This window comes from Myotis nattereri (genome assembly GCF_964212035.1).
Source record: "Myotis nattereri genome assembly, chromosome: 9".
NCBI lineage: Eukaryota > Metazoa > Chordata > Mammalia > Chiroptera > Vespertilionidae > Myotis > Myotis nattereri.
In genome coordinates, this window is record NC_138084.1 from 1,498,882 (window position 1) to 1,631,876 (window position 132,995).

The following is a 132,995-nucleotide window of genomic DNA, read 5'->3' on the forward strand; positions in this document are numbered from 1 at the left end:
GGTCCGGACTGTCATCTACCACGTGGGGGGGGGGGCGTGTCCCGGGCAGTGGGCGACCGATCGCGCCCAGGGGTGTCAGAGAAGCGAGTGTGAGAGGGGAGACTGGGTCTGAGCTGCTGCACCCCACGCCCCGGCCCTGGGAGCAGTCTTTCCGCCCCAGCAGTTCACACCTCGGTGGGCAGCGGAGGGGGGTGCAGGGCGCACTTGGGCGGCCTTAGGGCCGGTCCCGGCCGCAGAGCGCGTGCTTCCCCGCCCCGCCGTCCCGCCGCGCGTACCTGCGACCCTCCCGCCGGCTCCGTGCGCTCTGCGCGCCCGGGCTCCCGCCGGCGCGTTTCCGGGCGGGCTGGACGCCGGGCGCCGCCCCCTCTGGCCCCGCCCCGGGGGTCCGCGGGCCACCGCCTCTGGGACCGCCCCGCCCCGTCCCGCCCCGCCTGCCCGCGGCCCGCCGCCCGCCCTGGAGACGCGGACGCCAACCCCATCTGCTTCGCGCCCGCCCAGCTGTCTCCAGCTTCCCTTCGCCCGCGCCCGGCGCTGCGAGCTGCGCGCCGTGAAACCCGCCCTTTCAGAGGTCTCGGCCCCAGGCTCGCCCCGGGGCGTGCGTTCCCGTCCCGGGTGTAAAGAGGCTGGAGATGCTCGGGCGGACGGGGCTTCGGGGACTGATCGCACCTGCGGCCTCACAGCCACCCCTTGATCAGCGTGTCTGTCCGTCCGCGGCCTCACCCGCTCCACGGTGATCACTCCGGGCAGGGCCCCCGCAGGCCTCCCCACGGGCCGCCTCCTTCAACTGTGTCTGCATCTCGGAAGGACCAGCAGGCTCCACGAGGTCCGTTTGCCCAAGGCCACGTGGTGGTGAGCGCCGGCCTCGCCCAGACCCTCGAACCTTTCAGAAAGCCCCCCACCTGTGCGCTCCCCCAGAGCAGGTGCTCCGTGAAGGGACAGATGAGCACCTCCCGCTCCGCCCGTCCTGCCTCAAATCACACCGTGTGCGCGCCCTCCGCCACCTCCCCAGCCACCACCATCCCTCCCACCGGAGGGGCAGAACCTGCCAGACCTCCATTCTCCCCGCGCCTGCCCACCCCCATTCAGTTTCCCCAGAGCTGCCAGGAACACCTTTTTAAAAACTAACCCCGCGAATATTTAGCCTTAAAAAGGAAGGACATTCTGACACGTGCTGCAACTGGATAAACCTTGAGGATATTATGTTGAGTGAAACAGGACAGAAACAGAGGGACAAACACTGGACGGTTACACTTACTTTTGGTGCCGAGGTTACACGTACTTACAGGAGGAGTCAGGTTCACAGAGACAGTATAATAGGGTGACCCGCGGAGACGACCACCAAGGGCTCAGATCAAAATTTAGGAGCTTTTATTAAGCTGGCCAGCGACTAGTTACAGCACCCTGCCAAAGCAGAGGCTGAACTGCGGTGCCGACTACAGGAGTTACATCTTATTATTAAATTCTGTGGAGGCCCAGAGAAAAATGTGTCTTTCAAATTCTGGTCCCTTAATATGGAGGAAACTCTCTTTGTTTATACTTTTTCCAGTCCTTTGTCTCCCAAATTTGGAATGAGACTTCTCAGAAAGCAGGCCTGCGTGCTGGGAAGGGGCCATGCGACCGTATCTCAAGGCCTGGCCTGGTGTCAGCACTGACAACTCTGTCTGGGGCATAGTTTACGGCCTCTCTGGATGGGAGTAGTCTTATTTTCCTTATTATTTAAGACAGAAGCCATACTATCAGGGTTAAAAGTTTAAACAGCAGTTTTTATATAAGATGGATACTTCAACAGGAAGTAAAATAATGAGCCACCCGAGCTGGGGTGTTTGGGAACGTGAAAAAGTTCTGGAGATGATGGTGGTGGAGATGGTTTTACAACAATGTGAATGTACTATGTTCCACCGAATTGTCTAGTTAAAATGGTAAATTTTATGTATTATTTTCCACGTAAGTCAATCAATCAGCCCCACTGGAGTGGCTCAGTGGTTGGGGGTCGACCTATGAACAGGGAGGTCATGGTTCCATTGCCGGTCAGGGCACATGCCCCGTGTGAGGCGTGCAGGAGGCAGCCATTCAGTGATTCTCCCTCATCATCGATGTTTCTCTCTCTTTCCCTTCCTCTCTGAAATCAATAAAAAAAATTTTTAAAAAATCAATCACATCATGCCACTTCGCTATTGACTGTAATGAAGGGCTATCCTTGCCAGGATGGTTTCCCCACTTTGCCCCAATTGTGTGACCTTGAGCAAGGAAATGTCTGTGCCTGACCTGCCTATGAAACGGGCAGTGGCTGCGATGAGCCTGGGGGACTGTGTGGTTTCCGTGCACACAAAGGGGTTTGATGCACGTGTATACCCCCGAGGGCTCGCAGCCTCGGGACCCTTCTCCGTCCACCTTTGCCTCCGACCCCCCTGCCTGGGGAAAGACCGCTCCTTCTCATCTTTCAGCTCAATGCCCCTGCTCATCCTTCAGGGTCTCGCTCGGCCAGGGACATCCTTGTTTGTTTTCTCTGCGTGTGGTCGCGCGAGGACCCAAGTTTTCCGGAAGCAGGTTGGGTCTATTCCCTCCCAGGCCGCTGCAGGGTCCGACACGGAGCAGTGAGTGGGTGACACATGCCGATGTCCGCGTGCACACGGAGGTCAGAGTTGAGCCGACACAGGGCAGCGCAGAGGAGCAGCCACTGGGCCCAGACGGCTCGGCTCCGCGACATGAGTGCGACGAGCGGCTCGCCCGCCTCACTGGGTCAGGAGAGCCAGGGCTCGAGCCTACCGGACATGAAGCCTCTGTCCCAGCGGCCTGAACGGCCAAAGCCGGAAGCGCAGCGACTGAACCTGCGCAGCCTCAGTGCGACCCACGTGTCGCTCCCGCCGGGAGCAGCGCACCCACGATTCCGGCCGCTCTGGACGATGGGACTTGTAGTTACCGGCTGCGTTGGCCGCTGTCGCAAAGGAAGGCGTCGTGGCCGTGGCGGCCGCGCTGCATGTTGGGAGCGTGCAGGCCCCGCGTGGCAGGCTGAAGAGAGAAGCTCCGCTCGGGCTCGCGCCCCGCTCCGTTCCGCCGCCGCAGGGGTTCCGGGGGACGTGCGCCCCACACTGTATACGAAGGCGGCCTCGAAATTGCCCTTCGCCTTTGCTGGGGCGGCTGCGGGACCCGACGCGACCATGGCTCCTCCAGCGTCCCCATTGGCCGAGCGCCTTGTGACGTCACTCGCAGGCGCCGTCAGGGCGCAGGGAGTGTAGCTCCCGGAGGCTTCTGGGTAGCGGATTACCCCCGCCCCCCGCGCCGGCGCCTTCCTTTCCCTGCCTGACGCCGCCGAGGTCGCACGCGCCAGGCCCCTCCGCCGCCGCCGAGTGAGTGGAGGGACCCAACTGGGCCGTTGGCCGGGCGGGGGCCTTAGGGGGCGGGCAGGGCGCGGCGCGACCTCGGTGGGGGCCCCCAGGCCGGGCCACGCGCGGCCGCGTTCGGGCCGGGGTGGGGGCGGGAGGCCTCACGGTAACGCCACGGCTCTCTCCGCCGCTCAGGATGCGCTACGTTGCCTCCTACCTGCTGGCCGCCCTCGGGGGCAATGCCTCCCCCAGCGCCAAGGACATCAAGAAGATCCTGGACAGTGTGGGCATCGAGGCGGACGACGACCGGCTCAACAAGGTAGCCGCCCGCCGGGCCCTGGACGACGGGTCCTCTGCACAGAGGGGTCCCTCTCCTCCCCGATCCGAGTGCTTTTTGGGGAAAGTGTGGCGTGGGGGCCTTGATACGGCCCCACGGGAACAAAAGGCCAGCGTGGTTTAGTAGAAGCACAATGCAAGTCTCGCGTAACTTAAAATTCTTCGGTAACTGCCACGTTCTAAGAAATGTAAAGGGGAAGGTATTTGAGAGCCATTCTTTTTCGCCCAAATTGATTAAGGTGTTATTTTGCCATATATTGGGTATAAATTAAGATATTTTGCATCTGTGTCTGAGCAGTAACTTATAGAGATGTGTAAGTTTCCACTTGCAGCGGGTCTCGGTTCGGAGAACCCACGTGTGCGTGGTAACTGGCGGGGCCTGGCATTTCCTCCTGTCCCGCTCCCGAGGCCAGCCCGCCTTGGCTCCAGAGGGGGGCGTGCAGGTCGGATGCCTGGTAACTCCGGGTCATGGTTTCCACTCCAGGTGATCAGCGAGCTGAACGGGAAGAACATCGAAGATGTCATCGCCCAGGGTGAGCTGGTGCGGGGGCTTTGGTTTCCATGGTCCATCCTAATTCCTGTTGGTCGCCTGTGGCCTTCAGGTTTCGCTTGTGGACCAGAGCAACCTAGAATCCTGCCCCGAGGAGTGAGCACGGCTTCCCTGGGCTCATGCCAGGGGCACTTCTAGACACTCAGAGAGAGGACGCTAGGGGGCGCCTGTGCTCTCCCTGGGCCTGGCTGCCCTGCCCCAGTGTTTGGAGAGCTGGGCCTGGTAAACAAGGCTCTCCACGTGCCCTCTGTAAGGGGGTTGGTGTCAGGGGTGACCGCAGGCCCCTGCTCCCTTTTGCTGGGTGGATTGTTTTCTGGTGGCGTCAGGGTGGAGGTGATGGGACTTGTTTGGAAATTGAGCTGCTGGGGCAGCCATTCCTGTCCCTGGACATGTGACTGGCCAGGACAAGAGCCAGCTCAGCCAAAAGCCTCATCTGAGCTCACTGCTGGGAACGAGTATCTGGACACTGGGGCAGCAGACTAGGTCCCTGCCTGGCCATAAACATGTTTGTCCAACTTGACCCCAGGGTAGGGAGCTATGGCCCAGCTTCTTGTGGGCCAATTCCTGGAAGCCCAGTTCCCATTGGGAAGTTTTGGGGCCGGGGCGTGGCGGAGTCTCTTTCTGGGAGAGCGGGGCAGCCTGTCACACCGGCGCTTGGTGGCTGTCTTTCCTCTGAAGCAGCCTTCAGGCTGAGTGGCTGTTCTGCTCTCACTCCCTTCTCCGGTTCCTAGGGATTGGCAAGCTGGCCAGTGTTCCCGCTGGAGGGGCTGTGGCGGTCTCCGCCGCCCCCGGGTCTGCAGCTCCTGCTGCTGGTTCTGCCCCAGCTGCAGGTAAGTGGCGGCTCAGGCAGCTGGCGCTGGGGGTGCCCTGGAGGATCTGGGAGCCTGGCCTGCTCTGCTTGCCTCGCTCACTGTGCTCTTTTCCCCACAGCTGAGGAGAAGAAAGATGAGAAGAAGGAGGAATCCGAGGAGTCGGATGACGACATGGGATTTGGCTTGTTTGATTAGTCTCGTTCCCCTGCAAATAAAGTCCTTTTTACATACACCTTGAGCGGCCTGTGACCCTTTGTCAGAGCCTGGCCTCTGCACTCGCCCCTCGTGCAGGCAGCGGTGGGACCCCCAGGGGGGAGGAGCTGCGGCCCAAGAGCTGGTGCTGGGGCAGGGACGCTTCCTGTGGGTCCTGGATGTTGCCAAGCCCAGACAGGCTCGGGAGGGGACACCAGCCTCCTTGCGTGGTCCTGGCTCCTGAGGACTCGGAGTGACACTTGCAGGGGACACCCAGGGAACTTGAAAAGCCACAGTGGGCAGCTCAGTTGGTTAGGGCATCACCCAGCCACACGGAGGTCACGGGCTTGGTCTCCTGGCAGGGCACACACAAGAATCGCCAGTGAACACAAACACGCGGAACAGCGCATCCACGTTTCTCTCCTGCCCCCTTCCTGCTCAGATCCATAAATGAACTTCCTAAAAGCAACAGTGGTTGGTCTCCATTGATCTGAGGTGGACAGAGGCCACCAGTTCCCCCAGATGCATGTGTATTACGCGAGCGGCCTGTGTGGTCCCTGGGTGTCTGAGGGTGGGGGATCCAGTCCACCACGGGCTCTGCTGGGCGAATGTGAAGTGCTTGTGGGTACATAGCTCACCTGGGCCATGTGCTCACAGTCTTGGGTGGGCCTACCCCTGGTCCCTCAGTAGACACTGCTGCCCCCTCCTGAGGCCCTGGGTCAGCAGCTATTGGGGTGCGCACCTCCTGTGTGAAGAGCCTTCCCCTGTGGGCTAGTTCTATGGGGACAGTAATGAGCAGAACAAGGCCTCAGGCGGGGAGCCAAGACCTGCCGAGGCTGGGGGTGTGTGTGGGGGGGGGGGAGGAAGGCCGGGAGCAGGCCTCGGGCAGTGAGCCCCAGCCTTTTTTTAAAAAAATATATTGATTTTTTACAGAGGAAGGGAGAGGGATAGAGAGTTAGAAACATCAATGAGCCGCCTCCTGCACACCCCCCACTGGCGATGTGCCCGCAACCAAGGCACATGCCCCCGACCGGAATCGAACCCAGGACCCTTCAGTCCGCAGGCCGATGCTCTATCCACTGAGCCAAACCGGAGCTGGCTCCAGCCTTTTCTTGGCCACACCCCACCTAAGCATCTAAAATCCTGATACCCTCCGTGACATACAATTCTTATTCAAAAAGTGAACTATCCACGTGGAGGGAGTCTAAAGTCCGTGAACTTGGTCTAAACAAGCTTCCAAAGAACATGGCATCCATGAAAGAAAAAAGAATGAAAGGACAGTGGAAGTCCTGGGGGAAGAAATCACTAAGAAATTGTTAAAAAATAACATGTAGTGATACAAAAAAATAGCAAACTTTCAAAACAGAGAACTGAAATGCATAAATGTGCCACAATAAATATATACTGTACATGAGGCCCCTGGAACCATAAGAAATCAGAAAACTGTTAATACCTCATTCTCAAATTGCCCCCCATTGGGAACCACTGGCCTAGGGCCTTACGGGAGGATGTAGAAGCCAAGTTCCTGGTGGGTGGGACACGGGCCGAGAGAAGGGACCACTGCAGAGGCCCTAGCGGCAGGTGCCGTGAGGGCAAGTTGCATGTGGGGTGGGGCCCCTGTCCCAGGCTGGGTGGGAGGCCCAGCAGAGAAGTGGGCCCAGGGTCCAGGGCGGAGCTCACTAGGCTACCCGCAGACCTGAGGAGAAGGGCCCTGTGTGGGCCAGAGGACACCGTGGGAGAGGGGGTAGACACCCGCTGGCATGGCCACCGTACACCAGACACCAGGGTTCCTCCCACCCCAGCCAGGATTCCAGGAAGGGCCGCCCTGTTCCTGGCTCCAGAGCTGACGTCCCAGAGGCCCGAAGGGAGGGATATGTACCCAAAACAGTTCAACGCTGGTGTGGAAATGGGGGCAGAGGTCTCTGCACTGGGGCAGTGCCATCCCCCAAGACCCCACAGTCCCAATGAAGCAGGCAGGACTCCTTGGAGCAGGTTGGGGGAGGCTCAGCCTGCACTGCCCAGCTCCCCTTCCCCCCTTTTTAAAAATTATGTTTTTATTGGTATCAAAGAGAGGGAGAGGAAGAGAGAGAGAAACATCAATGAGAGAATCATCGATCGGCTGCCTCCTGCACACCCCACCCTGGGGATCGAGCCCGCAACCTGGGCATGTGCCCTGACCAGGAATTGAACCGTGATCTCCTGGTTCATAGGTAGACAGTCAACCACTGGGCCACACCGGCTGGGCCCAGCTCCCCTCTTAACCACCCTGGTGACCCCCTGAACTTCCCAGGCTGGCCTTATCCCCACTGTGCCACACTCTTTGCCCCCTGCTGCCCCAGCAGCCTCCCCAAGGACTCAGTCACCAGAGGCCCTGGCCATCCTGATGGGGCCACACCCTTGGTGCTGTACCTGCATCCAAGGCATTGGGGGATGGGAGAGAGGGCAAGTCTTTCTAAGATTCATTCGGTGAGATCCCCTGCTTCTCCCTCCCAGTGCCCAGGCCCGGCTCCCCTCTCAGTCCCCTTCCTGCCCAGGGCCTTTGCACACGCAGTCAGGTAGCCTGAGAGTAGCCCTGTGCCCTTTCTGAGTTAACTGCCCAGCACCCTGTCCCCGTTCCCTCCTCGTGTTGAGTTTATGTAAACAACTTCTGTCCCCCTCCTGCCCCAGAAGGGCTGGGGCTGGGTTGACTGTTCACTACTCTGCCCTGTGCTGGTCCCCCTGCTTGGCACCCTGTTCGTGCCAAGTATGGGTGCCTGGGAGCAGTGGCCAAGGATTGGACAGCATGACCCCAGATGGCCATGTCCTGGGGAGGCCCTACTCTGGCTTCTGGGCCTGACCCTGGCTGGCGGGGGCTGCACCCCGGCACCATCTGGGCACCCTGCCTCTCCACCGCCCCCGTGTAAACAGCCCCAGGGTGAGGTGCAGGGTTGGCTTGGGATCCCACCAGGCTAGGTCTGTGGCACAAACAGTCCAGGAGAAAAATGCGGAACTGGAGGCAGCGTGACATCACCCGCTGCTCCACCTGCTGGGACACTGAGCGGGGGCGGGGCAGGGGCCAGTCATACCCAGGGAGAGGCACAGCCTGAGGAGCTGGGGTCGGACGCAGGGAGAACCCAGGTGGGTGCCCAGGTGCGGAGGGGCCGAGGGGCGGGGGGCAGGCTGGGGTGTGGACGTCAGGGGGTCCGCCTCGATTGTGAGCTCTTTGTGAGTATCCGGCCCTGGATGTTATGGGTGGGTCTGGGGATGAGTCTGGGTCCTGGGGGTCACCCCTTGGGGAGTAGGTGTCGAAGACGGACCCTGAGGGAGGCGGAGGGCGCTGCCCAAACACCAGGGCCCTCCTTTCGCGAGTGTCCAGACTTCCACGAGGCTCCAGGCCCACAGACCCCGGGCGGCCTCACTCCTCCCCACCCTCCTGGGCCTCCGGGTCCCCTCCGCCGCCCACGATGGCGGACGGGGAAGGGGCAGGAGGCCGGGGCCAGGCCGCTGTCTTTGCCGCCGCAGGTGTGGGCAGCTCAGGGCCCAGAGGCCCCGACCGCAGCGGAGGGGGCAACTCAGGCCCGGGGGCGGGGCCTTCGGGAGGGGGCGGGGCTCCAGGGCCCCCGAGGGCGCGGCCGTTCCCCGCGCGCCCCGATTGGTCCGCGTGTGACGGCCCCGCCCCGCGTCGGCCCCGCCCACCAACCTCTAAAAACACCGTCTCTGCCGCCTCCTTGCGCAGCGTCGCCGCCTCTACGGCGGAGACCCTGGGAGAGAAATAGACTGCGAACGGGCGGCCGGCCCCGCGCTACCGGCGAGCAGACGGCCAGGCCGGCTTCCGGAGACCCCGGGCCGGCGGGCCGCCGCGATGTTCCCCAAGGACGCGACGTCCCCCCGGGAGACGACGTGGAATATCTCGTTCGCGGGCTGCGGCTTCCTCGGCGTCTACCACATCGGCGTGGCCTCCTGCCTCCGCGAGCATGCGCCCTTCCTGGTGGCCAACGCCACGCACATCTACGGCGCCTCGGCCGGGGCGCTCACGGCCACGGCGCTGGTCACCGGGGCCTGCCTGGGTGAGCGGGGCCTTCGGGGGGCCGGGCGGACTGTCAGCACCCAGCGCCCCGCTCACTCGTCCGCGCAGGGACGCGGGACCGGGACGCGGTGCCATCGGGGTGCCGGCGGGGGGCGAGGCCTGGCTTGTTTTGCTCCTGGGGCGCCTGGTCCTGGGCGCTGCTGGGGCCAGGCTGTCGCCCAGGCCCGCCTCCGGGGCAGAAGCTGGGGGCGGGCAGGTGCAACGGAGGCTATTTTATTGGGAAGAGAAATTAACTCGGGGGCGGGGCCGTGAGAGCAGGGGGCGGGGCCTGCGCTGCCCCCTTGTCCCTGGCCGGGTGCCGGACCAGGTGCTAGCGGTCACCGCGTCCTGGGGCTCGGGCATTCCAGGCTGCCATGTCCCGGGGTTTGAGGGGGCCTCTGAATCGCACCTCGGCTGAGGCCCCTGGAGCAGGAGCCAGCAGGCCCGGCCTGGGCCCGGCGCCTCTTCCACTTTGCATGCCGCCCACGGGGGCCCGGGGCCCGGCTGTGGCCCTCCGCTTGGGCCCTTCCCTGGGGTGGCTGGCGGTCCTGGGGTGGCTGGCGGTCCTGGGCTCTCCGCCCGCCCCGCGCGGGGAGGGCAGAGGTGTGAGTGTGCCGGGAAGGACGCCTCCACTCACACACACTTCCCGGTGCCTGAGTGTTTACAGTCCAGGAGTCCTGGGAGTGCTGCCCAGGCCCCGCCACTCTGGGCAGCAAGGTGACCCAGGGGTCATCAGTGCCCCGCCCGGCAGGAGCCTGTGCGGGGCTCTCCCCTGCCTCCTCCCCATGACCTTTGCCCTGAGGGGTGGGGTGGGAGCATGCCTCCACACTCCTGGGAAGGGGACCCGCGGCTGGGGCCTGACCCCTCCCCCTCAGGAGGCCTCCAGACCAGAGTCCTCAGTCCCCACGCTGGCCTCCTCGGGATACACCCAGGCCCTGGCCGGTGTGGCTCAGTGGGAAGAGCGTCAGCCTGCGACTGAAAGGTCCTGGGTTCGACTGCCGCCAAGGGCACATGCCTGGGTTGCAGCCTCAATCCCCAGTGTGGGGCATGCGGGAGGCAGCCCATCCATGATTCTCTCTCATCATTGATGTTTCTATCTCTCTCTCCTTCTCCCTTCCTCTCTGAAAAAAGAGAGAGAGAGACCCAGGTCCCTGGTACCCAATTGAGGACATGACTCCGCCCCCACCTCACACCCCACTCTCAAAACACCTCTTCTTTTTTCTTTCTTTTTTTCTTTTTCTTTCTTTCTTTCTTTTTTTTTGTTAATCCTCACTCAAAAAATGGAGGATATTTTTCCATTGATTTTTAGAGAGAGTGGAAGAGAGAAGGAAAGACAGACAGAAACATCGATGTGAGAGAGACACATCGATTGGTTGCCTTCCGCATGTGCCCCGACCAGGGCCCGGCCAGGGAGGAGCCTGCAGCCGAGGTCTGTGCCTCTGACCGGAATTGAACCTGGGACCCTTCGGTCTGCAGTTCGAAGCTCTATTCGCTGAGCCAAACTGGCTAGGCATCTTTTTCTTTTTTTATAGTGAGAGATTATCAACCATGATCTTATCTTTTTTTTTTAAACCCTTACTCAAGGATATGTTTTTATTCATTTTAGAGAGAAAGGGAGAGACAGAAAGAGAGAAACATTGATGTGACAGAGACATCAATCAGTTGCCTCCTGTACGTGTCTCAACCAGGGAATGAGTCTGAAACCTAGGTACGTGCCCTGACCAGGAATTGAACCGGCAACCTTTTGGTGTGCAGGCCGACACTCCAACCAATTGAGCCACCCGGCCAGGGCGGCCCTGCCTGGGTGAGCGGGCCGTCGGGGGGCTGGGCGGGCTGTCAGTGCCCAGCACCCCGCTCCCTCCTCCGCGCAGGGACGGGAGACCACAGGTGAATAGTGGTCTCGGGCAGCTGGAGCCCCCGGGGTGGCAGGTGCCGCCCACACCGCTCACTCTGCCCTGGGTGTGGCCTGGAGGAGGGCCTGGTCCTCAGCTCCTCACAGGTCCCTCTGCTCCTCACCACTCCTGGGCCCCTCCCACTCTAGCTTTATCCTAGGCTGGCCCCCACGGCCCCCAAGAGGAGTGTTAGGGGGCTGCTTGCGCCTGGCTGCAGTGGGACACAATTGTGCTTTCCCGTGGTGGTGGGACCCCACTCTTTTCCGCCCTGTGGGACCCCTGGGCTGCGCTGGGTTTTGGGGGTCTGGATCTGGCCAAGTGGGTAAAGGCTGAGGCTGGTCAGAGTTGAGCCTCTGCCGCCTGCTCCCCAGGCTGAGTGCCACATGCGGCCAGGCCGGGTGACTCATGGACCAGGGCAGGCTGTTGGGAAACAACCGGGCAGAGGGCAGAGGGCAGGTCCAGCCCCAGTTGGCAGCCCCACACTGTCTGTCTTCCCAGGGGGGTGGCCTGCCTCTCTCTTCGGGGGCAGGTGGCAAAAGTCCCAACTGTGGGCCGGGCCCCCTGCTGGACACTGGGATTCCTCTGGGGTGGAGGGGATGCCACTCGGTGTGCCCAGAGACACTGGCCTGGAGCCATAGGAGGTGCTAAGTCCGGGAGTGCTGGCCCCTGACCCCTGGCCCTGTGCCCCAGGCGAGGCCGGTGCCAACATCATCGAGGTGTCTAAGGAGGCCCGGAAGCGGTTCCTGGGCCCGCTGCACCCCTCCTTCAACCTGGTGAAGACCATCCGCAGCTGCCTGATGAAGACGCTGCCCGCCGACAGCCACGAGCGCGCCAGCGGGCGCCTGGGCATCTCCCTGACCCGCGTCTCGGACGGCGAGAACGTCATCATCTACCACTTCAGCTCCAAGGAGGAGCTCATCCAGGTGGGCCCTGCAGGGGTCACGGGGCACCGCCGCCCCGGAGCCCCGCTCACCGCCCGCTCTGTCCCTCCCGCAGGCCAACGTCTGCAGCACCTTCATCCCCGTGTACTGCGGCCTCATCCCGCCCATCCTCCAGGGCGTAGTAAGTGCATGTGGGTGCCTTTCTGGGTGACGAGACCCGCCGGGCGCTGAGGGACGAGGGTGAGGAGGAAGCTGTCCCCCAGCCCCTCGCTCCTGCCACGGCCTGTTGCCTCACTTTCCCGGAGTTACTCAAGAGCCAGGCCAGCCCGTGGCCACTTACACTTCCTGTAGCTGCCCCCCCCCCCCCCCGCCCCAATGTCTGGCTATTTCTCAGCGCCCAGGGCGGCTGTGGCCGGTGCCTAGTGTGTGAAAGGCTCCAATGAAACAGCCACTGGGAGGGGCCCCTGCGGCAGCCAGCCACTCTGCCGGCGCCTCACCGTGTGACCGTGTGTCCCTGCCACCGCAGCGCTACGTGGACGGTGGCATCTCAGACAACCTGCCGCTCTATGAGCTCAAGAACACCATCACCGTGTCCCCCTTCTCGGGCGAGAGTGACATCTGCCCACAGGACAGCTCCACCAACATCCATGAGCTTCGGGTGACCAACACCAGCATCCAGTTCAACCTGCGCAACCTGTACCGCCTCTCCAAGGCCCTGTTCCCACCAGAGCCCATGGTGAGCGCGGTTTCGCCTCCGCACCCAGTCCTGGTCCTGGGGAGAACGCTGCCCCTCTAACCGCTCCTGAGTGACAGGGCGGGGGCCGGGACAGCCTCTTCTGAGGGCTGGGAAAGAAGCCTGTGGCCTGCAGGACCTCTCCACGGGGCGGCCTCTCCAGCCTGGATCTGTCCCGGGTCCTGGATCCCTTAGCTTGTGGTGGGGAGGGGTGGGTTTGCAGGGACAGACTGGGCGTGTCTGACTTCCTGCTCCCGCTTCCCTGCCCTCAGGTGCTGCGGGAGATGTGCAAGCAGGGCTACCGGGACGGCCTGCGCTTTCTGCGGAGGAATGGTGTGTGGGGCCAGGCCTGGGCGGGGGGAGAGGGGGGGGCTCTGCACCATGGCCCTCTCCGCTGAGCTGACCACATGTTTGGTCCTCCCCACCCAGGCCTCCTGGATAGGCCCAATCCCCTGCTGGCACTGCCCCCTGCCAAGCCCCCTGTCTGCCAGGATGAGGACCAGGAGAAAGCTGTGATGGTAGTGGAGAGGGCTCTGGTGGAGGATCACATCCTGGAACATCTGCCTGCACGGCTCAATGAGGGTGCGTGGGGGGCACGGCTCAATGAGGGCGCGTGGGGGGCACGGCTCAGTGCGGGTGGAGGGCCATGGGGAGGGTGGTGGAGCAGAGCAGGGCTGTCCCCACCTCCCCCACTGGTGGTCAGCCTCCCTCTTGCTCCCCCCAAGCCCTGCTGGAGGCCTGCATGGAGCCCAAAGACCTGCTGACCACACTCTCCAACATGCTGCCCGTGCGCCTGGCCACAGCTATGATGATGCCCTACACTCTGCCCCTGGAGAGCGCTGTGTCCTTCACCATCCGGTACAGGAGGGGGGCGGGCAGGAGAGGAGCCTGGACCAAACTTGGGGATCATTCCTGGGGGTGGCCACCCCAGGGGGGAGGCAGCTGGTAGGGGGAGGATAGAGATGTCAGGGCCAAGGGTGGGGCGTGGGCAAGGGACAGGCCCTGACCCTGAGGCCGTGCCTCTCACCCGCCCAGCTTGCTGGAGTGGCTGCCCGACGTGCCCGAGGACATCCGGTGGATGAGGGAGCAGACGGGCAGCATCTGCCAGTACCTGGTGATGCGTGCCAAGAGGAAGCTGGGCAGCCGCCTGCCCTCCAGGTAAGCCGTGGCTGCTGTGCTCACGGGGGCCACAGCCTCACTGTAATGTCCTCCCACTAACCCCCCCCCACCCCCCCGCAGGCTGGAGGAGCAGGCGGAGCTGCGCCGCGCCCAGTCGCTGCCCTCTGTCCCGCTGTCCTACGCCGCCTACTGCGAGGCGCTGCCCGGCTGGATGCGCAGCAACCTCTCCCTGGTGGACACGCTGGCCAAGTGGGAGGAGTGCCAGCGCCAGATGCTGCTCGGCCTCTTCTGCACCAACGTGGCCTTCCCGCCCGATGCCCTGCGCATGCGCACCCCCGCCCCCACCAGCCCCGCGCCCCCGCAGCACCCGCCCCCTTGCTGAGAGCCTGGCTCCCGCCTTCCCAGCCCCCCGGGTCCCAGTGCTGAGGGCCAGGCCCTCCAGCTTCCCTGCCCCATGAGGCGGGGCCCTGGGGTCATCTGAGACCCCCTCTCGCCTCCCTCCATGCCTGGGGGAGGGGGGAGATGGGGCCTCACTGCTGGGAGAAGGGACTTGGCTGTCAACTCCTCCACAAACCACTCACTTGCTGCACTGAGGAGGCGGGGTGTGCGGCGCCCCTCCCCTCGCCACAGAGGGCCCCTCACCTGTGCCTTAACATCCACTCCCAGGCCCGCCCTAGGGCAGGGCAGGGGGCCCGGGGGTCCGGGCAGTATTACTCCCTAGAACTTTGCACCTGCTCCTCCCTCCGCGTTTTTCACTGAAGAATGCTGAAGAATGTGTGAAGAATTATTTATTTTCGCTGAAGCAGATGTAATAAAGGCCACGGCTCAGCCCCTGCGTCCTCCTTGTATGTGACCCCTCTAGCTGACCAGTGTCGGTCCAGCTTCCATCCCGGCTTCCAAGGGTCCCTTCTGCTGAGGCCAGCATTCCGGCCTGGGGCCCCTGGGCTGCAGCCCACTCCTCACATCCATTTGCCCCCTTTGCCCTGAGGCCTGCTGGCTGACCCGCGGGCGCAGCTTCCCAAGGGCCAGTGGAAATATTTGAGACCAAGATCCTCGCTGAATAAAAAACAAAGACGTGTTTACAAAAGGTGGTGTCTGCACCTCCACTCCGCGGTGACATGGGGCGGGGGCCGGAGGGTGAGGTTCCCCAGGAGCAGGCCCGGTCCACGCGGGGCTTTGTGTGCGGGGCTGGGCCTGCCTTTTCGTCGGAAGCCTTGCTGGCCAGGTGCACACATGTTCCTGCTCCCCTGAACCCCTCCTCATCCTCAGGGGCCCAGGCTCCTGCCAATACACAGGAGGGGCCTGGGATAGGGTGAGGTCTGAGCTGGAGGGGCCGGACCTGTTCTGGGAGAGACATGGTTTCCTGAAAGTCCCTGGGCAGTGGGGGAACTTCGCCAGCCCTCCCTGGTGACCAGGCGCCCAGGGGGCGAGGGGGGCGGGGACAGCCTGGTGTTTGGCTAATGTTCCAGAGCCCTTAGTCCTGCGGTTCAGCCCCACCTGCTTACCGGTCAGACATGGATGGGCTGTGTGGGCGGCTGCGGCTGGGGTGGCGATGGCAGCCCCCAGCCAACAATAACGGTCGGTGGTGGGGCTGCAGGACTGGGCGAGCCGGCTGGGCAGGTCCCGGGCGCTCCCGTGTGCCAGGGGCCGCCCCCCTCTCTCTCAAGGTCCCGTCCTATGGGCCCAACCTGTTCTAGTTCTGCAGGATCCAGGGGCCCTGGAGAAGCAGAGGACTCCAGCCCCCAGGCCAGGCCCTCCAGGTGGGTGCGGGGCCAGCTGGGGCTGGGGAGGGGCCTGGGGAAGAGGGGCGACTCTCTCCCCCAGCAGGGAGGTCACACCAGGCTCCCGCCAGCTCCTCTCAGCCCCAGGAGAGCCACCCCATCGCTCACCCGCACACCTCCCGGGCGTTTGTGCTGTTGATTTAAATGTCATTTTCTAGCATGTCACGTGTGTGTTGTTTAAAAACAGGGAGAAGCCAAGTGGGAAAGTATAGGGAAGAGAGGAAAGCCGCCACACCACTGGGGGTGTCGGGTGTTTCCTGCGCGGTCTCCCATGCACTTTTTAGCGCCTTAAGTCGGGACTCTCAGGACAGGCCCCCCTCATCTGGCCCCGCACGGGGAGGGTCCCCAGGAGCCTGGGTCACCTCGCCCCACCGTCCGCGGGGTCTCTGCCGGGACGGGGCCAGGTCGCGGGAGGGTGGGGAGCGAGGCGAGAGGCGGGGACAGGCGACAGCAGCGGGGCGCCCCGCCCGCCCGGGGCCGGCCCACGCGGGGTCTCGGAGCCGATCCGCCCCGCGTCCCCCGCCGCGCCCGCCTTCCGGGAAGAGCGGCCAGGTGGTGGCAGGTGCGGCGGCGGCGCAGCGCGCAGGTAGGCGCCTCGCGGGTCCCTCCGGGGCCTGCAGGGCGCGCCGACCCCGCGCGGGGCGGTCAGGGGCTCCGGGGCCCCCACGGGGCGGGGCCCGGCGGCCCTTCCTTCCCGCTCCCCGCGTCCGGCCGAAACGCAGCTTCCGCCGGGATGGCCCTGTGGCCGGGGAGCCGCGGGCGCCGGTGCCGCGGGGGCGCGCGGCCAGGTGCGGCCGGCGCAGGGTGGGAGGCGGCTCGGCCCGGGTGCCGGTCGCGCCTCCTCAGACCCGCCTTCGGATATCGCGTCCCGCTCAGCCCCCAGGAACCGGGGGCACCAGCTCTGAGCTGGGGAAGGACGTCAGACCTGGGCTTGGCGCCGGAAAACCCGGACGGGGCGTCGGAGGAAGACAGGTGGCTCCGGTTAGGGGATCCAGGGCGAGGCGCCCTGCGGGGGAGCCCGGGAGGTTCTGAGCCCGGAGGGGGCGCGTCCGGAGGGGGCAAAGCCTCGTGCTGAGGAGTCTGCTAAGCCTGGACTCCGGGGTATTTCTGACCAGGGCGCCCTGTCCAGGCCGGGACCCTCACCTGCACCCGGGAGCCTGGCGCGCGGGTGGGCGGGGCGGGGCGGAGCGGGGAGGGAGGGACCGGAGGGCGATCCACCTGCCAGCTGGTGCCGGGAGGGCCTGAGGCCCAGGGCAGGCTGAGCAGCGGGCAGGATTGGCCGAGTGCTCCTACTGGTCAGCCCCTCGCCCCGTCTCCGTGTCCCCAACGCCAGGACCCTCCTCCCCGATGGCCACTCCCTCACCCAAGCCCAGTGCCCTCAGCTGCCATCACAAGGTCTTCCATGGACTCCCCGCCTCCCACCGAGCTTGCCCCTCTCCTAGCCAGTCCTCTCCTCGGCTCCCTCCTGGGCCTGCAGCTCTAACCCCCTCACAGTCCTCACAGGCCCAGAGCCTGCAGCACCCCACCCGTCACACCCCAAGCCGAGCCCGCGGCATCTCCCTCAAGCAGGCGAGACCCTCCCCGCTGCCCCTCCTCCCTGGACCTGGGCCAGGCCTTTTCCCACCTTCCTCTGCCCAACCCTGTGTCCCAACGGCCCCAGCTTAGCCCTCAGCCACCCTGGGCCTTTACCCTCTCTCTGCCTCCCCGTCCCCCCCCCCCCCCCATTTCTTATGAGCTCTGCTCAGCCCCCGACTCCTTGGCTTTACAGCACCCGACGGCCAAGACCCCACTTTCATGGCCAGCCCTGGGGAGGCCCAGGAGGAGGAGGGGGAGCAGGAGGGAGGCTCCGTAGGGCCCTGGGCCGCCATGCTGGCGCAGGCCCAGGAGCTGTTCCTGCTGTGTGACAAGGAGGCCAAGGGCTTCATCACCCGGCACGACCTGCAGGTGAGTCCCCAGTCCCAAGGGGCGGCCCCGCGGGGCTGGCCTTGGCCGCTCAGCCTGTGTCTGTCCGCCAGGGCCTGCAGAAGGACCTGCTCCTCACGCCCGAGCAGCTCGAGGCCGTGTTCGAAAGCTTGGACCAGGCCCGCACGGGCTTCCTCACTGCCCGGGAGTTCTGCCTTGGCCTGGGTGAGCCCTTTCCTGACCCCACCCTGACCCCCACCCAGGGACCCTCCCCTGGTGCATGTGGGGGCCCTGGGGGCCCACGTCCCACACGCAGCCTGTGCCTGTCCAGTGTCTGCACACACAGGCAGTGCTGGAAGGCCCCACAGAAAGCCTCCCCGTCCCCCCGCCCCCCCCCCCCCCCCCCGCTGCTGAGGCCTGGGTGCCGCTGTCCCTCCTGCGCCCCACCTCGTTGCTTGCCAAATCCAGGTGGGCTGGGAGCCAGCTGTCCATTCTGGCCTGAGTTCGGCCGCCACCTCCCATTCCCAGGCTAAGAATCAGCCCAGAATAAGGAAGAAAAACAGGAAACTGGGCTCATGGAAAGGGCAGGATATGTGTGTGTGTGTGTGTGTGTGTGTGTAGGGCGGGGTGGGGGGGAGGGCAGTGGCGGCTGGGCCAGGGTGGTAACCCACAGTCCGGTAATCTCTTTCCCATGCCCACAGGGAAGTTTGTGGGGGCAGAGTTGGTCCAGGGCACACAGCCCTCGGGGGCTTCTGAGGAAACCTTTGAGTCGGGCTGGTCCGAGGGGCCAGGCACGGGGGGCTCCCTGGAGGAGGAGGAGGAAGAGGAGGAGAGGTTCCTCTCGGCGCTGGAGCAGCTGGGGGTGGCCCGGGTCCTGATCGAGTGAGTCTGCGCTGGTCCTGCCCCAGCTCCCTGGTCTGCATGCTGCCTGCTCACGCCCCCGCATACCTGCTCTGGGCATGGTCCCCGGCGGGGTCTGGCCCTGCGGTTCCCTCTCAGCTGCCACCACCTGGGCGGCGGTGTGATTTCCCGCAGAATTTGCATTTTAGGAGGCAGCAGTCAGGGCTCCTGGGAGGGGTGGCGCGGGTCACAGGGCCTCGGCCTCCTACACTTGGGCACAGCCCCGCCTGCACATGACCCCTCGCTGCCAAGCCAGCCGCGCACACGCAGACCCCTGGCAGGGGCGAAGGCACCCGTGAGAGGGAGGCCCTGGACCCGGCCAGTGCGCCTGGCTGGCCCGGGGCTGCAGAGGTCATCTCGGGGCGGGCGCGGAGCCCCCACCTCGGCTTCAGCCCCTGCCCGCCCTTCCAGGCAGCGGGCGGTGCGGCTGCTCTGGACCCGGCTGCAGCGCGAGCGACCCGAGCTGCTGGGATACTTGGAGGACGTTCTGATGCGTGCGTCGGCCTGCCTGGAGGAGGCGGCCCGAGAGCGAGCCGGCCTGGAGCAGGCGCTGCGGCGGTGAGGGCTGGGGCCGGGGCGGGCTGGGGGCTGCAGTACAGGCAGGCTCCGTGCAGCTCTCACCCCGCCCCCCACCCCACCCCACGCCCACCCCAAGGCGGGAGAGCGAGCACGAGAGGGAGGTGCGGTGTCTGTACGAGGAGACCGAGCAGCAGCTCCGAGAGCAGCGCCAGCGCCTGAGGAGCCAGGTGGGCCCGCGGCCCCGCCCGCTCCCGCGCAGCCCAATCCCAGGCGCGCGCGCCCCCCGGGCCCCGCCTTCCCGGCCCCGTCCCACCCCCGGCCCCTGCCCCTTCGCGGATCGCGGAGGCTCAGGTGCCCCTGGCGCGTCCCAGGACCACCCCCGGGAGGAGCGCAGAGGCCGCCTGGAGCTGGAGCTGCAGAGCCGCGAGCAGGAGCTGGAGCGCGCGGGCCTGCGGCAGCGGGAGGTGAGCGGCCACCGGCCCACGCCCCCATCCCACCGCCACCTTCCCTCCCGGGGTCCTTGAGGCCCCCGCGCCTCGGCGTCCCCAGCCTCGGAGTCGCTGGGAGTCAGGGGCACAGCAGCCTCCCGGGGCAGAGGGGGCTCCTCTCTAGTCTCGACCCCCCCACGCCCCCCAGTTGGAACAGCAGCTGCAGGCCCGGGCGGCGGAGCAGCTGGAGGCGCAGGCGCAGAACGCGCAGCTGTGGCTGGCCAACGAGGCGCTGCGGGCGCAGCTGGAGGCGGCGCAGGAGCAGCTCCGCAGGCTGGAGGGCGAAGTGCTGGGCCGCCGGGAGCAGACCCTACGGTGCCAGGGACGGGGGCGGCCTTCAGGGGCGAGTCCCGAGCAGGGGGTGGGGCCCACGGGCGCGTGGAAGCGGGGGTCGCGCTGGGGGGGCTCAGGTCTGGGCCGCTTCCATCCGCATCCCAAGTCTCAGCCTCGCCGCCAGGGTCTGCGTGGGCCCGGGTCCCCTGGGGGGGTCGTGGGGCGCCGCAGGCGTCTCCCTCCACCCAGGCCACCGCCTCCCGCCCGCAGGGACGTGGTGGCTGTCTCGCGGAACATGCAGAAGGAGAAGCTCAGCCTCGCGCGGCAGCTGGCGCTCCTCAGGTTCGGTCTGGCTCAGCCATGGAGGGCAGGGGCTCAGCCCAAACATCCCTGACCACTGCCCGGCTTCCAGCTGGGTAGGCCTTCCTTGTACCTGCCCTCTCTCCCTCACGCTGCAGCCCCTGCCTGGTCTGAGGGAGAGCCCGGGCCCACACTCCCCGCCCTAAAATTCTGCCTCCTGAGACCTCTCAGAGTCCCTGGACGCCCTTCCCCAGGGAGCTGAACACGCGGCTACGAGACGAGAGGGATGCCTGTGAGACCAAGCAGCTGGGCAGTGGCCCCAGGAAGGCTCTGTCCTCGGCCTGCCTGCCGGGGCCCACCTGCTGCTGTTGCTGCTGCTGCTGCAGCAACTGGGCTCGACCCCCCAGATGTGGCTCAGGCCACCTTCCCAGTGCCCGGTGACCAGCCAGCCCTAGTGACTCACGGGGCGTTCCCTGAAGAAACTGCCCTTTGGAAGTGACTCATCGTGGCTGGGGCTGCTGGTCCAGCACCTGGGCTCTACCCAGTGGGCTGCCTGGCCTGCCTGCCTGCGGACATGAAGGAACTAACGGGGAGGGCGGTGTCCGGCTCCTCTGTGCCCCCCTCCGGTCCTCATCCTGTCCCCACCCCCCATCAAACCCATCTCTGTCCAGCACTCCAAATAAACTCGACCAACCACACTGCGGCCTCCTGGACCTCCTGTGTATGGGGGGCCACAGGCATCGCGCGTTCGGGCCCAAGTGCGGCACAGGCCACCACCCTCCGAGTCGGGGCTGTGGGTCCTTGTTTGTGTCTGTAGGCGTCCCTGCATCTCTTGTCAGACCCCAAGCCCTCTCAGCCCATAAAAGCTTGAAGTCCCATGGGCCTCTCTAGGAACAAGGTGACCAAGGCCCACAGGCTCACAGGGAGCCCTGGGTGGGGTTTCCTCCCAATCCAGACCCAGCTGACCATCTCTTGGCCATGCCACCCTCATGCAGCTCCGGGTAAACCCCCAGGGTCGGGCCAGTCCTGCATGGAGCCTCCTGGGGTAGGCCTGGAGCCACCTCCCATGCCCAAGGTCCTGCCAGAGGATCTGGGAGCTGCCCGCTGAGCCCAGGGCACGTGGGGGAGAGCTGCCCCAACTGGAGAGCTTCCCTCCTTACGCTCCCCCTGCCCCCACTCAGCCTCCCAGTCTAGTGGGTCCGCAGGATTTTCTCAAGCCCTCCCACCACTGCCAGGCCAGAGCCCTCCAGACTGGAGTATCTCTCACAGGGACCCTAGGCCTCCGAACCCCAGGCCAGCATCTGTCCTGCTGACCCCTGTAGCCTCTGGATGGAACCTGGATTGGGAGGAGGGAAAGAAGAATTGGGCCTGGAGGACAGCAGGGTCTTGGACAGAGTCCAGGCCTTGGCTGGGCTGGCTGCCTCCCCCACCTCCCCCGCCCCTAGCTCAGTGTCTCCGTATCCTGAGGGCCTGGGCCCTGGTCAGGCTGTGGAGGCCTCCAGGCTGCAGCTCGCCCGGCCTCCACAGTCCCGTTAGGGACCCTCTCTAGGCGCCGGCACCGGCTGGTATCCCGCCCGCCCGCGCAGAGCGCGTTCAGACCTGTGGGCCGTAGGCCGGGTTGTTGGCCATGGGCGGGGCCTGTGGACAGGGGCGGAGCTTGCTGGCAGTGGGCGGGGTCTGTGGGTCGCGTTTGTTGGCCGTGGGCGGGGGCCTGCGGGCTGGGGCGGGGTTTGCCGGAATGGGCGGGGCCTGCGGGCCGGGGCGGGGTTTGTTGGCCGTGGGCGGGGCTTGTCGGAATGGGCGGGACCTGTGGGTCGGGGCGGGGCCGTAGGCGACCGGTGCACCGCCCTCGCAGGCCGCCGGCGGGCCGTGCATTCTCAGCGCTCTTAGCCTCTATCCCCGCCCGACTCGGCTCGGACACGTCCGGTGAGTGCGCCACCTGGCCGGGCCGGCCGGGAGGGGCCGAGAGTCCCAAGTCCTGCGTGGCGCGGGCTCGGAGGCCCGGCCGCCGCCTCGGGAGGCCCTTTCCGGAGGGAGCCGGGCACCAGGAGGCTGTGCGGGCGGGCGGGCGGCGGGGGGGGGGGGGCGCAGGGCGAGGGCAGGACGCCTCCCGGGTCTTCAGACCCGCCTGGCGGTCCCTTTGGGCCAAGGGCCCCACCTGAGCATCCCACTCATTGTTCCTGGTCACCGGTCCCCTTTCCTCCGCCCGCAGGCCCGCCCACCACCCGGTGCAAGTGGGTGGGCGGGCGGCGGCGGCGGTGACCTCATCGCGGTGACGCGGGATTCCTCCCAGGGCCAGGATTCCTCCCGGGTCCCCCTCCTGGTTGCGCGGGCCTCCGAGGGCCCCGCTGAGTTGCAGGGGCTGGGGTGGGGCGGCTCGGTTCCCGGCCGCAGGAACTATTTCTGGCCGCCCTTTCCCTGGGGGTTCACATCCGCTAGACTCTCCCGGAAAGAGGGGCCCCTCCCCACGGCTGGCCGTGTGCGGCCGCGGGGGCTGGATCTGTGTCCGCAGTCAGCGTCCCCCAAGGCCTGGGACCTCCGAGCAGCCCCGGGGGCACGTCTCCGAGCGTGGGGCGCCCACCCCGTCCACGCCGGCTGTGCTTCCCAGGCTGCGGCACTGCGCTGGTGGGGGAGGGGGCAGGGGCAGGTTGGCGCCAAGGCCCGGGGTGGGGTGCTGGGAGGAGGCGTGAGGCTCCTAGCAGGATCGCACTGTCCAGAAATGTCCTCTGCCCTGCCCCTCCCTGGCTCAGACCAAAATACTGGCCGCTCCCCTGGCTGCTGCTGGGAGTGACTTGTGCCTCCTCTGGAAGCCGGCGCCTGGGGCAGCCAGCCGCCCGGACCTGGGGTAGCCCTCTGATCTGTCGCTGCCCTTCTAGTGGAACCTCCTGGGGAACTGTCCACCTGTCTTACGGGAGCCATTCCTGCCAGCCAGGTGAGTGCTGGGTGGGGCGGTGAGTCTGGCTGTGGGAGTTACTGTGTCTGGAAAAGTGGCCCCAGGCACCTCCGTCTGTCCCACAGCCTCCCTGCGCCCCCAGTGTAGTCACCGCCCTGCAGAGCAGGCTGCTGTTCCTGGCCGGGGTGCCTCTGAGGACAGCCTGTGGCTGCTCTTCTCACTGGGGTTAGTGTGCCTGTCTGTCCCCTTTCCAGTAATGAGGAAACCCGAGGTCTGGGGTGGGGGGGTCTGCCTGCCTGGACCCTCCACAGTGCCCACTCTTTTTTTCTTTTTTTAAATCCTCACCCGAAGACATTTTTCCCAATGATTTCTAGAGAGAATGGAAGGGAGGGAGGAGGGGGAGAGAGAGAGAAGCATCGATGTGAGACCAACACATCCATTGGTTGCCTCCGGCACATGCCCCTACTGAGCTGGGGAACCCACAACAGAGGTACGTGCCCTTGACTGGGAATCAAACCCGAGACCCTTTGGTACCTGGGCGGACGGTCTAACCACTGAGCAACCGGCCAGGGCCACAGTGCCCACTCTTTCTGGAGGAAGGAAGGAAGGAAGGAAGGAAGGAAGGTCTGGCCTTTCACAGAAGCCTGAGGGGCTTTCCCGAGGCCACATGGCTAGTAAGGGTAGGCCAGTCTGTCTCTGAGTGGCCTCCCCTCTGGCAGCTGTAGGTAGGTCCCAGCCAGCCTGTGACATGGGGCCTGGGGAATGCTGGGGTGGGGGGGGCGGGGCCTGCATGAGCTCACCACAAGGTGCCCGCCCGCCCGGGGCTTCCTACCCTGGCTGCCAGTGGGGGTGAGTCAGCCGCTGGTGGTTGGGGGTCCTCTGTGCCCGGGGGTCTGGTCAGGGAAGCCAGGCCCTCCCGCCCTCTAGGGCTGGGGCAGCAGGCCTCTGCCCTGGTTGTAATGGGGTCCCCTGACCCGCCCTCCTGCGAAGTGTCCTGGTTCCCAGGGTCAGTGGTTGCTTGGGCATCGGCATCCCTCCCTTTGTCCCCTCTGGTGTCTGGCTGTCCTCCCAGTCAGGCCCGGTGGTGGGGGCTCTCTGACCCCCTGCCTCCCGGCGCCAGGATGGGCGAGTTCAGCGAGAAGAAGACCACGTGCGGCACCGTCTGCCTCAAGTACCTGCTGTTCACCTTCAACTGCTGCTTCTGGGTGAGGCCTTCGGGGAGGTTATGGCACCTCGGGGCCTCCCTCTCCCCGTGCTTAGTTGGAGGGGCTGGTTTGGGCTGGCCCTCGAAAGGAGTCCTGGTCGTGGGCTCACGTGGGGACCGACCGCTGTGCCCACAGCTGGCTGGTCTGGCCGTCATGGCCGTGGGCATCTGGACGCTGGCCCTGAAGAGTGACTACATCAGCCTGCTGGCCTCGAACACCTACCTGGCCACAGCCTACATCCTGGTGGTGGCTGGTGTTGTTGTCATGGTGACCGGTCTCCTGGGCTGCTGTGCCACCTTCAAGGAGCGGCGGAATCTGCTGCGCCCGGTCAGCAGGGCGCTGCTGGCCCTGGGGGCGGGGTCCCCGGGTGGGGGCCCCCTGGCTGTCTGGGGAAGAAGGCACTGAGGGGGGTCGAGTGTGACACTGCAGGATTGCCTCTGTTGTGTTTGTCGGGGGTGTCCCTCCCACCTGCCCAGCCCTCCTGTGAGCCCCCGGTGGCGGACGACACCTGCTCTGAGGGGAGCCCTCACCCTGTGACCACTGGGAGCTGAGGGCGGCGCCTCGTGGATGGGGGTGTCTGTGCCCCTGCTCACTGCGCCCTTCCCTGCCCAGTACTTCATCCTGCTCCTCATCATCTTCCTGCTGGAGATTGTTGCCGGCATCCTGGCCTACGTCTACTACCAGCAGGTGAGGGGCCCGGACAGGCCACACGGGGATGCACACACACAGGGACACGCACACACACACGCACACACAGACCCCGAGCTCCAGAGCTGACCGTTGTGCGTCAGGCCCTGGAGGTGAGGGCTGGGTCGCAGGGGGTGGGGTACACTGCAGGGGCTCGTGGGGGAAAACAGGTGCTCCTAGGATCTGGAGCTCCGGCCCTGCCCCGGCCCCTCCCCAGGCTCCCCTGGGGGATTCTCCCAGCCCACCTGACCCCCTCCTCAGCCAGCACCTGAGCCTGGGCCCCCCCACCCCGTCCTCCACACACCTCTCCGCATCTGCCCCCCTCGGAGGGTCTTAGTCAGTGGCTGAAGTTGTCACCACCTTGCCCCCAGCTGAACGCGGAGCTCAAGGAGAACCTGAAGGACACCATGACCAAGCGGTACCACCAGCCAGGCCACGAGGGCGTGACCAGTGCCGTGGACAAGCTGCAGCAGGAGGTTGGTGGGTGGGTCGGGGGGCCTCTCTGGAATCTCGAGGGAGCCCGCGGGGTGGGTGGGGCGGGCACTCAGCCCTGCCGCCTTCTCCCTGCAGTTCCACTGCTGTGGCAGCAACAACTCCCAGGACTGGCAGGACAGCGAGTGGATCCGCTCTGGGGAGGCCGGTGGCCGCCTGGTCCCCGACAGCTGCTGCAAGACCATGGTGGCCCACTGTGGTCAGCGGGTCCACGCCTCCAACATCTACAGGGTGGAGGTAGGTGGGCGGGGCCTGGGCTCCAGGTGAGGGATGCTGGGTGTGGGGGACCTGCCCGTCTTCAGTGCCCCCCCTCCCCGCTCAGGGCGGCTGCATCACCAAGCTGGAGACCTTCATCCAGGAGCATCTGAGGATCATCGGGGCCGTGGGCCTTGGCATCGCCTGTGTGCAGGTGCGGGCCTGGGCAGGGAGGGCCCTCGCGGGTGCGGGGACACTGGGTGGCGGGCGGCCGGGGCCCACTCATGCCGGCTCCACACCACAGGTGTTCGGCATGATCTTCACCTGCTGCCTGTACAAGAGCCTGAAGCTGGAGCACTACTAACCCCGCCCGCGGCCGCCCGCTGGGCACGTGGGCACAGCTCCCCTGGAGTGACTACTGAGTGGATACTACTAGAATACTACTGACGGCCAGGGAGCTGGGGTCCCTGGGTGCCTCTCCTTACCCTCTGCCCCTTTGCCAGGGAGGTTGTGTTCTCATGCCCTTGCCCCCACCAACGTGCCACCACCGTGACCTCTGGGGACCCCCATCCCCAGAGCGAGCTTCAAGTGCCTTTTGCTGCATGCCAATCCTGAGGCAGGGACCCCTCCTGCAGTTGGGGGCACCCAGCATTTCTGCTTATGTGGGGGCCTGGGTTCTGTCATAAAGTCTCCCCCGCACAGGCCACTTCCCTTGGAGGGGAGGTTATGGCACCTCAGGGGACTCCCTGGTGCCTGTGCTTAGTTGGAGGGGCTGGGTTGGCCCACCCTATGGTGCTCCCAGACCCTTGGACACACCCCACATAGTGGTGGGGGCAGGCCTGGGAGGGGTGACGCTGGGGGTAGGTGCAGGGGGGTGTGGATCGGCGGCAGGTGAGGAGCTCCGTGTGCTTGCCACCAGGTCGCAGTGCCACCCCCAGGTCCTGTGCTTCTGCTGACCCCCGGTCCCCAGCCACCCCTCTGCTGAGCCCCCCGCTGTCTTCCTGCTGCTTTCCCCATCACCAGAAAGGCCACGATGTTCACTGTTGTCTCCCTCCCCCGGGGCAGGGGCTGGGGGTATGTACTCACTGCTGTATGACTAGACCTGCCCTGCACACAGCAGGTGCTCAATAAACGTGTGGATACACAGGTGCTTACGGTACTGATGGTTCTGGACCTGAGCCCTCACGTCCAGCAAGGAGGACGGAGCTGCCACCCACGGCCACAGGAGGGCAGATCCGGGCCCAGGGCAGCCGGTGCAAGCCGAGTCTGACAGGACTCGAGGGGACCAATGGCAGGGACAGCTGAGCACAGGCCCAGCAGAACCTCACACATCTGGGAAGATGGTGGTGCAGCTGTGACCCGGGCTGGAGAGCTGTGAGGCCTGGGGTCTGGCAGGATGTGTACCTCTCTGCCCAGTGGCCGTCCCCAAGACTTGGGCTGTCCACCCCTGGGCAGACCTTCTCAGATGCCTGGGCAACGGGGCTGGAGAAGGCTGCCTCCCTGGCTCTGAAGTTGGCTTCTGCGTTCTGCTGGCCAGAGGGCATCAGGGCCCACCTGACCCTCCCCGGGGCACAGCTCTTCTGGCTGGCCCACAGGATTCCAGGCTAATGCCCAGGGCTCGGGCAGCCCAGCCAGCCCAACAGCCAGCAGAGCCTCATCAGGGCCACCTGTGACCTGCTGGGGGGCTACTGAGCTTGGGTGCAGCCTGGAAGCTTTTGGCAGCAGGACCTCTATTCCTGATCCTTTAAATCCTGGGAGAGAGGATGTAGGGAGCTCTGCTCTCAACCTGACGAGCACCCAGAACATGGGGGTGGGGTGCCAGTGCCCACGCTCTTGCTGCCCGTGCCTTTGTGGGGCTGAGCACCCCCTTCCTGAGGGAGACACCCCAGGCTGAGTGGCTGCCATGGGGATGGCTCTCCCCCCTCCCAGGCAGTGAGGGCCCACATTCACCCCCAGAGGCCTCTGCACGAGGCAGAACACAGGTACGTGGGTGGCGATGGGTCCCACAAAGCCAGACACAGTGAGGACCTCCACGTGGTTCTGCAAAGACCTTTATTGGGTGGTTCCTTCCAGAGCAGGAGACAAACATCCGCACGGCTGCGGGCAGCACTGCTTCCGGCTGCCCACGCCTCAGCAAAAGGGTCTCAGGCCAGACATGCCGGGGTCCCCGCGGCGGGCGGCGCGGTCACTTCTCCAGGGGCGCGTAGTTGAGCAGCTTCTCGATGAGGTCCACGTGGGCCAGCAGCATGCGGCGGCAGCAGTAGCGCTTCAGGCCCAGCGCGTCCAGGGCGTCCCTGCGGGCAGGAGAGGAAGGTCTCTAGAGAGCCAGCTCGGCCATGTCCCAAGCCAGTAAGAGCCCCCAGTGTCCCTGGGACCCAGACCATTCACCCTCGAGGCCTCCAGAAAACTCTCACACCGTTGGCCCCAATGCGCGGGGATGGGAAAGGGGAGCCCAGGCTGGAGGTCCTTGCCAGTGCTCGGCTGGCAGGGAGGGGTCCTGGGCACCCCAGCAGCCTCCTCGGGGTCTAGTGCAAACACCTGCCCATCCATGGCTCCCCTGTTCTCCTCACACCGCACTGAGAGCCTGCGCGGACTGGCACACCCCAGGCCCCCAGATGTGACCAGGACCTGGCCGTCCGCACAGCGGCCAAAGGCGAGGCGAGTGGGGAACAGGGGCGGGCGGGCGGGCGGGCGGGCACGGGTAACTGTGCTGCGGGGCCTCGCGACGGCAGCTCCGTCTCAGGAAGCTGTCCTACTCCCAGAAGACAAGGGGGCTTGCGGGGCCTGGGGGCCCACAGCGGAGAGGTCAGGGAGCAGGTGGACAGGGAGGAGGCGCGCCCTGACTGGCCAGAGGGCACCTAGAAGCCCCCACCGCCAATGGCTTGATGCCCGACTCCCTCCGTCCCCCAAACTGCAGGGGGAGGGGGGATGACGCTCTCCCGAGAGCGGGGCTGGGCTCTGGGGCTGACAGCCCACGCAGGTCACCTGGGGTCGGTGTGCGCCGCCTGCCCGGCAGCCCTGGGCCACTGCCCCACCTCCTCGGCCCCAGCCCCAGCCCCAATCCCTGCTCCCGGCGCCACGTCCGCCCCAGGCCCCCCGGCCCGGCCCCAATCCCTGCTCCCGGCGCCACGTCCGCCCCAGGCCCCCCGGCACGGCCCCAATCCCTGCTCCCGGCGCCACGTCCGCCCCAGGCCCCCCGGCCCGGCCCCAACTCCTACTCCGGCCCCACGTCGGCCCCCGGCCCCGGCCCGCAGGGGACACTTCCCCACCGCCCAGGAGGCCCTCGCCCGCCCAGCCCGGCGTCTCACCCCTCGGTGTACTCGGCCTGCAGCAGCCCCAGGTAGGCTTCCCACTTGTTGCCGACGATCTTGCCGCACGTGAAGCAGCGCACGGGGATGATCATGGCGACAGCGGTGCAGCGGCGGCGCTCCGACTGCCGGCTCTCCGGCTGCCGGCGGCTTTAGGGTCTCAGTCCCCGCCCCCCCGGGCGCATCCACGCGCGGGGGTGACAGACCCCGCTCCCTCCTGCCCTGCGGGCCCCCGGCGCCATGGGCCGTCACTTCCCACGTCTGGCCGGAGACCATTTCACTAAGGGTGCGACGAGTTTCTTTTACGCGCGCGCGGTGGTCCCAGGGCCCGCGGCCACGGCAGGAGCGGAGGGCGCCCCCCGCCTGTAGCTTTGGTACGTCCCGGCCTACGGCGTCCGAGCGCGGCCGCAAGGGCTCGGCGGCGCGGTTCGCGTTTCTCGTGTTCGCACGACTGAGAGCGGCGCGGCGGGCGGACGGCGCGCGCAGGTACAGCGTCCGCCCGTGGGGATGCGGCCGGAGTCCCGCCGCCCGCGGCGCCGCAGCCGGGACCAGACCCAAGCCCGGGCCCGAGAGAACCGGCGTGGCCTCCGAGCCCGAGCGCTTAGCCCCGAGCCGAGCCGCAGCAACAAGTGGCGGGGAGACCCCGCGGCGGGGGCGGAGGGTCTGGGCGCGGCCACGGGCGGGTCTTCCCGCCGCCCCTCCTGGCCCGGCCCCGAAAGGGGTCCCCTGCCCGGAGCCCCTGCCCGATGCCGGGGGGTCTCTGTGGCTGAGTTCTGGGGTCTCCTCGGGGTGCCGCCCGGGCCGCTCGTCCGCACGATACCGGCCCCGGCCAGGTAGTTACCAGGAGCCGACAGGGGAGGGGGGCGCGGGTGGGCGATCGGTCCGTGCGCGCTCGGTCGCGGCTCCTCCCCGTCTGCGCCGGTCCATCGCTTGGCCCGCGCCCCTCCTCCCTTCTTCCCGGGAAGGGGCTGCGGGAGAGGGGCCGGGATGGGTCTGCACCCGCCCCGGGACAGGCTGTGCTGGGTCCCGCGGTCTGAGGGCGTCGGACCTCGCGTGTGAGGACGGGAGCGGAGCGGAGAGGATGGTCGGGGAGGGCGTCGCGGAAGAGGCGCCCTTTGAGTTGAACCTTGAAGAACCCGGGTTTCGCTAGGGGCGAGCCGGAGTGTGTGAACGCGGACAGAGGCTGGCACAGGGCGCCCCTGGGCAGAGGCCTGGAGGTTACGTGCAGGGCAGCTCCAGGAGACAGGCTTGGGCCAGGGCCAGGGTAGGTGGTGGAGCCGGAGGTGATGGGGCAGGAGCCACGGAGGGTTTACAGGAAGGAGAGGCTGTGTGTCTGGAAATGGGGTGGGGTGAGCCCCGAGATCCGGGGCCGGGGCTGGGGGTAGGCTTTGTGCAGGGAAGGCTCCCTGCGGGGAGGTGAGCATTGGGCTGCGGGGCTGGTTGTGTCGCCAAGTGGCACCTGTGACTTAGGGTGTGTGCAGGCTCCAGGCAGGCTCGCTGGCCTGGCACAGACATCTGCATCTCTCTTGGGTCCCAGCATCAGCTAATTGTCCTCTCAGACCTGTTGGGGGGCAGGGAGATGGAGGGTCCTCTGGGTCCTGGGTAGAGCTGGCCAGAGCTGCTGGCCGCCTGGAGTGTCCGCCTCCACCTTTGCCCTGGACCCTGGACCGCGTCCCCAATGGCATTTGCCATCCCCCACCCTGCCACGTGCAGAGCCACGAGCCAAAGCAACTTCCCTTCCCTGACACCCCTCAACCCCCCTCCCACTGACTGGACGCACATCCTGTCCCTGGCCAGATGGGCAGGCTCGGGGCCTTGAGTCACCGTGGCCTGGGGTCAGACCCAGGCTCAGCCACAGAGGCTGCGGAGGTGGTGGAGGTGAGAGCGAGCCCAGGAGGGCAGGGGGTGTCCGCCGTGGACCTTCGGGCCGGGGTGGGGGCAGAAGGCCTCCTGGAGGAGGGGCCAGGCCTGCCCACCAGTGCTGCCCGGAGGGAGCCTTTGTTTACGGGGAGTGAGGGGAGGAGTCCCGCCCTGATCCGCACTGAGCCAAGTGGACATTCCTGGGATTCTGAGCGCCGGATGTAGATTTGGGGGCGGTGGCAGCATCCTCTTCCCAAGCTTCCTCCCTGCAGCGCCCCGATTTCCCAGCAGAGGCCATGGGGAGCAGAGTGGCTGCCCGTCCCAGCCCGTGCGCAGAGGCCCCTTGGGGCACTTGGGGTTCTGAGTCCTCCCAGCTCAACTCTGCCCAGGCTGGACCACAGGAGCCCGGGGAGCCTCAGAGGTCAGCCCTGCCCGCCCCGCCCCCCGCCCTGGGCCCAGAGTGGCTGTGTGTGTGTGTGTTTGCGGGTGAGCGTGTACTGGGGGAGCAAGCTGAGGAGAGAGCCAGGCTCTCTGCAGGAGGGAGCCATGGGGGCCCGGGCACTGGTGGGGGTGGGGGGGACTCTGCCCGCCTGCCGGGGTACGCCTGCCTGCCGGGTACTGCGGCCCTTGTTGACCCCTCCGTGGAGTGTCAGCACAGGCATGGCCCGGGCTTCTGGGAGGACCAGAGGGTGAGGTGCAGGTTCCAAGAACGGGTGTCCTGTCCCAGTAGTGGGGGGCGAGAGGGGGTCTGTGCTCACATGTGGTTTGGAACTCATGAGCTCGCTCTGCTTCCTGCCAGAGGGTCACTTGAGGGCAGGCAGGGGAGAAGGGGAAATCCAAGATTGAAGTTTTAGCTGCTGAGACTTGGCCTTGAGCGTTGTCCTGGTAACAGGCCCCGCCCACTGGTCCTGGGCCACAGCCTCAGTTTCCCCTTGGGGAACCAGCTGCTGTGGGGCTGGAGGGTCCTGAGCCCGGCTGTGTGGACGTGGCCCAGGCTGGGCCAGTGGCTCCGTGCTGTGGGTCGTGTGTGCTCACCCCGGATGCGCGGGCGGGGCCATGAACATTCCGGCTTGGACTCCTCCCCAGAGTCAGCCGGTCGCCCCCCCTGCTGCCCCCGCATGAACCCCGGGCCCTGGGGCTGGGGTGTCCTGAGTGGCAGGCGGTGCTGCAGGTGTGCTTGGGCCTGGCGTGGCCTTAACCTAATGACCTACTGGGCACCCCGGGCTCATGGCATTTGAGAACGGCACTGCCAGCCCAGCCCGGCTGCCTGGGCCTGATGTGGGTCCCGGTGGCACAGGCCTTCACTGAGGTGTGGTGGGCATACACTGGGCATCTGACGCCGGGTGCTCCCAGGGCCTTGGTCGATGGGCATGCACCCCGCTCTCCAGGGTCCTCATTGTGTCCCCCTCCACCTCTCGGGCCAGGTGGCCTCCAGCTGAGGAATACCTGAGGGGGAGGAGGAGCCGTGGGCAGGCCCTGAGCTCGGCTTGGCCTGGGTGGGCCCTGGAGGAGAACAGAAGCCCTTGGTGGCCCCTTCCAGCGGGACCCCCCCTTGGAGCAGTTGTCTCCCAGCCCCTGAGCCCGGGGGCCTGGGGCCTGCGTGCACAGGGGGTGCCAACCTGGTGCCTGCGTGCCCCTCCCCCAGTTGGGGGCTGGGTGGGCGCTGGGCCCTCGAGCTGCAGCAGCAGCAGGAAGGGGACACCGCAGGCCTGTTTGTGTTGGCCAGGCCTCCCAGCTCCTCAAAGCTGCCTCAGAGCTGCCGCTGCCCTCCGCCCCGAGCTGAGCTGCCCTGGCTGGGCTGTGCACGGCCGCCCCGCCACTGCTGGGCTCAGGGGGCCGCGCAGTCAATCGCCTGACTGTCCCTCCGCCCCAGGCCGCCAAGTCCGAGGTGGGCGCGCTGTTTCCTGGACAGGCCCTTTGTGAGTGAGCCTTGGTCTAGCCAGGTAGGTGCCCATGGCCTCTGAGTAGCTCACGCTGCCTGGGCCCTACCTACCCTTCTCCCCCCCCCCCCCCCCCCCGGTGGGGCCCACTCAGCCCTGTTGCCTGCTGTGTGTGCTGCTCTGGGGACACAGACCTGTGGGCCCTGCACTCCAAGGAGGCCCGGAGTTGGGAGTGGGTCAGGGCGGCTTCCTGGAGGAGGAGGCGGGGCCTGGGGGAGGGAGGGAGCGGCACCCATGCCTGATGGCAGGGTTGTGTCTGGGCTGGGAGGGTGGGGGTCACTCACAGGGGGTTCAGGGGCTGCCCAGGGTTGGGGCTGGGGGTCCTCCATCCTGGTGTTGGCCTCCGTCCCGAGATGTGGGCCTAGGAGGGTGTTGGGGCCATGAGGGTGCCGGAGGGGCCACCCTTTAGGGCCTGCCCAGGTCTGGGGCAGGGGACATGCAGGCCCAGCTGGGGCCTGTGCTGGTGGGAGGTGTGGCACGTGGTGTCAGCTTCTGGATGTTGCTGTGGGCTTTGGTCAAAGACAGTGGGGAGGGTGGGGCCCGTTGCCTTGATGCTTTCCTGGGCCTGCAACCCCTCCGCAGGCAGGTCAGCCCCAGGCACAGCGTTGGGGGGCGGGGTGGCGCGGATGGGTGTCCAAGGTCCTCTCCCCTCTGGTGGGTGCTGTTCCTCCCCCTGCGGTTGGGGGTGGGCCTCAGGTTGTTCGCAGGAAGGAGTCGGGGCTGACCCTTGCAGAGGTCTGTCCACCCCAGATGTGACCGGACCAGTGGGCACCTGCCAGGGGGCTTTTCAGCCTTCCCATCCCTGTGCCCTCGGGCTGCTGGGAAGACGCCTGCCCCAGCCCCCGGCTGACCGGCCCCTGGTCCGAGGGGAGGGTGGAGGCGTGGCTGGGATGCCCTCTCCCCGCACTCCTGGCTGGTGGGGAGGATAGGCCCCTGGAAGTGCTGAGGGCAGAGGCAGGGCCTGGGCAGTCATCGCCATGGCTCTGGGGGGAGCAGGAGGTTGCAGCCCAGGAGGGGTGGGGTGCAGGGCACCTGGGGGAGGGGGACACAGCCTGGTCTCAGGGCTCTAGGACCTCGGCGGTGACGCATGGCTGGCTAGCAGCCAAGTCTGTGTGAGTCCAGGTATCTGAGCACACGTGTGCTCTGCCAGTGTGTCCCTGCACGCGCACTGCCTGTCGCTGCGTGTGCAAACCTGCCTCCCTGCCTGGGCGTTCAGAGGCCCAGTGACCAGAGGTTGGGGATGCAGCTCCCCTGTTTGGCGCCGCTGGTCAGTGTTGCCCCCATGCCCCGCCCCCCAGCTGCTCCTTGCTGCCCCCCCCCCCAGAGGGACCTAATCCCCAGGGGAGGGCTGCCCCGCATTCCTGGGGGCTGCCTGGTCTCTGGGGATGGAGCCCGAAACCTGGGCCTGTGCCCTTGACCGGGAATGGAATCGGTATCTTCTGGTTCACACGTCGATGCTCAACCACAGCCAGGGGGGCCGGGTGCTTTGTATTTATTTTCACTTTATTTGTTAATCCTCACTGGAGGATGGTTTCCCACTGATTTTTAGCGAGAGTGAAAGCGGGGGCGGGGGGGGGGGTAGAGAGAGAGAAACATGGATGTGGGACACATCGGCTGGTTGCCTCCCACATGTGCCCCAACCCAGCGGGGGAGTGGACCCTGACACCCAGTGACTCATGGGTGCGGCCTCATCCTGCCCGTCTTCCCGCAGAGCTCCCGCCCGCCTGCCTTGGGCCTGCTGACCGCGCGCCCGGCCCCAGGGCCACCGCACACCGCCCGCCTGACTTCCCGTGGCAAGCCCAGGTACGTCGCCGCCTGCCGGCAGTGGGGACAGGTCTGGCTGCCGCCTGGCTTCGCCTGGGCCTGGGCCGTGCCAGCCGAGGCTGCCTCCCCAGTGTGCTCTGCTGGAGCCCCCCCTGCGGCAGGAAGGGGCTGCGGTGGGGGAGGGGCTGCGGTGGGGGAGGGGCTGGGCTTTGGGGACAGGATCACCGGCCACCTGTGTCCACACCCCAACGGACCCTGGTGCTGGGCTGGGTCTTACAGTTCAACTCAGACTCACCTGCTCACCTGGGGTGATGGGCACAGGGTTTGGTAGATGGAGTGGGGGTGGCGGGACTTTTGGGGGACGCTGGGACAGCACTGGCTGAGGGAGATGGAATTGAGGGCATCGGGGTGCTGGGCCCAATGTGGAGACCCAAGCCGACCCCCGACCGCCCTCTCCCCGCCGGAGCCCCAACGTGATGAAGCCGTGGAGGGGAGCCCGTGGGAGCCCTGCCTGGGGAGCCAGGCCCCGTCCCCACCCACCTCTGGCCCAGCATCTTCAGTACAAGGGGCGTAGGTGCATGTTCTGGGGGTGCGGGTCACTGGGTGCCTGGGACCCTGGCTCGGGTCCAGTCCGAGTGTGCGGGGACAGTCCCGGGCTCGGACTTCCAGCCTGGGCTGGCGCAAAGGAGAGTTGGGGCCCTTGGTTCAAAAATTACCACGAGTTTCACAGAGGAGGTAGTGGAGCTTCAAACCATTGAGGGCTCCGTGTGGCCAGCTGTCCCTGCCGCAGAGGCAGGCCTGGGAGGGGCTGCCAGCCACCCTGGCTGGGGAGGAGCAGGGTGCTGGGGGCGGGGCTGGTCTCTGGGCCTGGACGGGGCTGCCCCACGCCCATGGGCCTGCCTTTGGGTCCCCAGTCATCGCCCTGAGCCCCGGCGCTCAGGCCCCTCTCTCTCTCTCTTTCTTTTTATTGATCTCTGAGAGGAAGGGAGGGGGAGAGAGATGGAAACATCAGTGATGAGAGAGAATCATGGACCGGCTGTCTCCTGCCCCCACACTGGGGATGGAGTCCACAGCCTGGGCCTGTGCCCTTGACCGGGAATGGAATCGGTATCTTCTGGTTCACAGGTCGATGCTCAACCACAGCCAGGGGGGCCGGGCGCTTTGTATTTATTTTCACTTTGTTAATCCTCACCGGAGGATGGTTTTCCACTGATTTTTAGAGAGAGAAAGGGGGGGTGGTGGAGAGAGAGAAACATCGATGTGGGACACATCGGTTGCCTCCCACATGTGCCCCAACCCGGCGGGGGATTGAACCTGCAACCGAGGTACATGCCCCGACTGGGAATTGAACGGTGACCATGGGCTGACGCTCTAAACATTGAGCAACACAGCCAGGGCCCGGCCCCCTCTTTCAGTCTGAAACTTCCCAGCCCTGCCTTGCAGAGCCCCTGCCCTCCCCGCACCCAGGACACCCTCCCCGTTGCCCTCGCTCACCTGACTCCTCAGGGGTTGGCTTTTAAATCAAAGCTCTGCCTCCCCCCAGCCTCCCCAAGCACTGTCCCCCGCGTTGGGCCCCCCAGGTTGGGTCCCCCAGGCCGACCGCTGCCTCCCCAGCCCTCCCCACTCAAGCTGTGAGCTGCAGGAGCTTTGGGGTCCCAGCGCGGCCCTCGCCCAGCCCGGGGGGGGGGGGTGGCGGTTAGGGGGGTGGGTAAAGGAGGCTGCTCGAGAGTGGGAACCCCAAGACGTGTTGGGCTACACTCCCAGGCGCTATGTGTTACCTCGCTCTGGTCCGGAGCCGCCCCAGGCCCCACCGGACAGCAGGGGGCCACTTGGGTTTGCATAGAGCTGCTCCGTGAAAGGCCGGGCGCCCTTCCTGGGGTGAGCGTTGCGGGGACGAGCCCCCCCCCCCTCCCCGCTCTGTCCAGCCCTCCGCCAGCACCTCCTCCCTGGGGAGCCAGGCCGGGAGCGTGAGGGGCGCAGGGCGGGGCGGGGGCGTCGCCCGAGGCCAGGATTGGCCGGCGCGGGGCCGAGCTGTCGGATTTGCCCGGCGGCAGGGCCGGGAGGGGAGGGTCGGCGCGGGGCGGAGATTGGCGGGGGGGGGGGGCGCGGGGCGGGGCTTCGGGGCTGGGGCGCGGGGCGCAGATTGGCAGGGGCGGGGCTTCGGGGCTGGGGCGCGGGGCGCGGGGCGGGGCTTCGGGGCTGGGGCGCGGGGCGCAGATTGGCGGGGGGTGCGGGGCGGGGCTTCGGGGCTGGGGCGCGGGGCTGCGGCTGGCGGGCCGGGCAGGTGTCCGGACCCGCCGGGTCTGCGCGGGGCGCTCTCGCGGCTGCTACCGCGGGGGGCCGGGAGGGTGCAGGGGAGCGGGGCCGGGGGCGCGCGGGCGGGAGCGGGCGGGCGGCCGGCGGGATGCGGCGCGCGGCGGCGGCGGGCGCGGGGCGCTGAGCCTGCCGGCGGCCCCGGCGCGATGCGCCGCTCCAGCACCGACGAGTCCACGTACCGGCGCAGCCCGTCGCCGGAGGGCAAGGAGCCGGGCTTCGCGCGCGGCGGCCCCTTCCGGCGCTACAGCAGCCTCTACGGGCGCGCGGACGGCGGGGACGGCGGCGGCCCCTTCGGGCTGCACGGCAGCCCCGGCCCCTCGGCGGCCCAGGCGCGCTGCACGGCGCCCAAGGGCACCAAGTACGTGGTCTTCTACCTGGACCTGTCCTTCATCTTCCTCCTAGAGCTCCAGCGCTGCGGCATGGCGCGCGGCTGCCTCCAGGGCGTCAAGTACCTCATGTTCGCCTTCAACCTGCTCTTCTGGGTGAGTGGCCGCGGCGGGGGGGCCGGGGACCGGGGACCGGGGACCGGGGTCGCCTTCGCTCTTGGAGGGACCCAGGGAGAACCGAGAGCCGCGGCTCCGGCCGGAACGGGGCGGACGTGCGGGTCGCAGGGGCGGGACGTGCGGGTCGCTGTCTGGCTGGGGGCCAGGCTGGACCGGCCAATGGGGCGGGTGCGCGTGGGGGAAGGGGAGGCCAGGCGGCCTCTACCCTGGGCAGCAGCGCCGTGTCCTCCTCCCGAGGTGGATGTGTCCCGCACGTGCGTGCCCGGTCGGGCTGCCCGGGGCACTGAGCGGCACCTGCCAGGGGTCCGTCCTGGTCTGTGTGCTGGGCTGGGGCTCCACTCTGCTTCCCTCCATCCCCGCAGCCTGAGCTCTTTACCACCCCCCACCCCCCCATCGAGTGGACCCACCTACCAGGTCCCAGGGACCCCGGCTTATGAGGGGCTGTAGGGGTGAAGTACCCCAGTCTCTGGAGGAGCCGTGGGAAGGGAGAGGGGGTGTGCACTGTGGGTGCTCTGGCCGGGGGACACTGAGCGGGCTGTGGGCACGGCGGGCACCGTGAGTGTCTGCGGGGCGCCTCGCCTGCTGCCTTTTCCTCCAACAGGCTGGGGCGGCCTCCATAACTTTGCTGAGACGGGAGGTGCCTGTGTTGAGTCAGGCGGCCCTTCCCCCAGGATGGGGACAGAGCTGCCTCCCAGACCCACGCTGCAGGGAAGGTGGGGGCTGTGGGGAGGCAGGTGTCACACCTGCCCAGGTCGGAGCCAGCCTGGCCAGGCCTCGGACCGCACAGGCCGGGCAGGGGGAGGCTGCTGGAGAGAGGATGTCAAGGTCACTCTGGTTCCTTCATTCATTCCTGGGCAACCCTCCTTCCACACCTGGGAGTGAGGGGTGTGGCTCTCGCTCGCCTGGGCTGTGGACCAGAAGGAGGCTGCATTTGCATGCTCATTTGCATGCTCATTTGCATGTGGTCCAGATGAGGACAGATGCCTAGAAACCCAGGTCTACCTTTCTGCACCTCCCTTCCACCTTGGGCCCTGGCTTTTCTCCCTCCCACTTTGGGGGGCATTAGGGGTCACTGGGAGGGCAGCTAGCCTGGGGTCAAATGTGGGGTGTGACCCACAGCGGCTCTTGCCCAAGATGCCTGCTTTTCGGAGGGTCACCCTAAGAGTTTGTTCTCTGCCAGGGGCCCCTGGAAGAGGGGGGCCAGGCCCGGAGCCCGAAGAGAGGTGGTGCAGCTGGAGCTCCGAGCAGGCGTGGGAAGAGGTGGGGATGCTGACAGCTGCAGGGGGCACCGGCCTGGGTAGCACTGATGGCTGAGATGGGGACCAGAGCTGGCAGCCTAGGTGTCTCCAGGGTGGGCATGTGGGTTGTGGATTGGCGGGGGGGCGGGGGGGGGGCGGGGGGGGTTGGTAGTGGGTGTGGGGCATGGCCAGGTCCCTGCTTCTCCCCTCATCTGCCCTCCTCAGCCGCCGGGACACCTGCCTGCATGGAGAAGAGGTCCCTCCTGTGGGCCTTGCGCAGAGAGCAGGGGTCCCCAGGCGGGGCCGTAGCCTGCAAATCCCACAGGAGCTTCCCCAGCAGCTCAGGGCCGGCAGCCTCCGCCACCTGGTAACGGCCGAGGTGGGGAACCCCTGACCCACCGCGGGCAGCTGCAGACCTGATTTGCGGCCGCTGGGCAGCGGCTGCCATTCTTGAACTGCATGTAGATGGTGCCCTCCACCGTGCCCAGCCCCCATACCGAGGCTGTGCCGGCTGCCAGGTGAGGGGCTTCTGGGCACAGGCTTGGCCCCTGTGGGCACCCAGCCTTCCACCCCATTCCAAGGACATGGCCTGCTGCCCGGCCATCTGCCACCCTGAGCCGTGTGGCCATAGGGCCGTCAGCAGAGGGCCTGCTGGCACCCACCCTGCCATGGGCCTGGAGGTGATGGCATCACCAACCGTGCCCGAGGCCACCTGGAAAAGATGCAGACCAAGAAAGCCACAGCAGGAAGGAGGGTGGCAGCCAGGGACAGGTGAGGGCAGGGCGTGTGCTCGGGGCGTGAGAGGCAGGGACGGCTCAAGGGGGCAAGGCTGGGTGGGGACCCTGACGGTGGACCCTCCCCTCCCAGGCTGTGGTGGGTCAGAGTCTGCTTCTGGCCCAGCTGGGTTTCTGTCTGGCTGGGCAGTGGGTCCGGCCGTGCCCCAGGCAGTCAGCGAGCGGCTGGGGAGGTGCAGGGTGGACACTGGTAAGCTTGGGGTGGCGTCCTGGGTTCCCAGCTTCGCCGTCTGGCCAGCCTGCCCTGGGAGGGCCGGGGGCGCTCTCCTCGGGGAGCCAGCCCGGTTTATCCTCCTGCCGGTGATGTTCTGTGTCTGGATGTAATGGGGCCCATTTTTCTCCTGTACTTGGAGGCTGTAATTTTCCTGCCAAAATGTTTTAAAAGCTGCAAACGCAGAAACATTTTAAAATTACAGGTAATTTTATTAAGCACAGGCATGCAGTGTTAGTGCGCGTGTCTGGGAGCGTTTTGGGTGGCTGTTCTGTGAAAATGTGCTTGAATGTGGAGGGGCCTGGGCGCCGGTGGGGGCCCCGGGCAGAGGGCGGCATGTCTGAGTGTGAGGGTGTGTGCATCGTCGCAGGTGACACAGTAGTGGCGAGAGGCGTCTGTGACCACGCGGGCCGCGTGTCGGTGTCCCAGGTGTGGGTGGCTTGTGTCTGGGTCTCTCCTCCGCCTCAGGCTGGAGGCCAGGACCTTGTGTGGGGTGTTACTTAAGGAAACGCCCACCAGGGCTGGCAGTGGCCCCCCCCCTTGGGCCCCCGGCCCCTGGACGGCCCCTTCCTGCTGTCCCTCTCCTTGTCCCCGACAGCTTCCCCACCAAGCAGTGTGGTCCCGTTCTTCCTGCCGACAGGAGCCAGCCACCACCCTTGAAGGCAGAGAGCAGCAGTTTGGCTTTTAAATAGCAGCTCAGCTGAAACCGGTTTGGCTCAGTGGATGGAGCATCGGCCTGCGGACTGAAGGGTCCCAGGTTCGATTCCGGTCGGGGGCATATACCTGGGTTGTGGGCACGTCCCCAGTGGGAGATGTGCAGGAGGCAGCTGATCGATGTTTCTCTCTCGTCGATGTTTCTAGCTCTCTGTCTCTCTCCCTTCCTCTCCTTAAAAAATCAATAAAATATATTTAAAAAAAAAAAAAAAAAGCAGCTCAGCACCTCCCCTCTGTCAGGGACCTGCCCCAAGAGGTCGCCTCACCCACCGTGGCTCCGCCTGAGGCCCAGCCCCGAATTGTGACCCTCTGATGCCAGAGCTGTGAACTGGTGAGGGGCCAGGGGCCAGCGAATCCAGCGGGTCACTGTCCTCCATCCAGTGGCCTGGCTGACAATTTCCTCCCCAGAGTGGCGGCCCCCTCCCTGCCCAGGTCCCTCCCCTGCCCCAGTGTGGGTCTGCGTGGCCTTATTCCTGCACACAGTGCCCCAGGGGGTGGCCCCAGCCACAGCCTTCCCCCTCCCCCACCGGGGTTCTTGGAGATCCCACGAGACCCAGAGGCCATGGGGACGGGTGCTTGATGTCCCGATGGGCATGGGGACAAGTTGGGGCACGGCCAGGCAGGCAGATGGGAGAAGGAAATGAGTCAGTGCTCACCCCTGCCTCCCTTGTGCCCCATGAGGCCTCGAGTGGCATCTCCCGAAGACAGGCTCAGGGTGCCCAGGGGCACTGGTGCCCAGTCCTGCTCCCTCTCCGAGGCCTCGCCTGCAGTCAGCACCATGGACAGCCCCCCCCCCCCCCCCCCGCCGGGGCTCGGGGGGCCTTCCTCTATCCCACCTACACGTGGGGGCACACACACCTCCCTACAGTCAGCACACCCTACCCCCTGGGCTGTGCCCACACTTGGCTCTGAGGTGAGGATGGTCCAGGAGAGGGTGTGTGTGTGCGGAGTATGAGGAACCAGCTGCTGAGTGTGTGTGGGGGGCAGACACCAGGTGGTGTGTCCAGTGAGAGAGCCCCCCCCATCCCCCCGGCCCCTGTAGCCGGGTCACAGCCCCGTTTCCCCTGAGCGGGACACGCTGAGCGTAACGCCTCGCAGGCTCTGATCCCAGCCACGGCGGAGGCGCTGTCACACAGGGTGGCCCTTCTGGGAACCCCCAAGGCCTGCTCAGCCTCTGCACCAGAGTCCCCCAACCCGGAACCTAGAAGCATGGGGCCCTGGCACTTCCTGCCCCTGGTTGGTTCTCCTGTCGCCTCTGCAGCCCCCACCGCAGCCGGGCGCTGCCCAGAGGGACCCCAGATGCCATAGGACGGTGATGGCGAACCTTTTGAGCTCGGCGTGTCAGCATTTGAAAAGCCCTAACTTAACTCTGGTGCCGTGTCACATATAGAAATTTTTTGATATTTGCAACCATAGTAAAACCAAGATTTATATTTTTGATATTTATTTTATATATTTAAATGCCATTTCACAAAGAAAAATCGACCAAAAAAATGAGTTCGCGTGTCACCTCTGACACGCGTGTCATAGGTTCGCTGTCACTGCCATAGGAGGCCTGGGCTGAGCTCACCCCGGCCCCCGATGATTGTGGTCTCCTGCCAGCCGGCAGGCTTAATGCACCATGTGCTCCCGAGTGAGTGATGGAGACAGCGATGGCGACCAGCGGCAGCTGCCACCCCCACGCCCAGCCCTGCAGCCAGGCTGACTGGGGGAGGGGCTGAGCCCACAGGGCCAGCCTGAGCTGTGGGGTCCTTGCTGTGGTTGAGGCCCAGGCCTAGGGAGTGGGTGGGTGCTCATCTCCCAGCCTCGGTTCACTTGCCTGGGAAATGGGTACGAGTCTGGCTGTAGAGCTTGGGAAGCTTTTGTGGGTGATGCGGGCTCTTGGTGGCCTGGGCAAGTGACACTGTCCCTGGAGTCGGTGGCCCAGCTGTCCCGGGTGGGCAGGGTGAGCACTCAGGTGTAGTTGTGCCGGGGCTGCCCTGCGGCCGAGCCCAGGGGGGCCGAGGCCAGACTGGCAGGACGCTCCTGGGCCCTGGTGGGGGTGCAGGGTCCCACGACTGTCCAGTCCTAGAATGGGGCAGGGCCCGCAGGGCTGCCTGGCCTTCCCCAGAGCCATCAGCCGTCAGTCCCCAAGTGCAGGCCAGCGTTTGTGGGGCTGCCTGCACCCCGGAACACATCCTCCGTTTCATCCGGAGCCGACCCAGAGCCCAAGGCCTCACTGTCTGAGGGAGGGAGCCGGAGCCCTAGCCCCCTCGGCCAGCCCTGGGCGCCCCGCCACCAGGCGAGGCCAAGAGCCCTCTCCGGTTCATCACCGCCTCCCCTCTCCCCCTTCTTCCTCTGATTTTAATTGATTTTTGTAATAATGAGCAATTATGAAATCCGGTAAGAGCTGTCGTGGTTGAGGAGGCAGCGAGGCGGGGAGCAGGCTCTGCTTCAAGCCTGCCTGCACCCTTGGGGGACCTGTGGGTGCTTTGGGCGGCCCACCTGGGGTCTGGTGTTTGGTCTTCAGGCCACCCACCAGAAGGAAGCTGGGTTTTAGGAAAAGCGAGCTTGTAGGATTCTGCTGGGGCCTCTAAGGTGGGGCTCCCTGGGCTGGACCCGGTGTGGATGGGTGAGGTGCAGGCTGTGTTCTGGGGGCGGCGGGGGGGGGGGATGCTTCTTGGAGGGTGAGTTGGGGGTGCTCTGGGGCCCCTGCCCAGGCTGCCTCAACAGGCGCCCCATTCATGAAAGCGAGTGTCTGCAGACCAACGCCTCCCACCAACCACAGTGTGACCAAGCCCTCGGTGTGGGGCCCTGCTGTCCGGACAAGACCGGGAGGGTGCCCTCGAGGTGCACGCGGGCTTGCCGGGACGCCCCTGGCTGCTGCCTCACCATCTCTCTCCTCTGCCCCAGCTGGGAGGATGCGGCATCCTGGGGGTGGGCATCTGGCTGGCCGCCACGCAGGGGAACTTCGCCACCCTGTCCTCCTCCTTCCCGTCCCTGTCGGCCGCCAACCTGCTCATCGTCACCGGCACCTTCATCATGGCCATCGGCTTCGTGGGCTGCATTGGGGCCATCAAGGAGAACAAGTGCCTCCTGCTCACCGTGAGTGCGGGGCGGGGCCTGTGCTGGCGTGGGGCGGGGGAGCGCCTGGGGCGGGGCCTGTGCGGAGGGGGGGGCGCCTGGAGCGGGGCCTGTGTGGGTGTGGGGCGGGGCCTGTGTAGGGGGCGGGGCCTGTGCGGGCGTGGGGCGGGGCCTGTGTGGGCATGGGGCCAGGCACAGGCTCCCACTCACGGCTCCACCTCCAGGGCTGCGGGCTGCTCTGAGACAGGGGCCTCCTGAGTCAGGACACGTGCCCACCGTCACACACGCGTGACAAGCCTGTTTCCCGAGACCGCCCACTCGGGACCCCTCCCAGCTCCTGCCCCCCTCCCCTCCCCCGTCCTGGGGCGCTTTGTTGAGATGCTCCTGGGCTGGCCGTGGCCTTGGAGGTGGACTTAGAGGCGGGATGACCATGACCATGGCCGCAGATAACTCGGAGGGCGTGGCCGCCCAGGACAGTGCCGGCTCCAGGGCCTGGGTGGCTGGGCGGAGGGCCGGGGTGCTGAGCCTGTGTCCCCCCACCCCCTGCAGTTCTTCGTGTTGCTGCTGCTGGTGTTCCTGCTGGAGGTCACCGTCACCGTCCTCTTCTTCGCCTACACTGACAAGGTCAGCCCCTCGGCCACCAGCTCCTGGGAGCTCCGTCGGCGAGGGGCCGCAGGCTAGTGTGCCGGCCAGTGGCTGGCCTCAGCGGCCCCTCGTCTGACGCCCAGCTCACTGTGGGTAGTTGATCTCCCACTTGTTCCCTTAGTCGTCTGTTGATGTCAGTCCGGGCTCACTCACGTGTTTGTTCCGGGTGGTGGCCCGGGACTGTGACTTCCTGTGTGTGGGCGCTCAGCTGGCTCCCGCCGCCTGGGCCTGGCCCCGCGCTCTTTGGGGACCACTTCCTTTTTCCTGGCACCACAGACGCCCTCCTTTCCTGGAGGGTCTTAGGGACGGAGCCTGGTTTGCTCCTTGCTCGGGGGTGTTGGAGCCTCAAGGCCCCTCAGCCGATGGCAGGGTTGTGTGTGCTGACCGGTGGGCACACCCAGCTCGGAGTCCGTGTACCTGTCTGTCTGTACGTCCAGCTGAGCTCGGGCTGCTGTGTCCGACTCTAATCCAGTGCTCAGCACCCAGGGGCCGGACACGGCAGAACAAAGGCCTGTGCGCTGCAGGGACTTCTGGGGGGAGGTGACTCCAGGGAGGGGCCGAGGGCAGGCGTTGCGGGTCTGCACAGGGAGGCCCCGCTGACCACACTGCCCCTGCAGATTGACAGGTACGCGCAGCGCGATCTGAAGAAGGGCCTGCACCTGTATGGCACCCCAGGCAACGTGGGGCTCACCAACGCCTGGAGCATCATCCAGACCGACGTAAGGGACCCGGCTGTGGGGCAGGAGGCGTGGCGGGTGGGGCGTGGCTGGACCTGTGGGCGGGATGTGTGGCGTGGGCCCCTCAGCGAGATCCCGCCCGGTGCCTCCCGCAGTTCCGCTGCTGTGGCGTCTCCAACTACACGGACTGGTTCGAGGTGTACAATGCCACGCGTGTGCCCGACTCCTGCTGCCTGGAGTTCAGTGAGAGCTGCGGGCTGCATGCCCCTGGCACCTGGTGGAAGGCGGTGAGCCGGCGCCCGTCCCGTCTGTCTGCTGGTTTGGCCCCAGGACCTGGGGGTAGAGGGCCAGCCTCGCAGCAGTGCGCCCGGTGACACCCCCCCTTTCTCCAGCCGTGCTACGAGACGGTGAAGATGTGGCTCCAGGAGAACCTGCTGGCCGTGGGCATCTTTGGGCTGTGCACGGCGCTGGTGCAGGTACGGAGGGCGCCCCAGGGAACAAAGCCGCAGATGCCCTGCCCCCGTGGAGCCCCGTCCCCAGGAGGAGGTGGGTCCGTGCGGGTGGACAGGGAGCCTCCATGAGCGAAGTGGAGGAGGTGGAGGTGCAGCCTGGACGCTTGTGTGAGGACCCTGGGCACTCCCAGCCCTGTTCCTGCAGCCCCTGCCCAGCGGGTGGTGCTCACAGGGCTGCCCAGAGTAGAGAGAGGGAGGGTGGGCCGCCCAGGCCCTGACGGCAGGTCCAGCTGGGGCCCTGCGGCCCTACCCCTGGCCCCATGGAATCCTGAGTGTCTGCATCCTGGGGGCTAAGCCGTGTCAGTAACCTCGGTCATCAGGGCAGCCACCGTTCCTGGGTCGAAGCCAGAGCAGATGAACATGCGGAAGTGACGATCACAGTTGGATGAATGGGCAAGGGGCAGGGTGGTGGGGCCCGGCAGGTGGGCGCTGGCCCTGAGGCCGCCTGCGGAGCCCAGGCTGGCCATGCCAGGGAGAGGCGGGCCTGGGCTGAGTCCCAGGAGGCCCGAGGTGCCCACTATGCCTGCAGGGCTGAGGGTTGGTTGTGATGGACCTGAATTGCCAAGGGTGGAGGCCATCCTCAGAGGGGCCGGGCGGCCGCACGCAGGACATGACTCTGGCTCCACTCAGCCCAGCCCCGTGTCCCCGCAGATCTTGGGCCTGACTTTCGCTATGACCATGTACTGCCAGGTGGTGAAGGCCGACACCTACTGCGCGTAGGCTGCCCTGCCTGCCACCTGCTCCGCTGCCAGAGGATGCCACCTCCCGGGGAGATGACCTCGTGCCGGACGGGCAGCTGGTGCCTTCTGTGTCCACCCACACATTCTCCAGAGCAGCTTTCCCGGACCCGACACAGGGCTGGGTGGGGAGGCCTCCTGCGCCCCGGTGCTTGGACGGGCGGAGCCCGCATCACATTCCATGTGGGGCAGGGCAGGCTCCTGGTGCATCTAATAAAGTGCGTGGGCAGCAGCCCCCCGTTTGTCACTGCCGACTCCCCACGGGGCACCATGCCTAGGCAAGCCCGTGGCTGTGGGCCCCCCTACCCACGTGGGGTTCCACGACACACACAGGCTCAGGCGAGCTGCCCAGCCAGCAGATGGGGGCTTGTGTGTCTGAGGACAAGCCCCTAAACCTCCACTAGATTAGCTCCAGGAAGTGGTGCAGAGGCCCCAGGAACCACGAGGAGTCCCCGACCTGTCCAGTGTCTCCATCCCCCTGCATTTCTGTCCCCCCCGCCCCGCCCGGGTATCCTCAGCAAGGCGAGTTCAGTTCCTTGCTGCCTGTTAAGGGTTCCTGTCCTGTCCTGGGAACATGGCCCTGAAGTGTTTCTTTGTACGACTTTGCAAATAAAGGGGCCGCGGGGAGCGAGCAGCTGCCAGGCCCAGCACCAGCCAAACGCCTCGGTGGCATCCTGCGACCTGGGCTGATGGGCAGTGAGGGCTGGGGCTGGGTCCAGTGGGGATGGGCCTCTCAGGAGCCTCAAGCTGTGGGGCATCTGACCCCCTCAAGCCCCACCCATAACCCCCATTCCTGCCTGCTCCATGGTCCTGCCTTGGTCAGCCCACCTAGTGACTGCAGGGTGCCCAGCCCCGGTTTCTGGCGTGCCCCCACGTCCTCCCAAACTAACACAGGCTGCGATCTTGGACAGTTAACACGAACTTTCTTACACACCAGCAGCAGATGCCGGAAATGAGGTGAGAACAGTCACACAGCAAAGCTATCTCCCTCTAACCTGCAGCGCCCGCCCCGTGCCCAGCTCCCAACGAGGAGACAGCTATCCTCCAGCGCCTCAATCCGAGGGCCCCCCAGTGTTCGATCCCGGGAGAGCGGTTGTCCTGCAGGTGCTGGGACTGGCCAGGGCGCTGTCATTCCAGTGACCAGAGCTGCTGGCACCAGCAGGCTCTGGGGTCCTGCTGCCAGTGAGGCCCATGCCTGGCGTCTCTGAGCAGGTTTCAGCAGTGGCCTGACACCCTTGGCGCGGGGGACTTGGTGGCTTGTTGGCAGTGTGAGGCCCAGGGTGACGTGGTGGGGCCACCCCTGCCAGGAGTCCGGGTCTGGGAGCTGGGTCATTCTGAGGCCTCCAGACCCATTGGAACCACTAGCTGCATGCAGCAGCCAGAGCCCTGCACCTTGGGGTGGCGACTGCCCTCACAGTGCCTGGCCAGGGCTGTCTCTCCTCATGGCAATGCCGAGGAGGGGGCCCACCCAAGGACTGCAAGAGGCATGGCCAGAAAGGCAGAGAACAGTCTGTATTTCCCATGTCCGTGAGTCCATTGCTGAGAAAGGTCTGCCCAGAGCGGGGCCTAGAGCAGGTCGTAGAAGTAGTCCAGGCCCTGGCCCAGCTCCCAGATGGACAGCCCGACGCCCAGCTCCCTGGCCAGCTCCAGCCGCATCTGCACGGACTGCAGACAGGGAAGTGTCAGCCGCCTCGTCCCCAGCGCAGCCCCGGTGGCCCATGCACCCCAAAACAGGCCCAGGTCCGAGCCCCTTGTCCCCAGGCGGCCCACGAACCTTCAGAGTCGGGTAGAAGATGATGTGCCTGCCTCCTCGGCTTCTGCAAAGGACAGTGGGACCGAATGCCTCCCGCTTCTCCCGGCCCCGCCCCCTGGGGCCCAGGTCTGAGGTCACTTGGAACGCCCTCAGGGCAGTGGTGGGCTTGGGGCCAGGGCCAGGGCTCATGCTGGACACTCACCTCTTGTACTCGAAGAAGTGCTCCGCGGCCTGGCTGTCCCACTCGATGCGGGGCCTGTGCTCTTTCAGGGTCTGGATGTACCTGGGGAGGCCGGGGGTGGGGTGGGGGGGGGGTGGTGATCGCCAGCACCGGGAGAGGGAGGGACCAAGGCGGAGGGGGAGGGGAAGGCAGGTGGTGTGGGGCCAGGGGCAGGAGGCACGAACAAGGGCCCGGCCCTGCCCAGAATTCCACGAAGGCCTGGCATCCTGCCAGAGGCTCACAGGGGCCTCATGTCACATGGCGGGCAGCTCACTCAGGCTGGTGGCCATGCCTATCACCCCACTCTGTGCGCCCTTCCTCTGTGCAGCGAATCACTGTCAATCAACAACGACCCTGATCCCAGGCTGCCCTTAGCTTGGGATGGTCCTGTGGGGGGCACAACGGCCTTTCGGGTGCCCCTGGAGGGAGGGGGCATCCCTCCTGACCCCCCCACAGCCCTGCACTCCGTCCACGCCGACCCTCATTCCGGTCACAGAGACGCAGACCACAGGGAAGGCGCTCCCTCCAGGCAGACGTGACCCTGGCCTGATCCGAGGCCTCCAGCTGACCTGCCCGCCTGTCACGGGCCTGCCCTCTTCACCCACGTCCCCCTCAGCCGCCTCCTGCAGGACCAAAGTGGGCGCTGACCTCCACTTGCCTTTGAGGCCCGAGCCGCAGCCGCTTGTCAGCGCTGGCGCTCTGCGCAGTTATTTGGCCCCTGGGGAGGCCCCGCTGGGCGGCAGCACCGGCTCCTGCAGGTGAGGCCGGGGTGCAGCACGGGCGAGGCAGCCAGCCACACCCTGGGCCCCGGCCCCCTCTCCACCACCTGCTTCCCTCAGACCCCCTGAAGCCGGGCCCCTGGCCTCTGTCAGGGAGGGGAGGTCGCAGGGGCTGCCAAACGGATGGGGTACAGCCTTCCACCTCTGGCTGGGGCAGCCAGTGTGCGTGTGCGAACAGGTGCACACCCCTCCACGTGTGCGTGCGCGCGCGCGCGCGCGCGCACACACACACAGATACCTTCACATCAGAATGCCTTTTTGCAGCTCCTGGCTCTCCTCAGAACAGTTGGAGCTGTGGCCACGGGGGTCTGTGTGGAGCCCTTTGTCATCTGACCCACAAGCTGGGTTAGGGCTCCAACAACTCCACTGTGCGAGCTACTGCTGGGCCCACGTCCCGTGAGGAAATGATGACCCCTCCCCCCAGGTGGATTGGAGATGGTCTGAGCCCAGCACCTCAGACTGTGACTGGGGTGACTCAGGTTAAGTGAGGGCACTGGGGTCCTCATGAGAAGAGGGGATCAGGACACAGACATGCACAGGGACCACGCGGGGACACGGGGAGGAGACGGCGTCCACGCGCCCAGGAGGGAGGCCTCGGGCTCCAGCCTCCAGGACGGGCAGTGAGTGGTGTGTGCCGTCTGCGGTGTCTGCAGTGGCCTGAGCTAGGACGGTGGTCTCTCAAGGCCAACACCCCTGCAGGCCAGGGATGTGGGGGGGATAGAGCAGGAGGGCGGGGGGGGACCTTCCGGGGAGGAGGTTCTGTCCAGGAACGAGGGTTCTGACCACAGAGGCCCCTGTGAAGGACCGCGGTCCCTGGACACGCTCTCCACCGACAGGACCAGGACTTGAGGAGAGCAGTGGCTCACGTGGCTTCCAGGGAACAAACGGGCACCTGGCGCCCCACCCGGAGCGCAGCCCCGACGAGGGCGGGTGACGGGACCCGGAAAGCAGCCCCAACGAGGGCGGGTGATGGGACCCGGAGCGCAGCCGAGGAGGGCGGGTGATGGGACCCAGAGCGCAGGCCCGACGAGGGCGGGTGATGGGACCCAGAGCCGACCGACGCAGGGGCGGAGCTCACACGCGACAGGGAGACGAGAGAAGACCCAGACCAGCCGCTGGGCCAACGGTGACCGGAAAGGCCGAGTGGACCAAGAGCAGATGAGACAGGCAGCAGCGCCCATGGATGTGGAGACGGAAATAAACCCCAAAGAGATGGAAGGAAAGAAGAGTCCCCGGAGGACCCTGGGCCAGGGGGCGGGGCCAAGCCACGGACCTGACAACATGCACTGGAGGCCCAGAGCGAAAGGGAGGGGGAGGCAAATATTGGAAGAAACTGCCCAAATCTTTCTCAATCTGATAAAAAGAGCCACAGATCCAAAAAGCCCAGGCAAACCACGTGCAGGAAGGTCCATGCAGGCCCCGCCTGGTCACCATGGCAGCTGCTGGGGAGGCGCACGCAGGGACAACCGCATGGGGGGGACAGCCGCACGGGGGGGGGGGGGCAGCCACATGGGGGAGACAGCGCACGGGGGAACCGCACGTGGGGAAAGCCGCACAGGGGGACAGCCACATGGGGAGAACAGTGGCACAGGGCGGGGCAGCCGCATGGGGGAACCGCATGCAGGGAAAACCGCACGCGGAGGACAGCCTCATGGGGGGTGGGGGACGATAGCCGCACGGGGGAGGGGGGCAGCCACATGGGGGGAAGACGACAGCCGCACGGGGGAGGGGGGCAGCCACACAGGGTTGGGGGGGGACAGCCGCACACGGGGACAGCACCGCCACATGTGGCCCACTGGACACACAGCAGGAAGGTGACAAAGTGACAGCCCAGGAAAAAAGCTGACAACCTAGAATTCTATGCCCAGCAAAAATATCTTCCCAAAAAAGGAAGCAAATGAAGCTGAACAGAGTCCAACACCAGCAGAGCTGCACAGCACAAAGGAGAGGCCGTCCTCCAGGCAGCAGGAAGTGAGGGTCCATGTGACAAGGGCCTCTACAGTGGAGCTTCGCGGGCCCATCCCCTCCCCGCCAGCACACGCACCACTCGCATCGTGAAGGCTGTCCATCCGCCTGACAGAGGAGGAAATGCTAGGGGTGTCCCAGATTGGGGGGCACAACATGGCCCCCAACTCCAAGGTTCAGAGAGGCTCTGTCTGCAGACCCCGCCAGGGCCTCTCCCGGCTCACCCATCGCCTCTGGGAACCTGCAGACCCATGGAGCCAGGGCCTCGGGGAGGGGCCGCCACCAGAGGCTGCCCTGCTGACGGAGCTCCAGCTCACCTGGCCCCGATGACCGGCTCGCGGGAATCCCTGGCGGCCGAGTAGTCCATGCCGTAGAAGTTGAGCCCCAGGAGGATCTTGCTCCGCCACTTGGACTTGGGGTCCAGGACCTGGACACAGGCTCGCACCCAGGACAGCGGAGCATTGGGGCCAGGCCTGCCGGGCGAGGGGGGCGTGGGCTTCAGTGTCAGGCAGAGGCCTCCCAAGCTGGGGCGAGGGTCCGTGCACAGTGGGAAGGGGCAGCAGCCAGCGAGCCTTCCCTGTTGCCTTCTGCTGGACACTCCTGTCTCTACCTGCTTTCCCTGGGCCAACCATGGGGGGCAGGACACCCAGGAGAGTACGCCCCTGGGGGCTGTCTGTTGCCATCTGTCACATGCCCCCAAAGCGAAAAGGCTGCCAGGCCAATCCTGGGCTTTGGACAACAGGCTGGGCCCTCTGCGCCCTGGAACAGCTGGCAGCTGTGGTCCTGAGCTGGCCAGCGGGGAGCCAGGCCTGGCCTTCCCGAGTCAGCCCTGCTGGTGGGGAGCATGCGGGCACCCAGCAGGGCTCACAGGGCCCAGAATCCACTCACTGCTGCGGGGAGGGGTAGTCGTAGGTCATGAGGCTGAAGCCGTCCAGCACAGGGCCCAGCTGCTCCAACTCCTTGTTTGTGAACATGCCCAGCTGGTCGGTCCTGCACGAGACAAGCACGGCCCCCAGGCCCATCGCACACCTGCTGGCCCCTGGCCGGCCCCCGAGCTGAGGCAGAGCAGCTGGCGGTGGGGGTTTGCAGCCCATTGCCCTCTCCTTGCCACTCCAGGACCTCAGGTCACTCCTGGAAATAATTCAGCACTCGGCTACAGGGGACGGCCTGCAGCATGGTCAGGGCCACATGGCCCATGGGGTCGCCTGTAGGGCCTTGTTCCCCCACCAGGACCCCCAACCCTCTGCCCCTAAATGGTGACAGGCGAGGGCCGGCGCACTACTAGGAGGCCCACATCTGCTCCCCACATTCCCAGCCATTCCCACCAGTTATCAACTGCCCCTCCCTGCTGGTCCACTCAGCACGAGCCCACCTACCCCACAAGGGTCAGAGGGGACCACTGGCCTGCAGGCTCCTCAGCCTCCCAGCCTGGACCCCAGCGCCACCCTCCATGCCTGTCCCACCCACAGGTGGCCTGTGCCCGCTGTCCCGAGCCACCACACTCTGGTGTAGGCTGTCCTCAGCCCCAGGTGAGTGGGATGGGCTTCTGTGCAGAGGAGCACCCCATCAGGGTCTTCTGACCATGGGGTGACTGCCTGCCAGAAGCCATGGGGAGCCCAGGTGTGGCTCGAGGGGATGGGGGAGGGGAACAGCCCACATCAAGGTGGACATCTGCCCACCAGGCTGTCTGAGTGGGCAGTGGTGGCAGGGCCAGCGCGTGGGGGCTGGGCTCAGCAGGTCCGTGTCAGAGGTGAGCTCCCTGAGGCTGAGCAGGAGGAGCTGGCCCGAGCCCAGGAGGACATGCGGGGCCAGCCCGGGAGGGCGCCGGCTCCAGTCAAGCCAGTGCATTGTGCTGCGCACTCGCATCTCCATGAGAGCGTGAAGCGGAGCAAAACCTCCACGCCCACCCGAGCACAGTGGCGGGCTGTGACCTTGGGAGCAGAGCGCAAGGTCAGCGCTGCTGGGAGGGCCCCCAACACAGCACAGCAGACAAAGGCGCCCGCCCTGCCCTGCACACAGGCCCCTCCCAGAGCACAGGCTGTGCAGTGAGAGCCGCTGTGGAGGTGCTGGGAGCAGTGCCGCGGAGGAGGGTAAGCGACAACGCGGAGGTGGCTCCCAGGGCCCCGCAGTCAGCCCGCCCTGAACGCACACCTGTCAGCACACACCTGGCTGCTGGGAGGCACCAGGGGACGTGCCTGAAGCCCCAGGCACAGTGGCCCCGTCCCTCCCTCCAGCACCCCAGGCCCCCATAGCTTCCTCCTGCGGTGGCTGGGGGACGGGCCGGTCACCCCAGCTCACACATCCACCTCCTGCCTAGGTGCCAGGAGCTGGGCTTGAAGGTTCCAGGGCAGAGGGGGTCCCAGTGGTCGGCCCTCCAGGGGTGTCCACCTCTGCCCCTCAGCACAGCCACTGCGAGTCTGCTTTCTGCACCGGCCGAAAGCTGTGCGGCTCCGTGCCCGTGGACGGCCTGGGCCGGGGAGGGGGCTGCAGGCAGGTTCCGGCTCCAGGCACAGCACTAGTGGGTGAGCTGCCCCAAATCACCCAAGAAACCAGGGGACCCAGGGAATGGGCGCTGTGTGTCCGCAACCAAGCCCGCCCGGGTGCTCGAGTCTGCCAGCCCCATCACGTGTGTCCCACACACATGAATGCACGTGTGGGGGAGGAGGGGCACGGGCTCCGGCTGGCTCGCTCCTGGGGGAGCACCACCAGCCCTGCTCTGGGACGGGTGCTGGCTGTGGACACAGGTCTGAAATCCAGCCTGCTGCAGCCCACTGGCCAGAGGGGCACCCTGGAAGTGTGGGCGTGGGGCAAAAGGGCCGAGTGCGGGCGGGCAGGCAGCCAGGCACACTCTCCCCAGAGAACAGTGCCTGCTTTTAGGGGCACCTGTCCCAGAGGCCCGAGAGTCTGCAGGCTCCCCGTCAGCCTTGCTGGGTCGTTTCTGTGAGTCTATCGACCTGCGAGCGTCTCCAGTGGACATCGCCAGCCGAGGTGCATCTAACCTGGTTGCCAGGAGCCGGTCCATGCTTGCTGTTTCAAGGGGCCTGGCATATATGGCATACTGTTCTTAAAATGTTTGCTTACCTTCTTGGCACTATGTGTTTTAACCAAGGTCTCCTCTCTGAGAAAGGTTGTTTCCCCAGGTAGGGATTTTCCCCTGAAGTTAGGGAGGGAATAAAACCCCTCAACTAAGTGCCAGGCGGGTAATTAATCACTTTAACTATGAACAATCATGCTTAAGCTACATAATCTTTACTCGCTGGAATGGAGATAAGAGACGCCCTAGCCTTTGTAATAGAGATTGATAGGATTGAATCAACTGGTATAAATACAGATGCAACAAGACAGCAAGACACAGAACTTAGACACAGAACTTAGAGGACAGGACTTAGAAGACAGAACTTAGAACAGAGAACTTAGAACAGAGAACTTAGAAGACAGAACCTACACACAGAACTTAAAAGACAGAACCTACACAGAACCTACAGACAGAAGAACTTCGCTGGAGAGAACATGGCAAAAGATCCTGGACTGAACCTGACTATAGAACATGGCAAGAGAACCTGACTAGAACCTGGTGACTGAACCTGGCTGGAGAACCTAGTCAGGGAACATGGCTACAGAACCTGGCTGGAGAACCTAGCAAGAGAACATGGACACAGAACCTGGCTGGAGATCCTAAGCAGAACCTCTCTGGAGATCCAGACCAGAACTTGGCTGGAGATTCTGGCTGGAGATCTTGGCTAGGCTGCTGATCAACTGAACACTGTCTCCGTGTCATTCCTTCTTCGCCAACTCCGTCCACACCTTTGGGGACCCCTGGACCTCCTGGGGTTGGACCCCGGCACCTGGTCCCCTCGGGCCTCTGTGGCCCCCCCCACCACTGCCCTGCCCCTTTACCGGGTCTGCCCTGGCCCTGACCTGCGCCTTGGGCAGGGCAGACATGACAGCCACAGCGCCGGGACCCCTCCACCTCCCCGTCCACCAGGTTCTGGAAGGAGCCCCAACTGCCGCCTGAGCTCCCCAGGGCCAGGGCCTCGCCTGAGGGCGAGCGGAAGTGTGTCTGAAAGACTCCATCCCTCAGACTGAGGGACTTTCAACACGTCTTCCCAGGTGTGGGTTCAGGGACGTGGCCTGGGACCAGCCCGCCGACTCGGGCCAGCCGTTTCCATCTCCCAGCCTGAGCGAGTGTGGCACTCACCCAGGGGTGACAGCCGGAGGGATGACCAGGATGATCAGCAGCCGGGCCTGGTGCAGCGCCTCAGCTATGTGGGTGAGCAGGTGGATGAGGCCCCTGGGAAGAAATGCAAGGTCAGCCCAGGCGACCGGACCGAGCCCGGGGTTGGGCAGGCGCCCCTTACGGCACTTCCTGCCCTGGAAGATGCCCCAGCCCTCGGGCACCGGCTCGGGGTCCACACGCTGCCCGTGGCACCCCTCCTGTGTGCCCCAGGACCTCCCATGCGGTCCGAGTGGACGCGGAGTGCGAGGCCTGACTGGGTGGCAGCACGCTCTCCCGGCTCCATCCACCGTTTCCAAACAGACCTCGGCCCAGCACAGGCGGACAGACAGGGAGCCTTCAGAAGCACCGGCTGGTGCAGGGGCCTGAGCGTGGGGAGCAGGGACCCCTGCCGCTGCGCCACCCCCCCCAGGGCAGAGGGCCCCTGGCGCCTGCTCCTGGCATGTCTGTCCCGTTCCCCTTGCACCTGACGGTGTGTCTCCCCCCTGCCCTGGAAGACAGGCCCTTGTGGGGACTCTGCTTCCACGTGGGCCGAGGCCGCCTGCAGCTTTACAACAGAAGGGGGACACCCGGATTCGCCAAGGTTGCGGGTTTGATCCCCGTCAGGGCACATAAAGGAAGCAACCGATGAATGCATCAGTAAGTGGAACAACAAACTAATATTTCTCTAAAAGAAATAAATTAAAAGAAAAAGTAAACAAAAGGGCTGAAGGCATCCACTGCCCTGTGTGGGCCTGTGGCTGCACCCGCCTCTGTGGAGCCGTGGCCACAATGCCCGGCGGAGAGCTTGGTCCCTGCCCTCGGCGGGGGGCCCCCATGTCCCCGACAGGCCAGGGCGGTGGCTGCTGAGGGTGACTCTCCACCACTCCGCCCTGCTGGTCTCTCTGGCCCAGGGGAGTGTGGCCGGGGCGGCTGTTCTTTCCCGGAGCCCCATGGCCGTCAATGGGAGGGCCTGGCTGTGCTCGCCAGCCTCTCCTCGGGCCCTGGGCAGGCTCCTCGTGCTCAGCAGCACCCCCTGCTGGTGTGTGAGCCCGACTGTGGCACTGCCAAGGGGGCCCTGCGGGGAGGCTCCTGCTCCCCCCGCCACCTGCAGGGCAGGCGCAGGGCAGGCCAGCAGAGCCGCGTCTGTGGGACCAAGGCCTCCACCCAAGTGGGCTCCCCGTCCCTCCTCCGGCCTCCACGGGACCCCTGGGGCTCTGCGTCCGCCACTTACACGTGCTTCTGGCTCAGCAGCTGGCTCCACACCTCCACCACGAAGCCATCGAAATGCTGGCTCTGAAAGGACCCGGGACGGTGAGGGTGGCCCGTGAGCAGGAGGGAAGCATGGGAGGCAGCCCCTGCGCCCACCACAAAGGTCACGGCCTGAGGCTCAAGTCACAGGCACCGAAGTGGGGGTCCCCACAGACCACAGGCAGAGTGGCCAGGGCTCCCCTATGTGCTGTCCACTCATGTCCCTCTCCACCCAACCCCAGCCCTGGGGCCTGAGGACAGCTGTGCGTCGCCCGAGGCAGGGCCCCGCCTGGGGAGCACCAGGCCTCACCTTGGCGACCAGGAGCAGGGTCCTGCTGAGCTCCTCGATCTCGTCCTCGCTGTCCCACACGCTCTGGAAGTCCTTATGCGTCCAGTCCTCAAACAGGAGCCGAGGCACTGGGGGCACAGGCCCGCACAGGCAGCGTGACCCTCCTGTGCTCGGCCCCACCCAGAGTGACCACGGGCACCCAGCATGGTCATCCCAGCAGCTCATGGCCTGGTGAGGGCGGGCCCGGGGGTAGAAGGGTGGAGATGCCAACCCGTGTGCCCATACTCGCTGGTTCCGGCTGCCCAGACCCCACCCTCTGCTCTTCGCTCCTGGCTCCCGCTGGACCATCTCCCACCAGACCTGACCCTGCCCACAGCTCCCCACACTGCCAACCACACGTCTCCTCCAGCGCCTCCTCCTGGCTCCTGCTCCCAGCCTGCCCCAAACTCGCCAGACCCCACGGATCCCACTGCACTTTGGGACACTCCCTCGCTAGCCAGCTGTGCTCTCCGGGACGGGGTGGGGTTGGTGTTCCTCTCGGGCTTGGGCCCCAGACCCTCGCTCGTGAGTGACGAACCTGGTGAAGGAGGGCTGGCCGTGCTGGGCTGAGGCCGGGTGGGCACAGGACCGCAGGACCCCAGCTGGACCAGGGCCATGAAAGCTGGCTGGCCACGTTTCTGAGCGGTTGGGGGAGTGACCAATACGCTGGATCACCCTGAGGCCCACTCATCCACTCACAGGAGGTCACACCAACCAGACCTCCATCCCGTGGCCTGTGGTCTAAGGGCTGCTGCCCTGACCACCTCCACACCCTGGACTCACCTATACGGAGGCCCTTGGCCTGCTTCCGGACTGCACGCATCCACCCTATGGGGCAGGGAGAGGACAGTCAATTTGGGGACACAACCCCACACCTACCCCCACGGAGGAAAACGCTGCACGACGAGAGAACAGCGGGGAGCTGATGGGGAGGTCTGGGGGCCGCCTCCCCGCAGAGCAGCCTGGGCTGGCAGCTCAGACACCGGGACTGTTGCTTGGAGCTGAGGGGTTCCGGCAGCCACACTCTGATGCTGCCCTCCTGGCATCGGGGAGCTGCTCTGGGTCTCGAGGCTCTACAACTGGCTGGCGTGTGTCCTCTCTGGACCCGGAAGGGGGACAGCCATGTAAGCTCAGGCTCAGGCCCACAAACGCGCTCCTCACCGGACCCGCCGCGAGTTCTGTGGTGGCCCCGTGGTGAGCGAGTCAGACAGGGCGCCCGGGAGAGAGCACATCTGCAGCGACGGCAGCTCCGCGGGGAGGGCCTCCCCTGCGTCTCCGGTCAGCGGCACGGGGCGACCAGCACAGCCCTGGCTGAGCCAGAGGCCGCGGACACTGACGCTTCTCTTCTCTTCGCTCCAGACTCAGCTTTCAGAGAAGCTGAACAGCACCCCCAGACGCCCCTCCTGGACATCATGCACCACCCGTCAAGGGGACGGGGGTGCAGGCCAACCCCGGGCAGTCACCACACGCATGCTCTCACACACGGACACACACATGCTCTCACACACGGACACACGCATGCTCTCACACACAGGCTCACACTCACACCCCCACTGGGCCGGGAGACGAACAGGTGAGAACCTTGGTCCACGTCGTGGAGGCCCGTGATCTCGAACAACTCGCGGCCATGCCTCTTCAGCTGCAGCCACACGGGCGAGATCAGCGTGAACTTGGCCCCAAAGACCTTGGTGACGTCGTAGCCGTGGCTGTTCCACTGGCAGAGGAGAGAGGCCAGTGAGTCCCTGCAGCTGGCCAGGCAGACGAGCCTCCCGAGGACCCTGCGCCGTTCCTGCTGCACCCCACGGCAGCCGGGCCTGGGGAGGTGAGCATGCAGACCCCAGTGCCGCCGTGCCCTTGGGACAACCCCGTCCGCCGGGAACAGCTCACCGGAGTGACGTAACCCAGGACGTCCCCAGCGAAGTGCCTCTCCCGGGCCTTGGCCGAGCAGTAGCTGCGATGCTCCAGAACCACGTCCTCGGCTCTGGGGTCCGTCACCACCAGCCCCCGGTCCTGGACAGGCTTCTCTGCAAACTGAGTCTGGAGCAAAGGGAATGGGGAGGCGTCAGCGCCCGCAGGCAGAGCGGCCTCTCGGTTCAGCCAGGGGACGCAGGGGGAGGCCCGCCCCGCGGAGCGGACAGTCCCTTGCAGACACGCTCTGCCTCCCTGACTGGACTTCACAGATGATCCAGGACGAGCGCTGGTGCTGAAAGCAGCGGAAAGCGGGTGGGGCCGAAATTTGGACATCGTCACCCGAGACAGGCCCAGGGCAGGGAGCTGCTCCCTGCGGCCGCCCTGTCAGCACACCGCCACGCCCCCCAGCCTCCCGCTCCCAGGCCACGTGGACACGGGGCCCCCGTGGGGAGAGAGAAGGTGCAAAGGGGCAGCCCTGCGGCCAGGCTCCCACCACCTTACCTTCTCCTGCAGGGTCTTGGAGGCGGCCTTTTTGGCGTCTGACTTTGACAGGGTGGTGTGAGCAGAGCCGCAGGCCAGAGCGAGCCAGAGCACGCGGAGGAGCGCCTTCATGGCGGGCAGTCGCAGGGGGTGCAAGCTCGGAGTCCAGGGGACTGCAGAGAGAGCAGAGCGCCTGGAGACCTCACAGCGGGGCCCGGGTCCTCAGGGCACTGGGCTGGGCATTGCTGGCCCCAGGACACAGCCCTGCCCTGGACCAGCCCCAAGTGCCCGAGTCCAGCTTCCAGCACCGCTGGGCCCATTTCCCTCACAGCCAGCCAGAGGGGCTTCCCTGCCTCCCTGCCGCGGGCCCTGCTGACCACTGCGGGCCCACTAGGGGAATGCTGGCTCTCCCTCCCCATCGAGCCCAAAGAAGCCCGGCCAGCGTGGCTCAGGGGTTGAGCATTGACCTATGAACCAGGAGATCATGGTTCGATTCCCGGTCAGGGCACCTGCCCGGATTTCAGGCTGGATCTCCAGTGTGGAGTGCGCAGGAGGCAGCCAGTCAATGATTCTCTTTCATCATTAAGGTTTCGATCCCTCCCTTTCTCTCTCTCCGAAAAAAAAAAATTATTAAAAACAAAACAAAGAGGTCCGGTCAGAGGGCTTCGCTGCGACTAACAGAGCCACGGAACCCGGAGAAGACACGGGCGCCTGTTCATGTCACCTCGGAGTAGGGAGGCTGTTCCAGCTCTGTGCGTGACGCGACGCTAGAGGTCACAGAAAAAACACCAATAGAGCTTACCGCGTGAGAACACAAAACTTCCATTCAGAAGACAAAATAAAGGTGTCCCAAAATTCACGCAAGAAGTAATTTTGATAAAAAACACAGGTTTATAATTAAAAATTGTAAATTTTTTATTGATTCATAAAGTATACAGTATAGGGTTATGTATGGAATAGCATATTGGGTAAATGGCCTCCATGGCTTTGCTGGCATATACGCACTCTTTTGTTGAAATTTTCCATGACCGTTTTGCATAAATGTGGCTGAATTTCATTGATACAGTGCTCAATTTCCTCCTTCAAGGCGTGGGTGGTTGTGGGCTTGTTGGCATAAACCTAGACTTCAAAAAACCCCAAAGAAAAATGTCCAACGGCGTTAAATCGCATGATCTGGGCAGCCAATTCTGATCACCAAAATGGGAAATTACATGACCAGGAAATGACTCATGCAGTAATTGAATTGTTTCTCGGGCTGTATGGCATGTGGCACCGTCTTGCTGAAACCACATGTCGTCCACATCCATATCTTGCAATTTAGGCACAAAAAAACTGTATTATCATGTCGCGATAGCGAGCACCATTAACTGTTACTGCCTGAGCAGCCGCATTTTCGAGGAAGAATGGTTCGATGATGCCTCCAGCCCCAAATCCGCACCCAATAGTGATACTTTGTGGATGCATTTGTTTTTCAACAATCACTCGTGGATTTTCTGAACCCCAAATGCGACAATTTTGTCGATTAACCAAGCCATCAAGATGAAAATGAGCCTCATCGCTGAAGATGATTTTGTTAGGAAAATCAGCATCCATTTCATTATTTTTAAAATATTGCTCAACAATGAAAACGTGTTGTTCTTTCGTGTAGCGCTCCATTTTTAATAACCCTGAACTGTCAGCTGTCATGCTATCTGTTTTTTTCGTTGGCAACACTTTATGGCACAAATGGCGTAAAATTCAAATCTTGTGTGAATTTTGGGACACCCTTTATGTATGCATCTATAGTAATAAAAGTATAATATGCAAATCGACCGAAAGACTGAACAGCAGGATGACTGTCCGGACGACCACGCTGTGACACCCACTGGCGCCAGGCCAGCCAAGGCAGGTGCGATGTGATTGGCCGGGAGCCTGGCCATCGCCCCATGATCGCCCCATAGAGGGAGGCCCAGGCTACCCAGTGGCAGTGCTGCAGCGGGTGGGCAGGGCCTCGCACTGTAGGGGCGATTGATCACAGGGCTCCCGGACTGTGAGAGGGCACAGGCTGAGCTGAGGGACCCCCGCCCCACCAGTGCACAAATTTTGTGCACTGGGCCTCTAGGATACATACACATATGTATATGCATACACATAAGGAATATATAAAGAAACAATGAGGAAAACAAGTACTCAGAACACACTTGCCAGCAGATTCCTACCCATTATCTATGCATAACACCTAAAGGGCTCTCTCTTACAAATCAGAGAGATAAAACGCCCACTACCTGCTAAGTGGGGACGTGAGGAGGAGGAAGACACAAGCCCCAGTCCCAGAGGCTTCCCCGGACAGAGGAAAGGATGCTGAGGAAGGCAGCATGTCCACCCGGAGTGTGAGCTCGAGGCTGAGGCACCGGAGGTGCCAGGGCAGCCCCTCTCGGCTGTTTCTGGGAGGTCAGGCTGGAGAAACCTTCCTGGGTGACAATCTGCCTGTGAACATTATACTTTCCAACGTGTTTCCTCTCCTGACAGACCCCGCTTTGGAAACGCCCCCGCCCTCGTGGGAGACACGGAGGATGTCTGTGGCAGAGCAGCCTGCAGCTCCTCCTGCTGGGACAGGGCAGGCGCTCAGCGGTGCAGAGGCACTGGCTCCACCAACGGCAGGAAGCGCACGCACACGCTCGCACGCAGCACGTCCCGGGTTTATCTAAAAGTCCTGTGCTCCTCCACCGGGGACAGTGAGGAGGGGGGCGCTGACATGCGGGCCGTGCTGGGTCCTCCTGGGCATCACCTGCGTTTTCTCCTTCCCGCACGGACTGGCACTAGCTGTGCAGTCATGCTAGCCCTCACTCCCCGCCCCCTCGCAGATCCCACCTCGTCTTTCTCCCGGGGCAGCTGAGTGACAAGCAGCCCGGCCTGGCTGCCGTCCTCGAGGCTATAAGAGGTGCAGGTGTGGCCCTGGCCGGTGTGGCTCCGTGGGCTTGATTCCGTCAGGTCGCACACCCAGGCTGTGGGTTCGGTCCTCGGCTGGGGTGTGTGTGGGAGGCAACTGACCTGTTTCACCCTCATACTGACGGTGTCTCACTTTCCCTCCCCCGAAATCAATAAAAATTATGTCCTCAGGTCAAGATAAAAACAAAAAAACGTACAGGTGTAAACAACTGGTCCTGGCAAGTGCTCCCTCCAGCCAGCCCAGGGGCCGCCCCATACCAGCCCGCTGGCATCGCCTTCCTGGCCAGGCAGGGTGTGCCCTGTCGGAGTGGACAGAGCCAGGCCCCCGACTATCCTCTCAACCTGCTCCCCGTCCCATGGCTGCACAGGCTGCGCTATTCTGGGCTGTCACTCCCCTGGGTGAGACCAGTGCCCTGGTGCAGACTGGGGGGCCCAGGCAGCATCAGAATCAAGGACTGCAGCCTCTGCCGTACTGCCCGCCCCAGCCCAGCATCTAGCCACCACAGCGGGGAGACTGGACTCCTTGGGCACAGCCCCAGGTCTGGAAGGGCCCTGAGGGAGGGGGCGCTGGCCATGGCAGGGGCAGGCTGCCCAAAATTACCCATCACCCCCCTGGACAGACTGAGACTGCAGCTGCTAAGCTGTGGGGGCCAGCTCCTGGCAGCTGGGCCACAGTGGGGCCGGACAGGCCTGGATGTGCTTCCACACGCTAGAGAATGGAGGTGAGGGCCGTGCGCGGGAGGGACCTGCGGGCAGGAGCTACATGGAGCGGCGGGAGGGGCCCGCTCTGCGAGGCACCGCTTTGGCCCCAGGCCCCCTCCACGACCGCAGGCGTCTCCTCGGCTCCAGGGCAGGGGCCTGGGTCACCGAGGACGGAAAGGAATGGAAACGAAGCAGGAAGTGCTCCCACAGCAGTAACCAGCAGGCTTGAGGGTGCCCTCCCACCCTCCCGCCGCGGCCTGCCGCCCCTCCTGCTGTCCTGCTCATGGTGGACCGAGACCCTCTGCCTGACCCCTGACCGGTGCTCTCTCACCACGGGAAAGGACGACAGAGGACAGGGTGGAGGTGGGGCCCATCTGGAGGAGACAGGCCCTGCTGGCTTAAGTGCCAGGAGCAGGGGCAACGGAAGGAGGACCAGGCTGAGCACAAGGCCTGGTGGGCACCGCGGCAGACCGCCTCCCCCTGGGGGCCAGCGTGGGGGTGAGGAGGCGCGCCAGGGAGAAGCACCTGGCGTGTGGGGCCGCTCCGGGACCAGCAGGGAACTCTGCAGACTGCCTGACTGGCCCTGGTGGTGGGGACTAACATGTGAGCTGTGTGGTGTGTGGGGTGCTCCTGCCTGGCGAGACCCTGCCCGGGCACTTCCCACCACTCCCCACTGGGCACTGCACGGCGATGTCCTCTGGGCCTGTGTGCCCAAGGTGCATGCTCCTGCCAGGCAGCGTGTTTCGCCCCATGTGCCCATGACCTCTTCTGTGTGGGACGGGGAGTGTGGTGTGTAGTGACCCAGAGAGGCTGCTACACATCTAAACCAGGGGCCGCAGGCCTGCCTGGAGCCACCATCTGAGGCTCCGGGCTCCGGGGGACTGTGTCAGCCTGTGCCCAGAGGACAGCCGGTCCCCGTGGAGACCCACAGTAAGAGCTGTTCCAGCCGTGTGACCAAAGGACCGAGACCCTGCGGTGCCGTTCAAGTGCTTTCCATCGAAGACCAGTGAGTGCTGGCCACAGCCCGGCTCACCCGCGCACACCAAGTGCGGACACGTGTTGTACGTGTGCCGATCGGAGCTCCTGTCCTGCGATGCCCTCCGGTCGTTTCTCTTCCTTTCGAGACGCTGGCTGTGGCGGACGGACTGCTCTCGCTACTCACGGAGGGGCCATTTTGAGAAGCCTGAATGGTGGGTCCAGAGTCCATCGCGGACACCGGGCTGGACCCTGAGCCGCCTTTGTCTTCAGCTGAATGGCAGGTGTGGCGGTCACTCATGCCCGCTGTCGCCTCTGAGTGCAAATTCTGGAGCCAACGGGGGTCCCGCGGGAGCGGTGGGCGCTCTGGGAAGTGAGGGCCCCGCGGGAGCAGGACCGCAGCCCCGGGGCCATGAATGGACCACGTGCCGCCCAGGCCGGGGGTCCGCCACCAGGTGTCCACACCGCAGGCGCCTTCCGTGGTGTGGAGGCGCGGAGGACGCAGCCACCGGGGTCCCCTGACCCCTCTGGGCTCAGCAACGTCTACCCTCGAGGCTGGGGACTGAGCGAGGCGGGGTCCAGCCCAGTGCACCCCAACCCGGAGGGGGTGGCCTGCCCCTGGGGTCGGGGCGACCCCCACTCCCCCGGCGCCCCGCCTGCTCACCGCCACCTGTCACACGGAGCCGCGCTCTCCCACTCGCTCGTCCACACCGGCCCGCGCTCGCTCCGCCGGGCCCACGGCGCCTCCGCCCACGTCCGCCCCCACACGCTGCCCGTCGCCCACGTCCTCTCGCTCCAACACCCCCTCTCGTCCACACCCGCCGCACGCCGCTTCCCTCACGCCCCCTTCGCGGAGGGGAACTGAGGCCGCGCGAGGAGGAGGCGCAGGCGCCGGGACGCGGGGCGCGGGCACTACCCCGGCCGGCCGCCGCGGGGCTCACCTTCATGTCCCGGAGGCCGGCCGGACCACCCTCGCGCGCGGCCGGAAGACGCTCGCCAACGCCGCCGGAAGTCCCGCCCCAGGACGCCCGCGCGCGCCGTCGCTGTGCCACGCCAGTTCCGTGCCGCCGCCGACACGTAGGGCACGCTGGGCGGGGCCGAGGGGAGGGGCCTGGATTGGGGCGGAGCCTGACGATGGGCTGGGGGCGGGTCGAAGGGGGGGGGGAAGAGCCGGGGCGAGGGGCGGGGCCTGGCAGGGTAGGGGGCGTGGTCAATGGGCGGGGCCGAGGAGTTGGGCGGTGCAAGGACCCTGCGTCTTCTGGGGGATGGTGAGCGCCCCCCTGCCGGGCGTTTCGAGGGTCGCTGCGCGGGGTCGGGGTTCCGGGGGGTGGGGAGGTCCCCTCGTGGGCATCGCGGCGTGTCCGGGAGGCTTCACCTTGCCTCCCCAGCTCATGCTCTCCCTGGAAGCCTGTGCGCCTTGTGCGACGACCGCGCTGCAGCCAGATGTGACCACCAGGGGGCGCCCGAGGCTCCAGATCCACAGCCTGGCGTGGACGCGTGGCCGAGGGGACCGCGCGGGACCGGCCTCACCGGCTCCCACCGTCTTCTCTCTTGGACACGGAATCGCCTCTCCAGGCTTTCCTCCTGCCGCTTTGGTGGCCTCCCCGCCGCCTCGCTTTCCTTCGCCGCCCCCACATCTCCCTGGGGGAGGGCATCTCAGTCCTCGCCTTCGGTCATCATCCATGGGCGGGTGGTGCCCAGCGCTGCCTGGAGCGGGGACACGAAAACCTCAGGTACCCGAGACCCGGTGCTGTCGCTGTGCTTGCGAACAGTGGCCCCACCTAGCACATGCAAACAGAACCTCTCTGTCTCAGCTCCCAGCAAGAGGTGTCCGCCCTGGGAAGGGCCGGACGCAGACCGGGCCAGCAGTTTCACTCACTTGATACCAGCGGACAGATGCCCCCACCCACCCCCAGCGTCCCGGCCGTTTCCTGCAGAAAACCACAGCCGATCCCCACCCTGGCCCTGCCCGCCAACGCCAGGACCCCTGCTCAGCTGTTTCCCCATTTCTGCTGCGTGAGAGGCTTCTCCTTGAACTGAACGTGTTTTCTTCTTTCTCTTCCCCATATTTCCTGCCCGTCTTCCAGGGGGTGGCTGGGGCTGGGGTTGCTGATGCATGTCATGTACCAACTGCCACGCGTCATGGGGCCGCTGTGTGTTCCTGGCACCCGGCTCAGCCCTGAGGCCTGACCTCTGGGGTACTGATCCCAAGCCAGGCAGAGCTCTGGAGGGGCCCCCACGAGCTGTGCCGATGCCCTGTCCGTTGTGCCGTCCCAGGAATGCCAAGCAGGGTCACAGGGCTCTCACTGAGAAAGGCATTTAGCCATGGGTGCCACTGGCTTCCGGGGTCTTTGGGGCTAAAGCCCTGTACAGTCCACTCAGGGCTCCCTCGGGGCCAGTCCTGCAGAGCCCCCACGGGCAGCATCCCGGGGGTCCTGGCAAAGCTGTCGGCCTCCCAGCTGCCCCGGCTGGTGCCCAGGGGCGCCCGGTTGAAACCCTGAGGTGGGTACACATCTTTCAGCCGCAGGAAGGCTGAGATGAGGCCTGGAAAGGCTGCAGGGAGTTGGAGTCAGAGCGTCCGCTTTTACCTAATTGAGTGAAACCTGAGCGCGTTGGGAGTTTGTGCTCCTGGGACACTTGGGACAGCTCGGGGTTCAGCACCCGCGCACAGTCAATCTCACGAGTGAGCTCTTCGGGCACCGAGATTCTGTGCTCCGTCCGGACAAGCTGAAGCCCTTGAGGAGGAAGTAAAAGAGACCTAATTTGTAAATTCACTTCTGAACGTCGAAAATGCTTACTTGACTGAGTTTGTGGATGGGACCGAATATGATGCAGAGGCCCCTTAACAATGACTTTAAAGCCCTGGCCAGTTTTGCTCAGTGGGTAGAGCGCTGGCCTGCGGACTGAAGGGTCCCAGGTTTGATTCCGGCCAACGGCACATACCCAGGTTTCGGGCTCGATCCCCAGTAGGGGGCGTGCGGGAGGCAGTTGATCAATGATTCTCTCCCATCATTGATGTTTCTATCTCTCTCTCCCTCTCCCTTCCTCTCTGAAATCAATAAAGAAATATATATTTATAAAAACAAAAATGACTTTAAAGTCTGCGAGGCTTTTAAAGGGAGTAACCGGGCTTGTAAAATGGAACTTAACAGGTTAAGAAATGAGGTTTGGAATGTACAGCACCCATAAGGCCTAATGATTTAAATTGAAGTGGAATCTGAGTGTAAGCCCCTGTCCAGGCCGAGGCCTGGCTCTGAGCTGGGAGCCCGCTGGCCCCCTCACACGGGTGTGGGCAGAGGGCACTAGGGGACAGAGGGCAGGCAGGCCTCGGGGAGCGAGCGAGCAGCCTGCAGAGACAAGCCCTCCTGCTGCAACTGGACCCTTTATTGTCGGGGTGCTGGCCGGCCGAGGGTCACAGCCCGAGGCAGCCTCCCCAGGACGGCCCCTGTGGCGCCCCTGAGTTACTACGGGAGCCCAGAGGCGGCTGTGGGGCCTCAGGGGGCTGGACTTGTGCCCTCCACCCCCCCCCACCCCCGGCCGGCCAGGGCTCCTGTGGGCCCTTCCTCACTTGCTGAGCCAGCACAAGGCAGGCCCTGCCCAGCGGGGACAACGGTGACTTGTCCTGTGTTAACGGAGGCCTTGGCCAGGGGTGGCCCCAAGGGCAGGGCCCGGGCCACTATCACTGGCCGTGTCCTGTCACCCCTGGACCCTGACACAGTCCTGCTTGGAGGCCGGAAGCCCAGGAAGAGAACACACACATCAGGATTTCCTGCTGCCAGCGCCACCCCCCCCCCCCCCCCCCCGCCGCCCGCCGCGCGGGGAGACATCCTCCCTGGGCGCCGGGAGAAGCCGAGCCCAGCGAGGAGGGCGCGGGCGTGGCACGTTCCCACGCGGCCAGGCTTCCGGGTGGAGCTGCAGAGACAGCGCAGCAGATTTTCTGTCGGCGTCCCGCGTGTGGCCCCGGCGGCCCCCCTGGCTTTGGCCGGGTGACTGTGACAGGCGTCGTGTGCTGTGGGTGTTGGCCAGCAGCCGGCAGGCGCTGGGCCGAGGTGGACGTCTGCGGGGGGCGGGCTGTGTGCGTCGTGGTCAGTCGCGGCTCATCTTATGCTTCTCATCCCCCCCACCCCCCCGCCCCCGCCCCAATCTTAAGTGCTGTCACCGGGGGAGGGACCGCCTGTGTGTCCACGGGACCCGAGGGGCAGCATTTCTTGGTGGTTGCAGTGGGGTGAATGGTGGACCCCAAAAGGTTGTCCCTGTCCCCAACCCCAGCTCCTGTGAGGCCACTTTGCTTGGCGAGGGGGTCTCTGCAGCTGTGGCTGGGGCCTGGGAGGAGGTCGCCTTGCATTTAGGACGAGCCCTGACTCCAGCGACTGGATCCTCATAGGAGAAGAGATGGAGAGCCTCAGCCCACAGACTTGACGGGGGCACCCGAACTGGGGGGGGGCAGAACTGGGGTCACGCAGCCCCCAGGAGCTAGAAGAGAGGCGGGAACAGTCTCCCCAGAGCCTCGGGAGCTGGCCCTGCACGCTGTGATCTCGGACTTCTGGCTCCCAGAACGGGGAGAACCAATTCTGTGGCTGTTAAGCCACTGGTTTGCGGTCACTGTTACGGCGGCCCCAGGACGCGGCCCCAGCAGCCGAGGTCTGACCCGTTTCCACCTTGTCTTCTCTCCCAAAGGGTCTTCTCAGGCTAACCTTTGCGTGGTTGTTGTCAATCTTCACCTGAGAATATGTTTTCCATTTATTATTATTATTATTTTTTTTTTTTTAGTGAGAGTGGAAGGGAGGGAGGAAGGGACAGGGAGCGAGAGAAACATCGATGTGAAAGAGACACATTGATTGGTTGCCTCCTGCATGTGCTCCCACGGGCTGGGAATGGAACCTGCAACCCAGGTATGTGCTCTTGAACGGGAATTGAACCCACAACCCTTTGGAGGCCTTGGTCAGGGGGTTGCAGGTTCCATTCCCTGCCTGCACTAACCACTGGATGACACTGGACGGGCAGGCTAATCTTAAAATGGCATAGGTTCTGCCCTGGCTGGGTGCTCAGTTGGCTGGAGCATTGACCCCTACACCAGAAGGTTGTGGGTTTGATCCCCAGTTAGGACATGTGTGGGAGGCAACCAACTGATGTTTCTCTCACATTTCTCTCTCTCTCTCTCTCTCTCTCTCTCTCTCTCTCTCTCTTTCATTCTCTCTCTAAAATCAATAAAAATACCCAGCTGGTGTGGCTCAGAGGTTGAGCATTGACCTATGAACCAGGAGGTCATGGTTTGATTCCTGTTCAGGGCACCTGCCCAGGTTGCAGGCTCGATCCCCAGTGGGGGGCGTGCAGGAGGCAGCCAATCCATGATTCTCTCTCATCATTGACTAGAGGCCCAGTGCACGAATTCGTGCACGGGCAGGGGGGTGGGGGTGGGGCCAGGGGCAGGGCTGGCAGGGCGAGGGGCTGCAGGTGCTTGGCCAGCTGTCCTGCCCCCTGGTCAAACTCTCAGTTGAGGGGACAATTTGCATACTAGCCTTTTATTATATAGGATGTTTCTCTCTCCCTTCCTCTCTGAAATCAATAAAAATACATTAAATAAAAGACTGTGACCTTCCTTGGAAACAGGATCGTTGCAGGTTGGATGGAGATGTGTTCACAGGGCGGGCCCAGTCTAAAGTGACTCAAGTCGTTAGAAAAAGGGGAAATTGGGGCTGAGGGCCGAGCACAGAGGGAAGACGCCCGCCTCTGAGGAGAGCCAGGCCTGCCCCTCACGCAGCCCAGAGGGGCAGCCCTGGGACCCTCCAGCGCAGACACCCAGTCTCTGGTGGACACTAACATCCAAGCCCCTCTCTGCATTAGATGCAGGAGTTTCTGGCATCTCAACCCTATTTTGTTTCATTTTAAAACATGTTTTTATTGATTTCAGAGAGGAAGGGAGAGGGAGAGAGAGAAACATCCATGATGAGAGAGAATCATGGATCGGCTGCCTCCTGCACGCCCCCCACTGGAGATCGAGCACACAACCCGGGCATGTGCTCTGAAGGGGAATTTCACTGTGACCTCCTGGTTCATAGGTGGATACTCAACCACTGAACCACACCAGCCACCCTGACTCCAGCCCCCAGGCAGTTGGCGTGGCTGCTGGGCCAGCTCAGCTGACCCAGGTGCGGCTCCCTGGGAGCCCGCCCCACACACACTCTGCGGGACTAAACCCCGCCTTCCGCAGTGAGGGGCTCTGCCTTCCCCTTCTGGGTGCGACTTTGTGTTGGGACCTGACTCCCCCAGGTGTCAAAGGATGGGCCGGCCAGGGGGCTTTGAGGGTGACTGAGTTTTCTCTTACAAAGTAACCCCTTCATTGGGTGTCATGACCGGGTCTTCAGCTACGGGGACAACTTCATCCAATGAGGGGAGGCTGGGGGGGGGGGGTGTCGTGGCGTTAGGCAAGCAGGGCGTGGGGTCCTGCCCGGGGATCCTCAGTTCCCCATTTATGGCCTTGCAGCTCCCTGGGCCCCACGTGTGCCCTCCCGGCACGCCAGCTTTCCTGTAAGATGTGGGGAGGCCGCAGGCTCAATGTCTGTGGCTGTTTTGCAACAATCCGAATCCAGCTGTGTGTGGCTCTGGGCTCAGTTCCGTGGCTGCAATGACAACCGCTGGGTGAGCAGTCAGGGGCCTGAGCTCCCCTCTGTCCTTCAGGTCCAGCTCTGCTTGAAGCCCCCTCCGCCCTCCCAGAATTCTTGAATTCCTCCTGCTGCACCTGGGCCGTGGCCTGGAGGCTCTGGGCCCCGGAGACTGGCCTTCCCCAACATGTCATTCCTGGTGACCACAGGGAGCCACCAGGTGCCAAGGACTGCCACCTCCTCGTCCCTGAATAGGCCTGGGTGCTCAGGGCCTCTAGCCATCCCTGAACCAGGCCACCAACTCCGATTTTCTGGAAGGGCCGCGGTCTGAAACCCATTTCAGAGATTATGGGAAGGAAGCCGCATCACTCATAGACCCCACAGGAGGCCTGCGGCGGCTCAGGTGTTGGCCCAGCTAACGCTGCAGGACACCCCCAGACCCGTTGGCCACGCTGCAGGCTTGGGGCTCCCTGCCTTCCTTTCCTCCTTCTCCATGCAGTTGTTGGGCAGGCCCTTACCCCCCAGTGGAAAGAGATGTTGGCTCCACCCCCGCCCTTGGGAGCCTGGCTGTGGCTACCAGGGGCTAAAATGTAACAGATGTCCAGTTGACACAGTTAAAGAAATGCAACTGTTTCCAAACACAGTCCCAAGGGGGCCTGAGCCTGGCTGAGCAGAGACAGTGGCCTGGGAGGGCCCCGTGGACTCAGGCCCGCAGCTGGATGGTAGTAAGTGATCTGAAGGGCTTGCCTGGGCCAACAGGCGTGGGGCTTCCTTATGGCCACCTGTGTGTCTCCTCAGGCCCTGAGATCCCCCACGCACGCACGCGCGCGCGCGCGCACACACACACACACACACACACACACACACTTCCCAGGAGGTTTGGGAAGCCCAGACTCACCCCTGAGAGGAGGTGGCTATCTGCCCAGCCCTAAGCCTCTCCTCCGAGGAGCCCTCCACCTCAGGTGGGGCCAGCACTCTGTCCCTGCCCCTTGTGAGCCTCTGGCTGTGGGGGTGGGTGGGGGTCTGCTTGCTGAGTCCCCCGGCCTCCTACTGTGGGTATGCAGGGCCTGGGGGTCTCCCTGAAGCCCTCTGCTGGCCCAACTCTTTTTTAAAATTTTTTAAAAATATGCTTTTATTGATTTCAGAGAGGAAGCGAGAGGGAGAGAGAGAAACATCAATGATGAGAATCACTTATCAGCTGCCTCCTGCACACCCCACACTGGGGATTGAGTCTGAAACCTGGGCATGTGACCAGGAATAGAACCGTGACCTCCTCGATCATAGGTCGATGCTCAACTCTGCACTGGGCCACGCTGGCTGGGCAGGCCCAGCTCTTTGGGAGGCCTTGGGAGGTGGTGAAATTGCTGTTACATAAGGATTTGGGTCTCTACAGCCTGGGTGGGGTGCCTGGTCTGTGGGAGGGGCCTGCCCCTTCCTCCTCCTGGCCGGGGTCCACCCAGGCCTGACCTCTCACCCGGAACTGAGGAAATGAGCCAGGGTGGGACAGAGGTCTCCTGGTCTCCGGGTTGGGGCCACTTCCAGGTGCAGGGCCCAGATAAGTCCTGATGAAGAGGAGCTTCCTCTTCAAAGCCATCAGCTTCACAAAAGGAGGCCTGGGCAGGGCCACCTGCTCTCCAAACGGACTCCCTGGGTGTCCGTGCCAGCCAAGGCCCCTGCCTCGCTGCGGTGTGGGCCACAGGGGCTGTCCCCTGCCTCCACCTCCCTGGGGTGCAGAGGCCATTGGCCCTGATTGGGCATTGAGGGATGGGACTGTAGCCCGGGCCCTGCGGTCACCTGCTGCTGTCATGGGGTGGAGGCGAGCAGACCTTTCACTGCAGGACCGGCTGGCTCTGCAGGGCTAGGGCGATGTGCATCAGGATCTCAAAGCTCTGGACAGGAGCCGGGCCGGGCCAGTGTGGCTCAGTGGTTGAGCGTGGGCCCATGCACCTGGAGGTCGGTGGTTCCATTCCCGGTCAGCGGCGTGCAGGAGGCAGCCGATCCATGTTTCTCTAAAATCAATATATTAAGTAAAAAATGCTCTGCACACACACCAGCCACCCCATGCGGGCAGCAAGCAACCCGAGGCCGGTCTCCCAGCGCGCGCGCGTGCGCCCGCGGCGTCGGCCTGCAGGGGGCGCCCCGGCGCCGGCCCGACGCGTCCGCCCTCAACGTGCGCGCCCCCGCGCCGACGAGCGCGCGCGTGCGTGCGGACGCGAGCGAGCGTGCGTGCGTGCGCGCGCGCGGCGGCGGCGCCCTGAGCGCGGCGCCGGGAGCCTGAGGTGGCTCGGCGGAGGCGGCTCCTCGGCGGCGCTGCCGGCTTCCCGCTGCCCGCTGCTCCCCGCGGCCTGCCGGCCAGGCCGCTGCCCGGGGCCCCACGATGCCGGCCGTGTCCAAGGGGGACGGGATGCGCGGCCTGGCGGTCTTCATCTCCGACATCCGCAACTGTGAGTGGCCGCGGCGGCGGGCCGGCCTGCAGGGCGGGGGTCCCTAGAGGGCGGGGGCCCGGGGGCCCGGGGGTCCGGGGGTGCGGGCTTAAAGGGCGGGGGTTCGAGGCTGGGCCCGGGGCGGCGGCCCGGGTGTCGAGCTAGATAGCGGGGGTCCGGGGGCGCGGGGGTGCGGACCCAGGGGCGGGTCCGGGCGGCGCAGGTCGGTCCCGAGCGCAGACCCGGTGCTGCCAACCTGGCGGGGGGTCGGGGCGGGCGCCGGGGGTGCGGGCTGGGCTGGGCCGGACTGGGGTGCGGGCGGGGCGCCGAGGGGTCCTGCGGGCCCCCCCGCGTGATGTCACCCCGCGGGCGCCCTCTCTCCGGTGAGGGAGCGGGTGACCGGCCCCCCAGCCGCGCGGGCCTCGGGGAGCCGCTCTGCTCCCCGCTTCCTGGGCTTCGCGGCCCGGGTCGAGGGGCTCACCTCCCAGGGGTCCCCACGCGGACCCCGACACGCCTGGGGGGTGCCGCCCACCGGGGGATCAGGGACACGCGTGCCCGAGTGGGAGGACGCACCCCAGGGGGCGGCCCCGTAAGTGGGGGTTCGGGGCAGAAGCCCGTGGGTCCGGAGAAGCCCTCCATTCGGTTGGAAGATGAACGCGGAGCCGGTCTCCCACGCGTGGACACCCCCCCCCCCCCCCCGCCTCGGTGGGAGCAGGTCCGTGACCTCGGCCTGGCCTCCGGCGGGCTGCCCCGGGCTGTGACCCACCGCCGGCCGGTTGGGAGGAAAGCGGGCGGGCTGCCCCGGGGCGTGGGGATGGGACCCGGCTCCGCCATCGGTGCCCCTGCCGGGCTCTGCACGTGCCTTAGACCCGAGGGGCCGTGGGGTGGTCAGTCACCGTCACCCACCGAGCATCAGCCTGCGGTGCTGGTCGGACGTGGCCCGAGCCCCTGTGCCGGGCAGGGCCGGCGGCCCAGCCTGGACTCGGGATGCCTGCCGGTGGACCCGCTCCGCTCCATCCGCTCCATCGGCCGCTGCGCGCTGCCCCCGGGGGGCAGCATCCCCGCCTCCGCCCCGGGCGCCTCTACCCCGGGGGGCAGCATCCCCGCCTCCGCCCCGGCGTCCCCGTGGTCACCCCCAAAGGCCTCCGCACTTGCCTGCGGGCCAGGTTGCCCTGGTGAGGGCCCTAGAGTAGAGCTGGGAAGACTTCCATAAGAAGGGGTGCCTCGTCCCTCGTGGGGGCCAGGGCCAGCTCTCCGTCCCTGAAGGACCTGTCCGACCACGCTGCCCGACCCCTCCTGCCCCTTCGCGCTGCGCTTCTCGCGAGCAGGGCCCTCCAGCTGCTGGCGCTGGACCCACCCACGCAGCTCGCCCGCAGGTGGGCCTACGTCTGTCTGGCGGGTCACTCTCCCCTGGTCGCTCGGCTCTGGCATGAGACCTGTGCCGGGTGGGTGAACGGGTGAACGGACGGGCGAGCCAGCGGTGTCACCGGGGAGGTGCCTCTCAGGCCGATGGGGTCTGCGGGCCGGCGGGCCACGATGCACGTGCACAGCCGGGAGTGGGCGGGTGGCTGGAGGGGGGACGAGAACCCGGTCAGAGCTGGCCACAGCTGGTCCCGTGTGGCAGGGAGAGGGCTGGGTTCTGTGAGCTCACTGCGCCCTGGGGAGCGGGTCGGAGTGCCAGGCTCTGGAGGGAGGGCACCCAGCTGCTGGCAGGGGCTGGGCTCCTTCTGCCTCTCGCCAGCCCATGACAGCAGCCACGGCCTCTGAGCCTCATGTCCTCAGCAGACGGGGTGGGTGCTGAACAGGCATCACTAAGGCCTCTTCCAGCTCTGTAGTCGCAGCTCCCTTCCGCCTCTCTCTCTCTCTCTCTCTCTCTCTCTCTCTCTCTCTCTCTAAAGGAGCTCATGTGTTGGCATCATTTTAAAAAATGTTTTAATTGATTTTTAGAGAGAGAGGCGGGGAGAGGGATAGAAACGAGGGTGAGAAAGAAACACAGTTGGCTGCCTCCTGCGTGCCCCTCCTGGGGATGGAGCCCCCAGCCCTGGGGATTGGACGGGTGACCTCTAGGCCACACCGCGGGCCCTTCTGAGCCGCTCTCCTGTTACCCCGCTGGAGACCTTTCAGAGCCGCCCTCACGTTCGTCTGCTTCTGGCCGACTGGCTGGGGACAGGGCACCCCAAGCGTGGGCAGCGCTGAGTGGCGCCAGCGTTTGTGAAACGCACAGGGAGTGAGCCAGTCCAGCGCCTCCATTCACCGACCCTTCCTGACAGGACCCCAGGGCCACTGGGTCAGCTCATGTGCTCAGCGTGAGGGAGCTAGTGAGCTGTTCTCCTTTAATTGGCGTTAAAAAAACGCTGTTTTTATTTAGTCCCACTTTTAAAATAATTCTTTATTTTTTTATTTACTAAAAATATTTTTATTGATTTCAGAGAGGAAGGGAGAGGGAGAGAGAGAATCATTGATTGGCTGCCTCCTGCATCCCCCTACGGGGATTAAGCCTGCAACCAGGTCACGTGCCCCTGACCGGACGTGAACACCCTTCAGTCGCCACTCTAGCCACTGAGCCAAACCGGCTAGGCTTATAATTATTTACTTTGAAACAAATACAGATTCATAGGCTGTTGCACAGAAATGGACAGGGCGTTGCCTTCACTCGGCCTCCCTAAGGTAGAAGCCTTCCTAACAGTACAGTTTCAACACCGGGACAGACACGGGCATATTCACACTTCACCAGTGTTAGTGCACTGACATGCACCGTGTGTGTGTGTGTGTGTGTGTGTGTGTGTGGCGGGGGCCCATGCGCTTCATCACTGTAGCTTTGCCTGCGTTGCATAACCCGCGCTCCATCAAGATACAGAGCTGTTTTGCATGGCAGAGCTCCTGTGCTCCCCGGGTAGCCAGAGCTCCCCCAGCCGCCCGTCTGTGCTCCATCCCTGCATCCCACCCCAGGGGGCTGTGCGGGGCGGTGGCTGTCCTGTGCGGGACGGTGGCTGTCCTGTGCGATGGGCTGTTCTCACTCAGCACTGTGCCCTGAGGCCCGTCCAGGCCAGCGCCCTGACTGGCATTCCCTTCAGCCATCGCGAGGAAGAAAGCACTGCTGAGAGTGGGAGCTGAGGGTTCCGCCGTTCGCTCGGTCACCGTGACTGCTGTTGGCTCTGACCCGTGTGGAGTGGGCGAAGGAGAGCCATGTGCAGTGGGCCCTTGAACAGTGGTGGGCTAGAGGCGCCGACCCGTGTGGTTGAACGTCCGTGTCTGACTTTTGATTCCCCAGAAACTGCACCGCAGCTGTCCCTCAGCACCCCAGGGGGATTGGCTCCCGGACCCATGGGTACCCAAAGGCGCGGATGCTCAAGTCCCTCCTGTATAACGGTGTAGATCCGGGTCTAGTCGGCCTCCACATCCGCGGATTCCCAGCTGTGGGTGTGGAGCCCAGGGACACGGGGCCGACTGTGTACGTGTTGAAAGAAGTCCGTGTTCAGTGGCTCTGCGCTTGTGTGGTTCACGGGGCGCCGGCATAACAATTAACGCGCGCCCTCTGCACCGCCAGGCCCGCAGGGAAGGGAGAAGTGATGGTCTTCATTCTTGGGAGGCCAGTCCCGGTGCCAGGGGCAGCCCTGCCGCTCATCCCCCCGCTGGGTGGTGTGGCCACGGTGCGGGTCGCGCTTGGAGGCGGTTTACTTCATGCCTGCCGGCGCTCCCGCAGATGAAGGGAACAAGGGGAGGTGTAATTAGCCATTTGGCAAAACCCTGACCTCCCAGTTCCTGGAGAAAGCGTGCGGTTTCGCTGCAGGCGCTGCTGACCTGGCGGAGGATCCTCAGCGCTCCGTCCCTGCGTGTCGGCTGGAACGCACGGTGCATTTCAGCATGACTAAAGTTTAAAAAATGTTATTTGCTCATGAGACCCATTGCATGAGTCAGACATTGGACATGGAGAAACCGAACATAAAAATTCAGATCCAGTGTAAACTTCCGTGTAAAAATTAAAGTCGGCCCTTGACTTTCCTGCGCAGTAATAACCATCAGGATCGGAATTTGCCAGTCTGCTTTGTAACTTTTGAAGTTTAAAAAAAAAAAAAAAGTAAGATTCATTTTAGTCTTGACTGTACGGTTTAAAAACGCTGACTTTTTGAAAAAGAATGCTCCTCTGGCATCTTTTCTTTTGCATGCTCATGCATAATCTGCGATTCTTAGAAGCTGATTAAGGAAGTCTGTGACGGAGGAGGGTGAGGGGGGTGGGCCCCCGGCAGAGGAGGAAGGAAAGGTTTGGTCCAGTTGAACTTTTCTGCCCAGGCTGGTGGTTGCTGCTTCTGGGAGCGGCTGTGTGTCCTTCCCATGTCCCCCTGGCTGCTCTGAAGGGAGATAACTCTTTTGTGACAAGTGGTCATGTCCTGGCGATAAGTGTTCTCACGCTGGAGCCTTAGAATTGCTTTTCTTTCCTCTTAAAATGATTTTTACTCTGTTTTTTGGGGCAGCAATGTGTGTCAGGATTTTGTTTTCGCAGAGTTATTGGAAAGACCATCTTTGTGGGATTCAATGTCATGTCCTTGGCTTTTAAAGTATCAAATAGAGTCAGACCAGAGGGTGGGTTTGAGGGGTTTGCACCAGCGTGACTGGGGAGCATGACTCTGGTGTGCGCTCCTGGGACCGGCCCTGAGCTTCTCAGGATCTTACCTGCTCGTTCCTGTAGGTTCTTGGGATGAGGCCGTCCTCCCGTGGCACGTTTCAACGCTTGGAGGGCTCCAAACACCGAGCGTCTATTTCTGTACGTCTCTGGTGGACTGGTTTGGTCAAGAGGCTGGCCCTGCGCTGCCCCACAACCCTGTGTGGCCGCCCTGGCTGTGCGGTGTTCACGAGGTGCTTCCAGGATGCGCGGTGATGGCCACACACTGTGCTTCCCCCGAAAGCCTGAGCGTGTGGAATTCTGGGACAGGGTGAGCTTAGGTTTTGGATCTGGAATGCTCCTGGGCCTGTTATGTGACCTACTGTGTGGGGCTCAGAGAAGTGTCTCCCTGAGGAGCTCAGACGTGCACTCACCTTGATCGAGCACCTCCTGAACACACAGGAGAGGAAGAGGCACCAGGTGGACCAGTGGGCCTTGGCCCCAGGGGTTCTCTGGTTTAGAGGTGAGCAGGTCCTAGAGCAGGGGTCCTCAAACTTTTTAAACAGGGGGCCCGTTCACTGTCCCTCAGACCGTTGGAGGGCCGGACTATAGTTTAAAAAAAAAACTATGAACAATTTCTATGCACACTGCACATATCTTATTTTGAAGTAAAAAAACAAAACGGGAACAAATACAATATTTGTATTTGCATGTGGCCGTAGTTTGAGGACCCCTGTCCTAGAGGGAGGGCAGAGGGAATGAGGGAGGTGGTCCCAAGTCAGACCTTGGGGTGCTTCCTGTTGGCCTGTGGCCTTGAGTCTTTTTCTGTGGAAGTGTGTCTAGCCCAGGGGTGGGCAAACTTTCTGACTCGAGGGCCACAATGGGTTCTTAAACTGGACCGGAGGCCGGGACAAAAGCATGGATGGAGTGTTTGTGTGAACTAATATAAATTCAAAGTAAACATCATTGCATAAAAGGGTACGGTCTTTTTTTTCAATAGTTTTATTCATTTCAGACGGGCCGGATCCGGCCCGCGGGCCGTAGTTTGCCCCCGGCTGGTAGCCCCTCCCACCCCATCCAGTGGTCAGCACGGTCTGACCGAAGAGCGGGAGGCTTCATCGGGAACCCGGGGGTGGGGGGGCGGGGGGAGCGGTCAGCCACAGGGGGCGGGGCATGGAGCAAGTTAACGGAGGTTCCCATCCTCACATGAACGGATGCTACTCACAGGCAAACAGAGGGCAACTGGTGGCCGAGACTCGATGGCAAAGCTGTACGCACCTGCCGATCCTGTGTTCGCCTTTTCCCGTCTTCCCGACTTCGGAGTGAAAGCTGACATGGCTGAAATGCCATGAGATGCAGCATGTGCCGTCGTGTTGAGGAGAATTTCTGGCCAGAAGTTCAAGCCGGTGCTCCCCGTGGAGCTGGGCGCTGCGGTCCAGGGGCTGGAGGGTTCAGCCCAGAGGCAGGAAGTGGCCTGTTCTCCGCCGGGGACTGAGTTGGGAAGAGGACCCGAGTGTGGCGACAGTGAGGGGCACGTGGGGGAAAGGGAGACGAGTCCTAGCCTTGCCCAGCGTGTTGCCGTGCCCACCGATGCAGTTGACTCTGGTCCCACCTGCCTCCACACATCACTTCCTGCCAACCCTTCATCGTTTTCCTTCAGCGTTGTTGGCAGAGAGGAGCGAGGTGGGGCACCGTCACCCAGTAATGAGAGTGTAGGCAGTGGGTCAGGGAGCTGCTGGGTGGGTCCAGTGCCTCTTCTGTGGGGGTGGGTGCTGCAGATTGAAGAAGGGCAGGGAGGCCTGGCCGGGTGGCTCAGTGGGTTAGGGCACATACAAGAAGCAACCAATGGATGCGTGAATCAGCGCAAAAACAAGTCAGCGTTCCTTTCTCTCTCACTCTCCCCCTTCCTCTCTCTCTCTCAAAAAAATTTTTTTTAAAAAGAAACAAAGAAGGGCAGGGATGTGTCCACATCCATCCTGGGCCCCAGATGGAGAGGATCGCCTTGGCCGTGAGGCCGAGACCCTCTCCCCGCGCATTCGGTGGAGCTCCCTCAGCCTCCGGCGCCTCAGAGCTGCTGGCTGTGGTCACACTCCCCCAGGGGTGCGGACAGCCCCTGGTTCAGTCCCCTCTCCCACCTTTGCCCGCTGGGGCCTGCAGAGCCTGAGGTCTCAGCCCAGAGAGGTGGGTGGTACACTGTCCTGGTCCTCGGAGTTGGGACGCTGACCTTCCTTCCCACGGCCGTGAGGTGTGCCTGCGGGTGGCCAGCATCCCCGTGGGCCGCCTGGTGTTTGTTTGGTCCTGTCGGGTGCTTTTCTTACTTTAAAATCCTTCTGGGGGCGACCAGGGCCGTACTTGGAGGGGGTGCCTGGAGCACTTAGCCCCCTGAGGCTGCGTAGGGGGTTTAGGTTTGCATTTTCTGTGGCCAGCCCTCCTCCATGGGATGTGTTTGAGAGAACAGCTTAGAAAGCACTAAAAACAACACTGAATTGATGTTGAATGTCTTTTAAAATAGCCAATAGAGAATCATAGCAAGAAAATGACTATTTTGGAACATTTTTGAATTGCATTTATTGCTCTTGAAAAATACAGTTCTGTAGTTTCTCTCTCTCTTTTCAAAAGTTGATTTTTAGAGAAAAGGGAGAGGGTTAGAGAGACAGAAATATCAATGAAAGAAAGATCATCAAGCAGTTACCCGCTGCATGCTCTAACCGCTGAGCCACCGTCCAGGGCGGAAACCACCGTTTCATCTCGTCTGTGCAGGTTTGTCGTTGCCTGAGGTGGGAGGGTCAGTCCTATGGCTACACTGGCTTCTGAGGAGCGTCTGGGCTGGTGTTAGAGAGGAGACAGGCGGTCACTGTGGCGTGAGTGCGGGTCACCACCAGGTGGTCACACTGCCGCACGTCTCCTTCCTGTGGGCAGGTGTGCTCCCGGCACCAGTCCTTCATGTATGCACCTGAGCTGCATGGGACACTTGACATTAGTATTTGGTTCTCCTCTCTACGGACAGGGAAACTGAGGCGCAGGAGCCCAAGGCCACCTGACTGCCTGCCTAGGAGGTGGTAGAGCCCATGGGGACCCATGTCTCCCGGAACCCCAGTGCTGGGCTAGTTCTGCCGGAGGGGCCAGCGGGTGGGTCGGGGAGGACTGAGCTGGAGAACCTGATGTGGGAGAACCATGGGGATGACTGGGAACCGGGAGTCTCACCGCACTGAGTTTTGCTGTAGCGCAGTGGTTCTCGACCTTGGCTGCACATGAGAATCACCGGAGAATCTTTAAAATCCTGATTTCCGGGCCTCATCCTCCGGAAATTCTGTTTCTTTGTTATGGGGAGGGGCCACAACATTAGTAACAAAGAAACAGAATTTCCGGAGTATGAGGCCCAGAAATCAGGATTTTAAAACGATTCCCAGGTGATTCTAACGTGCAGCCAAGGTTGAAAACGCAGCTGTAGAGGAAAGAGGAGCTGCTGACCGCTGAGGGCACAGGGTGTGGCTCTCTATGGCCCCAGCAGCAAACCAGGCAGCGCTGAGCTCTGTAGTGCCGGTGGGAGCCGCCCACTGGGCCCAGCAGGACCTTGCCTTCGGTCTCACCGGTGTCTGTGAGCCCGTCCCTCTGGAGACTTGGGTGTGGCTTCCGCCCAGTCCCTTCTTCCAGCGGCAGACTGGCCACATTCCTTCTCAGGCCCCGAGGCCCCTCCAGTGAACCCCCTTCAAGCCATGGATTTCTGACACATCAGCCACATCCGCTGCCTCCAGGCAGAGTTCCCTGTAGGTAAGGGCGGCCCACGCCCAGGAGACCAGCTGGCTCCCTGCTTTAGTCACCTCTGCAGGGCTCCTGTTGCCCTGGCAGGTAACTCACAGGATCCTTGCCTTAAGGTAATTCACTCTTCCACAAGCTTACTGAGCGGTTTTACACACAGCGAAGCAGCAAGGGTACCCTCACGTGTCTTACATTGAGGAGGAAAGAAAGGTGAACAGTGTCACAGGGGCCTGACAAACGGCATTCAGAGGAAACAAAGCAGGGAAAGGGGTGTGTCGGGCCCTGCAGCGCTGGCCGCTGGGTAGGGAGGCCGGTGTGGCTGCAGCAGGAGTTGGGAGAGAGCTGGGTGGCGGGGCTTGCAGGAGCCAGTGGAGGGTGAGCAGGGGGGCTTAGCCTCAGAAGGGTCCTCTCATGGCCGCCGTGTTGAGGGCAGGGAAGGGGAGGGAAAGTAGGAGGTGAGTCAGGAGGTCTGAACCAGGTGAGAAAGGTGAGGACTCCTGGGAAGTGGGGGACTAGAGCCTGTTTGCAGGCTGATGGGGAGAAGGGCCAGGAGGAAGTGGAGGGGTGAGAGAGGCAGAGGGGCAGGTGGAGGTGGGAGGTGGGAGGAGGGAGCAGGGTCCCAGCTGCCAGTAAGGGGAGAGGCGCTGGAGGTGGAGAAGCAGATAGGCTAGCTGGTGGGCCTCCCTGGCTGCAGGTGTGAGGCCAGCCTGGCGACTGGGGGTGTGGGTTCCCAGGCGCCTCGCTGTGCAGGCTCAGGTGCCAGCTGGCCAAGAGCTTCGTTTGGCAGGGAGGGGTTTGCTAAGCAGGTGCAGTGATGGAGGAGGAGGGTCGGGCTGATGATGCGCTGGGGCTGAAGCTGGCCAAGAGCGGCCGAGGACAGGAGGGAGAGAGAGTGGGTCGTGGGTCCTGGGGGCAGTGGGTGTTGGGATTTGCACCTGGTGGAGGAGCTGAGAGGTCGGGGCTGGTGGGACGCCTGCATTGGAGTGTGCGGGGGTGACTGTTGGAGGGGCTGGGGTGCGGACCAGACCACCTGAGGAGCCATGGTTGGCGGTGGTGGGTGGTCATGTGCCGGAGTATTTATCACGAAGGTGGCGCTCCTCCCTGGGTGGGGAGAGGCGTGCTGTAGCAGTAACTGGGCAGGTCCTCCCAGTGGTACGCATTTTTGTCCTTTTGTTGTTGTAGTCTTGTCCCCAATTAAATGTTTTAAAAAATTTAAAATCTGAGAAGGTAGTTTAAGCAGTTGACTTGTCCCATCCTGGCCCTCAGAGTCAGTCTTTCTCCTTTTATAGCCCTTTCTTCTCTCATCTTAAGATGTGATTGCTTACCAATTCTAAGTTATATGTTCATATGGCCGATGAGTGTCCCCCCTAATCATTGTTTATTGGTTTCGTGCTGTGGAAGATGAGGCTGTAACTTACCTGAGCTTCCTTCTCCCGTTCTCTAATGCAGGGGTGGGGAACACCCGGCCGGGGGGGCTGTAGAAGGTCCGCAAACCATCGGGTCTGGCCCGGCCAAGGCATCGGGGGAGTTAATGACATGGTGGACGTTATATAGCAGGCTCATGTGTAAGTTGATAATTTTGTGTGGCTTGTGAATGATGTTATAACTATCCAAATGGCCCTTGGCAGGAAAAAGGTCCCCCACCCCTGCTCTGATATGTTGCAGTATTTGATCGTATTAATGAATAGCATTTAATTCGTGTCCGAAAATATTCTTCTCAGCTAAGAAGGGCTCAACTTTTAATTTCTTGGAGTTAGCTATTGCCTTTGCTTGGTTACTTTTTGAGGCACCTGTTGCCCTGCAGCCCCCGTTTTGGGATTTGACTGTGACAGCCTCTGTGTAGGGGGACAGCCAGGCAGCCTCAGTCCCCACCCTGGTGGGCACGCCCTGCTGGATGGGCTGCTCTGGGACTTCTGGCACCGTGGAGGGTCTCGCTTCTGGCTGGACCTTTTCTTTGGGAACCCAGTTGTCTGTGCTCTGGGCCTGTGTGTTTCTGTACTCAGTGGGGGTGCATGTCCTGGTGCAGCTGAGAAAGATGATGCAGGAGCTGAAACAGTTTTGAGATTTTGCATTTTTGAAAGTATTTATTACTTTCACACTTGATTGTCTGGGGTAGAAGTCCAGGCTGGGAGTGGCTCTCCCTGGCCCAGTGATCTGGATGCGAGGACGCTGTGGCCAGGGTGGCCACACTCACTCTGGAAACTCGTGCTCTGGGTTTGGGTTGTTTTTTGACAATTTCCTTTCACCTGCTCTTGTTCAGTAATCTGCTAAGAGTAGAAATTCGGGCCTCTTGCCTTACATTTTCTGGACGTTTTCTCTCATTTCTCATTCCTCTGTCTTTGTGGTGCTCTGATTCCTGTGGCTCTCAGCTTGGTCCTCTGGCCCTGGTTTTGGATTTTGGATTCCTGCTCTCACTTTCAATTCGGGGGCTTCCTTATTGCCCGAGGCTCCTTCTTCGGTGGCATCTGGCCCTTAAAGCCGTGTCTCCTCTTGTTCTTGTCAGAGTGCTGGCTGTTTGGAGTGTCCTCCTCTCATGGCCTCTGGGGGACCCTCTCGCAGGCTTGTGTGGTCTCTGGCTCATGCGGGTGCCCTTCTGGACGCCCGTTGGTGGGTGTCTGTCCACTGATAGTTGCTAGCATGGCCAGCATGGGCAGGGCTCCGGCATGGTGCCAGCGGAGGGTCCCTGCAGCCATCTTCGGAGCAGCCCCTGTCTCGCCTGGTTGGAGGGAGGTGGGTAAGCCTGCTGCTGTCTCGAGGGGGTGTCTCCATCAGCGAGCCCGCATGCAGCCTGCTTTCCCTGGTGCTGCCTTGCGCCCAGCCCAGCACCCGGTCTCACTGGGCTTGGCACGCCTGTGTTCCTGCCGGGGTTGGGGTGGGGCCTGGCTCAGGGTCTGCGGCGGGACCTGCTCCTTTCATGGACGTCCGGCCCCTGCTCCTGACGCTGCTCCTCAGGCACCTGGCACCTCCAGGTCCCCATCCCTTCAGGTCTCTGTCCGGCCCCTCTTCCCCCCGCAGGCAGCTGGGTCCCAGTTGCTCTGTTAGGCTGAGCCACTTATCGCATGACCAGCTCTGTCCAGTGTCCAAAGTTGTGATACAGTCTTCTCCTTTTAAATATGGTTTTGACTAATTTTCTATATTACACACGCGCACACACACACACACACACACACGTGCCTTCATGACCATAAGGCCATTATTTATACTTTGGATTAATCACTGCGTGAGAGAAGGCCTTGGGAAAGAATAATTTAACTTTTTGTACTTTTTAGTTTTAAATGAAGTAATAACACCTTTGATTCAATCTAATTTGGACAGCAGTTCTCATTGTAGAGCTTGTTTCTAACAGAATTTTAAAGAGAACGTGGGATTCTGGGGCATTTTCTCTGGGTCTTACCTGAAGCCAGCACGCGGAGGCCTCGTTTCCCGCTGCGCAGAGCGGGGCCTGCTCCTGTGGGGGAGTGCGTCTCTGAAACCAGGACTCAGAGCGCGGAGGTGGGCGCCGAGAGGCTTGTCTCCCACACGCCATCTGGGCGGCCAGCAGTGGCGTGCCGGTAGCGGGATGCAGCGAGTGGGAGTTTCTCTGTGGTTACCCAGGATCGATCGCCACTGCTGTTGGCCATGAGTCACCAGAGGAGTTTGGATATCTAAATAGCCAGAGTTACTTTAGACCCTGAACTTCAACCTTTAAAAATAGAAACGTCTTTTAGAACGTGCTTCCTGGGACAGGACGAGGGACCCCAGGAGGCCTCTGAGGAGTGCTGCCTGGGATCCACCTCCTGAGCGGAGAAACTGGGTGGCGAAGAGCTGGTTCTGCTCAGGATGTGGGGCCAGTGCAGTTGGAGTGCGGGGGTGGGGGCGGGGCAGACACGGAGTCAGACTGCTGGGCTCCGAGGCCTGACAGCGAGCCTGCACTTCTCCGAGGGAGCGACAGCCTGATTATACGTAAAGGATGCTTGGCTTCTCTGCAGGGAGTAGCCAGGGAGGCCGAGTGGAAGGGGAGGCTGCTACAGTCTAGACAAGAGTGTTGGTGACAGTGGAGGTGGTGGGGGTGGAGCAGTCCCTCGGAGGAAGGATGGGCGAGGCTTCTGACAGGTGGCCAGGGGAGGAGCTCAGAGGCGCTGTGTGGATTAAAGAGCAGAGATTGGCAGAATGGATTTAAAAACACATGATCCGCCGAAACCGGTTTGGCTCAGTGGATAGAGCGTCGGCCTGCGGACTGAAAGGTCCCAGGTTCGATTCCGGTCAAGGGCATGTACCTGGGTTGCGGGCATATCCCCAGTGGGGGATGTGCAGGAGGCAGCTGATCGATGTTTCTCTCTCATCGATGTTTCTAACTCTCTATCTCTCTCCCTTCCTCTCTGTAAAAAATCAATAAAATATATTAAAAAATAAATAAATAAAAACACATGATCCAACTATATACTGTGTTCAAGAAGCACTATAGATTAAAAGACACAAATAAAAGATACCAGAAGAGAGCCGAGCAGCTGTGTTAATATCAGACAAAATAGACTTTAGGGCAAAAATTATTTTTAGGGACATAGAAGAACATTTTATTTTACTTTTTAAATGTATTTTTATTAATTTTAGAGTGGGAGGGGGAGAGAGAGAGAGACATCAATAATGAGAGAGAATCTTGGATTGGCTGCCTCCTGCATGCTTCCCAATGGGGATCGAGCCCACAACCTAGGCATGTGCCCTGATGGGGAAGCAAACTGTGACCTCCTGGTTCATAGGTTGATGCTCAACCACTGAGCCACGCCAGCCAGGCTAGAAGAACATTTTATAATGATTGAGGGTCAACCCCTTGAGGAGATTATAGGCATATCTACACCTAATAACAGCCCCTATATACATGGAGAAGGGAGCAATAGACAATCTGGTGATGGTGGGAGACCTTAACCCCCTATTTTCAGAACTCGGTACCACATTTAGACAGGTTAGCAGTGAGTGGAAGACTCACACACTGGAGGCCAGCCGGCCTCCCAGACACCCACAGACTGTCCCCTTCCCAAGGAGAGAAGACACGTCCTCTCAGTGCACAGGAAGGCCCTGCGGGATAGGCCAGACGCTGGGCCTCAGAGTCTCAACACATTTCACAGGGCTGAACACACACAAAGTCTATTCTGCAACCACAGGAAGAGTGAGAAGCCAGGAGCCAGAAGGACATTTCCAAACGTGGACATTAAACAGCCTCCAATATAACCAGTGGGGCAAAGAAGGGAGATTAAAAACATACTTTGAGATGAATGAAAATAAAAATAGACCCAAACTGACCAAGAGAAGAGAGAAAAGGCTTAGATGACTAAAATCAGGAGAGAGAAGGGACTTTATTAGTGAATTTGCAGAAATAAAAAGGAGTGTAATGGAGTACCATGAATAGTAATTGTGTGCTAAAAATTAGCTAACTTAGATAAGATGGAGAAATTCCTGGAAAGACAAATGAAACTGACTAAAGAAAAATAAATCTGAACAGGCTGATAATGAAGAAAGAGATTGAATTATTAATTTAAAAACTTTCCACAAGAACAAACCCTGGCCCAGATGGCTTCATGCATGCATTCTACCAAACACTTCAATGATCAGTTCCAATCTTTACAAACTTTGAAAAATAGAAGAGGGGAGAACGCTTCCCAGCTCATCCTGGGAGGCCAGTGTCCCCAATACCAAAGCCAGAAAGAGACATTGCAGCCGGAAGACCAGAGGCCAGCTTCTCTGTGAATGCAGACGCTCAGCCTCAGTGCAGGGTCCGGGCGGCTGTTCCTGGTGCAAGGACACAGGGATTGATGGGAGAGGATTGCGAGTACAGAAATAAACCCTAGCACGTGCTCCAAGTCACTAAGCATCCGAGATATGCAAATCACAACGACAATGCGGTACCATCTCACACCTGTCAGAATGGCTGTCTTCAACAAATCAACAAACGACAAGTGCTGGCGAGGATGTGGAGAAAAAGGAACCCTTCTGCACTGCTGGTGGGAATGCAGACTGGTGCAGCCACTATGGAAGACAGTATGGAGTTTCCTCAAAAAACTAAAAATGGGACTCCCATTTGACCCAGTGATCCCACTTCTAGGACTATATTCCAAGAAACCAGAAACACCAATCAGAAAGTATATATGCACCCCTATGTTCACTGTAGCACAATTTACAATAGTAAGATTTGGAAACAGCCTGAGTGCCCATCAGCAGATGAGTGGATTAGAAAACTGTGGTACATCTACACAATGGAATACTACACTGCGGTAAAAAAGGAGTTCTTACCATTTGCAACAGCATGGATGGAACTGGAGAGCATTATGCTAAACGAAATAAGCCAGTCAGAGAAAGAGAAATACCACATGATCTCACTCATTTGTGGAATATAATGAACAACATAAACTGATAAACAAAAACAGATCTAGAGACAGAGAAGCATCGATCAGACTGTCAAACCTCAGAGGGAAGGTAGGGGAGGGTTGGGGTAAGGGGGCGCGATCAACCAAGAGACTTGTATGCAGGCATATAGGCCTAACCAATGGACACAGACACCAGGGGGTGAGGGCATAAATGGGGGTGGGGTGGGGGCAATGGGGGGATAAGGACACATATGTAATACATTAATCAATAAAGAAAAAAAATTAAAAAAGAAAAAACCTTTACATTTTGATCAGTTAATTTTATTAAAATATATTTTTATTGATTTCAGAGAGGAAGGAAGAGGGAGAGAGAGATAGAAACATTGATGAGAGAGAATCATGGATCGGCTGCCTCCTGCATGCCTCACACTGGGGATTGAGCCCACAACCCAGGCATGTGCCCTGACCTGGAATTGAACCCTGACCTCCTGGTTCATGGGTTGACGCTCAACCACTGAGCCACGCCGGCCGGGCTCAGTCAGTTGATTTTTGACCAGAGTGCCAAGGCAATCTGGTGGAGAAAAGAGTAGTTTTTTAAGCCAGTGGTGCTGGCGTGACTGTGTAAACCACATGCGAAAGGCTGGAATGACCCTGCCCCACAGCACACTCAGAGGTGACTCAGGATGTCAGCCCAGTGCAGAAGCGGAGGGACAGGAACAGGAGTAAGTCTTTGTGAGGTTGGGGAATGACTTCTTAGATGTGACAGAGGACAAGTGACAAGAATGGTGCCTTGACTTCCTCAAAAAGCCAAAAACATGAAGAGACAACCCAAGGATGATGGTATTTGAAAGGGCTGTATTCAGAATATTGAATTAAAAAGTGGACAGAGTATTTGAATTTGTTTCTTGAAAGTAGACACACAAATATCCAGTGAGCACATTAAAAGCCATCAGGCAAATGCAGATCAAAACCACGATGAGATGCGGCTTCCCCCACCGGGATGACGGTGCTGGAGGGACCGCAGTGACAAGTATGGAGAACGGGGCTGCCCTTCGGGAGAGCAGCTGTCACCCCTCAGACGGGAAACACAGTGACCGTGTGGCCCAGTAGTGCTGCTCCCGGGAGTGTCCACCCAAGAGAAACGAGACCGTGTTCACAGAAACTGGCCCATGAACGTCCATAGCCACGGTATTCATAGCAGCCAGAGAGGGGAAATGGCCCCGTCCGTCACCGAGGGTGTGGCATGTCCACATAATGCGACGTTCTTCAGCAAAGGGACAGCGCATTGGTCCTTTCTGCCATGAACCAGCGAGGTGAAAGGAGCCCTCAGGACCCTGGGAGACTTTCAGGAGTGGGGGGGTGCAGCCGGGCCTGGGAGAGCCAAGGGGCTGCTGGGCGCTGCTGCCGGGCCTGCTCTCCCTGGTTTGACGCACTTTTTACAGGACTGAGCGTGGTGGAGGCACGGCTCTGAATGTCCCAAAGCCCGTGAACCGTGTGCTTTGAGTGAGCGGGTCGTGTGATGTATGTCCCAGCACAGCCGATGAGAGCCCGGGCATGGGTCGGGGTGGAGCGTGGCCTCGCCTCTGGCATGAGCCCTCTGACTCGGAGAGCAGTTAGTCCAGTTGGGGAGTCTGCTCCAAGGCCCGTTTCTCGCGCTTTCCGGGAAAGGTGAGTGCCCTGTGCCACCACTTGGCGTGTGCTTTGTGCTTGTTCTGCTGGGTCCTCCTCACGCCCACTGATGGAGCAGCCGAGGCACAGAGAGTGGCGTTGATGCCCAGGGTCAGTGCCGCCCGAGACCAGGCGGGCGGTGTGTCCTGGCTCAGTTGCAGAGTTTGCTCTGTTGACCACTGTGCTGCCCGCCCTCAGTATAATGTTAGCAATATCTTCCTTCATAAACACCCTTTTTGGTCAGTTAGGGCTTTTGATGTACTCAGTGAATTCATTTTATACAAAGATTAAGTCTTTCTTTAGACCAAACTTTACTGTAAATTTCAGACTTAGTACTTTAACCTGGGTGATAGGCTCCTGCCCTCGGTGCTTCCAGGATATGAGACGGTCTGTTGGCTGGTTCAGCGCAAATCAGGAGGAAGCATTGGCTAGCAGGACAGCTGTTCTGAAACTCCAGGAGCTGTTAACAAATCCCGTGCCCAGGCTGCATTCTCCGCTGCTTGCTGGGCGCATGGGTGGCTTGTTTTGGGCAGAGGTTGCGGCTAGTCCAGGTTACTCATTAGCCAGCAGAGCCCAAGTCCATCCTGGGATGCCTGTTAGGAGCTTGGCGTCTTCAGCGGCTGACCGACCTGCCACATTTGAGATAGAGATGGTGCGGGGTGGCACAGAGGTTAGACGGCAAGCCTGGTGAGGCCTGGCCCAGTGCCAGTTGATTCCTGAAGTCCGCGGAGGGCAGTAAACCCCGTGCCTCCCCAGAGCAAGTTCTTTATCTGAAAATATGAGCTTCCTGCTGGGGCCACTCCCAATAGTGTGGGTGGCCGAGTTGTGTGAGCCCTCTGTCTGGGAGGAGAGCAGCTGGAGTGAGCCTGCGTTGGCGCCCTGAAGCCCACCGGCCGTGCCCAGGCTGCCTTTGCCCTGCGGGATGGTGGCCTCCTAACGTGATTCCATGTGTCGATCTGTGGGTTGCCAGTCACCCCGCCACACTGGGCTTCCTTCTCCGCCTCCCCTTGGAGCGCTGCCTGTGACCAGTGTAGCACTTTGCTCCCCCGGAATTCCCCTCGGGCGCTTGCAGGGTTTGACACTTGGGAGTAGCCTTGCTGCCTGGACTAGAGGGAGAGAAACCATCCAGTTACAGGCTCATGTTTGTGAGCTGGTCCTCCTGATCCTCATGCTGCCATTGCCACCATGAGAAGAGGGCATGGAGGTGACAGCCCAGTTAGTGGACGTACCAGAGAGAAGCACGACGCAGATTCCCGTGCACCTGGGAGAAGCACGCACACAGGCACACACGGACACACACGGACACAGATGCGCACAGGAGCACACAGAGAAGAACTCAGAGGTGCACATGCACACAGGGCACACATAGTGTGCACACAGGTGCACACTGGCACACACAGAGGCACACAGACATAGGCATGCACACAGAGGCCCGCAGGCCCGCACACAGGTGCACCGAGGCACACAGGTACACACAGGCACACACAGGTACATACATAGGTACACAGAGGTACACACAGAGGCACACACAGAGGCATACAGACATAGCCATGCACACAGAGGCACACAGGCATGCACAAAGGCACGTACACATAGCCATGCACACAGAGGCACACAGGCACACACAAAGGCACGTACACATAGGCATGTACACAGAGGCACACAGGCACGCACATAGGCACACACACAGGTGCACCGAGGCACACAGGTACACACAGGCACACACAGGTACACAGAGGCACACACAGGTACATACATAGGTACACACAGGCACACACAGGAACACACAGGTACATACACAGTGGCACACAGGTGCACAGAGGCGCACACACATGCATGCCCTCCTGTGCACAGTGCTTTGTCCACACTCCATGCAGGCTGTGAAGGCACCATGTATTTGTTGAATTAAGGCCAACCTAGCAGTAGGCCAGGGTGGAGGCAGAGCCCGACGGCCACTGTGCCCTGGAGAATCCCCGCCCCTCACAGGTGCACAGGCGGCGAGCTCAGCGTGTGTAGGTTGGTGGCTTCATCAGTAGGCGAAGTTCATACCTTAAACATGGCTGCACCGTCAGGCACGCTGGGGGTAAACGATGAGCTGGAAAAAGCCCGGCAGGTGTTTGCGTGCTTCTCGCTCCGAAAGGGGGAAAAGGTGAATGAACGCTGGCATTCAGGAGCTTGCCCGCCTGGACCCGAGGCCCGGCCCCGCTGCCACTGGCCCTGGTGGAGGCAGCTTGCTTTGCTCGTCAGGCTTCTGAAAGCAGCGATTCTGCCTTTAACGTTCCGCGTCCGTCTCACCAGGGAACGGGTGTGTGTGGAGAAGGCAGTTAAAGAAACATATTTGTGTTCTTTTTTAGGCAAAAGTAAAGAAGCAGAAATAAAGAGAATAAATAAGGAGCTGGCAAACATTCGGTCAAAATTTAAAGGTAAGCGTGCGGGAGCCCTTCTGTGACGTGCCCGATTGCACCCTTTGTAGGAGGGACTCAGTCTTTCTTCCACTTCAGACCAAAGCTCGGGCGTTAGTGCTGCTGCTCTCATGCTGCTAGAAGTTCAGCAAGTTTGAAGTCAGGCCACCGGTTATTCTCGACCTGTTAGACGTTTGTGTAGTCGACCAGACAGCGTGGCCCCTTCCCAGGCCCCTAGCTCTTTCCGGAGCTGGGGGGACGCTCATCCGTGCCCCAAGCATGCCAGCCTGCCGACCCCGCAGGCCCCGCATGGGCTCGGAGTGGGAGCCTCAGATGAAGACCTGCATCCGAGGCCACTGGTTCCTCGTTCGGAATTCTGTCAAGTGATCCGAGCACTTCCCCTGCCAAAGCGTGCTCTGCCATGTTGATGACGCTACCTGATCCACTCAGGTTGTGGGGACGCCTTCCCCGGGCGCCCACCTCGTTTGGAAGAAGGCGGTGTCGATCTTCAGCTTTAAGGACTTGTGAGGGCTTCAGCCTGTAAGCCTTAGTTCTCAGTTCACTTAACGGTTGGGGGCTGGTTCCCGCCTCTGGGAGACCTTGGAGCCTGACTGCGTCGCCCAGGGACCATGGTGCAGGCGGGCGGGGCCAGCCCAGGAACCCGGCACAGGAGACAGGATTGCTTGGCGGTGGCTCCCTGTGCTGCCAGGCGATGGGGAAGCTAGTGGGGCTCAGGGGTTACTGACTGAGGTGCCCGCTGACCCTGGGGGAGTACCGAGCTGTGATATTTCCAGCCCAAGGCTGCTCTCGGTCCGTGGAGCTCCTGAGATCATGTGAAATGGTTTGCTTATGTGTGTATTTATGAGGGAGATGTCTGTAACTTTCATTGCTTGAAATTTTTTTATTTATCTTTTTTTATTAAGACTTCATTTTTTCAAAGCAGTTTATGCTCCCAGCAAAATTAAGAGGACAGTACAGAGATTTCCCAGGTACACCTGCCTCCCCCCATCGATGTCCCCACCAGACGGTGACTTCCTTTCAGTCATGAGCCTGCACTGCCCGTCATCAGCACCCAGAGCCCACAGAGCATCAGGGCTCATCGTGCTGTTGGACATTCTGTGGGATTGGACAGATGTGTCCACCTTTTAGTACTGCTGCCCTGACAGCCCTGTGCCCACCCCTGCAGCCCTGAGCTGCTCCGCCCCCACAGCTCCACCTTTTCCAGAGCATCAGAGTCGGAGTCACAGACGGCTTCTGTCACGGCCTCTGTCACTCAGTCACATGCATCTAAGTTCCCTCCGGGTCTTTTCCTGACCTGATAGCTCATTTCTTTTTAGCGCTGAATACCATCCCACTGTCCGATGGGCCCCATTTATTTACCCATCGCCCCCGGAAGGCCATCGCGGTTGCTCCAGGCCTTGGCGGTGATGATAAAGCGGCTGTAAGCACCATGTGCAGGCTGTTTGTGGGCGTGAATTTTCAGCTCCTTTGGGTAAATACCAAGGAGCACAATTGCTGGGTTCGAAGGCGAGAAACCACCACCTGCCTGGCCAGGCGTCTGCACATCTGCGTCCCCAGCACAGAGCCATGCCGCTGCCCCGCGCCCGCCCCGCACTGGGGGTGCCAGTGCTGGATTCTGGCCTACGGGTGGGTGTGCAGAGCTGTCCCGTCGTCTTAATTGGCATTTCCCAGGTGACAGACGCTGTGGAGCAGCTCTGTGCTCACCGGCCTCCTGTGCATCTCTGGGGTGGCACTGACGACTCCCACTGCTTCCTGAAGGGAGGGACTGTCACTGGTGGCAAGGTCTCTGCTCTGAGGCTTAGGAGCTGTGTCACCTTGTCAAGTCCCTTAACCCTTGGTGCCTCTTTTCCGAGCTGTAAAATGGGACACTGATGCCCTTGGTGGGTTGTCCGCGAGCAGACCCTCGATGAGATCGCAGGACTAGTGAAAGTGCAGGGGGAGGCCGGCGGGGTGGGTGAGGGCGGGAGGCAGCAGGGGGAGATGTGACAGTGTCCGTCTGCGCCGTGGAGTCAGGCATTGGGTGGGAACATGGGAACAGTGAGTCCCTCACCATGCCATCACTTAGTCGTGGCTGGAAAGCCCAGGAAGGCAGACCGCCAGCAGGCCAGTCAGCTCACCACTGAAGGGAGGGCCATGCCTGCTGCCCAGATGGCCTGTGTGTGGACGCACATAGACGCCTGTTTAGGACGGGAGTCCTGATACCTGTTAATCATGTTGTTATGGAAAGTCCCTGGCCCTTCAGATGGTGACTCTCCCAGCCATCCATACAGATGCTTTGGGACAACACGATTGTATTGTTTCCTCCGCCTTCACGCCTCTCTAAGCCCAGCCGCCTGCGTAGAGAGGAGGCTGCCCCCTGTCGGTTAACCAGTTGGTGTTAACTGAGCTCGCGTGCGCCCTGACTAGTAGCAAACATGAGAACACCAGCCCTGTCTGCAGAATGTGCTCTGGGGACTTGCACCCCTTATGGCAGGTTAGATGGTCTAGATCCGTGCTGTCCCCAGAAATACTGTGCAGGTCACATGCAGACACGCGCAAATGTCCCAGGACTCACGGTAAAGACGGAAGGGAAGGCAGTGAGCTTTCATGCATTTGACCCAGCGGCACACCTGAAGCCCCCCTGCAGTGTGAACTGGTGGGCAAGGAGAACCCTGCGTGGTTCAGACTCCCACCGAGGCTCCGGCACCGGGCGGGGAGGGTGGGGGGGGGTGCCTTGGAGCCCACCCTCTGCAGCAGCCACGGCTCAGGTGGTCGGGAGCCACTGTGGCCCAGACCAACCCTTTGCCTGAAAACAGCCTAAAAAGACCATAGCATGGACACAGTCTGGAGAGCCTCCTCGAGGAAAAGGGCAGTGAGGCTGGGCCTTTCTAAGAGGTGGGGGCCCACAGGGAGTGCTGCCGCCTGTGCGCCTCGCCTCGCCTCGCCTCGCCTCAAGAGCTGAGAGCTGTGAGCCAGAGACCGGCAGGAAGCACATCTCCAGGGTAGTTATCAACCAGGTGACTTTGCCCTCCAGGGGCACTGGGCAAAGTCTGGAGACATTTTTGGCCATCACGTCTTGGGGTGGGAGGGTGCTGCTGCCATCTAGTGGGCGGAGGCCAGGAGACTGCTGAACACCTTTGGGGCGCAGTATGGCCCCAATGTGAGCAACCCTGGCTAGAGGGGAAAAAGCCAGAGCCACCCAAAGTGGAGACGCCTTCCACTGTCAACGGGGACCCCCAGGCAATGCCCGCAGGCAGCAGTGACCTGGATGTGAGCCACCTGCCAGATCACCGCGACCTGGTGAAGGTGAGAGAAACAGCCCTGTCTGGGGAGATGCTATTACAGCGCTGCTGCCTGGGGTTCCTGCAGCGAGCTCCCCGAGGACCAGGTCGCCGCCAGCCGCCAGCGTGGAGTGCAGAGGACGGGAAGGGAATCCTGAAGGCGTGGCCAGAGCAGCAGAGGCAGCAGGAACAGGCTCACCGCTCGAAAGAAGTCATCAACAAACCTGGACATCTCAGCAGGAGACTCGGGAAGTGTGAAAGGGAACAGCAGATTTTGAAATAAGACCAAATGGAAATTCTAGAACTGAGACCTGCAGGGCCCCCTGGAGAGCTCCATGGGTGGTGTAACGGCAGGCCTAGTTGGAGAGAGACTCGGGATTCTGAGAGGCAGGAAAGGAAACACCTGTCCTGAGCCCGCTCCTGCTTCCCTTCCTCGTCCCTGTGAGCCTGTGCTGCCGGCTCACTCTCCCGGCGCCGCTCAGCCGTGCAGTGTCCGGCTTCTGCAAGGGCCGCCGGGGCACGGGCCTCAGACAAGTGGACAGGCCGCGGGGCACAGACAGGATGCCTCTGGTTTGTGGCCATCCACCCTCTTGGTAAGCCAGGGACGTGGCTGTCACTCTCATCATCCCTATTTACAGCTCAGAAAGCCTCGATTTGACAGTTTGGGATTGCTGGAATTAAAGACCATTTAACTGGAACTAACATTTTGAGGCCTGTCTTAGACTGGGCAGTCAGGAGAAAAGCCTCGCGGAGGGCCACAGGGCGCCCACTGTGAAGAACACAGTGCTGTAAGGTGACGCTGCGACGCAGGAGGCAGTGGCCTTCGGGGCTGAAGGAGCCCTCAGCTGTCCCTCCAGCGCCACCACTGGGATGGTGAGGGGGGCGCGTAGGGGATGCTGCCCTGGGCCGAGCCCCAGGGAGCCTGTGGAGCTGACCAGTGGCTGACAACAAGTTCTGCAGTTGGGAGTGGACTTGGGCTCCTGCAGAGTGAGGAGCAGGCCCAGTGTGCCCTGGGGCGGCTGCCAGGATGCTGGGCACACTGCAGCTTGGCCCTTGCTCCTGGGGGGTGGGGAGCAGGTGCTGGAGTATTTGGGGGGATGCTGGTGGAGCCAGCGCATACACTTTCTTTTTTTAAAAATATATTTTTATTGATTTCAGGGAGGAAGGGAGAAGGAGAGAGAGAAACATCGATGATGAGGGAGAATCATGGATCAGCTGCCTTCTGCGCACCCCACACTGGGGATCGAGCCCACAACCAGGGCATGTGCTCTTGACTAGAATTGAACCCAGGACCCTTCAGTCATCAGGCCGATGCTCTACCCACTGAGCCAAACCAGCTAGGGCCGCATACACTTTCTTGATGGAGATGGACATGTGGGCTGTGTGGCGTGAGCAGAGCTTTTGTTCCCAGGCCTGTCGCTGGGAGCAGTGGGGCAGAGCCCCTGGCGGTGCAGAACACGTGTGCGGTGCCAAGGCAGGAAGTGTTAGCGTCTCTCTCGAGTTCAGAGGGGACCCTGCACAGTGCCAGGTGCGTCTGCGCCCAGTGCCGAGGTGCCATTTGTGCCCAGCACAGGGCCGGCGTGCGTCTGGTGGGGCCACTGCCTGTGCCACAGGCCACTCCTTGCTGCCTGCCTTGCTCCTCGGTTAAGCTCTCAGCTTCCCTTCCCAGGTGACAAGGCTCTTGATGGCTACAGTAAAAAGAAGTACGTCTGCAAGTTGCTCTTCATCTTCCTCCTGGGCCATGACATTGACTTTGGGCACATGGAGGCCGTGAACCTGCTGAGCTCCAACAGATACACGGAGAAGCAGATCGTGAGTGGCGCTCAGGGGGACTGGAGGGTGCAGGGCTCTCATGGGCCTCCCCTCGAGACCAGTGCGGAGGAATCACGTCCCGCTGCCTGGGGAGCAGGTGGACTTGGGGTGACACGGGCTGGAGTTTGGCCTGGGTGGAGAGGGGGAGCTGGAGCACAGAGACAGATTCAAGAGGGGACAGCCATCAGCTGGGTTCTGGAAGTCACCCAGTGATTTTAGTTACAGTCGAGGCAAGCGCCTTCCCTCTCAGGACGGCAGTGAGTCTGGGTTACTCACCCATCACGATGCAGAGGCAGTGGGACTCGGGGGAAGGCCAGGCCAAGGTGTCTGATTCCCGTGGGGCATCTGACTGCCTCTCAGGTTCCTCTTGCAGGACTTCCCCCTGCAGGGCCAGAAGCAGAGACTTAGCCTCCGTAACAGGAGTGGCTCCCCCACCCCCCACCCCCAACCCCGGCCCCGTGCCCACGAGTCCTGCATAGCGTGTCTTAGCGCAGCCCGCGGGCCCTCGGGAACATGTGGGATCTGCTGGTGCCTCCGGCCCACGTGGACGAGGTGGTTAGGAGCTTTCTGCTCTCTTGTCCTCCGACCCAGGGGTACCTTTTCATCTCGGTGTTGGTGAACTCCAACAGCGAACTGATCCGCCTGATCAACAACGCCATCAAGAACGACCTGGCCAGCCGGAACCCCACCTTCATGGGCTTGGCCCTGCACTGCATCGCCAACGTGGGCAGCCGGGAGATGGCCGAGGCCTTCGCTGGGGAGATCCCCAAGATCCTCGTGGCTGGGTATGTGTCCTGCCACTTGTTGGAAAACGCCTGTCAGTCAGTCAGCTATGCAGCTACCCAGAGACTTCACAGGACGAGCTCGTCTCTGAAGATTACGTAGCGGAGACGAGGTGCTGGTTGGACGTCAGGAGGAGTCCAGTCCAGCTCCCCGCCCTCCAGGCCCTCAGGGATGAGAAAGCCAAAAGGGAGGCGAATAGTAAAGACAGCCCCCAAACTCTCTTCCCTCCGTGCCTCACCAGCTGGCTGGTGTGCGGCCCACCCTGGAGCGCTCCCTGGTGGCCTGGAGCAGATTGGGCTGGGGTGTGGGGGAGGGGCATAGACAGTGCTGGGAACGAACATTCTGTGCCTTCAGCCAGCATTCCTACCAGGATAGACCCTCCCTCCCCGCAAGGTGTCTGCAGGGGTCCCACCTAGCCTCCCGGTGCTCCCCAGCCCAAAGCCGGGCTTTTCACCGCGGCCACGTGAGAGGCGCAGGCATTGGAGCCGCTGGCCCTGTCTCTCAGTGCTGGGGGCAGGCAGGCGGGTGGGTGGACGATGCTGGGCGGGCGCCTGGCGGTGGTTTTGGAGATGGGAGGAAATCTTCAGGTTGACCAAAACAGCGTTCTTCAAACAATGAAAGAGATCGCTTCTCGGCCTTTTGGCTAAGGTCAAGTGCAAACAATGAGAGGATCGTGACCTGACTACCCGCACAGCCAGGGCTACCTGCAGCAGGTGGGCGCTAGGCTGAGTCTTGGGAGAGGGCTCTTTCCCGCAGTGTGTTGGAGTGAAGTCCCGAGGCAGCTCTTTAGAGCAGACCCCTCCCTGAGGCTGAAGCCCTGCTCTGCGTGTCCTTCCAGCCGGCCCACTGGCGGGCCTCTGGCTCGGTTCTGCTGGGGCGGGTGTTCTTGCAGCTCCAGGCCGTGCTGGCTGTGTTGTCCATGACCGCTGGGTTGTCTTTCAGAGACACCATGGACAGCGCGAAGCAAAGCGCCGCCCTATGCCTGCTGCGTCTGTACCGGACGTCTCCCCACCTGGTCCCCACGGGTGACTGGGCATCCCGAGTGGTGCACCTCCTCAACGACCAGCACTTGGTAAGCGCCTCTGGATGAAGCCTCCCCCGTAACCTCCGCAGGAATAGCCACCGCGACGCGGCTGCCCAGTGTCAGGGCGGCACACAGCGCTCCCGTCGGGCCTGTGAGCCCCCTGCCTGGGTGACGAGTCGGACGTGGTCTCTGGCTCACCTGGAACTCGGCGTTGGGGAGCCACCTGCAGGCTGGGTGCAGGCAGCAAGCAGAGGTCAGCCTGTTCAGCGAGGGCGTGCCGTGTGTGGACGGGACGGGGGGTGTAGAGCGATGCAGTGCCTGTGGTCAGACCTCCACACGGGAGGGGCGTCTGGGGACAGCGCATGGGAGGCAAGGTCAAGTAGGAGCAGGTGAGGGACAGAGTGGCCTTCTTTTGCCTGAATTCTGTTGCATAAATGAGAGAATCAGACTTCAAGGGAAACAGATTTTCCCGCTGAGTAGAGGGTGTGAGTACGTTGGCTGGTTACCACAATTTTTCCAGAAGAGAAATCTACCTTAAAAATCAAATTAGAAACAGTCATTGCATGGAGATTCCGAGGTGAGAGCTTGCTGTGGCGTGGCAGCCGGTGAGCTGTCCCTGACCACTCCCCGCGCTCACTGGGAAGGCTTGTGTCTGGACAGAGGCAGCCCTTCCTCAGGATGGAGCTGGGCGCCTGCCAGCAGACTTGGGGTGGGGGTGGGGGGCGCTGGCAGGAGGCGTGGGGATTCGGCTTCCTGTACCAGCCATGCACCCGGCTCCCACCGGGTCACTCAGGGTCAGACTCTGCCCAGGCATGTGGGAAGCAGTGCTGGAGGCTGGGCTGGGAGGCTTCAGGTCACAGGTCGCCCCTCGGGGACCCCATGAGGCAGTGGGGCTTTCTCAGCTTTGCAGGTGAGGAAACGGAGGCTCTGAGGCTTAGAGCTGGGGCCTGGGGCCTCTGCCAGCCAGAGCCCAGGTGGCACACGGAGGAGGCAGAGGGCAGGAGGGGCATGGTGCTCTGTAGACGCTGTCGTTCAGGTTCGTGGCTTTCTGGCGGTCGTCACTGCCGCCTCCTCAGGGGAGCTCCTGCGGCCACAGGGCTCAGAGCCTGGGGGTCTGTGTGAGCAGGGGGGCCCCTCCGAGCCCTGTGTCCGTCACAGTAGACTTTCTGCAGCGGGCGCTGGCCTACGCCTCCCTTTCTGCAGGGACGCAGGGACACGGAGAGCCAGACCCTGTACCAGGGCTCAGGGGCCCAACCAGCTCTTGTTGGTGGGCTTGTAGGGGAACCAGGCCCAGACACTGGCCTGGCAGAGCCTGCCCGTCACACGGAGTTGGTGAAAGCTCTCTGTCTGGCCTGGGGAGTCTTTGGCACTTATCTTGCCGCCAAGGACCGATAGGCAGGCAGCGCGCCTCTTCTGTGCAGCCCTCTCTCTCCCCGGAAAGCCGAGCCGCACAGCGAGGCTCCGATGAGGTCGCAGGGCGCTGACTTCTCCCGCTCTCTGTCCCAGAGTCTGGGTTGGGGTGGGGGTGGAGCAGGGGAGCACCTGATGCCAAGGGAGCTTCCTGAGCTGGTTTGGGCGCATCTTCACTGGGAAGTGTTGTTCATTTTGTCTTGATTTGTTTATATTTGTGAGGAAACTTCTTTACTTAGATCTTCCGGGAGAACCAAGGCCACAAGTTGTGCTGGGAAGGTCCCGCAGGGGGAGGGCGCTGGGCCTGGTGGTGCTGTAGGGGCCACCCAGTTGGTGGCAGAGATGCAGCCCGGGCCACTTTCAAAAAGGGCCGAATGGGCTTTTTCAGTTCCTTTTCCACTCCTCACTTTTGGGTCATGAAGATTCAAGTGAGGCTGCAGATAATGCCTGCGGCACAGTCCACATCTAGGCAGGCGGCTGGGCGCGCAAGGATGGGGGCTGCCCTCTGCTGCCCCGCCCTGGCGGGGGAGCTGGAGTGTGGGGGCTGCGTGGTTTGCAAGAAAAACGGCATAAAGACCACCACCTGCGTGTGCCATGTCCACCTTCAGAAATACCATGGGCCCACCCAGTCGGCCGGAGGTGGCCGTGGGCTGCCGGTTTGTTGCTCTTAGTTTATTTGAAGTTGTATCTGGAGGGTGGGTTTAACACGAGAGGATTAACGCTGCCGGTATTTTGAATGGAACCGGAATGCGAATCGCGCCTGCATTTTCCTTTCAGGGCGTGGTCACTGCTGCCACGAGCCTCATCACCACCTTAGCACAGAAGAACCCGGAAGAGTTTAAAACCTCTGTCTCTCTGGCCGTCTCCCGACTAAGCAGAGTGAGTCTGTGGGCAGGGACGGAACTCAGGGCGGGTTTGGTCTCAGTTATTTGATGCAATTGATATATTAGTTTAGTTTTTAGAATGCAGGGTATTTGGCACGGTTTGTAAATTCAAGAGTGAAAAGCTGCTTAGTAATTGGTGAGCTTCCTTTCGACCTTGAGGCCGTTGAGCACTGTCTGTGTGGGAAGGTGCTGGAGCAGAGCCTGCCAGCCCCTCTCACCTGGCGGGCGGGGCCCAGCCTGTCCTCACGGCCCTGCGCGGTTTGATTTTATAGAAATGTTCGAGCAGCACATGTTCTCATGTGTTTGACCTGTTCTGGTCACCCTTGTGGGATTACGTTTGTTCTGTGTGCTTTTCATTCACTTGATGCCAGGTGAATGCGCCACAGCGCCTCTTTATGACCGTGCACCCCCGGGAGCTCTGGGGGGTGAGGCTACCTGACCTCCCCAATGCTGGGCTGTGGGAGTGGGGACAGTGTCTTGGGGATAGTCGTGTGTTCGGAGGGTTGATGAGTGTCTGCCCCGCCAGGGCTGTGCTGGGACTGCGAGTAAAGGAGGCGGGTCCCCCACCCTCGATGGGCTCATGGCAGGGTGTACGCTTGGGAGACATGGGCGTGTGGGGCGGGGACAGGACACCAGCTGCTCCCTTCTGAGGGACCAGAGGCCTCCCTTTTGTGCCTCATTCACTTTCCGGTCCACAAAGGAAAGGCTGAGTTCCGCAGGCGCCGTGGAATTCTGTGCGAGGCGGCGGCGCAGGCGTGGCCCAGGCGGAGCGGCAGCACGCAGCTGCCCCCCTGAGGACGGGCCCTGCAGGTGTGAGCCTGGAGCAGCCGCGCCCCTTCACCTCTCAAGTACAGAGGAGCGTCTTAAACAATCTTAGCACATTGAATGAGACCAGGTTTCGGTTAGTGTGTGACCTGTGGAACCAGGGCCCGCGTGGCTTTGTGTGGGTCCCACAGGGGGGCTCCTCCTGGGGACACCTGCCCGCAGTGTCTTACACCTGTGTTGTTTTACAGATTGTGACCTCCGCATCAACAGACCTGCAGGATTACACTTACTACTTTGTCCCGGCTCCCTGGCTGTCAGTCAAACTTCTGAGGCTGCTACAGTGCTACCCACCCCCAGGTATGGCCTCACACGGACAGGGTCAGCTCAGCCCCTTAGGGTTAGATCTTCTGTTTGTTCTCTTAAGTCCTTTCCTGCCCGGCCGGTGTGGCTCAGTGGTTGAGCGTTGACCGATGAACCAAGAGGTCACCAGTTTGATTCCCGGTCAGGGCACATGCCCAGATTTCAGGCTTAATCCCCAGCAGCGGGTGTGCAGGAGGCAGCCGATTGATGTTCCTCTCTCATTGATGTTTCTGTCTCTCTCTCCCTTTCTCTTCCCCTCTCTCTAAAATAATCAATAAAAACATTAAAAAAAAAAAAAAGTCCTTTCCTGCCGCTGCTTTTTGTCCTGTGGATCCCTCTGTGAGGTGGCCACGCAGCCTGGTTTTCCCAGAGAAAGCTAGTGGAGCGCTTGCAGTGTTGTCACGACCTGGGACTATCTCTGTGTCTCTACACTGTCATATACACCAGTGATGGCGAGCCTTTGGAGCTCGGCGTGTCAGCTTTTTGAAAAACCCTAACTTTGCCGAAACCGGTTTGGCTCAGTGGATAGAGGGTCAGCCTGCGGACTGAAAGGTCCCAGGTTCGATTCCGGTCGAGGGCATGTACCTGGGTTGCGGGCACATCCCCAGTAGGAGTTGTGCAGGAGGCAGCTGATCGATGTTTCTCTCTCATCGATGTTTCTAACTCTCTATCCCTCTCCCTTCCTCTCTGTAAAAAATCAATAAAATATATTTAAAAAAAAAAGAAAAAAAAAGAAAAACCCTAACTTAACTCTGGTGCCGCGTCACAGATAGACATTTTTTGATATTTGCAACCATGGTAAAACAAACATTTATATTTTTGATATTTATTTTATATATTTAAACGCCATTTAACAAAGAAAAATCAACCAAAAAAATGAGTTCGCGTGTCACCTCTGACACGCGTGTCACAGGTTCGCCATCACTGATATACACTATCAGATCAGTGCAGGGTTGTGAAACAATCTTTTAAAATAAAACTTGAAACCATGAAAAACTTTGTCTCCTAAGTAGTCGGTGATCTTTGTAACCCTAACATGCACAGGGAGGAGGAGGAGCTTTCTGTTTGTTCCTTGGAAAAGGTGGTTGATGTGAGCAGTGCTGTAGGTGTCAGGAGAAGAAATCTGAGTTGAAGAACAAACATGAAAATTTTGTTAGATACTCCCACTCCCTTCTTTAAGCATTGCTTTGTTATTGCAACCTTTACATTGGAATCTAACTTGTTTTTATACAGCGTGTTTGTTAATGTCAAGTAACGGCATACTGAGTATCTTTTATACCAAGTATGAACCACACAGCCTCCCTGGGCGGGTGCCTTTCCACTCCTTAGCCCCACAGACCTTTCCATGGAACTGGCTGCCTCCTCCTCCTCTTCCTCCTCCCCCTCCACCCGAGACCTGGGGACCAGACTCAGACCCCCACCCTCCCACTTGCCCAGAGGTGTGATTGCCATGTCCTCGTCCTCCTTTCCGTTCCAAGGTTCCGATTCTCTCTGGGCTGGTTCTGATGCGTTGCAGTTTGGGACCCTCCATCCTGTTCCCCTCCTCGTGCCCCTAAGTTCAGGTCTCAGGGCTTCTCGGGGGCCCTGCTCTGCGTCTGAGTCACAGAGCTGGAGGCTCGCGTCCTCTCTGACACGGCTGGTTTTCCAGCCCCCGGAGGTGGTGTCTCTGTAGACGTGTTCCCGTGTTCTACTAGTTGTTTCCCGTGTTCTACTAGTTGTTTCCCGTGTTCGACTAGTTGTTTCCCGTGTTCTACTAGTTGTTTCCCATGTTCTGCTAGTTGTTTCCCGTGTTCTGCTAGTTGTTTCCTGTGTTCTACTAGTTGTTTCCCATGTTCTGCTAGTTGTTTCCTGTGTTCTGCTAGTTGTTTCCCATGTTCTACTAGTTGTTTCCCATGTTAGGCTAGTTGTTTCCCATGTTCTACTAGTTGTTTCCCGTGTTCTACTAGTTGTTTCCTGTGTTCTACTAGTTGTTTCCCATGTTAGGCTAGTTGTTTCCCATGTTCTACTAGTTGTTTCCCGTGTTCTACTAGTTGTTTCCCGTGTTCTACTAGTTGTTTCCCATGTTCTACTAGTTGTTTCCCATGCTCTGCTAGTTGTTTCCCGTGTTCTACTAGTTGTTTCCTGTGTTCTACTAGTTGTTTCCCATGTTCTGCTAGTTGTTTCCTGTGTTATGCTAGTTGTTTCCCGTGTTCTACTAGTTTCCCATGTTCTACTAGTTGTTTCCCATGTTAGGCTAGTTGTTTCCCGTGTTCGACTAGTTGTTTCCCGTGTTCTACTAGTTGTTTCCCATGTTCTGCTAGTTGTTTCCTGTTCTACTAGTTGTTTCCTGTGTTCTACTAGTTGTTTCCCATATTCTGCTAGTTTCCCGTGTTCTACTAGTTGTTTCCCGTGTTCTACTAGTTGTTTCCCGTATTCTACTAGTTTCCCGTGTTCTACTAGTTGTTTCCCGTGTTCTACTAGTTGTTTCCCATGTTCTGCTAGTTGTTTCCTGTGTTATGCTAGTTGTTTCCCGTGTTCTACTAGTTTCCCATGTTCTACTAGTTGTTTCCCATGTTAGGCTAGTTGTTTCCCGTGTTCGACTAGTTGTTTCCCGTGTTCTACTAGTTGTTTCCCATGTTAGGCTAGTTGTTTCCCGTGTTCTGCTAGTTGTTTCCCGTGTTCTACTAGTTGTTTCCCGTGTTCTGCTAGTTGTTTCCCGTGTTCTGCTAGTTGTTTCCCGTGTTCTGCTAGTTGTTTCCCGTGTTCTACTAGTTGTTTCCCGTGTTCTACTAGTTGTTTCCCATGTTCTACTAGTTGTTTCCCATGTTAGGCTAGTTGTTTCCCGTGTTCTGCTAGTTGTTTCCCGTGTTCTACTAGTTGTTTCCTGTGTTCTACTAGTTGTTTCCCGTGTTCTGCTAGTTGTTTCCCGTGTTCTGCTAGTTGTTTCCCATGTTCTGCTAGTTGTTTCCCGTGTTCTACTAGTTGTTTCCCATGTTCTACTAGTTGTTTCCCATGTTAGGCTAGTTGTTTCCCGTGTTCTGCTAGTTGTTTCCCGTGTTCTACTAGTTGTTTCCTGTGTTCTACTAGTTGTTTCCCGTGTTCTGCTAGTTGTTTCCCGTGTTCTGCTAGTTGTTTCCCATGTTCTACTAGTTGTTTTTCCCATGTTAGGCTAGTTGTTTCCCGTGTTCTGCTAGTTGTTTCCCGTGTTCTACTAATTCTTATTCTTTTTGATCCATTGTTTCTTCTGGTTTGAATAGAAACTTAAACATTTCCTTCTCTTTGTATTGTTTCTTGTAACGTTTTCTTTATTTCTGTTAGTAATAGCACAGGGAAAAAATATTTTTCCCCTTTTCCCTAAAGTTTTTTTAAAAATATTATCGATTTTAGAGCAAGAGGAAAGGAGAGCGAGGGGGGGGGAGAGAGAGAGAGAGAGAGAGAGAGAGAAAGAAAGAGAGAGAGAGAGGGAGAGAGGGAGAGAGGGAGAAAGAGAGAGAAATCTGTTGTTCATGTATTTTATTTATGCCTTTATTGGTTGATTCTTGTATGTGCCCTGGCTGGGGATCAAACCTGCAACCTTGGTGTATTGGGACGACACTAACCAGCTGAGCGACCCAACCCGGCCCCTAAAGCTTCTATATATCACGTATTATGTCCATGTACATGAGGTTTTATCTTCTCTTGGCTTACATAATCTATATCTCAGTAAGTGTGTGCGTGATTCCATTAGAATGTATGCGTCATTACCCCAGCTGCTAAACCATCCTATTTTAAATGGAGCTACAATTTGGCCACTGTTTCTCCCCAGTTTGAGGGGACTTGCTAGTGAGGACCCGCGGCGTGCAGCGGGTGGGGGGAGGGTGGGCTGTGGGAGCTGCCCGATGGCTGTCTGTTCGCCCAGAAGACCCTGCCGTGCGAGGCCGCCTGACCGAGTGCCTGGAGACGATTCTGAACAAGGCCCAGGAGCCGCCCAAGTCCAAGAAAGTGCAGCACTCCAACGCCAAGAACGCGGTGCTCTTCGAGGCCATCAGCCTCATCATCCACCACGACAGGTGAGCTGGTGGCACCTCGCCGCTGCCCGCCCCCAAGCAGCTTTGAGACGTGGTCCTCCCAGACGCAGGCAGCGCACTCTTCCTCGTTGACCTCGGGCCTGGCGGGCAACCTGGCGGCCGGTTCCCTGCCAGCCCCCTCCCTCCCGCAGGCCTGGCGCCTGGCCTCGCCCTCTTCCCCAGCAGCGCCTGCTCCTGCGCAGCCCCTCTTCTCTGCCCTTCGCCCTCAGCACTGTCACACCGCCTCTCTGCGAGGGTCCCTGCTTCTCTCCTGGGCACCCACTGCTGGCGGGAAGGACGGAGCACCCGTCTGCGTGTCTCGTTAGCTTGCCTGTGGCACAGGGCACTGGGGCAGCGTGGAGATGACCGTGGTGTCAGCACAGGTGGGCAGAGGCAGTGGGGCAGCGGGAGGGCTGCTGCCTCGCCATCTCTGTAGCTGCTGCCGTGGCCCTGCCTGCACGTGGCCTTGCGCCTGCTGCCAGTTCTGGCGCTCCCTAAGAGCAACAGCGCGGCCGCTCCTCCACACACGTGCTTTCCCGTGACCAAACGCAGTCTGTTACACCTCAAACAGACTTCCCACGTGAGCAGAAGCATTTAAAGAGCAACAGCATCATGCAGACAGAGCCAGGAGTGTGCAGAGGTCCAACCCATTGCGCAGTACTGGCCCTTAAGTATCCACCAGCCTCTTCTATCCCCATGTCTGCACACTTACCCTCCAGAGCCCCATTGTCAGGGTACTTGTTCAAGGTTCCCTGGGCTGGTGACCTCGGCTGAGGTCACACTCCTGGCCACAGCCTGCGGGGGCCCCGAGGTGGCTGCCATGCTCTGGGGATGGGATGCCAGGGGTGGCCCTGCTGTCAGCAGCTTTTTGGAGTTGGTGGAATTCTGCAGATGTGCTTGGCAAAGCTCCTGTGGGTCTCCCCTGTGGGCGCTACCAGAGGGGATGGGCAGCTGACTTGGTTTACGGTTGAGGCTTTTGCGTCCAGGGGGCCAGGGTGTCTCTTCAGCAGTGGTGCCTTGAACCTGCCGTGCTGAAGTGCACGCAGCCCACTCACCACCGCCCCGTCCCTGCAGCGAGCCGAACCTGCTCGTCCGCGCCTGCAACCAGCTGGGCCAGTTCCTGCAGCACCGGGAGACCAACCTGCGCTACCTGGCCCTGGAGAGCATGTGCGCGCTGGCCAGCTCCGAGTTCTCCCATGAGGCCGTGAAGACCCACATCGAGACCGTCATCGCCGCGCTGAAGGCAAGTGCTCTGCGCCGGGCGCTCCGCCCCGCGTGCCGGGCCCCTGTGGCCTGCATCGTGCAGCCGCGCTGTGGCCCAGCCTCTGCCCTCTGCCCGCGAGTGACTTGGAACGTGCGGCATCTCACAGGTGCCACGGGCACAGTAAATATTCGAACCAACAGAAACAGTTCCTTTTGTTAGAAAGATGAAGTATTTTGTCTTTGTCTCCAAGAAAACTCACCGTTTGCAAAAGAAAATTAACTTTTTTCAAGGAATTAAAATTCCAGACTTAGAAGGGCCACGTGGAGGCTGTTTGTCCCCTTTTCAGACACAGTAGTGCCCACAGCGTCCCCGATGGCAGCCAGCACCCGAGAGGGCTGGGAGCAGGTGGGGGCTGCTGAGCCGCACTTTGGCCCCAAGCTTAGAGGAAGAGCAGGCTCAACTCCATCGCTTCGTATTTGCATGAATCTCACATTGTTGGGGCCTGATTGGAACGGGAGGCCCACAGGGTTTGGAGCGAGCCTCGCGCTGCCCTGGGTCCTCCAGGCCCGGTGCCGTGTGCGCGCAGTCCCGTGAGGCTCCCAGGCTCGCCCTTGCCCTGCACGTTGCCTGACCCCAGCCAGCGCTCTGCTGCCCTGTGCTGAGGGACTGATGTGCAGGCGGGGGCGGGGCGAGAGCCAGCCCTGCGACAAGTTCTCAGGCGACACGGAAGGTGCCGGTCTGTGACCACACAGTGGACAGGCCTTTGACGTCCCCTAGGAGACGGAGCCTGATTCCGGGCAGTGCAGGGACGAGGGGAGCAGTGGATTGGGGTGAGGGGCTCTGCTCACCATAGCCTGTTGGGGGTCTCTGCATTCAGATGGTGAGTGAGGGGAGCCCAGCGTGAGTGTCAGGGTTGTGTGGAGGCGCATCTCCCGACTCCTCACTTGGTGCCTTTTCCCCAGACGGAGCGGGACGTGAGCGTGCGACAGCGGGCCGTGGACCTCCTCTACGCCATGTGTGACCGCAGCAACGCCCAGCAGATTGTGGCCGAGATGCTGAGCTACTTGGAGACGGCTGACTACTCCATTCGAGAAGAGATTGTGAGTTCTGACGTCACTGGCCCCAGAGGCTTGTGAATCTCAGCGAATTGTTTCCTGAGTGGGTGGGTCTCCCATGGAGAGTGGAGGGGAGCCTGGCTAGACAGGCGGGCTGGAGCCAGAGACCCACAGTGCGGCTGCTCCGCATGCGGGCGCGGGAGGGACGCCCAGGCCTGGCCTGGCCGTGGTCAGGTCGACCCTCGTGCGCTCCTGCAGCTGTGCTGTGCCTGTGTTCCCAGACGTGTCCTGTCGTGTCTGTTGCTGGAGGGCCGCAGGCTTCCTCAGTTAGCCCTGTGAGCCTTCCGCTGCCTGGGCTCCTTTGAGAACCCGGTGGGAGTGCCTACTACTGAGCGTGGCTGCGAGGGCTCAGTCCTGAAGCCGCACACGGATGCTCTGCTGTCACGGGCCGCAGGGACCTAGCCTGAGCAGCCGCCCCCTGCAGGTGCTGAAGGTCGCCATCTTGGCGGAGAAGTATGCTGTGGACTACACGTGGTACGTAGACACCATCCTGAACCTGATCCGGATTGCGGGCGACTACGTGAGTGAAGAGGTGTGGTACCGTGTCATCCAGATCGTCATCAACCGGGACGACGTGCAGGGCTACGCCGCCAAGACAGTGTTCGAGGTACCCAGCTGGCCCGGGGAGGTGCCCCAGCTGGCCCGGGGAGGTGCCCAGCTGGCCCGGGGAGGTCCCCAGCTGGCCCGGGGAGGTACCCAGCTGGCCCGGGGAGGGCGGCCCACTTCCTTCCACCTGCTGCTGACTGTCCTGGGGTGTCCAGCTCCTGTTCTGTTGACCCTCTGCTGCACTCTCAGGCTTCTCCATGGAAGGGTGTCCTTTCATGCTGGCCGGGTGGAGATGCCACGGGGAGAGTTGTGTGTTTCCTTGCTGTCCGCTCTGGACTGGGGCTTGCGGAGAGCGGGCACACCAACCCTAACGTCCATGTCACTGACCACCTGAGCGCAGTGCCGGGGCCGGTGCCTCGCTTCCTCCCTGAGCTCGGGGCCTGACGTTAGCTTTGGGGAGCGCGGCTCTCATTACAGGTGGGACTGGCCACGCCGCTGCCTCTGGGGCTGCTCTGCTGCTGCACCTCTGCTGCGTGGCAGGAGGGCGGGAGGGCAGGAGGGTGGGCTCCCGCCAGGAGGGTCCTTCCCACGCTGGCTTTTTCCCTGACTTCCTGCTCACTGTCTCGCAGTCGCTGCAGGCCCCGGCGTGCCATGAGAACCTGGTCAAAGTGGGCGGCTATATCCTGGGCGAGTTCGGGAACCTGATAGCTGGGGACCCGAGATCCAGGTAAGACGCCCCTAGGGAGTCGGGGCGCTGTGCTGGGCTGTGCCTGCTGGGCCCTCACGGTGGTCTGACCTGGCCGCGGGACAGCCCAGACCAAGCCACCTGCACTCTGGCCTGATGGCTCTGTGCCTGCGAGCTGCACAGAAACAGGGTCCTGCTGAAAATGCAGATGTGGCTGTGGGGCCCTGCCCCCAGAGGAAGCGCAGTCGCTGGGCGGAGTGGCCCTGCCCCTCCTGGGGACCCTCGGGCTCAGGCCCCCGCCGTCTCTCTCCTTCCCGCCAGCCCCCTGGTGCAGTTCAACCTGCTGCACTCCAAGTTCCACCTGTGCAGCGTCCCCACGCGGGCCTTGCTGCTGTCCACCTACATCAAGTTCGTGAACCTGTTCCCGGAGGTGAAGCCCACCATCCAGGACGTGCTGCGCAGCGACAGCCAGCTGAGGAACGCCGACGCGGAGCTGCAGCAGCGGGCCGTGGAGTACCTGCGGCTCAGTACTGTCGCCAGCACCGACATCCTGGTGGGTAGGCCTTGGGGTGCCGGCCCGCCCCAGCCGCACCCCTGCTGACCCGGCTCCCCCCCACAGGCCACGGTCCTGGAGGAGATGCCCCCGTTCCCGGAGCGCGAGTCGTCCATCCTGGCCAAGCTCAAGAAGAAGAAGGGCCCGGGCACCGTGATGGGCTTGGAGGAGGGCAAGCGGGAGCGGGGCCCCGACATCAATGGGGGCCCCGAGCCGGCCCCGGCCAGCGCCACGGTGGGTCCCTCCCTGACGCCAGCGCCTGCCCCAGCTCCCGTGCTGCCCGGCCCTGAGATTCGGGCCAGCGTAGCCTTTGTCTGCCGGGGAGCAGCTTTGTTAAACAGGAAAGTGTGCCAGAAGTCTGGTGGTGGCCCCACAGCTGAGGCCTTTTGCTTAAACCTGCTGTTTAAGATGGCCCTGGCCGTGCTGTTCTTGGAGGTTTCCCGGTTGGATTGGACTCGAGTCCGCTCCTGCTACGTAGGACGTGGTGGGAGCCTCGCACATGCACAGAAGGGGGTGTCCTTTCATGTTGGCCGGGTGGCGATGCCACGGTGGGAGGGGTATGTTTCCTTGCTGTTGGCCCTGGACTGGGGCTCGCGGAGAGCGGGCACCCCAACCTGGCCCCACAGCGGTCCCCTCGGCAGCGGCCGGCCCGCAGGACCCAGCATCCGCCTGCCCAGATGAAAGGGAGCCTGGCGAGCTTTGCTCCCTCCCCGGAGGCGCTCAGTGCTGGGAGCAGTGCCGCTGGCCACGCCCGGTGGCCTTTGTGAGGAGGCACTCGCTGCCCGTGCGCGCGCGTCAGGAGTGTGCTCGTGTCCGGGCCCTGGTGCTCCTCGCAGGGCCCTCGTGTGACCCCCTCCGCTTGTGGGCCCCTCAGGCCGAGGACGCCAAGAGCGAGGCCTGCAGACCTGTCAGGCCCCTCACCGGGCCTGCTGCCTTCTCTCCGGACGCCTATCCCCTGCTCTGTGGCGGGCAGTCTGAGTGTCAGGGCGCGTTGGCTTTGGAGTGAATGATGAACACGTGCTTTGTCTCCTGGTGCTCGTCCCTCCCATGGGCTTCTCTTCAACCCGTGCCTTTGACCTTGTCCTGGGCCCTGCAGTGAACCGAACCTAGGGCAGCGCAGGGCTCCTGACGCCGCTTGGGAAGGGGTCACAGAGGTCGTCCTGCTGCCAGAGACATCGATGGCCTGGATCCTCAGTGGTGTGGTTTGTGGTAGTTCCCACGTGGGTTTGCTGATGAGCTGCGGTTCCCGTAGAGACAGCAGCAGCCCGGCCTGCACAGAGGGGCTGTGTCTGAAGGAAGACTCACCGTGAAGGGTGGGGTGCGGGTGGGGTGCGCAGGAGGTGGAGCGAGGGACTCCTTCCGGCTGCCGTCCAGGAGAACCGCGAAGGAAGGCGGGCTGTGGGGGAGCAGGTGCCTCCTTTCTGTCCAGCAGCTCTGCGGGCGGAGTGCTTGAGGCAGCACAGGAAATAGGCTTGAACGCATGGACCATTGTCATGGGTCTTTCTTACTTGACTTTTGAGATGTGCATGTGCCTTTCGGCCACACTGTTTGCCCAGCTAACGCCCAGGATGCAGTGGCCTGGGGTCTAGGCTCAATGCTTGGTGCGTATGGGAATCCGAGGGAGTTAGCAGTGAGCTCCACTTTGAAAACGGAACCCTGACAAGATGTAATATGCACGAGGGTCAGGGGGCAGAGGGCCTCTTCCTGGTCAGTTCAGTGCATTTTACTTTATGTATTTGTTTGTTTTTATTCTCATCCCAGGATGTATTTTTATTGATTTTAGAGGGAGGGAAGGGAGAGAGAAACATCAATGTGAGAGAGAAACATCGGTTGCCTCCTGTGCCCGTCGCACTGGGGAGCGAACCCATAACCTTTTGGTTATGGGATGATGCTCCACCCAACTGAGCCACCCGGCGAGGGCCGTGGGGCTGCTTTTTGCTGTTGTAATTCTTTACTGTCAGAGTGAGCAGGAGTGACTTGTGCAGACTGGGGCCAGATGGGCTCCCTGAGGATCTCCCCGTCCTAAGGAGACGCGGAGAAAAGGCTGTGGTCCCTGCGTGCCCTGGGCCTCCCACACGATGGCTTGCTTATGTCTGTTGCGGACTCTGCGGACTATGTGTGACTTAATTGGACAGAAGGGGTTTCTACTGGGAAAGCACTGGCACTGTTTGGAGGAACCAGTGGTGAAATCCTACAGCAGCTGGCAGAGGGGGAGGCCCCATTCTGTCTGCAGGCGTATGGTTCTCAGCCCAGCGCCAGGCTGCCCCCTCTGCCCGTCCCCTCCTGGGGGCACAGCGTGGCAGCAGCTGTCACAGGTGCCGGGAGGGTGGCCGTTCCATCCAGACCTCCCTGCACTGCAGACCTTTCTCATGCTCTTGACAGCTGCTCCGAGCAAGGAATCCAGTCTGTGCCCTCGGCCGGGAGCCCTCACACCCGAGCCACCCCATGCGCACTCTGCGGGATGTGCATTCTGTAGCTTCCTCCTCCTCCAAGTAGAATTCACGTGTTTACTACCCGCCCCACAGGCAGTTCTGTAGAAGTGCGGCACGGCTCTAACCTGACATGAAAGAGAAACGAGCAGTGTTTATCCAAGCATCGATTGCCACGCGTGAGTGCTGAGTGCGGCTGTGCCAGGCGGCGGGAGGTGGGCGAGGCCAGTGCTGGCGGCGTGCCCACGTGCTGCAGATGGAAGGGCTCCGTCCTCCTGCAGCTCTCGGCCGCCGCGCTCCCGGAAGGATGAGTCTGTTAAACCTGAGCAGAACGAGAGCGACAGCAGGCAAGGCCTCAGGATGTGGTCTCAGGTCCTGACAAACCCATTTGACCTCTGAGTGTCCAGTGGGACATTCTGGTTGCACAAGACGAGTGGCCAGGACGCAGTGGCTCACATCCCTGGTTCTTGCCGGTGACGTGGACCATCGGAACTCCACACGTTTGGAGGGCGGACACCCAGAGGTGCAGGTCGCAGGGCGAGCTCCCGCGAGTGAGCATGGGAGACCCTCACCCAGGCCCATGAATCAGTGTGAGAGCGTAGGGTGGCTTTGTTAGTCTTTGTCAAGGTTCAGAGCATTTTCTTAAAGGTTTGTTCTGTGGCTTTGCTGTACCTTCTCCCGGAGACAGCAGCATAACGGTGGCCTGGGCACGCGGGCGGCTCCTCTCCAGCGGGCAGTGTGCCTGGGGTTGCTGCTCCGGGCACACATTGCTATTGATCTCTTCCAGGACATTTTTCCAGAGCTGTTTTCTTTGTGGGAAAAGGTGGGGTACTTCTGTTGTGTGAGGTGGGACTCGTTTGCACCATGTGATGGTCTCAGGCCTGAGTCTGGGGCAGTTGCATCCCAGAAGCGGTCACAGCCTGCACCTACCTGCCCGCACCACACAGCCCAGTGGCCGCCGTGGGAGGGCGTGGCACTGCCCAGCTGGCCTCTGAGTGCCCAGAGGCTCCGCACTGACCCTCTTCTTCCCTGTTTTCCAGTCCACGCCTTCTCCGTCGGCAGACCTCCTGGGTCTGGGGGCTGTGCCCCCCGCGCCTGCAGGCCCGCCCCCCTCCTCCGGCGGGCTGCTCGTGGACGTGTTCTCCGACTCGCCCTCTGCGGTTGCGCCTCTCGCTCCTGGCTCCGAGGACAACTTTGCCAGGTAGTTGATCTCCTGCTTCCCAAAGATAGGACCCTGTCTGCCGCCGACCTCTGACCCAGGCCCGGTGAGCAGGGCGGAGCGGGCAGAGGTCCTTCCTGCCAGGGCCCTCGCAGCGGAGTGAGGGCCTGCGGAGCTGGGCGGGCTTGCTGTGACCGCCAGCTCACAGTGTCCCTGGGGTTTACGTTAGAGGAGGCCGGAGCCTGGAGCTCCTCGGGGATGAGCACAAGCGAACTAACACTCACGTTGTTTTATCCCTGATTCTGTGTAGTGTCAATACCATGTAGTGAGCAAAACCTCGGCCCTCCTGTGCAGTGCAAAGTAACCTGCCTTGAGGAGGGGGGGAGGGAGGGGAGGGGTGGGCCATGTTGTGGAGGGGGGCCGCCTGCGTTCCCATAGCCCGGGATGCTGAGGGTTGTCCCTGGATGGAGGTTGGTACTGGCTGTCCATCGGGAGGAGCTGTGGTCCAGCCTCGGTGTGGGGCTGGGACCTGCGGGAGGAGCAGCGGGGATTGTTGAGCAGAGGGAAGCAGAGGCCTGTCTCCGGTGCTCACTCCTGCTGCGGCGTCCCTGCCGTCTGCTCACCTTAGTTCTCCAGAGGGCGCTCTGCATGGGTCCCTGGGAATATCGTCTGCTTTCCCTCCCTCTGTCCCTCAGTCCTTCTGGCCTCAGTGCCCGCTGAACCCTCCGTGAGAGCAAACCTTTGTGTGTGTGCTGAGCGACCCACATACTGTCCCTTTCCCCAGGTTTGTCTGTAAAAACAACGGTGTGTTGTTTGAAAACCAGCTGCTTCAGATTGGACTCAAGTCTGAATTCCGGCAGAATTTAGGTATGGGTTTTGATCACCTAATGCAAACTTCTCTCAGAGATTATGGGGAGGAAATCTTCCCAAGTCACATGTCTGATAAGGTTTGGGTTGAGAATATGTAGGCACTTCAGCTCAGCAACAGACAGACAAGCAGCCTCGGGAAAGGTCGGGCAGGGACCAGACATTTCTCTCAGGGCGTGTGGGCGGCCGAAGGCACAGGGACAGGTGCTCCACGTCGCTAGTGATCAGAGAAATGCAGTCAGAGCCGCCGGGAGTCCCCAGCTCATGCCCGTCAGAGTGGCCCCTGTCCCAGGGCCAGGACAGCCAGTGCTGGCGCGGACAGGAGAGGGAGCCACTGCAGCCGCTGCGGGATCCAAAATTCAACAGGGTCACCCAGCCGGGTGGCTCAGCTGTTGGAGCGTCGTCCTGTACACCCAGAAACAGGTTGTGGGTTTGAGTCCCGGTCAGGTTTTGGGTTGGATCCCCAGGTGGGTGCGTACAGGAGACTACCGATCAATGTTTTTCTCTCTCTAACCCTCTCTCTCTAAAAATCAATAAACATATCCTCCAATGAGGATTAAAGAAGAGAAAACCAAATTAAATAGAATTTCCACATAACCCAGCAGTTCCACTCTTGGGTACACCCCCAAAAATTTGAAAGCAGGGTCTTGACAAGATGTGTGTACCCCATGCTCACAGCAGCATTAGTCCCAGTAGCTAAAACATGGAGGCAGCCCGAGTGCCTGGGCCGGAGGGGAATGCACAGCGTGCGGTCCATCCACACACGGAGTCTCACTCTGCCTGAAAGAGGAGGGGCCCTGACACCTGCTGTAGGGCCGGACCATGGGGACGTTGTGCTGAGCGAGTCATCCAGACCCAGAGGGACAGGCCCTGTGTGGCCCACTCAGAGGGGTCAGATCAGAGCGACAGGAAGCGGGTGGTGGGTGATGGGCTCGGGAAGGGACGGGGGTGAGTGTTTAATGGGCACCAAGTGCCCGTTTGGGAGGATGGCAAGTTCTGGAGAAGGTGGTGCTCACGGCTGCACCACAGCGTGAACGTCTCATGCCTGAGCTGTGCACTTAGAGATGTGAAGGTGGTAAACACAAGCGAAAGTGTGAGAAAAAGGAGAGAACCAGCACGCACTCCAGGGACCTGGGGGATTGCCAGGACTCATGCTGACACTGCAGTGAACATGGATGGTGACATTTTATTCTTGCTTCGATTCAGGTGTGAAACGGCCTCAGGGGCCTCCCTGGGTTTGGGTTGTTGATTTTCAAAAATATGTATGTTTTTATTGATTACAGAGAGGAAGGGAGACGGATTGAGAGAGAGAAACATCGAGGATGAGAGAGAACCATGGATCGGCTGCCTCTTGCACGCCTTCCACTGGGGATGGAGCCTGAAACCCAGGCATGTGCCCTGACCGGGAATGGAACCCTGCCCTCCTGGTTCATAGATCGACGCTCAACCACTGAGCCACATCGGCCGGGCTGGACTGTTGATTTTTAAGTTGTGGGAGGAGCGATGCTGAACTGCTGTCTCTTTTGGACGTTTGCAGCTCACTTTCTATTCGGAACTCAGAGGGTATAAAAACGTGTGCAGAGATTCGTGTAGGATCTCTGTCCTAAGGGCAGCGTCTTAAATGTCTGCCACGCGAGTCCAGGCACCTGCAGTGGTGAGGTCCCCTGCTGGGGTGGCGCCCGGGTCCCTGCAGGGGGCGACGGCGCAGGCTGTGGGGCAGGGGGAGCCCAGCACTTGGCTGGGACTCCATTGGGGGTGGGGTTCTTGGTCTTTCTGTTCCTCCTCAGGGTTGTGAAACGTGTTTGAGACGGACTGTTTCCTTCTAGGTCGCATGTTTATATTCTATGGGAATAAGACCTCCACGCAGTTCTTAAACTTCACTCCAACGCTGATCTGCTCAGATGACCTTCAGGCCAATATCCTTGGTTCCGCCTGCCCCTGACCCTGCCAGCAGCCCCTGGGGGGGAGGGGGGGAGCGGAGGGTTGTGAGCAAGGGTTTAAAAAAGTCAGAGTAAGAAGACATTGGCGGTGCTGCCCTCATCTCAGGGGATGCTCCCCCTCGACAGGCAGCGTCTACTCCTGGCTCACTTGCTTTGCTCTCCTGTGACATTGCTAGTCCCTCTGAGCTCTGGTGTCCTTCTCTGCGGGTCTCCGGGGCTGCTGCCGCCGGACACAGCGGGCCCACCACTTGCTGGGTGAGCTGGTGTCTGTTGAGATGGAGGCTTATCCCCCCAGAAAGTCAGCGATGTGGGAGCTCTTCCGGCCAGTATGGCGTCACCGTAGTGTCCACCGTGCTCCCTCCAGGAGGGCTGGCCGCATAGTGGTGGTGAGCAAGGCCCGGCTTGACCAGAGGGGCGGCCACCTGCTCGCTTTTATCTTGAGACGAGTACATTTTAAATGTAGCCTGTCACGGCGGTGTTTCAGAAGTCTTTAAAAACACTTGTACGTAGGTTCAACTCTACTAAAGGTTTCGTCCAAGATCAGCGTGAGCACCACTCTTCTGAGCCCCTTTTAGAAGGTCTCTTATCGCTGGGCTCCCCGGGCCCGGGGAGCGCAGGCTGGTTTGGCCCGGAGCCACTTTGCTAGTTGAAATGGCCTTGACACGCACACACCTGAGCCTGCAGACCAAGCCCGTGGATCCGACAGTGGACGGGGGCGCGCAGGTGCAGCAGGTTGTCAACATCGAGTGCGTGTCGGACTTCACCGAAGCACCAGTTCTCAACATCCAGTTCAGGTGAGAGCCCAGGTGGGGCGCTGCTGGCTGGCGGGGTGTCCCAATCCTGGCGCTGACCTGGAGCTTGAGGGGCTGGGGCTCACCTGCACGCAGCTGTGTCCCTGGGAGCCATTCGTCCTTGCTCAGCTGCAGCACCAGCTACAGAGGATGGAGGTGGGGGAGAGTGAGTCCAGACCCGCGGCGCCTGCTGGCGTGCCATCTGGGGCGGGACCAGCAGGTCCCCTGTGCCGCCGCAGGGGGTGTCCCTCCAGGCCTCATCTGCTGTGAGTGCTGCTGCAGACACACTGTTTTGATTGCCAAAGAGACCCACACGTATTTTTGGTTTGTTACTGGTTCACTAGTGTTATTTTCCAGTGGCTACAATAGAGTGCATGTGGTTGACCAGTTCACTGTTGAGTGTTTGTAAAGTTACATTTTTGGAAAGGCATGTATTTTTAAAAAATATTTTTTTATTGACTTTCAGAGAAAGGGAGAGGGATAGAGATGTAAAGAAACATCGATGAGAGAAACGTCATCCATCGGCTGCCTCCTGCACGCTCCCCACAGGGGACTGAGCCCGCTACCCGGGCATTTGCCCTAACCGGGAATTGAACCGGCGACCTCTTGGTTCCTGGGTCAACACTCAACCCCTGAGCTACACCCACGGGCATGGAAAAGCATATTTTCAAACATCAAATACACAGAGAACTGAAGATCGTATACTTTGTGGAATTGAGGGAAACAGGCACATTGTCTTTTCATGAAAAGAGGAAAAACCTGACACAATTTCAACTGACTTGCAGTTGTGGGCGTGGCCTGATGGGGAAAGTGAGGGGGTGGATGTCCTCGGGGGTGTCGCCTGCAGCGCTTGGCCAGAGCAGCACGGCTACCGCAGGACAGGTGCCCAGGAGCCGGCACGAGTGTGCGGTCCTCTCAGTGACAGTGCCCGGGCCAGGCTGAGCCACCCTCCAAATGCTGCCCCCTGTGGGCAGGACAGTCCCTCTAGCGGCTGGGTGGATGAGGCGCTGAGGCAGGAGCCCCCCACCTTGGACCACAGCCCTCTGTGCCTGGAGATGGGCAGGCAGGGGCTTGGCCCCCAGCTGAGTGGCAGTCCCCTGCTGCCCGCGGCTCTCCTCAGCACGTCTCTTGCTCGCAGGTATGGCGGAACCTTTCAGAATGTGTCCGTCAAGTTGCCCATCACGCTCAACAAGTTTTTCCAGCCCACAGAAATGGCCTCCCAGGACTTCTTTCAGCGCTGGAAGCAGCTGAGCAGGTGAGCGGCCCCTGTGCGGAGGGGGAGGGGCGGCTGGGCCTGTGGTCCCTCGGCGGAAGGTCTGACGCTGGTTTGTGTCTCAGTCCCCAGCAGGAGGTGCAGAACATTTTCAAGGCAAAGCATCCAATGGACACAGAAATCACCAAAGCCAAGGTGATGGCCTTGTTGGCGGTGCTCCCGGGGTGGCCCTGTGTCTACCTGCAGCTGCGGTGTCCCAGCTTCCCGTTTCCTTTGCACAGATTATTGGGTTTGGTTCCGCGCTCCTGGAAGAGGTCGATCCGAATCCTGCCAATTTTGTGGGAGCCGGGATCATCCACACCAGAACCACGCAGATCGGGTGCTTGTTGCGCTTGGAGCCGAACCTCCAGGCTCAGGTCAGCCTCTTGAGGACATGGCTGCCTCCACGGCGTGGCTTCAGGGTGTGGTTGCCACGGGGAGCCAGAGCCTAGTGTGGGGTCATGAGTGCCCAGGAGAACTCACCACCCTGCGCATGACACTCCCATCCCACCCGAAAATTCCACGGAGCCTGGCCGCCAGCTCCGCTTCCCCTCGAGGCAGTGCTGTGCCAGTCCTGGTGGCCTTCCTACTGACGGACCCCTGGGCGGTGTGGGGGCAGGGTTGCTGCGGGTGCTCTGGGCAGGCCTTTGTGCAGACGGCGGGTGGGACGCAGTGAGGAGCGCACTCACAGGCCCACATGTGGTTAGTGGGTGAGTAGCTGCCCCTACTCTCCAGGGGCTGGGATTGTCCCCCCCAGCAGCCGCTCCTGTGCACACCAGCACCTGCCACCTCAGACTTCCCGTCCGCTGTGGCCGAGAGTGTGATACGCTCGAGGCGCTAGAGCTTTGGGCCCCTCGGGAGGGCCAGGGCTGAGCGGGGAGTGCGAGGCGGCGCCCGGGCTGTGATGGCTGTGAACCCGGGCCCTGACCGGCCTCTCTGTTGCAGATGTACCGGCTCACGCTGCGGACGAGCAAGGAGACCGTCTCCCAGAGGCTGTGTGCGCTGCTGTCGGAGCAGTTCTAGCCCCGCGACTCCTCGCTCAGCCGCTGTCTGCACAGCTGCAGGCCCGCCAGCCTGCCTCGTCCCTCAGGGTGGACGGGACGGCGCAGTGTGAGGACAGAGGCTGAGCCTGCACCGCAGCCGGCCTGCCAGGTCAGGAGGGCGGCCCTGGGATCCGTTTTTATAGAAATCAGGACAGTTCTGTGGTTAAACCTACAAATTAAAGGGAAACTAGAAGTTTGAATGGAAATGGATAGTTTCTGGAACTTTTTCGTATACCACCGCTATGCTGCTGCTCTGCTTCTCAGAGGCAGGCGGCAGTGTTTCGTCGTGGGGCTCAACCTGAACCAGGCATGTGCCTGTTGTGGGAGCCGCCAGGGCAGGAGCTACGTGATGAGGCCCCCATGTGGCCTGGCCCTGTGCTTGGGCCTTGGGGCCGGAGCCCAGAGCACGCCAGCTGCCGCGCTGAGCCTGGCTCTCCCAGGGCAGGATTTGCGGTCTAGACGAGGGGACATCTGTTCTGCCTCCCCACGTGCATCCTGCTGGGCTCAGCTCCCTCCAGCACAGTGTTCCCAAGGGGGTTTGCCGTGCCGACTGACTGTGCACGGGGAGGCTACGGGGGCTCTAGAGGGTGTAGCTGACCTCACTCATCTTTGGGCTTCACCGTAGTGGCCAGGGACTGATTCCCATCTGTGATTGGAGGGTTAAATGTGACCAGCAGAGAAGATTCTAGAAGGCAAGCTGGTCTCTTCCCTTTTGGTAGCCTTGGGCTGTCAGCGCCGTTGTCCCTGGGTCATAGTTGCAGCCAGTGTGGCTGGCATGGGCACAGGAGGTTGTCACCCTGTGCCACTCTCATCACTCAGCGCTGGTGGCGGTCACTCTGTCCTGGCCGCCAGCCTGCACGTGTGCACCCTGAGCTGCCACCCAGGAGCCCAGCCAGCCAGGGCCTCTGTTCTGCTTGGGGCTGGTGTGCAGAGGGTAGCAGCTCAGCCTGGCAGGTGGCACCTGAGGGCCTAGGAGGAGCCAGGGCTTCGTTGGTTTCCCAGTTTCCCAGCAGGCACTGGGCACCCCGAGAGGCGCCTCAGACCCCCATGAGCCTGTGCTGTAGTGTGGGTCCCGGGGAGGCAGAGGCACGGAGGCGCCCTCTGGGCCTGGGGCAGCCACACTGCAGACACCCCACCAACGTCAGTGTATCCCCTGCGTGCGTGCTCTGTGACCCACAGAGACCCGCGTAACCACCACCTCCGCGTGTGCCTCTGTGTCCAGGGGTCCCTGCAGGGACAGGAGTGGCCTTTTAGTTTCCCTTTAATTTGTAGGTTTAACCGCTGACGTGGCCGGCCACACAGTTATGCTCCTTGTGCGTCTGTTTAAGCTGCTGGCGGTGCGCGGCGCTCCCGCACTGCCGTGTGGCCCGCCCGCCTGCAGGGTTCTCCTGTGTCCGTCGGTGCCCTCCCTGAGCTACGCCTGGGCTAGTGCATTGTAGGAGGGAGCACCATGAGGTGTGCTCCTTCCAAGGGACAGTCAACACCAGGACCATGACAGGAACGTGTGTGCTGTCCCTGGAGGGACGGGAAGGTGGAGGGAAAGCCCCTGCCTGCAGCGGGAGGCCATTGACCCCCTGACACGGCAGGGCGCCGCCTTGGGTGGGTCGTCCTCCAGAGCAGCGGTCGCCAACCTTTCGGACCTCACAGACCACCAGTTGGCGGCCGCTGCTCCAGAGCGTGGCGGCCCGGCCACGGCAGAAGCTTGGGTGCGCTGGAGGTGATGTGCCTTTTGCTCTGCATGTGGGTTCAGGGTGTAAGGTTGAGCCTGTGGGGCCATCCTGCTGGGCCCCGCCCGGCCTGGCTCTCCTCTGGGCAGGACGTGTGGGGTAGTCTAAGGGTTCCTCCTGGGGAACAAGCCTCCAGAGCTCATGGGAGGGGTGACCCCACCACAGACGGGGAGCAGGATCCCACGGGAGGAGGGCTTCCCAGGAGAGTCCCGAGTGAGGGAGGGACCCTGGAGGTGGGCCCAAGGAGGGCGAGGGGCCTGCAGGGGTAGGTCCTGGCCGATGCAGCCTGGCCTCGTGGGGCAGGTGGGGTTGGGGTTCATGGGTGCCAAGGGGCATGGAGACGACAAGCAGAGCTCAGGGTGGCTTCATGCCTTGACCAGGGCCAGTTTATTTGTCCTCTGTTCACAGGGCTTGTCGAGCACGGCGCTGGGACACCCCTCCCCAGGGTGAGCTGTGTTGGTGGGCAGGCTGGTGCCCTCACTTCCCTTCCCGACTGCTCGGCCCCTCTCCTTGCTGCCTCTCCGCTGCCCATCGTTGCCCTTCCTCGGGCCCCAGGGTCTGGTTGGGCAGGGCCGGGCAGCTTCCTTCTAAGGCTGGGAGGCAGTATGGACGATTGGTGGGCGTGTCCCGAAAGGCTTGTGTGGGGTGGGCCAGGGTCTGCGGGACCCCTGTCCGGTAGGCCCTTCCTGCAGGTGCCTGGATGAGCTGCACCCAGGGCTCTGAGGCCAGGCCTAGAAAGGGGCTGCCGGGCACAGCAAGCTGGGGAGGGGACGGGGAGGGGGGAGAGGGCTGGGCGCTGGGAGCGGTGCTTCATCCTCTCACCAGGGGGGCTGCCCCTGGTCTCTGCAGCGCCAGGGGCCACACGTGCAGCGTTTGAACACCTGCATCCTGAGCACCAGCTGCTTGCCTGGTGCCCCGGGGTCTGGACAGGGCAGTACCAGCTGCTTCTCGTAGGAGCCAAGGGGGTGGCAGCAGCTGCAGAGGGTGTCCACTTGGTTGGTGTAGGCGTTGAAACTAAAGAATCCGCCGAAGGTACATGGTCAAGCCTGCGGCCTCGGGGAAGGATCCCCGTTCCTCCCCAACCACCCAGACAAGGGCAGACCCTGGCAGGGCCTCGGGGCGGGCCTCTTTGGTGACCTTCCCAGCTGTCGGAGGTCAGCTGCAAGGGTGGTTGAGATGCGGCAGGAGATCCTGGCTGGACCTGCCCGACCACCCCCTGGGAGCCTCTGCTGGGTAAGGCGGCTCCAAGCTCGGAGCCCAGCAGTAGATGGAGACCGCCCGGTGACAGCTCACCTGGCTGAGGAGGCGCAGACACCCTCGCAGCGGGTCACTGTCACGTTGGCTGTGCACCCCTGGTAAGTGACCTCCTCCTCCAGCTCCCGCACTCGGCAGACCTCTGAGAAGTGGAGGCAGGAAGTGAGACGCCAGCCCCAGAGCCAGGTGACGGTGCTGCCCCCCCGGGGTCTTTGCCCGGCCCTCAGGAGGTGGGGCTGGGGGACCTGCGGGCTCTGGGCCTGGGCTCCTCAAGCCCTGTCTGTGTGGGACGCCGAGTGATGCCGGCCCAGGGAGCCAGGAGATGAGCCTGGGCCCTGTGGGGGCTGGTCGGCACTTACCTGGGCCCTACCTGTGCAGTCTCTCCTGCCCGAACCCCCTGGGTCTGACCTCACCCCGGGAATAAAGCCTGCTGGTCTCCCCCGCGGTCCAGGGCTGTCTCGGGATGAGGCAGATTCCCACGCTGCTCCCCAGCCTCCCCAGCCACCTCCCCTCCCAGCTGATACCTACCTGCGGGCATAGGTGTGTCTGGTTTGCTGGGCTCAGAACCTGCAGGGGGGACGAGAAGAGGACATCAGTGTCACCATACGGGAGTTTCCTGCATGGCTTTGTGGTCCCTGAGTGGACCCATGAGCTTTGACCTGCACTTAGGCCGTTTCCCAGGAGAAATGTGTCACTGTGAACAGTCCTGCCTGGGGCTTGTGAGGGGAGCCCAGTCCAGGGTGTTCTGTGGAGGGAACACCCAAAAGGGAGGGGAGTGGCATCTCTGGAGGACAAGGTGGGTGCAGCTGGCCTGGGTGCAGAGGGCAGAGTGGACACTGGAGGAGGCTGCAGGGCTGAGAGCGTGCTGCTAGTCCCAGCTCGGCCCTTAGTGGTCACCTGGGGTGAGGCATGGCCTACCAGCCTTTGCTTTGCTTTCTGCAGCCTCGGGGAAGGTGGGAATAGTTGCTCCCAGATCCCTGCCAGCCCGAACCTCCTCTGAGCTCCGCAGGGGACAGCAGTGGAAGGCTGCTGAGCACAGGGTCTCCTCAAAGGGAGGCCAGGACTGCAGGGGAAGGGGATCAATAGGGAAGGCCAGGTGTGCATTCCAGCCAGGTGCTGACAAGGGAGGGGCTTGGGTGGTTCCTCTTGTGGGGTTTTCTGGAGAGGTTCCAGGGGAGGAGGGAGGAGGAAGCTGGGGAAGAGGGAGAGAGGAACTGACACCCTGACAAGGAGGGTTGAGAATAGGTCCCAAGGGTGGGGGAACACGAGGCATAGGACAGGACAGAGTGCGGAGGTATGGGGAAGCATAGTGGAGGAGGTGAGTCGCAGACCCCCGGGAGGCACAGCTGAGGACACCCAGAGCATACACCTGGCCAGAGGGTAAGCTGGCTCTCTGACTTGGTGCACCACACCCTGTGCGGCCCTGCGGTGCCGGGACAGGTGAAGGCTTCAGGGGCAGGAAAAGAGACCTGCCCACCTCCCACACAGCAGTGAGCTAGGTGTGATGTGAGCACAGAGTGGGGGACAGAGGCAGGGAGAGGAAGGAGAAGCCCCAGTGGTCACTGGGCAGTGTGAGGAGTCAAGAAAAGGGAGGGGCACCATGGGAGTGTCCCAGAACGTGGCTCAGTAGAGAGGCAAGGCTAGGAGGATGCAGTGCACAGGGTCATTGGGTAGGCTGTGGAGATACCACTTACTGGAGAAGCTGGGCCTGGATGTGAGGAGAGAGGAGGTGGAGGAACCTGCAGTGGGGGAAGAGGAGCTTCTGTGCGCAGTGATGGAGCTGGTCAGGAAGAGAGTGGTCAGCAGTCCAGTGGTACCAGGATGCTTGGTAGTGAGGTTCGTGGCAGGAGAACTTCGGATGGATGTCACCCCCAGCGTGGATGACATGAGGCTGGGCAAGGGAACTCGGGTGGTGAGAGAAGTGAACTGTGAGGTGGTGGAGACAGAACCCGTGGGGGCAAAGTGAGAGGTGAAGGGAGTGTGTGGCCGGTGGGGAGTGGCCGAGGCTATGGCGGTGTGTGTCCCCGGGCTCCCGGTGCCTCTACTGGTGGTCATGGGGGAGATGGTGGTGCGTGGAGCAGATGTGGTGCCAGAGTGGGCAGGTGCGGAGGGGTGTGACACCAGGGAGGTGGAGGTTTTGGCTGTGCTGACAGAGTGAGGGGCTTGGGTGGTTCCTCTTGTGGTGGGAGTCCACGGCACTGTGGAGGGTGAGGGCACTGTGCCTGTGGCAGGGACGTGGGTCGATGATGGAGAGGGGCCTGTTGGCCTTGCAGTAGAGATGGAAGGAGAGTGGGTCTCTGCTTGTGTTGTGGTGATCACTCTGTGAGAAGTGGGAGTGACAGAGGAGGTAGCAGAGTTTGGAACGTGAGTGGATTGAGTGGTCTTGGATGGAGATGCGGTTGGGAAGGTGGTGGTGGTCCGGAATGATGTTCCAGTGGGCGGACCTGTAATGTGGGAGGTGGTGGACACGGATCCAGTGTGTGGAGAGTGAGAAGTGAAGGGAGTGTTTGGACCGTTGGGTGTGGCTGTGGCGGTGTGTGTACCCGGGCTCCCGGTGCCTCTACTGGTGGTCGTGGTGGAGATGGTGGTGCTTGGAGCAGATGTGGTGCCAGAGTGGGCAGGTGCGGAGGGGTGTGACACCAGGGAGGTGGAGGTTTTGGCTGTGCTGACAGAGTGAGGGGCTTCGGTGGTTCCTCTTGTGGTAGGTGTCCATGGCACTGTGGAGGGTGAGGGGTGTGTGCCTGTGGCAGGGACGTGTGTCGATGATGGAGAGGGGCCTGTTGGCCTTGCAGTAGAGATGGAAGGAGAGTGGGTCTCGGGTTGTGTTGGGGTGATCACTCTGTGAGAAGTGGGAGTGACAGAGGAGGTGGCAGAGTTTGGAACGTGAGTGGATTGAGTGGTCTTGGATGGAGATGCGGTTGGGAAGGTGGTGGTGGTCCGGAATGATGTTCCTGTTGGTGGGCCTGTAATGTGGGAGGTGCTGGACAGGGAACCTGTGTTGGGGGAGTGAGTAGTGAAGGGAGTGTGTGGCCCGTTGGGAGTAGCCGAGGCCGTGGCAGTGTGTGTCCCCGGGCTCCCGGTGCCTCTACTGGTGGTTTTGGTGGAGATGGTGGTGCATGCAGCAGATGTGGTGCCAGAGTGGGCAGGTGCGGATGGGTGTGACACCAGGGAGGTGGAGGTTTTGGCTGTGCTGACAGAGTGAGGGGCTTGGGTGGTTCCTCTTGTGGTGGGAGTCCACGGCACTGTGGAGGGTGAGGGCACTGTGCCTGTGGCAGGGACGTGGGTCGATGATGGAGAGGGGCCTGTTGGCCTTGCAGTAGAGATGGAAGGAGAGTGGGTCTCTGCTTGTGTTGTGGTGATCACTCTGTGAGAAGTGGGAGTGACAGAGGAGGTGGCAGAGTTTGGAACGTGAGTGGATTGAGTGGTCTTGGATGGAGATGCGGTTGGGAAGGTGGTGGTGGTCCGGAATGATGTTCCAGTGGGCGGACCTGTAATGTGGGAGGTGGTGGACACGGAACCAGTGTGTGGAGAGTGAGAAGTGAAGGGAGTGTTTGGACCGTTGGGTGTGGCTGTGGCGGTGTGTGTCCCTGGGCTCCCGGTGCCTCTACTGGTGGTCTTGGTGGAGATGGTGGTGCGTGGAGCAGATGTGGTGCCAGAGTGGGCAGGTGCGGAGGGGTGTGACACCAGGGAGGTGGAGGTTTTGGCTGTGCTGACAGAGTGAGGGGCTTGGGTGGTTCCTCTTGTGGTGGGAGTCCACGGCACTGTGGAGGGTGAGGGCACTGTGCCTGTGGCAGGGACGTGTGTCGATGATGGAGAAGAGCCTGTGGGCCTTGCAGTAGAGATGGTCTCTGGTTGTGTTGGGGTGATCACTCTGTGAGAAGTGGGAGTGACAGAGGAGGTGGCAGAGTTTGGAACGTGAGTGGATTGAGTGGTCTTGGATGGAGATGCGGTTGGGAAGGTGGTGGTGGTCCGGAATGATGTTCCAGTGGGCGGACCTGTAATGTGGGAGGTGGTGGACACGGAACCAGTGTGTGGAGAGTGAGAAGTGAAGGGAGTGTTTGGACCGTTGGGTGTGGCTGTGGCGGTGTGTGTCCCTGGGCTCCCGGTGCCTCTACTGGTGGTCTTGGTGGAGATGGTGGTGCGTGGAGCAGATGTGGTGCCAGAGTGGGCAGGTGCGGAGGGGTGTGACACCAGGGAGGTGGAGGTTTTGGCTGTGCTGACAGAGTGAGGGGCTTGGGTGGTTCCTCTTGTGGTAGGTGTCCACGGCACTGTGGAGGGTGAGGGCACTGTGCCTGTGGCAGGGACGTGTGTCGATGATGGAGAAGAGCCTGTTGGCCTTGCAGTAGAGATGGTCTCTGGTTGTGTTGGGGTGATCACTCTGTGAGAAGTGGGAGTGACAGAGGAGATGGCAGAGTTTGGAACGTGAGTGGATTGAGTGGTCTTGGATGGAGATGCGGTTGGGAAGGTGGTGGTGGTCCGGAATGATGTTCCTGTTGGTGGGCCTGTAATGTGGGAGGTGCTGGACAGGGAACCTGTGTTGGGGGAGTGAGTAGTGAAGGGAGTGTGTGGCCCATTGGGAGTAGCCGAGGCCGTGGCAGTGTGTGTCCCCGGGCTCCCGGTGCCTCTACTGGTGGTTTTGGTGGAGATGGTGGTGCGTGCAGCAGATGTGGTGCCAGAGTGGGCAGGTGCGGAGGGGTGTGACACCAGGGAGGTGGAGGTTTTGGCTGTGCTGACAGAGTGAGGGGCTTGGGTGGTTCCTCTTGTGGTAGGTGTCCATGGCACTGTGGAGGGTGAGGGCTGTGTGCCTGTGGCAGGGACGTGTGTCGATGATGGAGAGGGGCCTGTTGGCCTTGCAGTAGAGATGGAAGGAGAGTGGGTCTCGGGTTGTGTTGGGGTGATCACTCTGTGAGAAGTGGGAGTGACAGAGGAGGTGGCAGAGTTTGGAATGTGAGTGGATTGAGTGGTCTTGGATGGAGATGCGGTTGGGAAGGTGGTGGTGGTCCGGAATGATGTTCCTGTCGGTGGGCCTGTAATGTGGGAGGTGCTGGACAGGGAACCTGTGTTGGGGGAGTGAGTAGTGAAGGGAGTGTGTGGCCCATTGGGAGTAGCCGAGGCCGTGGCAGTGTGTGTCCCCGGGCTCCCGGTGCCTCTACTGGTGGTCATGGGGGAGATGGTGGTGCGTGGAGCAGATGTGGTGCCAGAGTGGGCAGGTGCGGAGGGGTGTGACACCAGGGAGGTGGAGGTTTTGGCTGTGCTGACAGAGTGAGGGGCTTGGGTGGTTCCTCTTGTGGTGGGAGTCCACGGCACTGTGGAGGGTGAGGGCACTGTGCCTGTGGCAGGGACGTGTGTCGATGATGGAGAAGAGCCTGTGGGCCTTGCAGTAGAGATGGTCTCTGGTTGTGTTGGGGTGATCACTCTGTGAGAAGTGGGAGTGACAGAGGAGGTGGCAGAGTTTGGAACGTGAGTGGATTGAGTGGTCTTGGATGGAGATGCGGTTGGGAAGGTGGTGGTGGTCCGGAATGATGTTCCAGTGGGCGGACCTGTAATGTGGGAGGTGGTGGACACGGATCCAGTGTGTGGAGAGTGAGAAGTGTAGGGAGTGTTTGGACCGTTGGGTGTGACTGTGGCGGTGTGTGTACCCGGGCTCCCGGTGCCTCTACTGGTGGTCGTGGTGGAGATGGTGGTGTGTGGAGCAGATGTGGTGCCAGAGTGGGCAGGTGCGGAGGGGTGTGACACCAGGGAGGTGGAGGTTTTGGCTGTGCTGACAGAGTGAGGGGCTTGGGTGGTTCCTCTTGTGGTGGGAGTCCATGGCACTGTGGAGGGTGAGGGCACTGTGCCTGTGGCAGGGACGTGTGTCGATGATGGAGAGGAGCCTGTTGGCCTTGCAGTAGAGATGGAAGGAGAGTGGGTCTCTGGTTGTGTTGGGGTGATCAATCTGTGAGAAGTGGGAGTGACAGAGGAGGTGGCAGAGTTTGGAATGTGAGTGGATTGAGTGGTCTTGGATGGAGATGCGGTTGGGAAGGTGGTGGTGGTCCGGAATGATGTTCCTGTCGGTGGACCTGTAATGTGGGAGGTGCTGGACAGGGAACCTGTGTGGGGGGAGTGAGTAGTGAAGGGAGTGTGTGGCCCATTGGGAGTAGCCGAGGCCGTGGCAGTGTGTGTCCCCGGGCTCCCGGTGCCTCTACTGGTGGTTTTGGTGGAGATGGTGGTGCGTGCAGCAGATGTGGTGCCAGAGTGGGCAGGTGCGGATGGGTGTGACACCAGGGAGGTGGAGGTTTTGGCTGTGCTGACAGAGTGAGGGGCTTGGGTGGTTCCTCTTGTGGTAGGTGTCCACGGCACTGTGGAGGGTGAGGGCACTGTGCCTGTGGCAGGGACGTGTGTCGATGATGGAGAAGAGCCTGTTGGCCTTGCAGTAGAGATGGTCTCTGGTTGTGTTGGGGTGATCACTCTGTGAGAAGTGGGAGTGACAGAGGAGGTGGCAGAGTTTGGAATGTGAGTGGATTGAGTGGTCTTGGATGGAGATGCGGTTGGGAAGGTGGTGGTGGTCCGGAATGATGTTCCAGTGGGCGGACCTGTAATGTGGGAGGTGGTGGACAGGGAACCTGTGTGGGGGGGTTGAGTAGTGAAGGGAGTGTGTGGCCCGTTGGGAGTAGCCGAGGCCGTGGCGGTGTGTGTCCCCGGGCTCCCAGTGCCTCTACTGGTGGTCTTGGTGGAGATGGAGGTGCGTGGAGCAGATGTGGTTCCAGAGTGGGCAGGTGCGGAGGGGTGTGACACCAGGGAGGTGGAGGTTTTGGCTGTGCTGACAGAGTGAGGGGCTTGGGTGGTTCCTCTTGTGGTGGGAGTCCACGGCACTGTGGAGGGTGAGGGCACTGTGCCTGTGGCAGGGACGTGTGTCGATGATGGAGAGGAGCCTGTTGGCCTTGCAGTAGAGATGGAAGGAGAGTGGGTCTCGGGTTGTGTTGGGGTGATCACTCTGTGAGAAGTGGGAGTGACAGAGGAGGTGGCAGAGTTTGGAATGTGAGTGGATTGAGTGGTCTTGGATGGAGATGCGGTTGGGAAGGTGGTGGTGGTCCGGAATGATGTTCCTGTCGGTGGACCTGTAATGTGGGAGGTGCTTGACAGGGAACCTGTGTGGGGGGAGTGAGTAGTGAAGGGAGTGTGTGGCCCGTTGGGAGTAGCCGAGGCCGTGGCGGTGTGTGTCCCCAGGCTCCCGGTGCCTCTACTGGTGGTCTTGGTGGAGATGGAGGTGCGTGCAGCAGATGTGGTGCCAGAGTGGGCAGGTGCAGATGGGTGTGACACCAGGGAGGTGGAGGTTTTGGCTGTGCTGACAGAGTGAGGGGCTTGGGTGGTTCCTCTTGTGGTAGGTGTCCACGGCACTGTGGAGGGTGAGGGCACTGTGCCTGTGGCAGGGACGTGTGTCGATGATGGAGAAGAGCCTGTTGGCCTTGCAGTAGAGATGGTCTCTGGTTGTGTTGGGGTGATCACTCTGTGAGAAGTGGGAGTGACAGAGGAGGTGGCAGAGTTTGGAACGTGAGTGGATTGAGTGGTCTTGGATGGAGATGCGGTTGGGAAGGTGGTGGTGGTCCGGAATGATGTTCCAGTGGGCGGACCTGTAATGTGGGAGGTGCTGGACAGGGAACCTGTGTTGGGGGAGTGAGTAGTGAAGGGAGTGTGTGGCCCGTTGGGAGTAGCCGAGGCCGTGGCGGTGTGTGTCCCCGGGCTCCCGGTGCCTCTACTGGTGGTCTTGGTGGAGATGGTGGTGCGTGGAGCAGATGTGGTGCCAGAGTGGGCAGGTGCGGAGGGGTGTGACACCAGGGAGGTGGAGGTTTTGGCTGTGCTGACAGAGTGAGGGGCTTGGGTGGTTCCTCTTGTGGTAGGTGTCCACGGCACTGTGGAGGGTGAGGGGTGTGTGCCTGTGGCAGGGACGTGTGTCGATGATGGAGAGGGGCCTGTTGGCCTTGCAGTAGAGATGGAAGGAGAGTGGGTCTCGGGTTGTGTTGGGGTGATCACTCTGTGAGAAGTGGGAGTGACAGAGGAGGTGGCAGAGTTTGGAACGTGAGTGGATTGAGTGGTCTTGGATGGAGATGCGGTTGGGAAGGTGGTGGTGGTCCGGAATGATGTTCCTGTCGGTGGACCTGTAATGTGGGAGGTGCTTGACAGGGAACCTGTGTGGGGGGAGTGAGTAGTGAAGGGAGTGTGTGGCCCGTTGGGAGTAGCCGAGGCCGTGGCGGTGTGTGTCCCCGGGCTCCCGGTGCCTCTACTGGTGGTCTTGGTGGATATGGAGGTGCGTGCAGCAGATGTGGTGCCAGAGTGGGCAGGTGCAGATGGGTGTGACACCAGGGAGGTGGAGGTTTTGGCTGTGCTGACAGAGTGAGGGGCTTGGGTGGTTCCTCTTGTGGTAGGTGTCCACGGCACTGTGGAGGGTGAGGGCACTGTGCCTGTGGCAGGGACGTGTGTCGATGATGGAGAAGAGCCTGTTGGCCTTGCAGTAGAGATGGTCTCTGGTTGTGTTGGGGTGATCACTCTGTGAGAAGTGGGAGTGACAGAGGAGGTGGCAGAGTTTGGAACGTGAGTGGATTGAGTGGTCTTGGATGGAGATGCGGTTGGGAAGGTGGTGGTGGTCCGGAATGATGTTCCAGTGGGCGGACCTGTAATGTGGGAGGTGGTGGACAGGGAACCTGTGTGGGGGGGTTGAGTAGTGAAGGGAGTGTGTGGCCCGTTGGGAGTAGCCGAGGCCGTGGCGGTGTGTGTCCCCGGGCTCCCAGTGCCTCTACTGGTGGTCTTGGTGGAGATGGAGGTGCGTGGAGCAGATGTGGTTCCAGAGTGGGCAGGTGCGGAGGGGTGTGACACCAGGGAGGTGGAGGTTTTGGCTGTGCTGACAGAGTGAGGGGCTTGGGTGGTTCCTCTTGTGGTGGGAGTCCACGGCACTGTGGAGGGTGAGGGCACTGTGCCTGTGGCAGGGACGTGTGTCGATGATGGAGAGGAGCCTGTTGGCCTTGCAGTAGAGATGGAAGGAGAGTGGGTCTCGGGTTGTGTTGGGGTGATCACTCTGTGAGAAGTGGGAGTGACAGAGGAGGTGGCAGAGTTTGGAATGTGAGTGGATTGAGTGGTCTTGGATGGAGATGCGGTTGGGAAGGTGGTGGTGGTCCGGAATGATGTTCCTGTCGGTGGACCTGTAATGTGGGAGGTGCTTGACAGGGAACCTGTGTGGGGGGAGTGAGTAGTGAAGGGAGTGTGTGGCCCGTTGGGAGTAGCCGAGGCCGTGGCGGTGTGTGTCCCCGGGCTCCCGGTGCCTCTACTGGTGGTCTTGGTGGAGATGGAGGTGCGTGCAGCAGATGTGGTGCCAGAGTGGGCAGGTGCAGATGGGTGTGACACCAGGGAGGTGGAGGTTTTGGCTGTGCTGACAGAGTGAGGGGCTTGGGTGGTTCCTCTTGTGGTAGGTGTCCACGGCACTGTGGAGGGTGAGGGCACTGTGCCTGTGGCAGGGACGTGTGTCGATGATGGAGAAGAGCCTGTTGGCCTTGCAGTAGAGATGGTCTCTGGTTGTGTTGGGGTGATCACTCTGTGAGAAGTGGGAGTGACAGAGGAGGTGGCAGAGTTTGGAACGTGAGTGGATTGAGTGGTCTTGGATGGAGATGCGGTTGGGAAGGTGGTGGTGGTCCGGAATGATGTTCCAGTGGGCGGACCTATAATGTGGGAGGTGGTGGACAGGGAACCTGTGTTGGGGGATTGAGTAGTGAAGGGAGTGTGTGGCCCGTTGGGAGTAGCCGAGGCCGTGGCGGTGTGTGTCCCCGGGCTCCCGGTGCCTCTACTGGTGGTCTTGGTGGAGATGGTGGTGCGTGGAGCAGATGTGGTGCCAGAGTGGGCAGGTGCGGAGGGGTGTGACACCAGGGAGGTGGAGGTTTTGGCTGTGCTGACAGAGTGAGGGGCTTGGGTGGTTCCTCTTGTGGTAGGTGTCCACGGCACTGTGGAGGGTGAGGGGTGTGTGCCTGTGGCAGGGACGTGTGTCGATGATGGAGAGGGGCCTGTTGGCCTTGCAGTAGAGATGGAAGGAGAGTGGGTCTCGGGTTGTGTTGGGGTGATCACTCTGTGAGAAGTGGGAGTGACAGAGGAGGTGGCAGAGTTTGGAACGTGAGTGGATTGAGTGGTCTTGGATGGAGATGCGGTTGGGAAGGTGGTGGTGGTCCGGAATGATGTTCCTGTCGGTGGACCTGTAATGTGGGAGGTGCTTGACAGGGAACCTGTGTGGGGGGAGTGAGTAGTGAAGGGAGTGTGTGGCCCGTTGGGAGTAGCCGAGGCCGTGGCGGTGTGTGTCCCCGGGCTCCCGGTGCCTCTACTGGTGGTCTTGGTGGAGATGGAGGTGCGTGCAGCAGATGTGGTGCCAGAGTGGGCAGGTGCAGATGGGTGTGACACCAGGGAGGTGGAGGTTTTGGCTGTGCTGACAGAGTGAGGGGCTTGGGTGGTTCCTCTTGTGGTAGGTGTCCACGGCACTGTGGAGGGTGAGGGCACTGTGCCTGTGGCAGGGACGTGTGTCGATGATGGAGAAGAGCCTGTTGGCCTTGCAGTAGAGATGGTCTCTGGTTGTGTTGGGGTGATCACTCTGTGAGAAGTGGGAGTGACAGAGGAGGTGGCAGAGTTTGGAACGTGAGTGGATTGAGTGGTCTTGGATGGAGATGCGGTTGGGAAGGTGGTGGTGGTCCGGAATGATGTTCCAGTGGGCGGACCTGTAATGTGGGAGGTGGTGGACAGGGAACCTGTGTGGGGGGGTTGAGTAGTGAAGGGAGTGTGTGGCCCGTTGGGAGTAGCCGAGGCCGTGGCGGTGTGTGTCCCCGGGCTCCCAGTGCCTCTACTGGTGGTCTTGGTGGAGATGGAGGTGCGTGGAGCAGATGTGGTTCCAGAGTGGGCAGGTGCGGAGGGGTGTGACACCAGGGAGGTGGAGGTTTTGGCTGTGCTGACAGAGTGAGGGGCTTGGGTGGTTCCTCTTGTGGT

General features: G+C 62.0%; 8 protein-coding genes across 30 annotated transcripts; 6 read left to right on the plus strand and 2 right to left on the minus strand.

The window, feature by feature from the left end:
- The first annotated feature begins 2,937 nt into the window (after positions 1–2,937).
- On the plus strand, positions 2,938–5,259 carry RPLP2 (ribosomal protein lateral stalk subunit P2). Its single transcript, XM_081099894.1, has 5 exons — positions 2,938–3,347; positions 3,519–3,642; positions 4,144–4,192; positions 4,941–5,039; positions 5,140–5,259. Exons 2-5 carry the CDS (start codon positions 3,520–3,522, stop codon positions 5,214–5,216), a joined length of 348 nt encoding a protein of 115 aa, XP_080956020.1. The 5' UTR covers positions 2,938–3,347; position 3,519; the 3' UTR covers positions 5,217–5,259.
- A 3,658-nt stretch (positions 5,260–8,917) lies between these two features.
- On the plus strand, positions 8,918–14,712 carry PNPLA2 (patatin like domain 2, triacylglycerol lipase). The gene is made up of 9 exons (XM_081099035.1): positions 8,918–9,259; positions 11,841–12,073; positions 12,147–12,212; positions 12,558–12,767; positions 13,037–13,097; positions 13,194–13,346; positions 13,490–13,622; positions 13,800–13,922; positions 14,004–14,712. Exons 1-9 carry the CDS (start codon positions 9,055–9,057, stop codon positions 14,263–14,265), a joined length of 1,446 nt encoding a protein of 481 aa, XP_080955161.1. The 5' UTR covers positions 8,918–9,054; the 3' UTR covers positions 14,266–14,712.
- A 1,485-nt stretch (positions 14,713–16,197) lies between these two features.
- CRACR2B (calcium release activated channel regulator 2B) lies at positions 16,198–20,744 on the plus strand. 5 transcript variants are annotated; one of them, XM_081099036.1, is made up of 11 exons: positions 16,198–16,250; positions 16,541–16,636; positions 17,433–17,608; positions 17,680–17,791; positions 18,268–18,448; positions 18,878–19,024; positions 19,122–19,212; positions 19,357–19,449; positions 19,622–19,788; positions 20,017–20,088; positions 20,301–20,744. In XM_081099036.1, the coding sequence occupies exons 3-11, from the start codon at positions 17,459–17,461 to the stop codon at positions 20,485–20,487; spliced, it is 1,200 nt and encodes a 399-aa protein (XP_080955162.1). In that variant the 5' UTR covers positions 16,198–16,250; positions 16,541–16,636; positions 17,433–17,458; the 3' UTR covers positions 20,488–20,744. The 5 variants fall into 5 exon arrangements, with proteins under 5 accessions (XP_080955162.1, XP_080955163.1, XP_080955165.1 ...); XM_081099037.1 differs by lacking the exon at positions 16,541–16,636 and having other exon boundaries at positions 16,203–16,250; XM_081099039.1 differs by lacking the exon at positions 16,198–16,250 and having other exon boundaries at positions 16,432–16,636; positions 17,689–17,791.
- A 1,113-nt stretch (positions 20,745–21,857) lies between these two features.
- CD151 (CD151 molecule (Raph blood group)) lies at positions 21,858–26,662 on the plus strand. 7 transcript variants are annotated; one of them, XM_081098951.1, is made up of 10 exons: positions 21,911–21,972; positions 22,923–22,978; positions 23,065–23,164; positions 24,060–24,144; positions 24,280–24,471; positions 24,757–24,831; positions 25,203–25,307; positions 25,402–25,560; positions 25,646–25,732; positions 25,823–26,662. In XM_081098951.1, exons 4-10 carry the CDS (start codon positions 24,061–24,063, stop codon positions 25,880–25,882), a joined length of 762 nt encoding a protein of 253 aa, XP_080955077.1. In that variant the 5' UTR covers positions 21,911–21,972; positions 22,923–22,978; positions 23,065–23,164; position 24,060; the 3' UTR covers positions 25,883–26,662. The 7 variants fall into 7 exon arrangements, with proteins under 7 accessions (XP_080955072.1, XP_080955071.1, XP_080955074.1 ...); XM_081098946.1 differs by lacking the exon at positions 23,065–23,164 and having other exon boundaries at positions 21,858–21,972; positions 22,857–22,978; XM_081098945.1 differs by lacking the exon at positions 23,065–23,164 and having other exon boundaries at positions 21,858–21,972.
- An 891-nt stretch (positions 26,663–27,553) lies between these two features.
- On the minus strand, positions 27,554–29,659 carry POLR2L (RNA polymerase II, I and III subunit L). Its single transcript, XM_081098966.1, has 2 exons — positions 28,827–29,659; positions 27,554–27,812 (listed from the first exon to the last, which is right to left on the minus strand). Exons 1-2 carry the CDS (start codon positions 28,919–28,921, stop codon positions 27,704–27,706), a joined length of 204 nt encoding a protein of 67 aa, XP_080955092.1. The 5' UTR covers positions 28,922–29,659; the 3' UTR covers positions 27,554–27,703.
- On the plus strand, positions 29,247–46,456 carry TSPAN4 (tetraspanin 4). Of its 12 annotated transcripts, XM_081098962.1 has the most exons (10): positions 30,973–31,107; positions 32,413–32,629; positions 34,338–34,429; positions 37,109–37,188; positions 43,059–43,250; positions 43,779–43,853; positions 44,492–44,593; positions 44,707–44,838; positions 44,944–45,027; positions 45,715–46,455. In XM_081098962.1, the coding sequence occupies exons 4-10, from the start codon at positions 37,126–37,128 to the stop codon at positions 45,781–45,783; spliced, it is 717 nt and encodes a 238-aa protein (XP_080955088.1). In that variant the 5' UTR covers positions 30,973–31,107; positions 32,413–32,629; positions 34,338–34,429; positions 37,109–37,125; the 3' UTR covers positions 45,784–46,455. The 12 variants fall into 12 exon arrangements, with proteins under 12 accessions (XP_080955087.1, XP_080955082.1, XP_080955084.1 ...); XM_081098961.1 differs by lacking the exons at positions 30,973–31,107; positions 32,413–32,629 and adding an exon at positions 29,247–29,312; XM_081098958.1 differs by lacking the exons at positions 30,973–31,107; positions 32,413–32,629 and adding an exon at positions 29,274–29,659.
- A 249-nt stretch (positions 46,457–46,705) lies between these two features.
- On the minus strand, positions 46,706–64,333 carry CHID1 (chitinase domain containing 1). Its single transcript, XM_081099417.1, has 13 exons — positions 64,247–64,333; positions 58,722–58,873; positions 58,197–58,346; positions 57,891–58,023; positions 57,093–57,137; positions 56,292–56,398; positions 55,965–56,026; positions 54,716–54,808; positions 51,406–51,507; positions 50,835–50,990; positions 47,756–47,836; positions 47,575–47,617; positions 46,706–47,465 (listed from the first exon to the last, which is right to left on the minus strand). Exons 2-13 carry the CDS (start codon positions 58,830–58,832, stop codon positions 47,367–47,369), a joined length of 1,182 nt encoding a protein of 393 aa, XP_080955543.1. The 5' UTR covers positions 58,833–58,873; positions 64,247–64,333; the 3' UTR covers positions 46,706–47,366.
- A 7,782-nt stretch (positions 64,334–72,115) lies between these two features.
- On the plus strand, positions 72,116–119,231 carry AP2A2 (adaptor related protein complex 2 subunit alpha 2). Of its 2 annotated transcripts, none has more exons than XM_081098318.1 (22): positions 72,116–72,351; positions 91,050–91,118; positions 96,048–96,190; positions 96,782–96,975; positions 97,916–98,045; positions 100,185–100,286; positions 101,305–101,413; positions 105,294–105,444; positions 106,516–106,684; positions 107,608–107,745; positions 108,185–108,367; positions 108,936–109,033; positions 109,313–109,544; positions 109,611–109,778; positions 113,014–113,174; positions 113,917–113,999; positions 115,826–115,915; positions 116,610–116,733; positions 117,869–117,985; positions 118,069–118,138; positions 118,225–118,359; positions 118,928–119,231. In XM_081098318.1, exons 1-22 carry the CDS (start codon positions 72,285–72,287, stop codon positions 119,003–119,005), a joined length of 2,811 nt encoding a protein of 936 aa, XP_080954444.1. In that variant the 5' UTR covers positions 72,116–72,284; the 3' UTR covers positions 119,006–119,231. The 2 variants fall into 2 exon arrangements, with proteins under 2 accessions (XP_080954444.1, XP_080954445.1); XM_081098319.1 differs by having other exon boundaries at positions 72,122–72,351; positions 105,297–105,444.
- The last annotated feature ends 13,764 nt before the right edge of the window (positions 119,232–132,995 follow it).

Bases quoted from the DNA above. Each gene is read 5' to 3' on its own strand.
- PNPLA2 (XM_081099035.1), top strand. From the start codon at position 9,055: ATGTTCCCCAAGGACGCGACGTCCCCCCGGGAGACGACGTGGAATATC. The intron at 13,623-13,799 runs GTACAGGAGGGG...TCACCCGCCCAG, and splicing joins GCTGTGTCCTTCACCATCCG to CTTGCTGGAGTGGCTGCCCG. The intron at 13,923-14,003 runs GTAAGCCGTGGC...ACCCCCCCGCAG, and splicing joins GGCAGCCGCCTGCCCTCCAG to GCTGGAGGAGCAGGCGGAGC.
- CD151 (XM_081098946.1), top strand. From the start codon at position 24,061: ATGGGCGAGTTCAGCGAGAAGAAGACCACGTGCGGCACCGTCTGCCTC. The intron at 24,472-24,756 runs GTCAGCAGGGCG...TTCCCTGCCCAG, and splicing joins GGCGGAATCTGCTGCGCCCG to TACTTCATCCTGCTCCTCAT. The intron at 25,308-25,401 runs GTTGGTGGGTGG...TTCTCCCTGCAG, and splicing joins TGGACAAGCTGCAGCAGGAG to TTCCACTGCTGTGGCAGCAA.
- RPLP2 (XM_081099894.1), top strand. From the start codon at position 3,520: ATGCGCTACGTTGCCTCCTACCTGCTGGCCGCCCTCGGGGGCAATGCC. The intron at 3,643-4,143 runs GTAGCCGCCCGC...TTTCCACTCCAG, and splicing joins ACGACGACCGGCTCAACAAG to GTGATCAGCGAGCTGAACGG. The intron at 4,193-4,940 runs GTGAGCTGGTGC...TCCGGTTCCTAG, and splicing joins CGAAGATGTCATCGCCCAGG to GGATTGGCAAGCTGGCCAGT.
- AP2A2 (XM_081098318.1), top strand. From the start codon at position 72,285: ATGCCGGCCGTGTCCAAGGGGGACGGGATGCGCGGCCTGGCGGTCTTC. The intron at 98,046-100,184 runs GTAAGCGCCTCT...TTTTCCTTTCAG, and splicing joins TCCTCAACGACCAGCACTTG to GGCGTGGTCACTGCTGCCAC. The intron at 101,414-105,293 runs GTATGGCCTCAC...CTGTTCGCCCAG, and splicing joins ACAGTGCTACCCACCCCCAG to AAGACCCTGCCGTGCGAGGC.
- POLR2L (XM_081098966.1), bottom strand. From the start codon at position 28,921: ATGATCATCCCCGTGCGCTGCTTCACGTGCGGCAAGATCGTCGGCAAC. The intron at 27,813-28,826 runs GTGAGACGCCGG...TCCTGCCCGCAG, and splicing joins CAGGCCGAGTACACCGAGGG to GGACGCCCTGGACGCGCTGG.
- CRACR2B (XM_081099036.1), top strand. From the start codon at position 17,459: ATGGCCAGCCCTGGGGAGGCCCAGGAGGAGGAGGGGGAGCAGGAGGGA. The intron at 19,213-19,356 runs GTGGGCCCGCGG...GGCGCGTCCCAG, and splicing joins GCCAGCGCCTGAGGAGCCAG to GACCACCCCCGGGAGGAGCG. The intron at 19,789-20,016 runs GTGCCAGGGACG...TCCCGCCCGCAG, and splicing joins CGCCGGGAGCAGACCCTACG to GGACGTGGTGGCTGTCTCGC.
- CHID1 (XM_081099417.1), bottom strand. From the start codon at position 58,832: ATGAAGGCGCTCCTCCGCGTGCTCTGGCTCGCTCTGGCCTGCGGCTCT. The intron at 58,347-58,721 runs GTAAGGTGGTGG...CCTTTGCTCCAG, and splicing joins CCAAGACCCTGCAGGAGAAG to ACTCAGTTTGCAGAGAAGCC. The intron at 56,399-57,092 runs GTGAGTCCAGGG...CTGTGCCCCCAG, and splicing joins GGCCAAGGGCCTCCGTATAG to TGCCTCGGCTCCTGTTTGAG.
- TSPAN4 (XM_081098954.1), top strand. From the start codon at position 36,853: ATGCGCCGCTCCAGCACCGACGAGTCCACGTACCGGCGCAGCCCGTCG. The intron at 43,251-43,778 runs GTGAGTGCGGGG...CACCCCCTGCAG, and splicing joins ACAAGTGCCTCCTGCTCACC to TTCTTCGTGTTGCTGCTGCT. The intron at 44,594-44,706 runs GTAAGGGACCCG...TGCCTCCCGCAG, and splicing joins GGAGCATCATCCAGACCGAC to TTCCGCTGCTGTGGCGTCTC.